Here is a 137426-nt window from a genome sequence, read left to right as displayed (position 1 = left end):
TCTGAGTTACGACGTCGTTTCCTCTGAACCCTTTCTTCCCTACTCAGTCGCATCATAAATCTGGCTCCATTTCCACTCAGTTGTCTAACCTTCGATCTCCCCAAAAACGAGAACGCGGTAACAAGCAATGGCCACCTCAATTGCCGCCATTACAGCTCGCAGAGCTGCTACTCTCGCTCTCCTCTCTCCATCCACCTCTCGAGCCGCTGTTCTCGTTCCCCGCCGCGGCCTCGCCGGCTCCGCTGGTACTGATCTGAAGCCCTCCTTGTTTACGATGATTTCTTCATTAGCGTTGATGTTTTGATTAATGAATGCTGTACGTGTGATTGATTGATTTTGATTTTGATTTTGATTTTGAATCTGTTCGGTGTAAATTAGGGTTTTTTAATTGACATTGTTTTCGAATTTCAGACCCTCATGGGCCACCGAAGGTTAATATTTGGGAAGACCCGATGAGTCCGTCCAAGTGGAAGGAAGAGCATGTGAGTAAAGGCATACGCTTTTTGTGCCAAAATTATCAACCTTTGATGTAAATGTGTAATTAGGGTTTTTATTACTTTTATTTGATTTAAGATAGATGATCATATGCTAAAATGAATGCATATATGGTGATTAGGACCCTAGGTAGTGTTGGAATTGAATTGATGGAAATAAGAATATGCTATTGAAGAGTTATGGAGGATCAGTAATTGAGTAATGTTGCTTGCTATCGTCTGAATTGGGAGATGGAAATTTTGGTAGTCACATGTTGTTGCTATCTGCAGTGGTTCTCTTTTATTCAAATTGATTGAGAATCAATTAAAATTTGCCTGTTGGGAAGCTTCAGTTTCCTGGCATTGGGTGCATGACAGAACCTAAGGAATAGGATCAAAGATGTGTTGTGCGTATCTAGGTACTGAATATTCAAAGATAATAATTGAACAGCATTTTCCATTTCATTAGCACTAAAGGGATAGCAGGAGACCATCAGTGACTTGTACTCAGAAAATTCAGCATTCCTGAATAGTGTTAAATTATAGTTAAGGGAAAATGAGTCAGATTATAAGTTATTGAAGACACACCTGAAAAGTATGGTTGGATGTAGAGGAGTGGAAGAGTTAGGCATGAATATGTATGCTGGATCTTTATCATGGACCAAGATCCTGTAAATCCTGATTCGACAAATCCTGATTCCAAATTCTTATGAACTCTCTGGTAATTGCAAATGTCAGCTTGCTAACTAACCCCCTCAGTTTATGGATTCTTTCACACAATGTGGAGAACAGTTATTTTCTTGACTAATCCACTCATAAGTCCATGTTTTTGTTTCACTTGGATAACTCTTCAAGTTTGCCATTGGACTTTATGTCAAGATCACAATTCACTAGTGTCTAGCCTCCTGAGTATGAACTGTTTACTAGTTGTCTAGTAGGTATCATCAAGTTTTGTCTGCTCAGCTTAAATTTGGCTTTGGAAGTGTATTGATTTTTGTGCTTGCAAGCAGGGGTCGTAACCTTCACAGTTGTACAAGTTTGAAATTTATTTGTGATTGCTTGTCCTTTTGCCTTGTAGTTTGTGATAGCGTCTTTAACGGGGTGGTTTACCCTTTTCTACGGAGCTTACAAGGCTTTTAGTGGTGACAAGAAGGACAAATCAGAGGTACGTTTCTTCCTACGAAAATAATTAGATATTGCAACAAGTAATATAAACAAGACATGTTTATATAGAATCTTATATATACATATATTTTGTCATATATAGATATACCCAACATTTCTCTTACGCCCTAGTTGATATTATTTTCTAACGTGCCTACATATCTGAGGCCATCCACTACGTTGTCTCTATACCGTCCCTTAACCGTCCCTTAAACTACTATTTGAGGGCCCCACTGTACTTTTTTACTCCATCCCTTAACTAAGGGACGGAACCTGCAACGCTCCGTCCCTTAAATTACTATTCATTCAATTTCATTTTTTTATTTTTTTTCTCCAACAAATTTAATTAATAAAAACCACACTTCATTAAAAATAAAATAACATTACAACTTAAAGTTCAAAAAAATAGAAAAAGACATAATTAAAATCCTAAAAAAATAAAATGACATAATTTAAAATACAATTTTATAGAGACAACCAAGAATGAGTTTGTCTCACATCGAGAGTGGAACATAAAACATTCAAGGATGTCTCTATAAAAGAGAGACAACCAAGAATGAGTTTCATAAATTCGCAAGCCCATCAAATATATATGGGTTAATACGAATTTATTGTATTCATTTATTTGTAAAAATTGTTTTTAAATATAAAAAACAATTTTTATAAATAAAAAATATTTTTTAAAAAATTCATTTTTTTAAAAAAATGAATTATTGCGTCAGCGTGACGACACCCACTCGCGGGCCGGCGAGTGGGCGTCACGCATGCCCTGGGAGCTCGCCACGTCGCCTCGGCGCGTGGCGAGACGTCGCGTCCCGCGTCGCGTGGTCACGGGCTACGGGACGGCATGGAGACTGGCTGGGGACTGAACGCCTCGTTGCAACGCGTCCCGTGGCGGTTCCGTCCCTCCGGAACGAAACGCGGGACGGTCGCGGGACGCGTAGTGGATGCTCTGATATGTCCTACTCTGATATTCTTTCCTCTCATGTGGCCTACATGTATACTACGCTGAATTTCATATAATCTGCAGGTAGTTGTGGAAACAGCAAAATAGGCTGGGGATTCAAGTCATTGTCATTTTTCTTCTCTTCTAATAATGTGCTTCAACTTATTGTTTGTATGAAGAAAGTTCTTCTCTGCCTATGTAATGATCACTGAGAATGTTCAGCCAACGGAATTCCTGATGTTTTACCTTTTTTTGGAGGAAGAATGAGATTTTCCCTTTCCCTAGTCATTATCTTGTTCCATCTCATATATTCCAGTTGCTTGGGACTTTTTTTTTTTTATAATAATGAAAACCATTATTTTGTTTGATCATTTAGACATTGTGAATCTTTGTATGTTTTGGGTTCCACATTGTAACTGTCTTTCTAATTCCTCAAATTTAGTTGTTATGTTGGAGAAGTGAAACCAGGTTGGAGTGAACTACCTCAAAAGTCCCTAATTTTTCCGTTTGTGACACTGCAGGTCCCTAATAAAAAAAGATATCGCCAGACGATCCTAACCTTAAACACAATCACATATCTTGTTTTTGTAGCCAATTTTCGGACTAAAATAACCAAATGCCTTGAAGGGCATTTTAGTCAAAGTACCCACAACCTGCAGACCTACTCTGCGCACACCTACACTGACTTGCAGACCTTACCAAGACTTTTGTCAAATCAAATTTGATATTTTGGACTAAATAAGAGAGTTGATTACATAAGATGTGTAGGCGTAATATTTAGTATAAACTTAAAATATTCATTTTCGGTTCACGTCTGCAGTCTTGAAACCCCTTGAGATCACACTGCTTTTACCTCTGTGTAGTTATTTTATCATTTCTACTGCTTCAACAAGACAAAGCAGAAGCAACTAGAAAAAAAAACGCAACGCTCATCTCTCGAATGGGTTTCCTTCGTTGTACTCTAAAGGGGAGACTGTCGCGGCTACTTTCTCTCGGAGATTGAATTTCTGGGCGATCAGGGGCCGTACATCTTGAGCTCCGACTAAGCTTTCCAAGAACGGGCCCGTCGGCCTGTTTCTATTTTGTCGCAGCCCATTCGGTTGCTCCTCAATCTCGCGACAATCCATCTCACCCGTACCCCTACGACTAAATTTGTCTTGTGCCGCTTCTCTCTTGGTTTTGATGTGATGATTTTTGCAAAATCGAAATTGAGTTTCAATCTGTTCGAACGAGCTGGATGGTGGTCGTTGCTTGGCTGGGCAAACTTAGAAGGAAACTTCCTTGCTGCCAGATTTCCATCCCCAAGTTCAATTTGTTGCAAGTTTAAACAATTTTAGTTGAATTCTCTGTTCCATTTTGTTGGATTTTTTGTGTTCCATCTTCGACAATTTCAAATGAATTTTTGGGTTTCGCAATAGCGGTAAATTCAATGATTTAGGCATTAATTTATCAATTCATTAGAATAATTTTATTGCTTTTTAATTAACGAAATTAATGGGATTGCCATAATTAACCGAGAATTGATTTATTTTCGTTCGTCACTAATCATCAATTCAAAGCAATTATTTAATTAATTAATTTGACTTTTTAATTACTAATCACTAATTCAAAGCAATAAGTTTTAATTAATTAAAAATGATTTATAATTTAATGTAGGATATAAGTTTAAATTTGTGCTACTTTAAACAGTAGCATGCAGGCCGCAATTGTCAGCATTCTTACTGAGATGACCATAATGCCTTTTAGGGCTTAAGGGCATTTTAGTCAGAAAAAACAAGATATGTGATTATGTTTAAGGTTATGGTCGTCTGACAATAAATTTTTTTGGTAGGGATCTGCAGTGTTACAAACGGAAAAGTTAGGGACTTTTGCGGTAGTTCAGTCTAAAAATTATGATGTCTAGTAGACATTTATATTTGGTATCATGCTAGAATATCTCTAAAATGATTTAAGTTTGATTTGTCTTGCATTGTGATACTTTCTTTTATGGTTCCACTTTGTAACTGCCTTTTGTTTTGTTCTTGCTTTCAAGAATATGGTGAATCAAAATAAATAAATTATAAAAAAATTATGCATTACTTTTTAAGTGATGATAATGAATCTTACATTAACCCCATCATAAGGAAAATGATTTTTTTATTACGTTCATCAGTTCAAGGCATATTGCTAAAACAAATTAGACAAATACTGCAACAGAAAATTCTAACAAGAACAATGATAAACGAAATGTCAAAAATATGATCAGTAATTTGTGTCTGAATTTCGAAACTTTAAATAAATTTAATAAATTTATATTCCAAATATTCCTACTTCCATTTTGTTCAAGAGTTTTCACAGAGTAAATTAATAAATGAGACAGTCAGACAGATAAGTAAATTATGCATTTATTATTAATTATTTTGTCTTGATATTTAAATCTAGCTAGATTTTACACCAAAAGTTATTTATATTTAAAAAGTGTAAATAGGATAAAGTTTTATATGATATGGACAGAGGATTACAAGTGTAAATAGGATAAAGTTTTGGGGTTGAATGTTAAATATCCAACTAATTTATCTACAGAATATTGAAATCAAATTAGAAATTTCCTTCACTCCTTTCTTCATCGTTCCTCAACATAGTTTGGTAAGTAACAGCTGAAATTTATTGAAGAATGAAATTTCTGTCATATATTTGTGCCCATTTCATAGTCGTCGGTTTCATTTCGCAATAGACAGTAAAATTCACTAAAACTATATCCACAAAAATCTATAATTGGTTGAATTGAATACTTAACATTTTTTGTGCGTGAAGGGTTTGGGTCAAATTTAGGGCTAAAGATGCTGAAGCAAATGCTAGCTTGCTGTAAAGTGTATGTATCCGAGAGCAGAAACAAGGCAGCTCTGGAAGCCATTGAAATGGCAGCAAAGCTGATACCAGAAGCCCCCATTATCAACAAATTTGAGGATGCCACTTACAATAGAGTTGGATACACGCTGGTATCTCAAATTGGGCAGGGCCCGGATTCGTCTCCGCTAAAAAATGCAGTCTTTGAGATGGTGAAGGCTGCATTTGAGGCCATTGATCTTGGTTTGCACTGTGGGAGTCATCCGAGGCTTGGTGTAGTGGATCACATTTGTTTCCATCCGTTAAATGGCTCATCTTTGGATTGTGTTGCAGGAACTGCAAAGTCTCTGGCTGCAGATGTTGGTGCTGGGCTGCAAGGTTTGCTCTCTTGATCATTTAATTTCAAGTTTTTGTAGGGTTTTGGGGGAAAAGATTTGGTTGTGGTGTATGCATTTACTTTCTTGTTGCTTGTTGAAATGATTAGAGTTTAAGTGTTGATATCTCTTGAGTTTCTGGTTTGGTGAATGGGGGAAAAGATTTGTTTTTGGTGTATGGAATTGAGTTGAGTTGGTGTTGCTTGTTGACATGATTACGGTTTATGGTATAGGGCTTGTTGAATTTGGTGAAGATGAACCATTGTTGAAGTTGATTATCTTGTAGGTCCCGAAAAGATATGCCTAACGGGGCACGGTTTTAATATAAGTTGTTGGTGTAATGTGAGTGGAGAAATAGTCCCATTGGAGTAGTGTTAGTAACTTGGTAATGATTTAATGAGTAAGTATATTGTTAGTAGAGAAAGTGATGGGCCATGTGATAGAAATACTAGTAGTAAATAAATTGATTAACTGAGGGTAATATGATGTGCGGTAGTGTCTATAAATTGGAAAGAGATTAACTTTTGTGGACGCACCAAAATGACTATTTTTGGGGGACGGAGGGAGTATAATTCTGTCATGCTTGGTTGAATTGGGGCAGTTTGAATTCATGCTGTAGTTATTCTTGTAGTGTTTATGGCTTAATTCAAACAAAGAGAGGTAAAGAGGCACTGTCTATTTTCAGATTTCACAAGAAACTAGTAATTGATGGTTGGTTATTGTTAAAAATTATCCTCTCATGTTCGCTAATTCTATGCTGAAGTTTGGGAAGAGAGCGCCTTGACATAGAAGGAGGTGTTGATTTAAAGGGTATTTGTTGAGAGTTAGTGCAGACTCTAGAAATCATGATATGATTAAAGCTTTTTGCTTCTGCTGCTTGAGCTTGGTTCAAAAGGTGTGAAGTAGTTTAAGAAGGGCTGCAAGATTTGTAAGTGAGCGAGAAGTTTGCTATTAAGAGTGCGATAATAGTTAGAGGTGAGATGATCGATAGAGGTTGACAAAAGAGAGCATCAAAATAGCATCTATTGAGATGACAGGAGATTTGCTCACTGGTTCAGAGAAGTTGATAATGGCATTAGTGAGAAAATTTAAATCGAAGGTATGCAAATTGCGATAATGTAAATTCTGGTTATAGACATTGCTTGCTATAGTCGAATTGTAGACGTGAAATAGAGAATTTTGTCATCTTTTATAGGCTAATGCAGCATATGAAGTGGTGTTCATATTTTTGTTACGGCGTGTTGCTTCTTTTCGTTTTTACTCTCCTTCAATGGAATGAACTTAGATCATCATTTTTGTAAGTTGCTAAAATAGTAGTACTAACTTTTATCAGAAATACTAATATCTATTGATCATAATGAAAATTATCTTTTTGTTTCCTCATCGCATCAACCTTTTTCTGCTGTTGATGGATATTATACATAGCCTGCAGTGGCTACCTTCTTGTACGGAGCTGCACACGCTGAGGGAAGGTCCCTCGACACGATCAGAAGGGAGCTCGGCTACTTCAAGCCGAACGCAGATGGGAATCAGTGGGTAGGCAGCCTCCGGTCCGAGGCACTGCAGCTGAAACCCGACGATGGCCCTCCTCGTGCTGTGATGAGGAAAGGCGTCGTTGTCATTGGAGCCACAGAGTGGGTCGACAACTACAATGTCCCCATTTTCTCGACCGAAATGGCTGCAGTTCGGAGAATAGCAAAGAGGGTGAGTGGCAGAGGCGGCGGGTTTCCATCCGTGCAGTCCATGGCTCTAGCTCATGGTAAAGGGATGATCGAGGTGGCGTGCAACCTGCTGGAAACGAGCAAAGCTGATGGCGAGGATGTGCAGCAAGCAGTCGAGCGGCTCGGCAGGGAAGAAGGTATGGAGGTTGGAGAGGGATACTATACTGACCTTTCACAGAGAAAGATCATTGAGGGTTATTTTAAGTTGGCTGAACTTGCTTCCAAGTAGATTTGCAGAAGAGCAAGAAATTGATTGCAGTTTGGTATATTGCTGGCTTGTGTAATGATTTGCATAATTCTATTTTGATTCATTCTTGAATACTATTTTTCTTTATTTTGTGTTAGTAGTATTTTATTTTACGGGAAGATATCCCTAAAATCATAATCTTTGACCAGAATTTATATTTATCATGAACTTAAAACTTAGTCGTAATATTATGAATTTAAGCCTTGTAGTAAAATTTCCACGAGTTCGATTTTCTCCCAAATTGAATTTCATGTGACGCGTTAGATTATTCAAGTGGACAAATCGGTCAATATAAAGAAGACGTTTTTAATAAGTGTAAATGGTGTTAATTTGTGCATTACTCAAGGTTAAAACTTTCTGTTGTAAGATTATAAACGAAGAATAAAAGAAAACTCAAGTTTGTAGAAGATGAACTCTTGTTTTGAGAAACCGAACGGAAAACTCTTATTGATCGAGTAGTGAATATATACAGTTGATTTTTACACACACTACAATGAGTAAACAAACTAACTACTTATACTAGAACTTAAGTGAAAGAGATCTTCACGAAAGTTTGTTGAGCTAGTTCATAACTGCCTCCAATGGCTATCTTCCTTTCTCCTTATAAAGCTACAGCTCCACTATTGTCTGCAGCTTTACCGTACGCACGCATGCACCCATGCTCATGCCTTGATCAGCCAATAATGCTAACAATTTCTTTTAAATGTAACCGAAATTTCAAATCGTGAGAAATTTACTATACTATACAAATGCATTATTTCTATGATCAAATTTTAAGTTCATATTATTTTATTATTTACTCCGGATGACAGAAATAGTCCTTACATATCACCTATTAATAAAATGCGAAATAATGCGGTCACGGATATGTTCTACAATCATCCAATTAGTTCTAATTTTGCATTCAGATCACAAATTCTAATCCACTATATTATATATATGTATCGATATTTAGATCACAAATTCTAATCCAAATTTGCATTTTCAACATGATTAAAAAAACATAATAGTAGCAAACAAGCACATAACAATCATTTGGTATATGAATCAACGTCTAGTATTTGCTTATGACTAAGAATTTTGATATCTAGATTGAAACCGAATCAACAAAATTCTTCAAATCAAATGTCTTCTGATTTTGTAAGCATAAAAATAGTTATTTAAATACCAAAAATCCTAGTGACAAAATGACAATGATGCAAAACGATTTGGATGTGATAGTTTATCTTATCCACCGTTGATCTCAATCACATTTGTATATTCAATTAGACGTCCCAATCTGTCAATCATGTCATATTAGTATTTAATTACCTTTTCTTTCTTATGTTTGTCGTGAGCTATACAAAATGTATAAACAAGGATTTTGCTTTTTGGGATATTGAAAATCTTGGTTGCTACGGAATGTGACGTGTAATTCTAGATAATGCTACAACTAAGCTTAACTTAAATTATTAACATCAGGCTTAGAAAAACATTTCTATTAATTTTTAATAAATTAATTCTATATTTATACCGATTTATATGGCTCAATAATTGCGTGCTATCAAAAGTTTGGATGCCGTAAATACTTGTACGACGCGTTGATATATATTTAAATATTTAATTCAATCATTGTTTCCATGACAGAGTACGATTCACCCTAAGTCCCTAACATACATTTTAATAGAGTACTAGGTGTGTAAATATATTTTATATATACATAAAAATCAAATATTTCATTCCTCCTATTATAAGTTATTAGCATTTTTATTGAATTATCTCATTGTTAAATTGAGCTATTGCAATTTGAGCAACACTAAGTTGGATTCAAGTTTCCCACTTTTATCTTTCTTATATAAAATACTCATTTCATCCACAAAAAATAGTTCCATTTTTGCTATTTTGAAATGCTCACAAAATATAGTATCATTTCAAAAATAAATACATTCTCTCATACTTTATCTACTTTTTCTCCCTTATCATTCTCTACTTTTTCTCCCTTCTCTCATACTTTACTTACTTTTTTTTCTCAATCTATCTTACTTTACCAATTTATTACTCCTCCCGTCCCATTAGAAATGAAACATTTGTTTTCAGCATGAAATTTTATATAGTGTTGTTTTTGTGAATTAATAAGGAGAGAATAAAGTAAGAGAGATGAAAAACTAGAGATGATGTCATTTCCAATTTAGGAAATATTTCATTTTTAATGAGATAACCTAAAAAAGAAAATGTTTCATTTTTAATGGAACAAAGGGAATATTAAAACTGGTGCCGTCCATAAATGAAACTCTTTTTTTTTGTAAACAGATGGAGTATTCATTAACATTTTTTTCTCTATTTTACTATATTCAACCACTCCACCTAAAATTTTACTAATGGAGTACTCTTTTTTTAAGTACTATCTCCGTCCCATAATAAGTGTCATATTTTCCCATTTCGGTCCGTCACACAATAAGAGTCATATTTCACTTTTATCATAAATAGTAAGTAGACCTCACATTCCACCAACCAATTCTACTCACATTTTATTTTATTATAAAACTAATATATATATAAGTGGAACTCATAATCCACTAATTTATTCAACCCATTTTTTTAGATTTTTTAAAACTCATGCCCACACTAAATGTGACATTTAATATGGGACGGATGTAGTAACAAAGCAGAGATTTTTTCATTTCAAAATGAAAGGTAAAGTAAAACGTACATGAGCAAACTACAAAAATGTCGCAATCAACATATGTTGCATGTGTACTTATTTTAATCTATTATTCCCTACAATTTTATTTTATTTATCAAGAATGACACGTCGAGGTGGAGTGGGTGTTTGGCTAATAATATATGTGGCATCAATGCTGAGTCAAGAACACACGGATTACACCTCCTGTTCCAACAGATATCAAAGATCATTTCTTTTTCGGTTGATCATTTTCGCAGGAGAAAAGGCTCCACACACAGTGAAATGGATTTTAACCAAACTTTTGATAATGTAAGTTCTCATTTTACTTCTCTGTTTATTTTGCTTCTGTTTTCCTTTTTTTCCCTTTTCTTAAATTGATGTAGTTAAATTTCATTATGTCACCTCTTTAATTTGAGAAGACAGTGTTAGTGAGAACAATGATTTAACTGTAATTATGGATTATTAAAAAAATAAGTCTTAATTTTCTGGGAAGAAAAAAGAAATGAGTGAAACAGAAGAGCAGCTGAGGAACATCCTGAGTAAAAATTCAAATGGAATTTACTCTTAATTTGATGTCAAAAGGAACAAACAGTTCAAGGTTTTATATATGCAATTGAGAGTTTAAAAATGTTGAATGTCTGCTTAATGATAATTGATTAATTGATGATTGATGATTCTAGGGTTCATGATTTAGTTCTCAGAAGCTAATGTTATGTTTTCTTTTGTAATATTGAAAAAAACTTCAAAATTAGCTGAAAATTTCCCCAAATTTGGTTACTTTTGGCTTAGGACAAGAAGAAAACGATGAAGCAGTCAATGCTGCTTTGCTGCAAGGTCTACATTTCCGAATCAAGGAATGATGCGGCCCTCGATCTGATCGAGCGGGCAGCAAGGCGCGATGGGGAGACCGTGATCGTTAACAAGTTCAAGGACGATGACTACAACAGAGTACGATACAATCTTGTATCTTACGTTGTTCATGACAGCTTAGGCTGTCCAATCTACACTCCCCTGCAGCAGAGTGTTGTGGCCATGGCTGAGGCTGCCTATGGAGCCGTGAACCTCGAGGCGCACAGCGGGGCCCACCCCCGGCTGGGTGTCGTGGATGATATTGTGTGCCACCCGTTGGCCCGAGCCTCGTTGGACGAAGCTGCCTGGCTTGCAAAGACCATTGCCTCAGATATTGGGAGCAGATTTCAAGGTGTCTTGGTTTTCTCTATATCTTGATGAATTTGGTTGAATCTTGAAAATCTGCCTTGGTTATATTATGATGGTTGAGTTTTGAAATTGTGTGTATTTATTGAGACATTTTGTCATTAATCTTGAAATTGTGTCTATTTGAATCTTGAAAATGTGCCTATTTTGTTTGAAACATTTTGATGCTTGAGTTTTGAAATTGTGTCTATTTATTGAAGCCTTTTGTGATTGGATGTTTAAAATTTGGTTGAAATTGTGTCTATTTGTTTGGAGCATTTTGCAATATGTAACTTCTTTGAATCTTGAAATTGTATCTATTTGTTAAAGCATTTCGTGATGTGCTGTTGTTTCAAAATAATGCAGTGCCAGTCTACCTATACGGAGCAGCCCACCCGACAGGGAGGGCGCTGGAGGCCATCAGACGTGAGCTCGGCTTCTACCGGCCCAACTTCATGGGCAATCAATGGGCCGGCTGGGCGCAGCCGGAGATTCTGCCAGAGAAACCCGACTTAGGGCCGGAATCCGTCTCACGGGCTCGAGGAGTTGCGATGGTCGGGGCGCGTCCTTGGGTTTCCACCTACAACGTGCCGATCATGTCCACGGACGTCTCTGCCACAAGACGGATAGCTCTCATGGTGAGTGCCCGGGGTGGAGGCCTTCCCACGGTGCAGACACTAGGGCTCGTTCACGGGGAGGACTCGACTGAGATAGCTTGTATGCTGCTCGAACCGAACCAGATCGGGGCCGACCGGGTTCAGAAACAGGTGGAGCTGCTGGCTGCAGGTTTAGGGCTTGATGTGGAGAAGGGCTACTTCACAGATGTTCCTCCAGAAATTATAATTGAGAGATACGTAAAATCCATTTCTAATGATTCTTCTCCTTGAAATGGTTTTGTATGTGTTGATTCCTTTTGTCAGTGTATCAAGCCAAATTGAGATGACAGAACTGGAATTTGAATAATGTATGTATGTTCTTGCTTTACATTCTGAGACTACTTTCATTGATGATTCATCTTCAATAATAGGAAAAATAAACATGAAATCACATAAAACAACGAAATCACATTGAAAGGACAATTTCAAGTTTCAACCGATCCCCACTTAAAATTTACTAAAGATAAGAACGCAGGGGCTTAGGGCTGTTGACAATTTTGAGGTTAAAGCTCACAAGAAGAAAAAGTCAACATAAAAACATGATTAAATATTAGATACATGTAAGTTGTAACTACAAGAAAATAATGTTTTGAAAAGGGAAGAACAAAACTTTGGCAGAAAAATTGGGATCTATTTTTCTATAGAAGGGCTCAAGAATGCCTGCCACCACCATAACGCCCACGGCCTCTGTGATTCCCTCTTCCACCATGAGGGCCGCTACGACGGCCACCACCACGGCTTCCATTGAAACTCATGGCTGGAGGCTGTGGCTGACCATCTGAAGAAACCTGAGTCTGAACTGCTTGCTCTCCAGCACCATTCAGAGGCAGCGGCGGTGGACCTTGGTGGCCCTGCACTCCAAACTGAGGCCGTGGGGGACCTTGCTGGCCCTGCGCTCCAAACTGAGGCTGTTGTGGACCTTGCTGGCCCTGCGCTCCAAACTGAGGCCGTGGTGGACCTTGCTGGCCCTGCGCTCCAAACTGAGGCTGTGGTGGACCTTGCCGGCCCTGCACTGCAAACTGCGATGTGTTCTGATCCATAGGCCAAGGTGGAATTATCCCACCAATATTTGGTAGTCCAGCCATTGGATTGAAGTTTGGTGGCATTCCTGGTATCATACCGATTTGCTGTTGAAATGGTGCACCAGTCGGGTACAGGTACGGTAGGTTTTGCTGCATCCACAGCATGCCATTTGGTGGGAGTCCAGCAAGAAGGTTTGCATTTAGCTGCTGATGTTGTGGAAACCCATTGTTCCAACTTCCATTCGGAGGAGGAAATGCTTGTGCTTGAGGCCTATGTGGGAACGAAGGAGGAATCACGCCTTGATCACCAACAGAACCCTGTCTAGAGCCTGAGCCTTGGTGATGACTGTCTTGGTTTGACGGTGTTCCAACACGAGGAGCGAAACGTTGGTCTTCGCCACCTGGAGGAGTTTGTGCAGTAGAATTGTTATTGTTCCAGCTCCTTCTCTGATTCTTCTGCTGTCGTTTCTCCTTCCTCTTGTTATTGGGCTTGTAATCATTCGCACCCCTTTTCTTCATCTTCATCATTCTCCTGTACTCAGCCTCTTTCTCGTCATCTGAAAATTCACCATCCTCAGACAGCTCTTCATCGTTCTCATTAGATGCATCATACCCTTTCTGGTAGAGATTATTGTTATTGAGTACATGATCTGCAAACTCTGCGACAAACGAGATCAAGGTGCCTTGCTGGATCCCTGTGGGGACTTCCTCCTCGGAGTTGTATCTCACAATGTAGAAAGGGTTCTTGACGGGCCCAAAGATTTCATCGATAATCCCCAGCGGTGATCTGCTCTCAGTAATCCAAAGAATTGAGCCCTCGTTGAGAGGATCGTGTTTCTCAACTCCTTCCACAATCACTTGGGCGCCAATCATCTGTTCAATGTTAATAATATTACTCAATCCAAGGACAAAGCAAAGAAAACATCATTAACGATTGGCAAAGTATAGTATTTGGTAGCAATGTAGAAAAGATGTTTTACCGACAAAACTGTTCCAACCGGAAGGGTTTCATGATGTGGTTCCAAGGTCACATTAACAGAAGGAACTGGAGGCAGATCCTGCATAGTAAAAAAAGAAAGATTATAACAAACATAAGCTTCGTCCCAAGTTTAGGCGCAAACACAACTACAGAGAACAAAACTATGAAAATAGAATGCATCATAAGAAGTGTATGAGCAGGCGTACACGTTCCATTTGTGATAATGGTGTTTTATACCTTCTTTTACATTGCTCAAAATGAAGTTTTTTCACAAAAGACAAGCAACAAAGGGCACCAACAGCTGTGCTTCTTTCTCAAAACGTGTTCAACAATACCTTCACTAATCATTTTCTTAGTTCAAGCATATATCCAAATTTTGACATTCTTTAAACTTTGAAGATTAAAATACATTCAACAATAGTGACCAATATTTCACAAGTTACGCAGCACAACACAATATTGCAATAAACATGACAGATAAATTAGATGGAATTCATGCCTATGTATAGATTCAAAATATAATCCACCACAATTCATGAACACACAATCACAAACCTCAAGCTCATTCTTAGATTTGATTGGTCCGCCTCCACCACCATCCTCATCTTCAATGTCACTCCATGAAACCATCTCTTCTAGCTCCGACATCACAATCTCACCATCCTCCATCTCAGTCTCTGCATCACCACTACTATCTCCATTCTTGCCTTTCTTTTTACCATCATCCTCATCCTCACCACTACTAGACGATGAGGATGATGAATCCGACGTGCTCCCACTCCCATCTCCATCATCCACACTCTCATCAACTTTATTATCATTCCCACTAACTCCTAGCACATCACCATCACTCTCCATCCTACCGCAACTACCAATCCCCATCTTCACACTCTTCGACTTGTCATCAACCGCAGTTTCTTCACTTCCATTATTCTCACATTTCAGTGAAGCAACAACTGGAACACTTAGATTTTCTACTGCACCATCTAAGCTCACTTTCCCAAGCTGCTCCTCAATCAAACACCCTAAATCCCCCAATTTCCTCTCACATCCATCACCTCCAACTCCCTCACTACCCTTTTCAACACACTTCTCAACAACACCCCCAATTTCCCCATCTTCCAGCCCTAAACACGACAAAGGTTCCGCCTTTACACCCTCTCGACAAATTTCATCTCCCAAAACATCGAATTCCTTCTCAACATCAACTAATTCACCTCTCAAATAAGCCATATCCGCACCGGGGCCTTCCGTGAACCAACCGTTGATGGCATCAAAATCGAGAAACGAATCAGAAAACGAAGAAGGGAAATCGTCCAGCTCCGGAAAGAGTAGGTCGGTTGCTCTCTTAGTGACGTCTTCGTTCTCCTCTGCTTTCGCTCCTTCAACAGCGGAACTATGCAAGAAACCAACCATGTTGGGCAGTGGGAATTAGGGCTGTTGAGGTCGATAGGTTCATGATTTTTGTGATATAGCAGATGGGAAATACATATATAGATGCGGAATTGAAGAAGAAATGTGGGCTTTGTATGAAAGAGAGGATTTCCTAAACCCTAGGGTTTAGATGCAGCATGGTTTATATACGATATTTGTGCTCCCCTCAATTTTTGTTTTTACCCTTTTTCCTTGTCGCCAAATTTGTTTTACTTTACTTTCTTTATATATTTAAACTACATCTTCTAAGCATATTTAATCACAGTAAATATTGTGATTCTAAAACATAATTTATGTTTCATTTTAATTATATAAATCTTGAATGAGGTTTTTTTAACAAAGCCAAGATCAATTATAGTCTATTCATATAAATATATTAAATTATTTAAGAGTTTAAGTCTTATCAAACATTATTCTTATCCAATGTCCTAATTTTTTAAAATAATTACATTAATAATATTTTATTTTATGTACACATAATATGAGTAGATTTTTCATTATCTATTGAAATGATCATGCATCCACATTTTTATTTAAATGTTTTAGTCATTGAATTTTACAATCTAGATCTTTAATTTCTATGTATTTATTATGAATGCTCTAAATAATAAAAAATAGAAATGACAGTATTCATCATTAAGTTTTAGTTTGATTGGCTAGCCCGAATTCAAGCATACAAGATTAGAGTTGGAAACTAATTACCCATTAAAAATTTAATTTGATTACCCCGTAAATCCAGTAGAGCTGATTTGAAATCCGATGAGTTTGACATCATAAAAAAGAATAGTAAAGAAAGAAGGCAAAAAAATGAATTTGAATCTTTGAATTTTGAACCATATGAAATTGTCTATTTTGGTTCTCAATAGTTAATCCAACAAAGAGTAAAAATTTAGTTGTCCACCTTATTGCTACATGATATGTTAAATCTATTTAGCTGCAAAATGTAACAGTAAAAAATAAGTGAAGAAAAAATAATTTATGCAATTATGATTGTTGGACATGTTATATGTGAATATGTTTGCATCACTTACTTTTTATTCATCGATGAGGTTGTAGGAGATCAAATTATAAAAAATTTAATACTGTAGTAAAAAAAATAATATACTATGTAAAAAATAATTGCGTTCAAACACACTAATCTTAATTGATCCGAAAACTATCATTGTTTTATACTTAAAATAATGCAAGATATAATCTAAGATTCAGTTATTGTGAAATTATTTTAGTCAAGGGTCAGCTATGACTAATTATCTCATGATTATCCATTGGAAGATTGAATCTCATGAGCTAAACACATTATAAATTTAATCTCGTATACAATCTTGCAAACCGAACACCCCCTTATTCCATTAAATCGGATCGCAATTTTGCCAGATCAGCCGTTCACTAGTTTGGGCTCGGGTCGGACTGGGCCAAGTTTTCTGGGACCCGATTAAACTTTATCAGTAGAGCTCGATATTCTTCTCGAATTCCGTTTTCAAATCTCATGAATCTTCAAATGATCGTCTCTTCAGTAGCTCCGCCGCCAGCTGTCGGCTCCGGAATTTGTTTCCGGCGGCCCAGTGCGTCGCTTAAAACGAGGGTTAGTGACGCCCACCTCATTTCAGCTTCCACAAAGCTCTCTTCTCCGTCTTCCACCTTTTTCCCCGTCCGAAAGGTGAGCTAATGTCTCGATTAAACGCTGCAAATCGAATTTAGGCATGTGAGCGTTTCAGTTTTGTTAGCGTGATTTTACACCAAATGGAGTTTCTTGGGGAGCTAATTACGTTGAGGCAAGCCGGTTCATGTTCCGAATTTTCTCAAGTATGCACCACAAAGAATGGCAGCAACAATTTAGAGCTTCAAATATTCAATCTATGGTAGAATGGTGTATGGACTCCCGCACTTTATAGAATACTGCCCAGCCCATTTTAGGTCTCTTAAATGATTTTTTGATACTCTTTGATTCTCGTGAGTCCTCTTTTTTTGTATTGTCTATGTTAGATTGTGCTGAGAAATTTACTTCAACTGTTGTCGTTCGAAACATGTGAAGAAATCTTATGGGAAGCATTCTTTCGGAAATTGTTTGATGAGTTGGCTAAATCGTTGACATCTAATAACAATATTATGTTTGTAAGGAAATTTTAGTTTTGGTTTATCCTTAGACTGGTAAGGCTAAGACGATTACATCAATCCCCTGTGTTGTACTTTCCTTTCAAGATATAAGTTTATTCATTTGGATGTATAATTTGTGAAAGCTTGTATTGTTGTCCAATACTTTCTTCACTATTTGGAAAACAGGATGTCATTGGCAGCTTCAAAGCTTTTGAGATCAAACTTGGTGATAGAGTTTCTGTGTCCACAAAGGCGGAAAATTACCTTGAACCTGAACCTGGGAAACAAGATTTTATGAGCACAGATGCTTTGACATTAAAATTTGAGGATGCTATTTTCTTAGAACCAGCATCATCTCCTACTGCAAAGAAATCGAAGAAGGAAGGTCCTGAGTCATCTTCTGCTGCAAAGAATTCGAAAAGGAAAAGAATCCCAAGCGACTTAGCACTAGTGCTGCTTTGATAAAAAGCGCTGACCATTTCCAAATCTTCAGATATCCTCTTGTAACAGAGTCTGCAATAAAGGCAATGTTGGAATGTAACACTTTGGTTTTGTCGTCGACAAACGTGCTGATAAAAAGAATATCAAAGAGGCTGCTATAAGTATGTTTAAGATAAGGGTCAAGAAAGTGAATACTTCGATCACGCCTGATGGAACCAAGAAGGCTTATATCATGCTCCCACCGGATTGCAAGGCTGCGGACGTGGCTAAGAGGATTAAAATCTTGTGAAGATCATACATGTGATCCTGATTCCTGACCTTGCGATTTCGCTCTACAATAACATTTTTTTGATTATCAACATTCAGGTATATTAATCCATAGATGTTTTGCCTTTGGTTCTGAAGCTGTTTAGTTCCTCTTAAAAATCTGGCACTAACTCACCATTCGCCTTATAACTGGATCCGGTTTTTTCCTTCTACCCGTGAATGAGTATAATGAGGGACGTTCGTTAGTTATGGGCAGGCGTCTGGATGTGTTTAGTATCAACGGACCTTTTTTGTTGATTGTTAGTGATAAATGTTGACACTAGGGAAAAACCAACTGAAATCTTCTGAACTTTTTATGTTTCTTGTGAAGGAAAGTGGAGGATGGGATTCTTGTGTGTCAGTTGAAACAAATGGAGAATAGGCAGTTGATTTTTGTTATATCTTAAGGGCCTATGTTGTAGTGTGGTGTGTGTATTTTCTTAGTTAGGATTAGGGATGTCAATGTAGCCCGTAACCCGTGGGCTGGCCCGAATAGCCCGCCAAATTTATAGGGTTAGGGTTGGAAATTTCTAGCCCGATAAAATCACAACCGATTAGCCCGCACCCGATTAACCCGCAACCCATTAGGGCCAGACCCTAAAACCCGATGGGCTGGCCCGAAAACCCGATAAAATTTCTATTATTCTATTTTTTTTACTCTCAATTCGACATTTCATTGATTAATATTAACTAAAAAAATAACTTTCAATTTTATATTAAATATACAAATTATATATTTAATTTTTATTAATATAATAATTGATAAATAAATTAAAAACTTCAAATTCACAAAAAAATATATTTAAATTTCTAAAACATGCATTAAAATTTTACGAAATATCTCAAATATTACTATTTGATCATGTTTATGATTGAGTTTAAGCATATATCTTAAATATATCATAATTAAATGTTTTACATTGTATGAATATTAGTAATTTTAATCATTATATATTGGATTGATCGCATGTTAATATTATCGGTAGCAACCCGATTAACCCGATGGGCTAGCCCGAAACCCGAGCTTTTAGTTAGGGCTGAACTTTTATAACCCGAAAAAATCACAACCCGATTAGCCCACACCCGATTGACCCGCAACCCGAGTAGGGTTGGCCCGAAACCCGACGGGCCAGCCCGATTGACATCCCTAGTTAGGATAATGAACTGGATTAGTTTTGTGGATTACGCTTGATATGCATATGTATTAACTGCCGTTTTCATCAATGACTATGAAGTTGTGTTTACCATCACATGCTGATAATTCTGTCCTTTTGTCCATTTCACTATTACGATATTATCCTCACTGGAGCCCTTAATTCTTTCTAGCTTCGACTCTCGAGTCCCTAGAATCTCCCGAAATGTAGTTGCTCAAGCCTTCCTTCCTCACTCGAGTTGAATGTAACAGAAAATGTCAATGGGCTCTAAAAGTGAAATGGCTACAAAATTACTAAAAGCACTCCGAGGAAGGAAACACACAAGCTAGGTAGTCTCCCATTTCCCAATGCTTTCTAACCAACGGTAAACACATAACAAAATTAGGGCATCAACCAAAACAGACATCTGCTTCAGCTGTAGCATTCCTCGCCTGAATTTGTTCCATCCACCATCTGGAGACTGGAATGAGCTCCACAAGGGAATGAAATTCAAGATGTGGATATTAACCCACATCACCTACTGGATAAGCCTCCCAATCCATCCATTTCCCCACTGCAAAACATGCCCTAACAGTATTAATGTGGTGGTTGTGTTATGCTGCTTATGTGGACATTAGCAGCAATGGATGTTATGGAGTTACTTATGAGGTCTGACAGCTTTATGTGTTCTTGTAATAACAGATGCTTGATGATCAAGACCCTGTACTTCTTTGCCAACTTTCTAGGTATGTTCATGAGCTGTCTTTGTGATTTCTTTCCACTTGATATGTTGGCATGTTCATATTCTCACAGTTCAAAGCATAGGTTTGGACAGAAGAATTCAAGAATGGGGATACATATGTGATGGTTTGTAAGAAGAGACAATTAATTTAGACATTACTTTTATCCTATGGATAATAGACTGACTACTGAGAAAGAGTTTCATAGTTATCATATCAAGATTTTCATTATGCTTGTGGGGTTCTGGTTCTGGTGGTTTACATTATTCTTATCCTTGATTAACAGATGTACGATTGTAGTAATATATAAATGTATCTTCATAAAGATTCATTATTCAATTGTCTAGTTCTTACTCTAAAGATGGTTTCTACAACATCCCATCCTTGAAATTAAATTAAAGAACCTTGGATACTTTACTCTCACTTTGAATGCATTCAAATATATATCACCATAATTAAAGTTATACTCCCATCATGAGTATCCAAAATAATAGTAATAGTTACAATATGTTCACTAATGTGAGTTTTTTCTAAAATAAAATTTATTTGCATAAAGTTTTTTTTAAACATAATTTTATAAAAGTTGAGATGAATTTAGAGATGCCAATCCACCAACTACGACTTTGCACATTTTTTCTAAAATAAAATTTATTCGCATAAAGTTTTTTTTAAACATAATTTTATAAAAGTTGAGATGAATTTAGAGATGCCAATCCACCAACTACGACTTTAACTTAGCAGTGTTGTTTATTGACAAAATTGGAAAAAAAACTCATGTGTTCCATTCAACATAGCTTTCATGACTATTGCTCCACAACAAACTGGGACAACTATTGAATTAATAGCAAGGAAATATTTATTCGTAGTCTATTTTCGCTATAGTGTAGTTCTTCAAACTCAAATATATATGAAACGAATATTAGCTAAACACTCTATTTTGCCCGCGAATAAAATTCACAAAGTTGGTTATTGTGAAAACTACAATTTGTGCGAACATAATATTGCACTGAACATAAAAAAAAATCAGTATATTTCACATGGAACCAATTTTGCATTATAAAAAATTGGAACTTTAATTTTTCGCTCATGATATTTAAAACTCAGGTGTTGCATTCATCCAACGAAGAAATGTATCTACTGTATATCTTCACGATCAGATGAGTGAAACTGATGAACTATGAACGGAAAACCATTTTAAGCCCTTTCGGTCGTCTACAACGAATGGGTTCGAATGAGGGACAATTCGGGTTTTTTTCAGTGCGATTAATTTCACGGTGAATATTACTATGAATTTTTATCCCTAACTAGTGCTCTCACAACCAAAATTGTATATACCAAAAAATAGTACTCCCTCCGTCCCATAGTAGATGTCACACTTTCCTTTTTAGTTTGTGTTGGAGAAGATTACGGAGATCACGAAGAATATTCTCCAAATTACCGAAGATTTGGAAGAATTATACTGTACCAAACATAGAAGATGCTGAATCAATGTAATTAATTTTATTACCTTGTATAGCAGCTCATAGTCCTATATTATAGTACTCTTTATACAAGAATTACATCAATGAAATACAGAATTCTCCTATTACCGATCCCTTTGAACATGGTATCAGAGCCCAGGTGGCTATGGGTTGTGCCTGGATGAGCCCCGGTTAGGGTCGGGCCCTGAAGGACTCGGGTTAGAGTCGGGCCCAGGATGACCCAGGGGCCAGGGTTGGAACGACCCACGTTTGTGTCGACTGCGTTCCCGATGCGGTCTCGGTTTGAGGGGAGGTTTGTTGGGTTACAAACCCATCCCACAACGGATGAGGGAGGGAAGTTGGAAGGTGTATATAATTCATGTCCAACCCCAATTAGTTCGAGGCCTTTTGGGAGTGACCCAAAAACAAATCCGTGCGGGCTTGACCCAAAGCGGACAATATCAAACTAATGTTGCAGTCGACGATCCTAACAAGTGGTATCAGAGCAACCAATCCCAATCCCAACCAGAGCAACCAACCCTACATCCAAAAGATGTAGGGGTCCTCCTTGAGGATGTCACGCTTGATGGAATCGTATTCTGGATTCAATCCGGCTAGAAACTTGAATAGCCGCTTCTCGTTCGAGTGGGTTCAGTATTGGTTCACTCCTTTGTCGCAGCAAGTGACTGGCTGTTTCTGGCATCGATCGACATTGATCCATAGCCCGTAGATCTTCCGGTAATACGTTTCCAAGTCCATACTGCCCTGTTTAATCGTGATTATTTTCTCCTCCAGGTCGTAGATGAGGTATTTGTCCGCTTTGTTCTCGAAAGTGACAGCGAGACTATCCCATAGCGCTTTCGATGTCTGATGATGGGCGAAATCATCAATGATTTCGTTCTCTATGTTGTCGACGATCCAAGAGAACACCACCAAGTCGTCCTCTTCCCGATCGTTATATTCCAGGCTTCCGGGTTATGGGGGCTCTTCTCGGATGTGCGAGTATGCGCCCCTGCCTCCTATCTTGACTTTCATAAGTCGAGACCACAACGGGTAGTTTTTCCCATTGAGTTTAAATGCCACCGTGACATTTTTGTTATTCTTCAGTTTTGGTTCTGAATTGATTTTGTTATCGTCGGGTTTAGTATCATTCGTATCTGACATTTTTGAATGTAGGGTTGGTTGCTCTGGTTCTTGGCTAAGGAAGGTCGGGATTGGTATTCTCCGGCTATGATGACAATTTTCTGAGCCCACAAAAGATGCACAAGTGGTATCAATGAAATACAGAATTCTCCTATTACCAATCCCTTTGAATAGTTTGTCCCACAAAAGATGTCACATTTCCTCTTTTGGAAAAAGTTTCCTCTCACATCAATTATAAAATTATATTTTTTCTCACCACTTAACACACAAAACATCTCCTAAAATCTCATGGCATCTCTCAAGTGTGTCATCTTCTTTGGGACGGAAGGAGTAGTACATATAGGTGGATAAGTGTTGGTTATTTTTGTGTAATTGGATTAACTTGATTGATCAATATTGTCATAATGAGACATCATATAAGTTTGGAAGTACGGAGTGCACGCTTGTTCGAATTCATTATGATTAGACGGGGGTTCGGGGGTAGCACCCCCGAGTAGCGGGGTCCAAGGGGCAGAGCCCCTGGCTGAGGTCGAGCTGTGTAGAAAATTCATCAGGAAATATAATTTCTGATAGTCGAAGGACTGATTTGCAATTTTCAAAACTCCTTAAAAACTGTTAAAATCAGTTAAGAAAAATGAAGAGATGCAATGCTTCGTGAAGAGACGCGATGTTTCGTTTCAGGCCTCTTCTTATTGATCTTTTTCGGTTCAAAGTCTAATCGAGAATTAACATACGAAACTTCTAAAAACCTGAATTGTATCCGATCAAATATTGGTAGAACCACCAAATTGATTTGATCAAAAAGTGTTGTTCACGCCTTTCAGTATATCAAGCTGTTCACGTTTTCAGTAAATCTCCCTAACAAAGATCAAATCAAAAAAAATTTGTTTTCTGAAGATGTTGAACAAGGAAACGGCGAAAGAAGCAACGAAAGGTTTCGCGAAGTTGGACAAGTTTGCTGGCCAGGATTTCAGACGCTGGCAAAAGAAGATGCATTTCATGTTGACGAATCTGAAGGTCGTGTATGTTCAGAGTACTCCCATGCCCGAGGCTGTTGAGAATGAAACTCTGGAACAAACGAGGAGGCGGATGAAGTGGGAGAATGACGACTACATATGTCGTGGTCACATCTTAAACGGTATGTCTGATTCCCTATTTGATGTGTATCAAAACGTAGAGTCTGCTAAAGAGTTGTGGGATTCCCTCGAAGCCAAATATATGGCAGAAGATGCATCTAGCAAGAAATTTCTTGTTGGGAACTTTATTAACTATAAAATGGTGGATTCGAGGCCTGTCATGGAACATTACAACGAATTGTTGAGGATATTGGGACAATTTTCCCAATATGATATGAAAATAGATGAATCCATTTCTGTTTCTAGTATTATCGATAAACTGCCATCCTCCTGGAAGGATTTTAAAAATAATCTGAAACATAAGAAGGAGGAGTTGAATCAGGTTGAACTTGGAAGTGACTTCCAAATCGAACAGTCCATACGTGATATGGAAAAAGGCTCTGTCAGTAATGGTAAAACAATGGTTGGTTCTTCTGTGAACATGGTGGAAGAGGGTGAATCCTCCAAGGCTGGTAAAGAGAAACGAACATTTCAAGGAAAACGAAAGTTTCAAGGAAACAACAGTAAGGCTGGGAATAAAAAGCCTAAACTGATATGCTGGAAGTGCGGTAAATCCAGGCACTTCAAGAGGGATTGTAAGTCTGGTACAAGTGGATCCAGGGATCCTGGAAAACAATCAGGTTCATTTTCTGTACCTAATGATCATTCTGTTGAGAATTATTATGCATCAATAATCTCTGAAGCCCTCTATGTGCAGGATGATGATCGTTCGTGGTGGGTTGATTCGGGTGCAACATGTCATGTGTGCAAGGATCGTCAATGGTTCAAGGATTTCAAACCAATTGAAGATGGATCTTCATTGAAGATGGACAATGTTGCAACTGAACCAATCAAAGGAATAGGAACTGTTAGCATAGTATTTACTTCTGGAAACTCTTTAGTTTTAAAAAATGTTGTGTATGTACCTGGTATTCGTAAAAACTTAGTTTCTGGTATTGTATTAAATAATTGTGGCTATAAACAAGTTTTAGAAAGTGACAAATACATTCTGTCAAGACATGGTACTTTTATTGGATTCGGTTATCTATGTGGTATGTTTAAGTTGAATCTAGATGTTTCTTTTGTTCATGAAAGTGATTGGAACCGTGTGTGCTTTTGTGCTAGGTCAGGCTTCTCAAACCAGAGAATCCGCTAGATCACGAGGTCTAGGAACTCTGAGAATCTCAGAAGTCTCATTCGTCGGACACACAAATTCCGCATTCAAGACAATCAACTCGCTATACTATGAATTAGTACAGGGAAGCAGGGATCGATCCCACGAAGATGGACGCGTAGGAAGGCATTCAGAAGACTCTGGAAAGGTAAATGGCTGCTGCCACGTAAATTTGGGTTGAGGTAAACTATTACTAGACTCATGAATTAAATCTAACACTAGACCTAGGAAACTGTAAACATTATGCAGGCTTGGAACATATTCTTCACTCCAATATCTCAAATAAATTTCCTTAACCTAGTAAACAACTACCTAAATTAGCTAGACAGAAAGAACGCAAGCAGTGGGGACCATCTCCCTAAAACAGCAAGGTACGGAAGAAAAAACTGCAAATAACAAACTATAAATTTAACTAATAACAAGCTGCATCTCGTTACCTGATTTAAACGCGGACATGGAGAGAACATAGTAAATAACTAGATTCAAACAGGACATACAAATTCGGACGTCGAAAACTGACGATTAACCGGAAACCAACAGATCTACTTCTACTAGACGAAGTGAGCAGAAAACAGAAATGAAACATCAAACTCATGCACAATCAGACAACTCTACTTCAGATCCACACGTCGGACGCTTAATCCACTCCGGATCCAAGCAATCCGAACCTAATTACAACAAAAATTAACTCCATAGACTCCGATTCAACAAATCTGCTCCGATCAACGACAATCCATTCACGATTCTACTCCAATTCAACAGATCAAGTGCGAAAAACATTCATTCAAATAAATAACTATAAACTCAGAAACGAACATCATCCATACTCGAAAGCAACATCATCATAACGGAAAATGGAAATTGCGTAGATAAGATCAATTTAAAATACGACAGTCAACACAGCTGAGCTTCGAACAGCGAAGCTCGGTGAAATTCGCAGCAACAAACGAAATAAAAGCAGTAAATTTTATCTTCGCCCTTCGTGAGGACGGTGTTACATAACAACCAAACTGAACGTGAACCCCACAACCCCTCAAATTTCGAGACCCAAGTGTGTAGGAATGTGTGCGAGTGAACCGAGAGCCAAAACAAAAGTGCCAAAAAAACTCCCCGAGTCTTGCCTGCTCTCTCCTTTATATAGATGCGGAGGTGATCATTCTAGAAGCCTTCGTAGAAATCTCTATTCTGCCCTTCAGCTTTAGCGAACTCCTTCGTCTGGTCATTTTTCTTCAAATTTTTCACTTTATCGCCAAATTTCGCTCGCCAGGCAATTGTATTCCTTTCTTCCTTGGCCTGGCGGATTCTACTACACAACTGGCTTAAAAAGATGTGTTAGACCTCGTAAATGCATGAAATTAATCCCCTGACCAATGCATGAAATTAGCATTATCAAACTGCTCACACTTAAACCATGTTTGTCCTCAAGTATGAAAGACAAGAAAAAGAAATAAGGCGAATTTCAATGCATGGTTATCCTGTGACCGACTCTGGACACAAACAAGACACAAAATCCTAGACCTAGACATAATACAGACTTACAAAAAGAAAATAAACACTTAAAGAAAAAACACAAAGGCATGAACTAGTTGCAACTTTTGGGCAGCCGTCCCCACAAGCTTAAGGTCTATCCGATTCGTCTACAGTCTCCCAATCCTCCCCTTCCCCTTTTCTACCTAATCGGTCTGTCAGTTCGTTAAGAGAACCTATTGACTTCCCAATTGTTGGATTCACTCGATCTCTCATTCCGCACCAAGGATGTTAGGATCGATTCACTCTTAAGTCAATGACACACCACTGATGCTTCGGGTTATGAGAGTTTCTCCTTCCTACAGTCCCCTTTTCCTTTTAATTCCTGGGTAAGGTTACTATTGCTTCCTGCCCTTAGATCTATTTTTTCCTTCCTATTCCCCTTATATATATATATTTTTTACTCCCCCTGGACTTCATCCAGCTTATACCTCCGATTTGTTTTATTTCATTTCTCCCCTGGACTTCGTCCAACTTATACATAATTTTCCTAGACTTCGTCCAGCTTATACCTCCAGAAACCCTATTTTTTTTACTCCTTCAGACTATTCTCCCTAAGCAATCAAGTGGTGCCGCCCCCCCTTTTTTTACAAGTTAGCTCTAAGTGTATAGGCTTATAACTCACATTTATGGTGGGGCTTCACAACTAGGTCATCTAAGACATCCTCTATCGTCCTTACTTCATTCAAACCGAATTCAGCTTATTAAGGAAAAATGCATCAAAGTTGACATGCATCCTATCTTCAATTGCTCTTACTAAGGGAATCTTGCCTTATTGTATTCACCAGCTCATGCGACACACAAAAACCTAAAGACTCCTATACACGTTAACAAAGACTCCACTAACTCCCTCCCCCTCCCACTTCACTCAAGCTTGTCCCCAAGCTATCCCAGTGAAGGGGGGAAACATGGAAGTAATAACAGATCAAAACAAACAAACAAGCATAGGCAAAACAAACTTCTCACACTTAGACCGAGCAACGGGCTAAGTGGGAGAAATTACAACAGAACAAAAGCCAAAACATGCCTAAAAGAATCACAAACTTCTCACACTTAGACCAAGGATTGTGTAACATCCCAATTTTTTTTTTGCGACTTTTATGTTAATATGTTGATTGGAAATTTTATTTATGAAATTTAATTGTTGCTACGTGACTGAGTTGACTATGTTGAATAAATTATCATGGGTGATTTGGAATGAAGTGTTATTTATATTTTTTTTGGCAATGAGGGAAATTAAATTAAATAAGATCATGCATGTTGTTCTAGCCAAATAAAGTGGCTATTTTCGCCCCCAATTATTGGAAACTATATTCTCTTTCTTGGATTTAATAAAATTGTTTTGGGATATTTATCCAAATTAAATCCAAAACAAACTATTCCAAACTTGTACTACATGAATTTCGAACCCTAGCCTATTCTTGAGGGATTTTGAAAAATCCCCTAATTTAATTAGGAGGATGGATTATTCCTTTGATTTAATTGGTACCTTGTTGATTCCCTTCATTATTTTAAATCCAAATTAAATCTTGTCACATTTTGTTTCCTCACCATAATTTGATTAATATTCGAATTATTCCCTTATGGGAATAATACCCAAATCTTCGGCGCCTTTGATTAAGAAGGAAATAATATTTGTTTCCCTGCTTTGTAGAATTCCTTCTATTCTAATAAATAGCAAATTAATACCTAAGTCAAATTAATTGGGGATGTGAATATTTTCCTTGTATTGTGCTCTCCATATCACACGCCCCTTATGCTTCAAATTTCCTTGTGGAAATTTATTTAATTGTTACCTATTTTATGAGAGTCTTTTCCTATAAAGAAATTACCAAATTTAAATCCTATTCTTATTTAATTGAGGATTTAAATAATTTTCCTTGTGCACACCTTTAAAATTTTCGGCCCCTCCCTCATTATTTCCTACTTGGAGATTTAATTTACTTTGTTCCCTTGTTTATGGAATAGTCATTGTTTTATTTCCGTTGAATCTATTTCTCCCCAAGTAAATACCAAATAAATTCCTTATTAATTTCCCAGCCAAGTTTTTGAAAATTGCCTTTCTTTTAATTGTGGGATTTTATTATTGGCCTCTATTTTATTCCTCCACAATTAATTAATTTTGTGGGATTAAACCTATGACTATATAATCACATAAACTAAACCCTAGCCCCCATTCCTCCTCATTTTTCGTCCCTCTCTCTCCTCCTCCTCTCTTCACACGCCTCCCTCTCTTCATCATCTCCAAAATTTCCTTCCATCCCTGTTCTTGCACAAATTGGAGTTGGATTTTCAAGAGTTTTCGATGAATCGCGTAAATACTTGCTTCTACCGTTTGATTTTTGATTCAAGAAGGTATAACTAAAATCTTTTCCTCATCTTCTCCATTGAAACCTTGTTCTTGATTCCCTCATACATATAGTGAGTGTAGGAATCATAGATCGCATAATTAATCAGTGGGAATTTGTGTTTTGTATGAGAAGAATTGTGAATATGCGATTTTGAATGAATATGTGTGAAGTTTGAATGAATCATTGGTCAATGATGTGTGATCATATGAGAACATGATTGTGAGAGCCTTTCGAAGCATGATTGTGTGTGGGAAGCATGAAAAATTGTGCTTGGATGAATGATGAAGAAACCCTAATTCGAAATTGTGAAACTTGAAAACTGTAGTGTTCGGGTAGTGGATTCCGACGTGTGTTTGACTGACCAAACGACCTTATTTTGGTGCGAATATTTTTCTGAGTAAACTTCAAGGTGTTTTCTGTGTTGTGTGTAAATTTCAGCCCCTTTTGACGAAAGATGAGATTTTAATAAATTTTTGAAGTCGACGACGCAATTCTGCCAGAAACTTGTATTCTCGCCCCAGAAAGTTCCGTTTTCTATCTGACCGACCAAATGGCCTCATTTTGATGTGAATTTTGAACTGGATGAACTTGAATGTGTCTACTGTGTTGTGACCAAACTTTAGCTTCATATGAGGTCGGATGGATTTTTGGTGATTTTTACAAACCAACTGCGCAGTTCTGCCAGATTTGTTGCTATGTTAAAATATCATTTGTTGCCAAGTTGGGTGAATTTTATGATGCATGTATGATTAAGGAATGTATCCTATCACGTGATTATGTGTGATACGTTGAGAAATATTATGGCATGTTTTCCTTATGTTGATGAATGTTGGGATGGGTAATTTAAGAGAACGATGAAAGGAACGATAGGACATGCATGATAATGTGAATTGAGGGAAGGCTGAATTGTGTTGTGATGTTGGCAAGGGTTATTCTGTGTACGTGAGCACAAGGAACGAGGGTTGCCTTAAGTTGGATATTGATTTGTTTAATCAAACGAGGTGGGCTTTCTTTTACAAATCTTTTTATTTTCCGAAAATATGATGTGGTGTTATAAGGGTGGTTTAACTTGTTATGTCATGCCATGTTGTTTTTGTTTGTGAGATTGTTGTCTGATGTTTAGTTCGTCTGAGCTTGCTCCGTTAGGCTATATGGCTGTGTTGTGAAACGAATTCGGGTCTGAGTAGGGCCGCAAACCCTATCAGATTGTGTACACTGGTGGGATCGTGAGCCGTCCTTGCTAGTCGGCCGGTCTCGTGGGCGAATAGTGTGGCCACACTTTCGTCGCACTGTGATATGATGACTATGATTGATGGATTTATGAGAAAGTGGGGAGATTGACTGTCTAGCCAGACTTTAGAATATTTTTTTGTTCTCGTGATATTTCTTAACTACATGTAAAACACGAGATCACTGGTATGGATGACATAACTGTATAAAATGTTTTCGGCATGAGCCCATTGAGTACAACAAGTACTCAGCTTTGCATGTGTTTTCCCTATGTGCATGTTGAGCGGGATGTTGCGGTGGATGTTGAGTCGGCCTAGGAAATGTTGGATGCGTTGTGTCTTCATACATAGACGTCATCCTTGACTCTCTTTGAAACCTTATCGTTCTGCTATATTTTTGAAACTATGCCTCAAGACCTTATTTTATTTCGTACTGTTTTTGAGCATGTCTATTTGTGTTAGGCTTTAGCCCGATGTTTACCTCGTTACTCTAAAATGGTTTTTCGTAAACTAAACTAAATGCTTTCTTTTGGAAGTTAATTGGATTTTGATATTTATTTTCTCTGCTGCTTCTTTTGAAAGAAAAAAAAATCAATTGCTAAATGTCTTTGCTAATTAATAATAAATTTATAACATTTAGTTTCTTTAAACTAAAAATTCATTGTTTAACTTTTAATGAACTAAAATATATTTCTTTAAAGCTAATTAAGTTTTCCATATAAACTGTTATCCTTAAAGGTTGTCTTTATTGCTATCCCTTGGTCACGATCGCCTCGTTTATAGTACCCATAGTATGGTCGGTTGTGACAGATTGGGCTAAGTGGGAGAAGACACATATAAACGTAGACACATATAAACATCACGAGGCATGCTGGAAAAACAAACACAAAAGCACAAACTTAAAAAAAACAAACATAAAACCGAAAAGAAAACGAAAGAAAAAAACTGAAAGGTAAAAGTTACTTAATCATGGGGGTTCTCAATTCGGGGTTTGGCCCCAGCGGGAGCCAAACTGGAGTGGAACATAGGGGCGGGTCACTTTCGCTTTCATCCTAGCCGGCGACGCCGACTTCTCCTCTTCCTTCTCGCTTTGTTTCGACACTGGCTTCTTCACAGACAAGGGCTTCGATGTAGACGGGGCTAACAGGGGCTTGGAAACTGGTGGGGGTTGCTGGAGGGACGAGCTTCCCTGCCCTAGCTGCTTGGACACGCTGCTGGGTCCAGAGGACAATTTCTTCTGTGGCTTGAGAAACTTCTCCTTCAGCCACTTGGTCATCATCATCATCAAGTTTACGGCCTCCGCCACACGATCATTCTGCGCAGACGACCTCACCACCAACTCAGTAATACTGCCCCTGAGGACTTTTATCTCAACCCGGACTCCGCCGAGTTCTTTCCTCATCTCGCCCATCTCCTTCCGGACTTCACCGAGCTCCTTCTGCATCATGCCATTCTCTTCTTCATCTCTTCATACTCCTCACTGGTCACTGTCTCGACACCATCCTGTTCCGGTTTCACTTGGGTTCCATCCTGCCCACCTCATAAAAACACACATCCTTCCCATGCATGTAGAGCATGCCCTTGTTGAAGAAATAATCAACGCTGAATATTTCTTGCGGCTCACACATGACTACCTCAGGCGCGGATTTGGCTATCTTCATTATCGTGTTGCGCTGGAGGTAAGCTCCGAGAAGGTGACATGTATACATGTGGCGGGAGGGATTGGCGGCCATTTGATGACAAGCCTGAGCCAGCCAATACCCCAAGTGTACCTTTACTTCTTTTGCCATGCACCATGTAAAATAGAGGTCGGCAGTTGTCAAGGCAGAATTGGAAGTCCCCATCAGGTTGTAGCTTATAAAGGTCTGGGCAAATCGCAGGATGCGGTTTTCAATATGGAAGCTCTTTGAATAGCCGGTCTTGAATTGCCCCACCTTAGGATGGGTGACAAACTCCCATGCAGACTGTGGCTTAAACCCGGGGGTGAACTTCAGAACTCCAACTACTCGCTCGTTCCAAATTCCCTCATCATCCTCTGCGCGAGTGAACAGCCCCATCCGTAGGGACCACTCCCTGATACTCATCTCGTGCTCCTCAGTAAACAGCCAGAAGGTGATCGAGTCCGCATCAAGATCGGTGGTGGGTTTCAGCCTAAATGTCGAGAAGAACTCCCGTGCTAACACCGTTGGCACTTCTGTGGTGCTATGTTTCAAGAGCCAATCAAACCCAATGGCACCTATGTATAGGCGAAACCCCTCATCTGAGTCAATCTCTCTCAACTCCTTCGGATCGTATTGTTTCCCCTTACTTCGCCAACTTACCACTACCGCTTCTCTCCTTGTATGTTGCTGCCCTTTTAGAATCCTCAAACTTCCCAATTGCTTCGAGCAACCCTTTTGTCAACCAGACCTCTGCTGGCTCGAAGTTCAACTCTTCCTCTTGCTCATCCATCGATTCATCCTCAGACTCACTAGCCGGGTCAAGGCCGACTTGTGCCTTAGCAAAAGGAACTTTTGTTGGGACAGGAAGTGGGGTTTCACCAGATTTGTCCGTTGCGGTCTTCCTGGACTTCTTGGTCTGGGAGGGAGCCGCATTCTTTCCTTTCCTCTTGCGTTCCGCCGCTAGACGGTGCTCTTCTGCTTTGTCCTCCTCCCTGCTAGACCTAGGGACTTCCTCCGCTAGTTCGCCCTCTTTTCCCGAGGCTAGGCACTCCTCCTCTGTGGGCACTCGATCTCACCCTTCAAACTTCTTCTGGCCCTAAGTCTGGCCTCCCTTTTATCCACTGGCGAGTCTGTGTCCTCCGGAATCTTTACCGGATCTACCATCAATTTTAGCCCACTTTCCTCGGGCACCAATACGTCATCAAGAACAGGGGTCTCTACCTCCTCAGACAAACTAGGGGTTCCCCCCTCAATGTAAACAGGGGTTTCACCCTCAGCAACCAACAGATCAACATCAAGAGCTTCACTGCCTACAAACTTTTCTGGGTTTTCCCCCTCAGCATTACCTTCTTCAGAAACAGGGGTTCCCCCCTCAACAACCTGTGTCGTACTCTGGTCACCAACCGCCATGCGCACGAGTTCCACGGCCAGACCACCCTTGTCTTCCTGTTCCTCACCTACCGTTGCGTTTCTCTCCGGTGCGCTGGTAGTAGGTTCGGCTTCTGCATGTAAAATCGCAGGTTGGGCCGTCGAATCTTCCGGAATCATCGGCGGTGGTAGTGCTGCGGTCGTTGCGGCGAAAGGTTTGGCCTGTTCCATCATCGCCAAGAAAAGGGCGAAGGCCTTCATCGCCTCCTCTGCACTTCCAAACTTCTTTGTCAGATCCGCCATGAACTCCACTGCGCTGGAATCGGCGGATGTGTTGTATCTGCAAATTTGACAAGAACTTGGGACAAATTTCCGATTAGGGTTAGATAATTGTGGGTATTGTGAGAGAAAAGATTTGGGAGAGATTTTAGAGTTAGAGAGAGAATTCGTTTTTTTTAGAGTTTGGAAAATAAAGAGAATAAGGAGGGAAATAGGTATTTTAGATGAGGATGGGAACGGTTGCAGCAGGTTGCACGCGTGATGTAAGCAACCGTACGCCTTCCCATAAAGTGAAAATTTGAAATTCGAAACTTTTACTTCCCTCCCAAATTCTGGTCCGAAACACTCTCCACCCCCATGTAAATGCTATTCTCCGCAATACCACACTTAGGAAAAACAATCAAATGAAACGCCAGACTCCCAGGTCAAGGATTCATTACGAGACAAAATAATTTCCCTGAAAAGTCTGGTGTTTCGAAAATATTTTTTGGAAAATTAGATTTTTTCTTTGTTTGGTAATTTTTACTTTTTGAAAAATAATTAAACTATTTACACTTTCAATTGAGTACTCTCGAGATCCCTTGGTTCAGTGTATAGATTGAAAAATGTATTCTCATTTACCTGACCCAGGAATTCGTCGAGAGCACTTACTCACCAGACCGATTAGGCGATAATAGAGAGTGCGCGTAGTGGCACTTCCTCCACCACACACAACTCAGAATTACCCCTAAAAACCTTCACTCGATGACCAATAACAAGGAAAGGAGTAGTGTTTGAGGCACTGCCCAGGATTTCCACAACCCCATTTGCTCGAAGGCCAACAATAGTGTATTGCCCCGATCCACTTGGACTTCAGCTTTCCAGGCATCAGCTTGAGCCTGGATTGGAAAAGGAGGACCTTCTGACCTACTTGGAGTTCCTTGACCCGGAGGTTTTTGTCATGCCAGAGCCTCATCTTCTCTTTGTACCACATTGCGGACTCATACGACTTCAGCCTCAACTCTTCCAGCTCTTGAAGTTGCAACTTCCTTTCTTCCTCAGAAGCCTGGGGTCTCATATTAATCTCCTTCACCGCCCAATATGTCTTGTTCTCCACTCCTACGAGCAGATGACACATCTTGCCAAACACCAACCTGTAGGGCGACATTCCAATAGGCGTTTTGTATGCTATCCTGTAGGCCCACAATGCATCACCAAGCCTCTTACTACAATCCTTCCTTGACGGATTCACCGTCTTCTCCAATATTGCATTGATCTCCCTGTTTGAGATCTCCGCCTGTCCATTAGACTGAGGATGATACGGGGTAGAAAGCCTGTGGTGGACCCCGTATTTCCTCATCAGAGCTTCTATGGTTCGGTTACGGAAATGCGTCCCTTGGTCAGATATAATAGCTCGGGGCACACCGTACCTGTTGAAAATGTTAACTCTAAGAAACTTAGCCACCTCTTTGGCTTCACAAGACGTGGTAGCCTTGGCTTCTATCCACTTTGAAACATAATCTACAGCCACAAGGATGTATGTATTCCCGTATGAAGATGGAAATGGACCCATGAAATCCATCCCCCAGACTTTGAGGATTTCACAAACGATCACTAGGACTTGCGGCATTTCATTCCTCCTTGAAATTCCTCCAGTTTGCTGGCATCTCTCGCAGTTTTGACAGAATTCAAAAGAATCCTTGTGTAATGTAGGCCAATAAAATCCACTGTCTAGGACTTTCCTCGCAGTTTTCCTTGGTCCAAATTGACCTCCACATGCCAACGCATGGCAATGATTAAGCACATCCCTCTGTTCCCACTCGAGAATACATCTCCTGATTACCTGGTCAGCTTCCATCATCCATAAGTAAGGATCATCCCAGAAATAATACTTAGCCTCGCTTTTAATCTTGTGAACTGGGCACCTCTCCTGTGACCAAGTAATTTGCTAGGTCTGCGAACCATGGTTCAGCGTTCAGCTGACACTTCCCTTTCTCAGCATCTCCTGGACCTGTTATCGTCATTATCACTTCCCAACTGATAGGTCTAGGAGATTTTCCTACGTAGTACAGATGTTCATCCGGGAATGCGTCAGGTATGACTTACTCCGTTTCTCCCTGGAAAATCCGACTCAGATGGTCAGCCACTTTATTCTCTGTCCCCTTCTTGTCTCTCACTTCCCAATCAAATTCTTGCAAAAGTAACACCCACCGGATTAACCGTGGCTTCAATTCTTTCTTCGCCAGTAAGTACTTGATAGCCGCGTGGTCGGTAAAAACTATTACTTTCAACCCCAGTAAGTATGGGCGAAATTTCTCAAATGAATATACGACTGCTAGCATTTCCTTTTCAGTGGTGTCATAGTTTTTCTAGGCCTGGTTGAGTGTCTTCGAAGCATAGAAGATCACATAACTTTTTCCATCAACCCTTTGACCTAGTACTGCCCCCACTGCTAAGTCGCTTGCATCACACATTATTTCAAACGGCAGACTCCAGTCGGGAGCTCTGATGATAGGGGCAGATACTAATTTATCTTTCAATAATTGAAAAGTCCGCTTACACTCTTCGTCAAAGACGAAATCAACATCATTATGCAACAGATGGGTGAGCGGCTGGGTAATCTTCGCGAAATCCTTTATGAATCTTCTATAAAAACCTGCATGCCCTAGGAATCCCCTGACTTCTTTCTGATTCGTAGGGTAAGACAATTTCGAAATCACATCGACCTTTGCTTGGTCCACCTGTATACCCTTCTCCGAGACTACATGCCCCAAGACGATTCCCTCGGGGTACCATGAAGTGACATTTTTCGAAGTTAAGGACCAAATTCTTGTCCTGGCATCTCCTCAATACTACGTCCAGGCTAGCTAAACAGGACTCGAAAGAGTTCCCATATACGGTGAAATCATCCATGAAAATCTCGATACAATCCTCCAGTAGATCCGAGAATATACTCATCATGCAGCGTTGAAAAGCTCCTGGCGCATTTCACAACCCAAACGACATCCTTCTATAAGCATACGTGCCAAAGGGGCATGTAAACGTAGTTTTCTCTTGATCTTCGGGATCTATATAGATCTGGAAGTACCCACTCTATCCGTCAAGGAAACAAAAATATTGCTTTCCAGCCAGCCTCTCTAGCATCTGATCAATGAAGGGAAATGGGAAATGATCCTTTCTGGTTGCTTCATTCAGTTTTCTGTAATTGATGCACATCCTCCACCCAGTGACAAGTCGAGTGGGCACCAATTCATTCTTGTTATTCTTAACTACCTGAATTCCTGACTTTGTAGGTACCATGTGAGCCGGATTGACCCTTTCACTGTCTGGTATGGAGTAAATGATGCCTAGGGAAAACAGCTTCAAAACTTCCTTCAGAACTTCCTCCCTCATGTTTGGATTCAGCTTACGTTGTGGGTCTCTACAGGCCTTAGCTCATTCTTCCAACCTGATGTGATGCATGCAAAGATCCGGATTGATCCCTACTATGTCTGAGAGAGTCCATCCTATTGCCTTCTTGTTCCTTCTGATTACCTCCAGTAACTCCATTTCTTGTTCCTCGGTCAAGTTGCTGTTGATGATTACTGGAAACATCTCATTTTCTTCCAGATAGGCATACTTGAGCCCTGGCGGAAGAGTTTTCAATTCCTTCTTTGGGGTACTTGTTTCCTGGGGCAAGGGATTTTTTTCCGTCACATATGTTATCATTCCCTTCCCAGACCTGGAAGAACTTTCCACATTAGCCACATGGGCTGATTTCCTTGACCTGGCTGACTCTGGATTTTTGCAAAACTCCGAAATAGCTTCGGCTAGCTCCTCATCCATTAATTCCTTCATGTGCATTGCCTCACACCAACCAGCTACCTCTCTGTCAATAGAGTGACTTAACCCCAAATTTTCAATCTGCTCCTGCATCAACTCGGTCTCAAGATATTCCTGGACCAGGGGGTTAATAACATTGATTGCATGCAAATTTTCTACATCTAATGGTTTCTTCATTGCTACATCTATGCTAAAAGTATATTTCTCCCCATTATAGTCCAGACATATTGTTCCATCAAAGACATCGATAATGGTCTTAGCGGTACGCAGAAAAGGTCATCCTAAAAGCACCCCGCTCGACTCGGCAGATTCATTATCACTCATTTTAATAACATGGAAATCGGCCGGATACAGAAAATCATGCACTTTGACTATAACATTTTCCAAAACTCCCTCTGGACAAATGCACGACCTATCCGACATTTGGATCACCACTTTTGTATCCACCATTCCTACTCCTACCAACTTTTTGTATATGGAAAGCGGTAAAACATTTATCGATGCCCCTAAATCACACATAGCATGCTCAATTCTGACATCACCAATGGAAATGGGTAAGGTGAACATATCTGAGTCTGTGCGTTTCGAAGGCATCCTGCGTTTCTGAATCACTGCTGACACGTTCTCTCCAATTAGGATCTTCCCACTGGGTCTTGTCTTTCCAGCTATGAACTCCTTGATGAATTTGTTGAAAATCAGCAATTTCAAAGCCTGTAAGAACGGCAGGTTTATCTCCAACTATCCAAAGATATCCATGAAATCCACTGGTTTATCCTTCTTCTTCTTAGCCTCTCCTCAGTGCGGAAATGGTTTCAATTGTTTCCCTGGACTTGTAGATCCTTCAGCTGGAAGCTCGCTTATTTCCTCCCTTGCTAATTCCTTCTCTGCTTCCGGCTCTGGGTCTAGGAAAAATGGTTCAGCTTCACTAGGTAGCGGTTTCTCCAGATCACCTTCCCGAAGGTCATCTCCTCTTACGGTACTCCCTACTTTCGAATTCCCAGATTCTGGAACTGAGTTCTTCCCTTCCTTGCCTTCTGTGGGAGGTGTCTCTCCATTCATCTTCATCACTGGACCGTCATAACCTCGTCCAGATCTTAAAGTGATTTGACTGATGTTAGCTCTTTCTGGTGACCTTACTGAGGCGAGAATCTTTCCTTCGTTCCCTCGCATCTCGCTCAAGGAAGTCGCGATCTGGGACAATTGCTTGGCCAACATGTCCATTGCTGCCTTCTGCTCCAACTGAGCGTCTTGAAGCAGGATGATGATCTTTCGTGGTGGGTTGATTCGGGTGCAACATGTCATGTGTGCAAGGATCGTCAATGGTTCAAGGATTTCAAACCAATTGAAGATGGATCTTCATTGAAGATGGATAATGTTGCAACTGAACCAATCAAAGGAATAGGAACTGTTAGCATAGTATTTACTTCTGGAAACTCTTTAGTTTTAAAAAATGTTGTGTATGTACCTGGTATTCGTAAAAACTTAGTTTCTGGTATTGTATTAAATAATTGTGGCTATAAACAAGTTTTAGAAAGTGACAAATACATTCTGTCAAGACATGGTACTTTTATTGGATTCGGTTATCTATGTGGTATGTTTAAGTTGAATCTAGATGTTTCTTTTGTTAATGAAAGTGATTGGAACAGTGTGTGCTTTTGTGCTAGGTCAAGCTTCTCAAAGCAGAGAATCCGCTAGATCACGAGGTCTAGGAACTCTGAGGATCTCAGAAGTCTCAGTCGTCGGACACACATATTCTGCATTCAAAACCCTCAACCCGCTATACTATGAATTAGTACAGGGAAGCAGGGATCGATCCCACGAAGATGGACGCGTATGAAGGCAATCGGAAGACTCTGGAAAAGTAAATGGCTGCTGCCACGCAAATTTGGGTTAAGGTAAACTATTACTAGACTCGGGAATTAAATCTAACACTAGACCTAGGAAACTGTAAATATCATGCAGGCTTGGAACATATTCTTAACTCCAATCTCTCAAACAAATTTCCTTGACCTAGTAAACAACTACCTAAATTAGCTAGACAGAAAGAACGCAAGCAGTGGGGACCATCTCCCTAAAACAGCAAGGTACGGAAGAAAATGCTGCAAATAAAAAACTAAGAATTTAACTAACAACAAGCTGCACCTCGTTACCTGATTTAAACGCGTACATGGAGAGAACAGAGTAAATAACTAGATTCAAACAGGACATACAAATTCGGACGTCGGAAACTAACGATTAACCGGAAACCAACAGATCTACTTCTACTAGAAGAAGTGAGCAGAAAACAGAAATGAAACATCAAACTCATGCACAATCAGACAACGCTGCTTTAGATCCGCACGTCAGACGCTTAATCCACTCCGAATCCAAGCAATCCAAACCCAATTACAACAAAAATTAACTCCATAGACTCCGATTCAAAAATCTGCTCCAATCAATGACAATCCATTAACGATTCTACTCCAATTAAACAGATCAAGTGCGAAAAACATTCATTCAAATAAATAACTATAAACTCAGAAACGAACATCATCCATACTCGAAAGCAACATCATCATAACGGAAAATGGAAATTGCGTAGATAAGATCAACGAAAATACGACAGTCAACACAACCGAGCTTCGAACAGCGAAGCTCGGTGGAATTCGCAGCAACAAACGAAATAAAAGCAGTAAATTGTATCTTCGCCCTTCGTGAGGACGGTGTTACATAACAACCAAACTGAAAGTGAACCCCACAACCCCTCAAATTTCGAGACCGAAGTGTGTAGGAATGTGTGCGAGTGAACCGAGAGCCAAAACAAAAGTGCCAAAAAAAGTCCCCGAGTCTTGCATGCTCTCTCCTTTATATAGATGAAGAGGTGATCATTCTAGAAGCCTTCGCAGAAATCTCTATTCTGCCCTTCAGCTTTAGCGGTCTCCTTCGTCTGGTCATTTTTCTTCAAATTGTTCACTTTATCGCCAAATTTCCCTCGCCAGACAATTGTCTTCCTTTCTTCCTTGGCCCGGCGGATTCTACTACACACCTGGCTTAAAAAGATGTGTTAGACCCCGTAAATGCATGAAATTAATCCCCTGACCAATGCATGAAATTAGCCTTATCAGTTAATAATTTTATTTGCATGACTTATACTAGTTCTAGTAATCATGTTAGTAAATCAGAATCATGGCATGCTAGATTAGGACAAGTACATTACAAGAGATTGAAAGATATGTTGAAAATGAGTTTAATACCAGCTTTTGAATTGAATGTTGAAAGGTGTAAAACTTGCATGTTAACTAAGATTACTCGACAACCTTTCAATAAAAATATCAGTAAAGATACTAAGGTATTAGAACTTATACATAGTGATTTGTGTGATTTTCATTCGACTCCATCGCTTAGTAATAAAAAGTATGTAGTTACTTTATTGAGGATACTTCTAGATATTGCCATGTCTATCTGTGCCATTCAAAAGATGAAGCTCTTGATAAATTTAAAATATTCAAAGAAAGTGTAGATCTCCATCATGGTGTGAAGGTTAAAGTTCTTCGCACTAATAGGGGAGGTAAGTATTATGATCCAGTATATTTCGAATCTATTGGTGTAGTACATCAGACTACTGCTACATATACACCACAACAAAATGGTGTAGAGGAAAGAAAGAATAGAACATTGAAAGAAATGGTTAATTCAATGTTGTGCTATTCTGGCCTAAGTGAAGGATTTTGGGGTGAGGCTATGTTAACAGCCTGTTATTTATTGAACAGAGTTCCTAATAAAAGGAACAAGATAACCCCTTATGAACTTTGGCATAAGAAACCACCAAAACTGAGTTATCTCAGAGTTTGGGGTTGTCGGACTGTGGTAAGACTAACTGACCCTAAAATAAAAACCATAGGTCAAAGAGGTATAGATTGTGTATTTCTTGGCTATCCTGAAAATTCTGTCTGTTATAGATTCTATGTCATAGAACCTAATGACTACGTATCCGTGCACTCTATTATCGAGTCAAGAGATACTGTTTTTGGCAATGAGGATAGATTCATGTCTTTACCTTAACCTGGAGGCATGATTGCAAGCTCTAGTAACTGTGATGAGACTAACAAAGTGACTAATACACCTCCTGAGGCTAGGAGGAGTGGTAGAGCAAGAAAAGCTAACTGTTTTGGTGATGATTTCCAATTGTACTTGGTAGAAGGATCAAGGAATGAAATTAACTTTCAATATCAATATTGTTTTAATATTAGTGATGATCCAAGGACCTACAAAGAAGCTATGGCATCGAGGGATGCTGCATTTTGGAAAGAGGCAATCCAAGATGAGATGAATTCTATAATCCAAAATAATACTTGGAAACTGACTGATTTACCACCTGGGTGTGAACCTTTGAATAGTAAATGGATCTTCAAAACGAAGATGAAGATGGATAGAAGCATAGACAAATATAAAGTCATATTGGTTATCCAAGGATTTAGACAAAAGGAAGGAATTGATTTCTTTGACACCTATGCTCATGTTGCTAGGATTTCCACCATTAGATTATTGTTAGCACTTGTTGCTATACATAATCTTATAATTCACCAAATGGATGTTAAGACTGCCTTTTTGAATGGTGAATTAGATGAAGAGATTTACATGAAACAACCAGAAGGCTTTGTCATGCCTGGAAATGAACATAAGGTATATAAATTGGTAAAATCTCTTTATGGACTAAAGCAAGCCCCCAAGCAATGGCATCAAAAGTTTGATGACGTGGTGTTGTCTAATGGTTTTGTACTAAACCAAGCAGACAAGTGTGTATATAGCAAATTTGATGCTACTGGTAAATGGGTGATCATTTGCCTATATATAGATAACATGTTGATCTTTGGTATTGACCAAGATCAAGTTGATAAAACAAATGAATTTTTGTCATCTAAGTTTGAGATGAAAGATATGGGGAAGGCTGATGTGATTCTTGGAATTAAGATCACACATGGAGAATAAGGAATTTCCATTTCTCAATCACATTATATTGAGAATGTGTTGGACAAATTTAATTTCAAAGATTATTCTCCAGTTATGACTCATTTTGATCCTAGTGCAAAACTCGTGCCTAATAAAAGAGTTGTTGTGAATCAACTTGAATATTCAAAGGCTATTGCATCACTCATGTATGCTATGATTAGTACTAGACCCGATATAGCCTTTGCAGTTGGAAAATTGAGTCGATATACTCACAATCCAAGTTTAATCCATTGGCAAGCAATGAATCGAGTATTTAGATACTTAAAAGGAACCATGGATTATAGTTTGTCTTATTCTGGATTTCCGTCTGTTCTTGAAGGTTATTCAGATGCAAGTTGGATTACCAATATGGAAGATCATTCTTCCACAAGTGGTTGGGTATTCCGTCTTGGAGGTGGTGCTATATGTTGGGCATCAAAGAAACAAACTTGTATCACTAATTCAACAATGGAATCAGAGTTTGTGGCATTGAAAGCAGCTGGTAAAGAGGCTGAATGGCTAAGAAATTTAATTTATGAAATTCCATTGTGGCCTAAACTGATATCACCTATATCTATCAGATGTGATAGTGCAACTACCTTGGCTAAGACATATAGTCAAGTGTATAATGGAAAGTCAAGACACTTAGGTGTTAGACATAGCATGATTCGTGAACTTATTACGGATGGTGTGATATCCGTGGAGTTTGTGAGAACTCACAATAATTTAGCCGATCATTTAACCAAAGGGTTAAGTAGAGATCTTGTGCACAAGTCGGCTATAGGGATGAGATTAAAGTCCACTACAAATATCTGATATTAAGATACCCAATTCTCATTTAGTATGAAACTAGATGCTGAATTCAATGTGGAAGACTTAATATTTGGATATTGGAACACATTGAAGAATCATCCCAAGGTATGTGTTCATACCTACAAGTTAAGGAGGTTGAATGTATATATTCTTAATAGTTCTTTTGAAAAATTGCATATGTAGGTGCAAGAATAAAAGAACTACCTATATAAGCATGAAGATTAACCGCTTCAAGAAGCTAGGACTTGGTTTCGACATGTTTATGAAGGATAATGACATAGGCTAGTAAATATAGTGTCAAGATAGAAAATATTCGTATGTAAACTTTTGTGTACATTATCTTCGTGTATTCAATGTGAGTTCCCAGGGTTCAATCCTTAGAGACACCCTGGGTATTCGTATTTATGGAATGTGTAATGTACTAAGGTGCAATTCAATCGTTACGATATTTCATTTATGCAAAAGTTTGAATTTTGAGATGAGTTGTTTTAGTTAATCAAGGATTGCACTAAAATAAGGGAGGATTGTTGGTTATTTTAATGTAATTGGATTAACTTGATTGATCAATATTGTCATAATGAGACATCATATAAGTTTGGAAGTGCGGAGTGCACACTTGTTTGAATTCATTATGATTAGACGGGGGTTCGGGGGTAGCGCCCCCGAGTAGCGGGGTCCAAAGGGCAGAGCCCCTGGCTGGGGTCGAGCTGTGTAAAAAAAAATTTATTTCCATTAAAGTTGTTGTGTAAAAAATTCATCAGGAAATATAATTTCTGATAGTCGAAGGACTGATTTGTAATTTTCAAAACTCCTTAAAAACTGTTAAAATCAGTTAAGAAAAACGAAGAGACGCAATGCTTCGTGAAGAGACGCGATGTTTCGTTTCAGGCCTCTTCTTATTGATCTTTTTCGGTTCAAAGTCTAATCGAGAATTAACATACGAAACTTCTAAAAACCTGAATTGTATCCGATCAAATATTGGTAGAACCACCAAATTGATTTGATCTGAAAGTGTTGTTCACGCCTTTCAGTATATCTAGTTGTTAACGTTTTCAGGAAATCTCCCTAACAATAAGTACATTTAATTTTTGGAAGTCGTCTTTGTCTAGGCCTCGTGAAGCTAATGACCCCCACACGTAATTAGTGGTGCATCATTAATGTTTTCATGATGAAAAAGGAATATCCGAAGGAAGAAAACGAAAACCTAAATGGCAACCCATAACTCTATTTTCCCGGTCAACAAAGTAGAGTTTAAATGCAGAGAACAACAACCCCAACTCTCACATATTAATGGTGGAAAAGATGCTCCCATGTTGCTGGCAACTCAAATAATAATAGTTAAAATTAATAGTAATTTCCAGCAAATATTATTCCCAAAAGTGTAAATAGATGAAAAGATAGATGATTAGTTTCTATACATCACATGGGATTGAAATAAATGTCTACAGCTACCAACATTATGAAATACTACAGCTAAGCTCTATTGTTGCTTTCAAACCATCTCCATATATATGTTCTTTCCCTGCCTCAAAATTTAATAGCAATAAACATATGCTTCTTTATGTTTAGATGAAAAACAAGTTGCATGTCAGGAAAAATTTAGTGATCTGAACACATTTTAACGTGATATGTCCACTCAATCACAATTGCAAAGGAGAGAAAATTAGGAGATAGAATATTTCTGCAATTGTGATTGTCCAGACCATAACGTTTTAATTCGTCAATGGTATCTATATATATATATAAACTACTCCCCCGTCCAATCTCAAGTGATTGATTGCTTTTTGACACGTGTTTGGGGAAAACGATAATAAATACTAGTTAAAGTGGAGAGAAAGTAAAGTAAGTAAGAGAATAATGTAGATATGACTCTCTTCTATATTATTTTCTCTCTACTTTACTTTCTCTTTCACTTTAACTATTTATTATCGTCTTCGGAAAACAATAGTAAAAAAGAAATCAATCACTTGAGATGGGATGAAGGGAATATTAATTATTGATTATTGCCTTCATGAAAGTTTTACGCAAAACCTAATTGTTTTTATTGACACGTACCTGGTTTAGGTGAGCTTCTTGATTGTTATGTCGCTCTATTTTTGGATACATATAAATGTGATTCTTAAATTATAATGTGAATTTTAATTTAAAAATGACTTTCTATCTAGTTTCTATACATCTGTTGTTTACTTAAGAGTTCAAAACTCACCAACTTCGGGCAACAGTAATGATAGTTTTCATTGGTTTCTCGAGATTAAACATCATTTTAGCTTGTGTAGACATATCATTAGTTTTGATGCATGTTTCTTGAACAAGTATTAGCTTAAATTGGCCATTTTTTTTATTTTAGACACGGATCCAAAATTTGAGTCATACTTAAAAATAAGCTTGGATAATTGCCTACATTTACACATATAGTAATTTTTTAAAATTAAATTTGTATATTTCGCGATTTCAATAATAATTTTGAATTATTATTTTAGCAATTAATTTTAAAAAGAAAAAGTACTAAATCAACGATCCTTTGCATTTATTGCATCATGTGCTGCCGTTCAAAAAATAAAGTGTAACTTAGCCTCTAACTCTAAGTAGAGATTTTGTAGTTACATGCATCACGCATGTGTGTCTGCTTTAGGGTTTACGAACTGCTACTACTATTTACGAAAATTTCACAACCTAAAAGTAGAATTTGTTTTTTATAATCACTGCAAATGAATGAGAAATAATATTTAGATAGATTTTGAGAGACACTATTTATTTTTATGTGCTAAAAACAAGTGATCATTTAATACAAAAAAAGTAGACTTTATTGAATTTTGAGAGAGGGGGCTAGTATCTAAAGTCTAAACTTATTATGGGAAAATAATAGACATTTCAAAAATTAATTAAATAAGCAAAGGAAAACGTCAACTATTTACAAATATCATTCATTCATGTATTCCCACTATTTAATTAAGACATGTGAAGAAGAATGAAAGAAAATATACTTAACAATCTCCATATGGATCAAATATCAATTTAAAAATTCAAATTTCTACAACTTGACAAGGTTAGCTAGGATGCTATTTTTATTTATAAAAGCATTTACTTCAACCCATAATAATTTTTCATGTTTTTGCCTTGAATTGGTTGAACAATAAAATTTATGTTTACTTCAGCCTTAACAGTGACCCGTTGATGCATTCATATCTCATGCATTTAATTATTTTTACGCATCTTACCTACTCTTCTTCAACACACTCAATTTTCTGTTGCCACAACTTGAGAAATTCAATTAAAGTTTGGCCTATTATTTATAAGCCTTTTCAAGTAACTGGTACACTGTGGTAGATAAAATAGTGTATATTTCTTATTTATGTTGCATTATACTATATATCTCTCCGTCCATAACTAATTGTCACAACTTTCTTTTTTCGTCCATCCACGATAAATTGACACTTTTACTTTAGACTATGGTTGGTAATGAACACCATTCCACTAACTTTTTTCATCTAATTTCTATTAAATTTCTTAAAACCAGAGTCGAGTCAAATGATTTCAATTAATGGTAGACGGAAGAGTATTATTTGGCACGTAATTAGCTAGGGTTTCAAGTACCCTTTGCACTAATTTTTATGCTTATTTTTCTGACAAATCAGTGTATATGTTAGCCCATGATCAATAGTATCTACTACGATGAATTAGTATACTTTTTTTATAATTAAAATGTAGCATACAGTATTTAACAAATACTGTACTATATACTACTACTATTAATTCGGCTAGGAATACTACAGTATAAAATATTGATTAGGTTATTTATTTGTCATTTATTCCACACGTCTTATTTACTAATAAATGAACCCTATCTTTACCCTATGCTGGTAGGTAAAAGGTGTGAGATCAATGCATCATCCACTTATTCGAAAATTTACACTTTACACTATATAAGTTTCCCACTCTTTAATACAATAATTAGTTAATTATTTAACAAAACAGATGGTTTTTTTTGTCTCCTATTTTATAGGAAACAAAATATTTTCTTAAATAAAAACAACCCCATTTCTCATAAAAAAAGAGAAAAAATAGATTAATGTTGTGTGAAAAAGAAACTAGAACTCTCAGAAAAAAATGCGTAAATAGATAATTTCATCCATTTTATACAACCAACAAATGAAGTTAGTACAAAATCTAAATCTCCATAAAAAAATTAAAAAAAAGAAAAAAAGAAAATTCCATACATACCGCCTAATCTCCCCACCGGCAAAAAGAGTTCACCGGCATTAGCCATCCCCAAAAAAAATAAATAGTTAATATTAAAAAAAAAAAAAACCTTCGTCCGCAGCGGCAATCGGCGCTTGTGAATTTACCGATATGACCTCAGAATAGATCCACAGAAGGTGCAGATGATAGCTCTCCACGTCTTCCAGTAGAAGGGGACGTGGCAGAATCTGGTGGCGGTCTTCATGTCCGCCACGCTCGCTCCGCCGCCGCACCGCGAGCATATTCCGGCTGCCGGCTTGTGCTGCCGCACCTTTCGCGTCTGATCAACTAGAAAGCAGAAGCAAACCATTTTTCTCTTTTTTTGGGGGAGTAATTAAAGAGTTGATGGTATTTTTCCAATTAGGGTTTTCACTTTGGGTTTGTTTTTTTGTGGAGTGATGAAATTTGTGTAGATTTGAAGACTATTTTTATAGGCGCGATGGGAAGGTTTGTGGGTGTGCAGCTGGCAATGATGATTGTACGTTGACCTTTTGCTCTAATTTGAGGCTTTTCTTATTGTTTTAGTGATTTTGGTCAGTTAGTATTTTAATGATATTTTTTTCCTGTTTGGTTATTAATTACACTGGTGTGTATGGTTGGATCCCGAGTTCCCAACACTTTAAACAAATTTTGAAATTTATTTACTATTGATATTTTAATAATATTATTTTTTTGGAAATTTTGAAAATATGTTTTCGTTATTTGTAATTATCTACCTAAGTTATTCTTAAATACTGTTTTCTTTGATGCTATGTGTTGCATTGGTTTGATCTAATTATAAGTAGTTTCATCAACTTTTTGCTTTGATCACTTTAAAAATGGATTATCTCGTGAATTAAAGATAGTACAATAGATAGAGGTCATTTTTTGTGAAATACTACTACACTAAGGTCAAATAATACTTAATAGTAGTAAGATTATAAGATCTCTACAAATCAGTACTAGTGACTACTGAGTACTGAGCATTAATTAATAAAAATTAATGTGATTATTTAATCATATAAGTTTTAAATATCACAATTGAAAAATGATAGTATGTGTGTAAGCAATTGCATACTGTATTTAATACTACAAGGCAGTAGATAATTATATATCATTGGAGGACCAGTATATAATCTATTATATTGTTATCATACTGGTTGAATTATTTAATGGGGATCTTGGACAGTTAATTTGTTCAGAAATATTTAATGAGGACCAGTATATAATTAATATTAATGTATAATTCGTTTAATTAATAGCTAGAGCGTGTATAATGCAGTATGAGCCTCTAAATAAACCATTATATATATTTCCCAAAAGAGAATTAATAAAATATAATAAATCAATTGACCGAAAACATTTTTATTTTCCTGTGCCGCCACTTTGGCTTAATGTATTACTACTATTTTGCACATAATTGATGAATTAAAAACTGGATTAACTTAGATTAAACGGTAATCGTTATTAAGATCAGTTTTAAAACAGATATTTTTTTTAATTGAGTGTTCTATATATATATATATATATATATATATATGGTTTTAATCTTCCAAAAGAAGCCCTTATGTAAAGAAATTCAGACCAAATACGGATCGTGAGATCTGGAAATGAATGGCCACGATCTGCAATTAGGAACGATTTCTTTGGGTCATAATAGTAGTGTTCTGTGTCATGTAAGGGTACTGTAGGTATATAAAATATAAACAACTGCTTTCCGGTTTTTAATAGCGGATTAATTGGGATCATTACTCCACACATTATTAATCTGATCGCGCCATTCAATTCGTCTCTCTCTCCCCAAAATCTCAACTCAAAAACGCCCAAACCCTAGAATCTGCTCTGAAAAACACACAAATATTCTTGCCATCCGAAAAGCCCAAACCATACAAAGCTCTACAAATTAATCATCCCCTCCACTATTTCATCTTCGCCTGCACCAAAAAACGCCTCTGCGAGAAAATCCGTTTCCGCTACCAAAAACCTAGTAAGAATCCAAAACTCAACGAAGAAGGGGAAGAAAACTCTAATTCAACCATGGTCAACACAAGAGCTGGATCCGCGTCTCATGACGGAAAAGGTAAGTAAGATGTTGTAACCCATGACTTGAAGTTGACAAAATCAGGCCGATTAATATCTTCAATTTGTTGTTCACGTAGTTTATCAAAGAACGACGTCGAAGAAAAAGCTACCAATTATCCCAAAAGCTCCGACAGGAAATACGATACCAATTTCTGGTATTTTGATGCATGTAGTTTTGATTCTATTTTGGAATTTGGTATTTACTTGTGTTTTTTTGTTTCATAACCAAAAGTCGAAAATTCAACAGAACCCTCAACTGAAGCCATTCCTGATATCCATGACATAAATCAAGGTTAAATTTATACCTTCTAACCCTTATTGTAGCTCTGCTCTTTAATTACTGATGAATAAGTATGCTGAAAAAAGTTATGGAATAAATGAATATTTATATGCTTAAGTTGTAAATTGTCATATATTCCTCACTGTGCTGGTTAGGTACTACCCATTGTTTGTGGGAAATAAAGTTTGATTTTTGGTGACAGGCTGGAGTTTAAATAAATTTCATTTTTGTTTAATGTTTGTAATATGTTTCTGTAAAAGTATCACGTAGTTGTAATATGCTTTCAGATACGGGAACTCATACAAAAATCATTCAAGCGTCTAAAGGGAAAGAGACGGATAAACAAGTATCCAATTCTGGAAAAGGTATGTACATGAAAAAAATAGTAATAACTTTCTATGATTGTGATGATTTGTCTATTACACAATAGTTTTGTTATGACACTTATGACTCAATATTAACCTCTTTCTTATGCTTACATTGCACATTGCACATTATGTAATTAAATCCAAAAATGACTCAGCCACTGGTGTTACACTTTAAATGTTTAATTCCTAGTTTTACAAATGTAATGTAATAAAGAACGAAAGTTGAAGACTAACTCGAAACCAATGTAATTTTTGCTGGTGAACCTAGTTGCCTGTACTAAATATTTGAATACTGTTGTGGACGAGACTTTTGAAATTTGTAATGATCCAGTGACAATGTGGAACCCATGGCCATACTTGTTGTGGACAAGACTTTTGAAATGTGTAATGATGCAGTGACAATGTGGAACCCAGGGTCATACTCATTTAGCACGATGTTTAACCTTTTTATTTCCATGAGCAAATATGTGTTTAATATGACCCAAACGCATATTCTCCATGCGTATGACCTAGAGCCTGCTTATTATTACCCAAATTAAACGTATGTATTATGACTCTATAATCCGTTTATTATGACCCAAAATTCTCCATTTAATTTTTTTGTCAGTGTCAGTGAACGCGTTGGACATATAACCAAGTTCCAGCTTGTTATGACCTAATTTAACCATATGTTTTTATGACTTAAAAATCGATTAGTATGACCGAAAACACATATTTAATGTTTGTTGTACTTGTTAGTGTATTCTCCGAGCGTACTACTATTTGGAACCTATTTCAAAACTTTTATTATATATTTAGCATATAATTGCTCTTTTAGTTTGATTTTTGATACCATTATCCAAAGTATTTTGTTTGACAACCAAACTGAATTGCAGGGTGATCTCGCAAGAAGAATCGGTTTGAAACAAGGAAAAAGAACTAACATAAATGGAGTACAGAATTGTGTTGTTACACCACAGGCCGGAGTAAACAAGGTAATTGTTGTGTAATAATTTTTTACTTTTATTGATATAGATCGCAATAAATAGGGTTAAAGTCTTGATATTATCATACTATGCAATTTTTTTTGTATATCTATGACATACGTAAACATTCATTAATACTACCATTTATTTTAGTCTGTTTCGGAGATTAGTAGCTTCACAGCTATAGGAAGGATCCAAATCTCGGACACTGAAAAAACTGTTATAAGTGTTAGTTCTGGAGCAGCTCTTTTGTGTGCATCAAAGGTAAATGTTAATGTTAAAATGTCATTCGAAAACTATGTGTACTACCATGTTTGTTGAGGTGATATATAACACTTAACATATATGATTGTTCCAGAGTGAGTACTAGGTCAACAACCCAATAATTGGTACATCATTTAACAGTAGTAGCAATGCATCACATCTGACGGGTTTAGAAAAGGTACTTCCAGCTTTGAAATATATTCTTGTATGCATCCATTATGAACCAAAAAAAAGCAGAACAACGTCAGCCAAATATTATTACACTTATTAAATGTGCAATGTATTATAAATAGGAAGGATGTATCAATGTGGAAGAGATTGTAAAATCAGCCATGGCCGACTACATGGAAGGCGGTGGAGATGATGCTGCTGATGAATTTTATTCGGAAGCTTCGGGAACGAAATCAATACCAATTTTGGATAATAAGCTTATAAGCAAGGATGAAACTAATGTATGTGTCTATCCTTAATTACATTATCAATGAAATAGTACAGTTTTGTATGACTTCTTATGTACCTTTCTGGTAATAAATATGTAGGATAATGAACTCGATGTGGAAGCCATTGTACAGTCTGCAGTGGAAGCGTACATGGAATGTGATGATGCTGATGAGGATTTTGTCACACCTTTCGCTAAAAAGTCAGAACCAAAACTGGGCAAAGAATTGGTCGTCTATACAAACGAACAAGTAAGATTTGTTGTAATTATCTATTTAGTTGTACGTAGTAAGGCGTGTACTGCCTAAACTGAACATATATTAAATTTATACATCACATATAACTGATCTATACCATCTAATTGTAGCTACATGACAACCAGCAAAAATTGAAGATGAACATTCGCCCTAAGGCAGACTTGAGATGTTCTAATGCATTGCGTTCACCATTTCTTGAGAGAGCAGTTACAGTGTCATGCAAGCTTACTCCAGATGAACGAGTTATGTATTACTGGTTGCTGACTATGGATCTCGCCAAATGATTATGTCGTAACTTAGATTAGTGGATCATTTTGTTCATTTCATCAAAGATAGTATTTCTCTTGTTTTTGAATCATGTTTTATTCAGCATGTGGATGTCATTGGTACAACACATTGTTTCATCTATAAGCTGATAAAAAATTCCCTTAAAATGACCTTTAAATTCTTTACAATTATTTCTTGTAATGTATATTGAATGTGTGTCATATAATTGTTATGTAAATCTGTGGCATAATATACGGACACATGAGGAATTGCGTAAAACTACAAAAAACAAAAATGACCATGTTGTATCTTGTAATATATATTGAATGTGATTCATAGAATTGTTAGGTAAATCTGTGTCATAATATACCATCACATGAGTCATGGCATAAAACTATAAAAACCAAAATGACTCGTTCTATTAGATATATATGTTTGGATGCAAAAAAAATAGTAGTAGTACGAACGAATAATATTCCCGTGCGTTGATCATATTTAAAAACCAATACACGAGTCGGGTTTTGATCTATGCAACTACATTTAAATACAGAGACGTAGAACAATATCATACGTAGTGCATTGTTAGGTCATAGTTAGTTAATTTTTAGGTCATGCTAACAGAACATGACCTAAAATGATCTTAGCATGACATTAAACCCAAATATTATATATATGACCTAAAATTGCTTAATTATGACCTTCCGTGTTTTTGGTTAATTATTGACCATTAGATCATCTAATCGTAGGGCCAAGATTTGGGCTGCATTTCTGGATTTAAATGCATTTTTATTTTGATCATCTCCCTACACGAGTCTATGCAAGTTTTTAACATACAAAAAAGCTATAACGATTGAATCCTGCAAAAAAAATTCTTAATAACATTAAATATACTTTTGGGTCATAATAAACGATTTTATATGTCATATCGTTATGTGGGTATATTGGGTCATATTTAGGCAACATTAGAGTCATCAAATAAAACTAGTGTTTTATACACCAAAAACTTAATTTAATCACTTGGGTCATAATAGATGGATATATGGGTCATGATAAACTAACGATGAAGATTAAAAACAAGCTTCCATCTACTGGATGTAGAATGATAATATGTCATAATAGGATGAAATCGCGGCATACAACTCATACAACTATCTTCAACTAAAATGTGTCATACTATACAGAAATTGAATCATAGAGGATAAATCGATCAAATAATATAATTACAAAAGATTCATATAAACGAATACGATGACATAAACAGATACAAATATGTGAATCAGAGCAGAACAAACAACTGAAAATAAAAAATATGACCATAACTTGTATTGCCAACAACGTCATCGGAATATGAGTGATTATCTACGTGCGAAGTAGAATGTATGTCGGATTCCATTTTGGATTTTTAGATTTGCCAACGATGATGATATAGAATATAAAATTGAACAGAAAAATCTGTAACTCGATTGGAGTTATGATCTTCCAACGAAGATGATATATATTTAAGAATGTAAAACAATAATCTGAAACAATTATAATTGAAGTTTGATGTTACAGTGGCTGAAGAAGATGAATATAGGTAGAAGATGCAGTTTAAGAAATTTATCTCATAATTCACGCCTAAACTCTGATATTGGAAAGAGAAATGGCAAGATTATAGGAGATGCCATAACCAACGTGATAGAGCTAATTACTTAATTAACCTTAATGGATTTTTATTGAATAAAATAAAAATATTTAATGACATATTTGAGCCATCAGATGTTTTAAAATCAAGATGATCTCGCCATATCCTATGGCTGAAATTTGGCCTGTATTTCTTTATATAAACCCATACTTGTTTTGATCAACCTCCTATATATATATATATATATGTGTGTGTAAATAGATATGTGCTAATGTGCATAATAAATTTTTTTCTGTAATAATTAATATGTTATTTTTATTATTAGTGGCCAACAGTTTGCTAGAAGCAGCAATCAGAAACCGTTGGGAGTTACCAATATCATTTCTTATTAGTAGTAGTAGTAGTATTGTTTTCTGTGGGTGTAAAACATCGTCCCCTTTAGCTGCCTAGCTCGTATATCAAAGAAGTAGTATTTTATTTGTTTAAATCATAATAATAGTAGTAGACAACTTTTTTTCAGAGATACACGATCAACGATATTATGGTAAAAAATATCAAGATTCTACATATACAAATATTTATGTACAATTAATTATATGGAATTAATTAATATAAGTGGCTGCTTGCTATAGTTGTTTTGGATATTTTAATGGCAATTTAAAGATAAGGTATCGACCAAAAAAGAAATGTGTGGAGTAGCAAACATCAAATTGATCTCCCAATTAACAAACCCCACTCAGTTTGTACAATGATGCATCTAAATTGTTATCAAAATAAAAGATAAAAGATCAAATTGAGATGCAAGTCCACCGAAATAATTATTTCATCTCACATTTAATTAATACTACTATATGGTTTTGTCGATTTTACATATATAGTTGGCGATGACTAGGGCCTATTTTGTCTTCACTATTTTGTGTTACGAATATTTATGGTTTTGTTTAAGAGAGGCCTTTCCATAAATCCTAATGTTTCTTTCATATGTCATGTGTTTAATATCATTATTTTGATTGTGAATTTCTAAAATTTTAGCTATGTCCCCAAATACACGTATGGGTGACGAAAACCAGTTTCACACTCTTGATCAAATAATAATAATAAATTTGAATTAATTGGTTGAGGGATAACAGCTATGTGAAAGTGATGGAGGGGACAAACATTGGCAGCAGCCAATTGCTGATGTTGCAGCCTATTTTTGTTGAACTGGAATATGGGTGTCAATCTTCAAAATTTTGGCCATACACTATATAAGTTGGCTCCACACCCATTTAATTTGGTATTTTTCAATCTATATTTTGTTTCATACCAATATTTTTGTTACCAGAATTTCAGAAGATAGTTCGAAAATTAGATAGACAAGGAAAATAAAAGGAAACGCCAATTGATTAAGAAAGGTTGGAATATTTAATTTTGATAAATTATAATTATTGTTTTTAAAACTAATATTTCGGTCCCTAATTAGATTAAGAACATAGAGAGAATGTGTGACACAATTAATTAGTCAACATATTCATAAAGCAAGAGGAAAAACCAGGATAAACATGGGGATGTAGCTCAAATAATTGGAGAATAATAAGTAATAAATGGTACTCCTAGTAAATGAGAATGAAAGGTAAAAGTGCAATTGGGAGCATTGTTTTCATTTTATTAATTCTTTTATTAATTGAGGTTTGTTTGAATATCACTTTTTTACTTTTAGAATTGTTTGTACAATTATGATGTCGTACAAAATTTAGTTTATATTGTGTCACGTCGGGTTATATGAATACCAATTTGATCATGTTACTATTATGTGCGTGTTCCGTTTGTGTTATATATGTGTTTATATAATTCATATTATGATTTTGTTTGTGTTAGTTATTATGTAGACCCAATTTGTATCTGGAAATGCTTGATGCTGGAATTGAGCCGAATGCTTTCACTCTCTCCGCACTGATCAAGGCGTGTTCGGCGACTAATGGATTAAGATTGGGGAAAAGCTTGCGCGGAGCTGTGGTGAGGTGTGGGTTTGGGGGGAATGAAGTTATCTCGGCTGCTCTGATTGATATGCATGGGAGAAATGGGGAATCGAGCGCCTCACGCCAACTGTTCGACGAAATGCCTGAGCCTGATTCCGTTTGCTGCACCTCTATGATCTCTGCTCTAACGAGGTCCGATTTGTATCTTGAGGCTCTGTGTATGTTCAATTTGATGCATAGGAAGTTTGGATTCATGCCGGACTGTTTCACTTTTGGGAGTGCCCTAACAGCTTTGGGGAATTTGGAGAGGTTGAAGCAGGGTAGAGAAATTCACGCATTGGCCGCAACGGGCGGTTTCGTGGCTGATGTTTTCGTAGGTAGTAGTTTAGTAGACATGTATGCGAAATGTGGGGTGCTTGAGGATTCACGCCGTGTTCTTGATGGAATGCCACTGAAAAACTCCGTTTCTTGGTGCGCTCTGCTTGGGGGCTATTGCAGGAAGGGCAAATTCGGTGTTGTTGTCAACGTGTTTAGAGGGATAGACAAGGATCTTTACAGCTTTGGGACTGTCCTCCGTGCCTGTGCGATTTGGCCGCTGAGAAGCTGGGGAAGGAGGTGCATTGCCAGTACTTGAGGCGAGGCGGATGGAGAGACGTTGTGGTGGAGTCAGCCCTCGTTGATTTGTATGCCAAATGTGGCCGAGTTGATTATGCTCATAGGGTTTTCTTGAAGATGGATGTGAAGAATATGATCACTTGGAACTCAATGATTGGTGGCTTTGCTCAGAATGGTAGAGGAAAAGAAGCTGTTGAGATTTTGATCAGATGATTAGAGAAGGTGTTAAGCCTGATAACATAAGCTTCATTGAGGTTCTGTTTGCTTGCAGCCACAGTGGCTTGGTTGGCGAGGGGCGGAGGTGCTTTGTCTCGATTTGCAATGACTATGGGATGAAGCCGGAGATTGAGCACTACAGTTGTATGGTTGATCTATTGGGGCGTGCCGGCGAGATAGAGGAAGCCGAGGGTTTGATAATGGAATCGGAGTTCGGGAGTGATCCGATGCTCTGGACTGCTTTGCTCGGGGCTTGTGCCTCCGCAACGAGCCCTGGTGTTGCAGAGCGCATCGCGAAGAAGGTGATCAGATTGAAGCCGGATTGTCACCAGAGTTATGTGCATTTGGCTAATGTGTATAAGAGTGTTGGGAGGTGGCAAGAGTCTCATGAGATTTGGAAGCAAATGAAGGAGAGAGGTGTGAAAAAATTGCCAGGAATGAGTTGGATTGGTAGAACTAGAAGTAGCTCAAATCCATCCATTTATGCGTTAACTTTTTTTGTATGAATAGAGAGATGAATGAATTTTATGTTTTCTTTGGCTTCTTTTAATTGTTTGTAGTAGTTCATATCTCTTGTTGAAACTAGAGCTTTAGAAAACTTCATTATTTTTACAATCTGTACATGCCATATTATACATTCTGTGCTAGGTGAAATATAACATTCTGTGCTAGGTGAAATATAATTAAAGGAAAATCATTACTTTTTTCTGACTTGTGTTTCTTTACATTACATATTATGCTTGTTTCCGTACTTCATTTTTGTTTTGCATTGAATTACTATTATGTTATAGCATGAATGCATGATCAAAGTGCCTCACATAAACAATCTATGTTAAAGATTAGATTTCTGCCGAATACGAATATGAATCTAAAGAAATGAAATCGATAGCTGTTCACTTGTCCTTTCTTCACATACATATTGAAGGCTCTAAAAATGGATTTTTTCAGAAAGTTTCTAATAAATAGAAGTGAAGGGCTAGGGCAGTAATTCGAGCGTACGAATGATGAAGTATAACATGATCAATTGCAGGAATTATGCGTCAAGAAGCAGAACAAGCAGATTTAGGTTTCAAGTGTTAAAACGAGAGTTACAGAAGAAAATGAGGAGTGGCATCTAAAGATACTAAACTCCTGTCCCTCCCTCATGCAATTGGTACATCAGCCATCTCTTGCTCCACCGTGGTGGGTTCAACGGGATAGTATGAATAGTGCAGCTCTCCAACATCATCACCAGAGAGCTTCTTCCATCCACTTGGGCCGACATGGTATACTGTAACAGAATCCAAGTTAAAAGGGTAATAAAAAACGAATATTACATCACCGTGAGGGTGTAGAAACACAAGCTGGGACTTTACCACTGGCAACACCACCACTGGCTCCATCACGGAATGTGGCATGATAGATTGCTCTTCTAGCCAGCTCAGCAGCATCCTCAACAGACAGATCAAAGCGGTATCTGTAACACGAGCCAGGAAGTTATCTATAGCTAAAACTAAAGGGTAGTCATTATGTACATATATGACTTTCAAATCCCATGTTTTTGAAAATTTATTTCATCAAGAAAACACATATATATCCTGATAAGCATACATGGGCAAGTAAGGTCTAAGAGTATGCAGAAATATCAAAGATAACATCCATGAAATTTCAAGAAGCTGCAATCGGATGTTTTCTTTGGCATCACCCAGAAACAATAACATATGAAAGGAAATATGAGACGTTGATAAGAGAATGAGAATGTGAACTCACCCACTGTCCAAAACACCATAAGCATATGGAGAACCAGACCCAACTGAGAATCTGGTGCCTTTAAGCCGACCACCTTCGCTGTCAACATAATAAAGGCCAGGGCCCTGCCCAAAAAGCAGAAGTTTAGGTGCTATCTATGAAACCAGAACAACTTTTGAAAATTCAGCATTACCATTTCATCATAGCCAGCTATCATAGTTCCAACAGACAAACCCATTCCTCGATAGGAATACAGGATGTTCGCCAACAATTTAGAAGCTCCGGCAACGGAAATTCTTCTCTTATTTGCCAATTCATGTAAACGACACTGAAACATGGAAGTGCATTACTAACTTTCAAACACTCATTAGAAATACTACTGAAAAAAGAGCCTTTCTACATAAAAGCGACACACACACACACAGTCACACATGAGGGTGAAATTGTCTGTCAGTGCCGTATAGAATCAATAAGCTAGACAAGAAGCAGTCTTTGAAAGGATAAGCAGATGATATCAAATTATCTTCTCAACCACTGAAATAATTTCTTCAAACTGTTTACATCTATGTGTTTTAAGCTCATAGAGTAGTGTGTGTGTGTGTGTGTGTGTAGGTAGGGGGATGGAGGCAAACAGTATAGGAGTATGTCCATAATGCTGCCTTAAGCTATCTAGGTTTGGAACGAGTATCCAATGCACCTCATAGTGGGATAATGCAGAGTACAAAAAGGGAATATGCAAGACTCTCGGCCATTGTACCAAGCATGTATGGATTGACTCACCTTAATTCCGAGATTTCTGTGCCAGAACTGGCAGTCAGCAGCTCCTCCGGCCATTGTACCAAGCATGTATGGATTGATTTCTATAATTTTCTTGACAGATTGTGATGCTGCAAGGTACAGATTAATCTTATACAAGCAGTTTCAGAACTCATATAACATTGATCAAAGAAACAAAGTAGTAATAAGTAATAAACTGAGAGAGTACATATTCATGTAAAAGTGGAAGTTTCACTATGTATTTCCTCCGTCCCACTCAAGATGTCCATCTTTCCTTTTTAGTTTGTCCCACTCAAGATATCCACTATCCATATTTGGAAACAAATTTCTCCTTTTTAGCAATTGAATCGAATTGTGATCTGTTGTTTTGGAAGTTTCATTCTATATAAAAAAGGGACTTCACAACTTAGTGTTTCAATGCAGCAAGTTGAGTTCATTTTTCTCTTAAATTGTCAGAACTTTGGTGAAAAAAGTTAGGACTTAGGAGCTGGGCTTTTCAAATAACTTCACAAAAAATGAATTATAGTCAGACAAACTCCTATTGCTGCCTATTGTTTTGAGTATCGCTGTGCTAATAACCCTGCTTGTTTGCTTGTGGTGTATCAATGTTCATCTGAAGAGTTAGTTCAGGACTCAAGACTTTTCTAATCGTGTCGGAGCAACCAATCAGTTTCAGCTACCGTGGCTTTCAGTTCAAGACCAGTAACTTTTTACAGTAACTAGGAACCGGTAATGAAACTCATGGTGTATATGCAGATAGACAGATAGATATCAGAGATGTGTTGCGGCGATCAATGACTTTTGAAAGTCATGAAGTGGATTTGCAAGTGCGTCAGTGTTGTTAGGGTCGCGGGGCGCACCGGGTCGATGGGGTGAAAATTCGGGTCGCGGGTCGACGAGTCGACGGGGTCGAGAGACCCACAAAGCTAGGTTAATTTTTTTGCCTTTTAATATTAAATAAAATAAATATATTGCTCTAATGTTTATAATATATCAAATAATATAAATGTAGACGCAATTCATGTGAATAGAGATAAAATGGAAAATAGAAATGATCAAAATATCAAAACAATTCATAAGTCATAACACAATAAATAATTGAAACCATTGTCTCAAAACAAAGGAATATATGAAGGGTGGCAGCAACAGATCTTTGAATTGTTTATTTGTTTAGGAGTGAAGAGGCAGAATTCAAAAGTGTAGAAAGTAGGTTTGAAAAGTTTGATGTGGTGCATGCATATATATAGAGAATTGTGATTGAGAGAGTCAGAAAACATGTGAGAGATTTGAGAAAATCAGAGATAGCATGTGTTTAGGGCGACCCAGGCGACTCACTCGACCCAGGCGACCCACTCGACCCAGCCGACCCAGCGGCGACCCTGTATCTCGATCAACCCACCCATGTTGGGGCGGTGATGGTCTCGACCCAGGCGACCCGAGCGACCCGAACGACATTTTGACAACACTGAAGTGCGTACAAGGAAAGCCTAAGCAACGAACTTTGATTGGGGTGAAGAAATTGGACAGAATTATGCGTCATCAAGAGCAGTAGTTTGTTACAGAAGCAAACACCATTAGCTCAATGCATCACATGAACTTGGTTCGACAGTGGAGATATTGCTCGGAGGGGGTTTCATTATCTACTACCCTAGGCAAATTTCATTAATCTAATTAACATCATCCCACAAAGAAAGTTTTTCCAACAGTCATCATATATGCTTATATACCACTAGAAGATCAAACCAACACCAAAGGTGAAAAGCCCTAATACTACATTAAGAATAAGCAAGGCCTTACAAATATAGCCTCCCATGCTGGCACGGGAATCAGCAGCCACCATGACACCGTGTTTGAAAATAAAAGCCAGAGTTGTCGTTCCCTTTGCCGGCTTCACCATCTGTACTGCTGCTTTCTGAAACCCATCAAACTGAAGAAAAACACATAAAAAAAACAATTTAATCAATCTACGCAGACTCTGAGAAGATAATATCCCCAAAAAAAGGAAACGCAATAAAATGAAGCTCACATCAACAGTGACGGGAAGTTTAAACGACGGTGCAGCCAAAATCTCGTCATCCAAATCCTCGGCATTTCCCTTAACCGGCAAGGAGGGATCAAGCCCACTGAAATCGATCTTCATCATGTTTCACTTCACAAATAATCAACATGTCCAGATTTATACAGAGCAAAACAATACTATCTCCGGCACAAGGTAAAGCAATTGAAGGTAAACTCATCATAGTTGTGCAATTGAGTGGATTAAATTAATCAGAGATGGAAATGTTCAAGCATAATAGATCCGATACTAGATGAGTTTAAACCATAATCGCAATGAATGTTTGATTTTATCGGTTAACAGGAAGAAAATCGAGAGCAGAGATATCAAACTACCTGATTAATGGAAGGAGAGTTTGAGTGAGTGAGTGATTGTTGAGAAATAATTGAAGAAATTGTTATGATGAAATCAGCTACGAATTCAGTTGAATATAGAAAATAGAGCTTATTGAGATTTCTTGTGGTACAATATTCAATTGGAATTGATAACAGAAATTGGGCCGGCCCATTAAGAGAAGTTGGATCTCATGTTTGAGCCCAACATTCATACGAGAATAACATGTAAACAAATTCTTGGAATTAGTCAGAGCGAAATCATCTAAAAAAATGCAATTTAAATAGAATAGAATTTCCATGCATCGCACGAGTGGTACACTAGTTTATATTGTTCGGACTAGAGGTGCCCAAGGTTTACGGTTCTGGAAGTTAACCCCAAAACCGTAACCGTCAAATGCAATTTAAATAGAATAGAATTTCCGTGCATCGCAAGAGTGGTACACTAGTTTATATCGTTCGGACTAGAGATGCCTAAGGTTTACGGTTCTGGCGGTTAACCGCGAAACCATAACCAACGGTTACGGTTTCGAACCACAATCGTGAGAATTTACCGAAACCGAAATCGCCGATTTTAGAACGGTTCAGGTTCGAAAATTTTTGAACCGAAACCGCGCCGGAACCGCTGGTTCCAAACCAGAACAACAAAAAATCACCGAAAAACCGTGAAACCTTGCCGGAACCACAAGAAATCAGCGGTTCGGAACCGTGAAAAACCGTCGGTTCGGAACCGTGAAAAATCGTCGGTTCGAAACCGAAACCGAAACCGGCGGTTTTAGAACCGGAACCGGAATCGTAATCCCGAAACACCCTCACGGTTCGGTTCCGATTCGACAATTTCCAAAATTGTAAGCGCCAAATGCAATATAAATAGAATAGAATTTTCGTGCATCGCAAGAGTGGTACACTAGTTTATAACTTTATATCGTTCGGACTAGAGGTGCCCAAGGTTTACGGTTCTGGCGGTTAACCGCGAAACAATAACCAGCGGTTACGGTTCCGAATCGGAACCGTGAGAATTTACCCGAACCGAAACCGTCGATTTTAGAACGGTTCAGGTTCAAAAATTTTCAAACCGAAACCGTGTTGGAACCGTAAAAACCCGCCAAAAAACAGTGAAACCTTGCCGGAACCAAAAGAAACTGCCGAAAACCGGCAGTTCGGAACTGTGAAAAACTGTCGAAAAACCGCCGGTGCGGAACCGAAACCGAAACCGACGGTTTTAGAACTAGAACCGGAACCCCGAAACACCATCTCGGTTCGGTTCCGGTTCGACAATTTCCAAAATCAGAATCGGCGGTTCCGGAACCGTGGGAACCTTTAGTTCAGACATGGGCATATTTTATCTGTGTCAATAAACAAGTACAATCCGATCCATTATTATCTCGAGCTTATTAAGATATTAAGGGCTTGTTTGATAACCTAGTACTCCCTCCGTCCCATAAAGATTGTCCCGTTTTTCCATTTCTGTCTGTCCCACAAAATTTGTCGCATTTCAGTTTTTACTATTTCTGGTAGTGGACCACATATTCCACTAACTCATTCCTACTCACATTTTATTATAAAACTAATAATATAAAAGTAAGACCCACATTCCACTATCTTTTTCGACTCACTTTTCATTACATTTTTCTTAAAACCCGTGTCCGGTCAAAGTGAATAATCTTTGTGGGACGGAGGGAGTAATGCTTAGATATATATATGTACTCTTTCCTTTTTTGCCCGTTCCACAAGAATATGCACTTTCTAATTTTGGAAACTCTTTTATCTCTATTGAGGTGTGACCCATTCTCTACTAACAATACTTTAATTACTTTTTATCTCTACCCATCTCTTACTTTACCAATTTTGTATTAAAATCCGTGTTGAATCCAAAGTGTATATTCTTTGGGGACGGAGGGAGTAGTAGTTAATTTCAGAACAGGAGTGTACAGATCTGTATAATCAATATCATATCGTTGCTCAAATCCCTTGACAACCAGCCTAGCCTTGTAGCACCTTCTACCATCAACTTCACCTTTGATTCGATAGACCCACTTGCAATGCAATGCCTTTTTCTCTTTTGGAAGTTCCACAGGCTCCCATATGCCATTCAGGAGAAAATAGGCAAACTCATCATACATAACAATTTTCCACCTTCGTTTATCAGGTCCTTCTCATGCCTCTTAAACTTTAGGCTCAGATACTAGTTGTTGGGAAATAAACACATACAATCACAAATATGAAAGAGAACAAACACAAGGAATTGTTTACTCAATTCGATACAATGTGTATCTACGTCTGGCTGTCTGGGGACGATGCTAATCCAGAAATTTCACTATATAATTTCAAGATACTTGAACAATGAGGTAGCACATCTATTTATAAGCAAAATAGAGAGTCCTAATTCTAGTAAAACTAGGAAACATCTTTTATAAGGAAATATCTCTAATGAATAAATCTCTCACAAAGAAATACACTTCAAGGAAACAAATCCTAAATATGGTAGGAGATATTTTAGGCTCCATAATTAATAGTTTTGAGTAGGGCTGACAATTTTTGACCCGACACGTTAATCCGACACGAATCTCCATGAAAATAATGGATTTGGGTCAAGCCTTATTGGGTTTGTGTCCTTATTGGGTTGACCCGTTAAGAACCCGAAAAATTCGGGTTGGGTTCGGGTTGGATGCGAGTTGGATGCGGATAACCCATTAAGAAATAATATTATTATTTTCATTATTTTTATTATTTATAAAAAAAATAATGCTTTACAAATTTATTGTAAATCAAAATTAAATCGTGGAAAATGGCTTTTTATTATATAAATCAAGTTTAAAATTAGGTTAAATGGTGTAATATCAGGTTTTAATCTTGTAATATCAGGTTTTAATCGTGTAATATCAGGTTCGGGTCGTTATCGTGCCGTGTCAACCCATATTATATTGTGTCGTTAACGGTTCGTGTCAGGTTTGGATCGTGTTCGGGTTTGAGGGTAGCAGGTCGGGTTCGTATTCGGATGGACAGTTTCCTTAACGGATCGGATTCGAGTTAGGCCTTATTGGGTTGGATCGTTATCTGGTTGATCAGATAACGGCCAAATTTACACGATTTGCCACCCTAGTTTTGAGCTCACACTTGCATATAGCTCTGTTGATTGTGTAACTGATTCATTAAGGGGAAATCATCAATAGAAGCTCATTTTTACTTTTCTGCACAAAATCAAGTCTCTCTATTCTCTCTCAAACTCTATCTCGTTCTTACTCGATTCACATCTGCTTTCATCAATTGCAAAATTATACTTCAGGATACATTACCCAGAGCGATGAAAAATTGAGCAACTTTGCGTGAATTAGCTTCGGTTTCGTAAGCAGAGAGTTGATTGACTTAGGAAGTTTAGCTCAACAAGTATACTTGTAGCATGCTATAATCGCCATATTGATAGAGTCGTCGTCCTCACACCTTTGAAAAAAGAAAAAACTAAAACGGTGGATCGCAAATTCAAAACAAAGTTGTTGTGGTAAAATCATAGCTCACCTGGAAAATCCAACCGATGCGATGAAGAAGGGAGGAGGCGGCGAAATGGGTCGTCCAAAGACCGGATTTTGTGAAGAGGGTCGGGTGGAAAGTAGCAGAAGGAGTGACCCAAACACGGAGTTAGTTTTCCGATACCGTAGGAAGAGAAACCATGGAAAATTGGAAATGTTCAAATTCTTGATTTTCTTTACCAAAATCTGTTTTGTAAGTTGCTAAAATCTGAGTTTAGTATTCTACTAATCCAGTCAAATGTTTATATCTCTTTGGTAAACAATACATTACACATTGGATATTATTGTCAATTTTTTTCTGTTTAAGATCATATTTCGTTTATTTCATCGAGAAATTTCAAATGTTTTGCTCCATACTCTATTCAGATTAATTAAGAAACTAAATGGAGGATGGTTTGAGATATATGTTTATTGTAGCTATAATACCTTTTGCATTAGGTTTTGAATCGATTGAAACCGCTGTGATCTAGTTCATTTCAATTTTAATGTAATGGTGTTCTCTGATTTGGTGCTTATCTGTGGATCTTGTAGTGGATGGAGGATTGTGCATCTGATAATGATTATTGTTTTACGATTTCACACCTGTGCAAGTTACTAGGTTTCTTCAAGTTTGTGGAAAAAATATTAGTTTATTTTTTTGTTTTTGTTTAGTCATTGCCCATTACTAGGTTTCTTGAAGTTGAAGGCATTGTTGAAAATTCTTTAAAAAGGATTTTTTTGCTCAGAATTTTATTTGTAAATGAAGATTGCAAGGAGAGGTGTAGTGATATTTGACCAAACACCAATTCCATATGTGGGTGATGATTATTTGATCATACACTACAATATGTATATCTATGTATCCATCCATACTACATGTATCTAATGTCCTTAATCATTTTGTTTCTGGACATCTTGTTTTGAGGGAAGAGTTTAACTTAGGGAACAGGTCTTGCTACACATACAACTTCTTAATTAATAAACTTTATGTTACTTTGTTCAGGCCTATATATTTCCTTAGAAAAAAATTATGGTTTTATCTTTAGAATTTCTTGTATAAGCTTATCTCTATAAGAGATTAAGCTAATTAGATTCCTTGTGTTTATCTCCTCAAGATATTAACAAGTTCACTGATGGAAGACACATTCATTTCCATGTCATGTACCTAGGATTTGGGGTATGAACAAGTTCACTATTCTTAATTTGTTGCTCATTTTCATGCCTGTACACACAAATATGCATGTATAGTTGGAACATCATGCATCATTAGTGGGGTGGGTTGGTTGGATTTACATGTTACAAGAGCATGCAGATGGGACGGGACCATTACGTTGTCGACACTGCATTTACTGGAAAACGGAGATACATTATTCTTCTCCTTCGCTGTTGGAGTCTTACATTTTGACTCACAGTAGTATTTGCCAGGTATTGCATTGTTTCTAGTCTTAAAATACTACCTTCGTCCACAAAAAATTCTAAAAAAATGGAAAGTTGTAAACCGATACGAACTCTACACATCATTCTAAATCCACTAACACTACTTCCACCACATTTTCCCTCCCGCTCTCTTACTTTACCAATTGCTCATTAACAACTTTGTCTATACTTTGTGGACGGAGGTAGTAGTATTGATGGCAGAAGTGCTGATACATATGTAGGCTGCAAGAAGAGGTTGGCCTGTCCGCCCGGGTTATGCTAACTACAAACACATAATGTCTTGTATTCGTTATAAAGATAAAATGGTATATAAGGTATCTATGGAGGAAGTCCACCATAGAGGAAGTCATCTCAAATCTACATTGGTGTATTTATTTATAAGCCTAAGCCTTAGTTTAAATGTAACATACAGGACAATGAGGCTGAAGCTGAACAAGTATCTCAAGTCATTAAATCTCAATCATTTCCAATGCAAGGAAGATTCAAAACTCATGAATACAACCTTAGGAGTAGGCTCGTGATTGAGAATCATCGTCCAAGCACAATATGTAATTAATTAGAACATTGGATTTAATTTGTTCTTAATTTTATAAATGAATATGTTCTGCAATGGAAGTCGTATTGCAACTCACTCTCTCCAATTCTTAGTCTTGGATTTGCTGATAACATTTCATCTTCAGACTTCAAACAACCTTTAATTCTGAAAGAAAAGATATTAAGTATACACATATTTTGTTTGAGATTGGCATGTGCATTTGATTAATATGAGAATGACAAAATCAGATGTGCACGAACCCATAAATGACCAGTACAAACATAGGTCATGGGTTTTATGGAATAGACATTATCTTCTCTGCAGTTTCAAATATATATTTATTGCGTAGAAAATAGTAGTAATAAGAAAACACAAGAGAATAAAGATAAAAACTCAAAAATTGCTTATTCTGGAAAATTTGCATGTCTCCATCCATATTTCGAAAGGTCAGCAAAATAATCCCTTTTTTAAAATCTCTCAATTTTTAAACATTCACCAAATTTGATGAAGAATTCTCTAATTTGAAATATCCATGATGAAGAATCACGATGAAGAATACAAAAATTTGGACAATCGCGATGAGATTTGTCTAATTCTGAAGAACGAATCGTGAATCTTGTGAATTTGGAAGAAAGTAACAAATTTGATTCAGATTATGAACAAGTCAGCGTTGAATCGTGAATATCGTGAGTCATATAAAATCTTTATCAAATTGAATTCCAAAAATGGCCTAGTGCCATTATTTTCAGCCATATGATTAGTATTAACAGTGTGACTGAGATTTGTTCTCTAGTTATGCATTTAAAATTAATTAAATATTCATCAATTATCTTACTCAATTAAACCTAAAAGATTAACGACAGAGTGATGGACGTCGGTAATATAAAAATAACGTTAAAAAGGGAAAATATGCATGTATAGTTGAAACATCATGCCTGTACACACAAATATGCATGTATAGTTGGAACATCATGCATCATTAATTAGTGGGGTGGGTGGATTGGATTAACATGTTACAAGAGCATGCAGATGGGACAAGAACGTCGTCAAGAATGCGTGGAGGGATTCCTCTTCACCGTTGGAGTGATCTTGCATCGTGACTCGCGGTATTTGGCAGGTATTGCATCGTTGCTACTCTAAAAATAATATTGATGCAGAGTGTTGTTGTCTCAAGTGCTGATATATATAGATTGAGATATTGTAGGTTGCAAGAGCTCAGCCTGTCGACCCGGTTCGTATTGATAACAAATACAATTACATACGGTCTTGTATTCGCGATAAAGATGAAATGGTCCGGGCACTGGAAAGGGTGGTTGGTAGGTATAAGTGATACTGAACTTAACGATGCCGTAGATGTTATGCGTCGAATTCTTCGTTCTCGCGCTTAGGTTTAGTGCTTTCAAAGCATTGCAATACATATATATGCTAATAAATCTAAGTATACAAGTAATGAATAATTTATGATATAGCAGATGGGGTTGGTGCATAAAGTGGTCTGGGTAACTCCAGAGGATCATGTACCAATTTGTTTGGATATGAATGTGTATAAGCTGCTATATATGGAGGAAGTCAACCATCGAGTAAGTCATCTCATATCTGCATTGGTGTATTTATTTATAAGCCTACGCCTTAGTTTAAATGTAATATGCAGGACAATGAGCCAGAAGCTGAACAACTATCTCAACTCATTAAATCTCAATAATTTGCACCCAAGGAAGCTTCAAAACTCATCAGTATAACCCTGGGAATAATCGTCCAAGCACAATATATAATTAATTACAACTGTGTTTAAAGTTAAGCGGATGAAGAATAAAGTGGGATCGCAAACTTAAAAGTTGAGATTTATACATATATCAAATCTCGACTGCATGATACCGATTTCTAATTCTACCTCTCTTAATCTAAAAACTGTAAAACATTGACAAAGATAATAATGCTAGAGAACTAAATGATACTACTATACTTAGAAAAATTCTAACAAGAACAAAAGATGCCAAAAATGGGAAAGGAAATGCATTCCTCTCCATGCATCAAAAACCAAGATCTGTTGATGATGAAATCAAATGGCAGCCAAAAGAGTCTAATTTCTTATCTATTGCAAAGCTAAAGCACCAAGAATAGAACAGCCAATGACTCGAAGAATTCCAACGTTGATTTTCGAGTTATAATGCTGCCATCATTGCCTCCTTCCTCATTTCTGCAGCTTTTCCAGTTCCTCTGAAGTACCTATAAACTTGCTGCGCACATGATTTCGACAAGAGTAAACACAGTTTTCAGACACAGACAAGAATCGATAATATTAAACGGAATGTATCAGCAAGTTTCTGACCTGAATCACCCATATGCTGATCAATGTCTCAATGCAGAAGAGTCCAAATCCAACGAGGTAGAATATCTGCACAAAATATGCTTAAATTAACATCTTTCATTTGTATTTTATAGCAAAAATTACTTGAGCAATAACAGTGCTTTCTTCCATAGTTATCGTAGTTTATTTTTGTGGTAGAAGTGTGCTTCTAAGGGACACCAGAGGAAAGTGACTGGTATCACAAATTTTCTGCCAATATAATGATTCCAAAAGCAGTATGTCACAAAAAAGGGATAAGAAAAAATAAGTGCACAAAAGCAGACATAGGTAGCAGTCGGCATGTCCAAGGAAACTGAAAATAATGTCAACTACCCTTACCCCAACTAGAGCATTTGCAGTTAAAAGGTCGATTGCAGGCAAGATTCCACTGCCAACAAAAAAAATTAGGCTAATATCAGTCCACAACCAACAAAAATGTCAAGGAAGAGATCAAATCTTATCACTTTCACGTTTCTTAATTAGTGCACTGTTAGAGTCCTATTATTTCCTCGTGCGTGGTTTTGATTTTCTACTGCTGTTATTAGTGGTTAAAACTAAATATAATGGCAATTGCAGAAGGAACATATCCATTGAAGAAAACATACGTCAAGGAATTCCCTTTGAAAATTATTGGGGGAGCAACGCAGGCAAATGCGCAGAAGCCAATATGGAGCTGTACAAACAGAATGGTAGAAATAAATTTATTGAACACCTTAAACTTTAAGCATGATTGGATGGAAAATGTAATAAGCTCACCGAATAAGTTAAGAAGAACCATCCGAATTTCAGAGCACTATCTGTCCTGGAAAATACAAAGTATTTTTACTAATGCTAAATCAGCAAACTCCCAAAGGAATGCACAAAGAAGAATGAGTAATATGCAAATGATAACACAATACTGATGTTTTCGTTTATATTAGTTTGTTCAGCAAAGTAAGACCAATGATAAGAAGATAAAAGGTACTGCAATTAGACTACATCAGTTATGATACCAATAACTATGCATTTCTCAATAAAGTAGATTAAGAAAAATATGCCCAAATTTAATATATTACAGACTAATTACTAAAGTATCAAAAAGATTTTCTTTATAAGAAACTTTGGACCACGTGACAGATACAAAAGGCAGAAATGATTGTAGAAGGAAATCAGTTGAGAAGAGAGCTCTTTTAGGTACCTCATCGCACGATAAAGAGGATGATACCATAACACATAGGAGCCTGGGACGCCGGCTAGGAAATATATGATAGCAAGAAACAAAATGCTTGGACCTACACGCATGAAAAGTCAGAAACCTGTAACTTCTTTTAAAAACCATCTAGCTCAAGAAGGCAGAAAGAAAGTACAATTTCCACCAACCTCCCCCCTTGGACCAAGCTAAGGTGATGGCTACAACATTCCAAAAGAGACATAGTATTATACCTGCAACCCAATTGTAGTGTATTAAGCAATGATTAAAAAGTACTCCCACCGTCAGCGAATAAGAGTCCCGTTTTTCCATTTTAGTCCGTCTGCGAATAGGAGTCCCGGTTCACTTTTACCATAAATGGTAATATGGTCCCACATTCCACTAACTCATTCCACTCACATTTCATTTTAAATTAATATAAACAAGTGGGACACATATTCCACTAACTTTTTTCCACCCACTTTTCTTAACATTTCTTAAAACTCGTGCCGCCAAGAAATGAGACTCCTAATGGCGGTCGGAGGGAGTAATATGTAGTACCACCCCACACTGGTTAGCAAATAATATGAGCCCCTTATGCTAAATCTTCAAGGAAATTGAAATTTTCCATACCCAAAAATGTGGTGAATGCAACATATTGCAACCTTTGTAGATGGACTGGGATTTCATTTGCAATGTCATGGTGAATTATGGGGAAAATCGCTGGCCAATTTGTTTCCTCAATGCCAATTCCAGCTGAAAAATATGTAGAAGAATACAATCAATTTTTGCATAATAGAATGACGATAAGGTATAGAATGCATGAAGGCACAAAATCACCTCGTGAGATGGCATCTTCCCTTCTTTTCAGCTCCTACACAGAACACCACATAGTGAATCGGTTAACATTAGGAATAATATGAGTGAGATGACAAGGATGCAAATACCGAGATTCAGCTGACAATGTAAATCTATGCAACTATAAAGGACAAGAATAGAAAAACTGAATATCGAAAAACGGGCTTCTGATTGACATTGTTCTATATATGCAGGATGTAAATATTCAGCAAGGAGATATTAGGAAGGTCAATATATCTGAAATACCAAAAGGCTCAAGATATTTAAAAGCAGTTTTGTCCTCTGTAAAACTAAAGTGTGATGGATGTAATCAAAGATGGGCATTCACAATATCAACTTTAATTAAACTGAGAGGTAACAACTTTAGTAGAGTTCACCTGTTCCTTTTTCTTCAGTTCAGCCTCTCTAGCTTGAAGTTCCTGTTCTCTCTTTTTTAAATCCTACAGAGGTTTACAGAAGGGTAAAGAAAGCCTCAATCAGCATCTCCTTATAAATTCTTTAAAAATTTAACAGATAGTATCAAATATATTGGTATACCATGGAACCACCAAGAGGAATATCAACTGTAGCCCCACGATTGTAGTCAGCAGGATCATGAGGAAGAGGTGAAAGCTTTGAGTTTGCAGATGAGTTCTGATAATCTCAGATAGCAAATTCTATGTTAGCAAAAGAAACAAAAATATTGTAACAGCAACAGTAAGTTATAAGCAAATTCCTGCCTGCCTGGTTTTCACACGTAGAGAGAGAGAGAGAGAGAGAGCAACATGCAACTAAGATAAATGTAAATGAGAAACTGCATATTGTTCCTTAACAAACAAACTTTGCGAATAAAACATATTTCCTCTACAATGTCCTTCACCTACTATTGTTCCAACTTTCAACACATAAGCAGTAATAAAGAAGAACCGGAGAAAAGCAAAAATATAGTAGAAAACTAGAAAGTTCCAAAAGAGAGCTTACTGGCATGAAAAATGCTCCCCCGCCATAATTTGATTGACCCCTCTCCTGATCTTGGTCCTATAACCAGAAGCTCAAATCAATAAGAAAAAAATAGAAGATATAAAATAATTAAAACAGTGGAGTAAAAGTAAAACAAAATTTTCAACAGAGTTGTCGTCAGTGCGATTTCAAATATGACCTGAAATTCAACATTATATCCTAAGCTACATTTCACAGATTCATCTCACACTAGGTGAAAACTGGTAGTTCAACTTTCTCAAAATCAAGCTAGTTGATGCGATAAAAGTTTTTACTCAAACAAATTAACTTATAAGAAATTAAGTTTAAATTGATGAATCTAATGTAAGCAAATTGAGACCTTATCTCCCCCCAACCCCCGCACACACAACACAAACAGAGAAAAGATTCCTTAAATCTTATAGTTTCTGGAGATAGGAATATTGATTTTTCTTCTCAACTCAATGTTTTCGATTCACATGCCCATCAAAATCCCCAAAAAGGAGGCAATAAGAAAATAAATGGAGTTCCAATATGCTAAAATCTCCTATGCTACGATTGCAAAAACCATATATATCCACTAAGAATTCCACCAGGTGCTATCTTCATTTCCATTGTTTTCTGACAAGTCATAGCTAAGACAGACCCGTGCAGTGATGAATTATACAACGCAAACTGCGGAAAATATAAAATTAATCTGAAACATGCAAATATTTCTTCTCCACCATCACATTTTGCCCTTGTCATCCTAACTAATTGTGGAGAGCACGCTCTGGCAATAAATTACACCACAATAAAAAAAATAGCAGATCTCACATTATTGGCGGAAACAATCGCCGATACTTTGCATGATTCGATTTCCAATACAATCTTATCTCAATTCTCACCGCATTAGATATCAAATATTCCATAAATTGCAGCAAATAACAAACAATGCACGGAAAGAAATCAACAACATTGAAACAAATGTGAATTACCGCGAAAGGATTCATTTCTTCATCATCGAACGGGTTGGAATCGTGTCGACGACCAGCCATCACAACCGTCTCTCTCTCTGCACCTCAATTTTGATATATGTATAAATGTATGTATGAAAAAGCAGAATTTACACGAATGCACACAAAAATGGTGATTCCAGATTCCAAATTCAGGGTTTTCTAATCATTTTTGGGGAAAATGCGTGCGAAGGAGATTCGGAGCTTGATTTATGCCGCGAAAATTTATTATATGGGTGAAGAAATTTTTTTATAATATAAAGTAAATATTAATGCATGGAGATATCGTGGATACATGGATTTTATTGCGTACTAGTATTAACACACGTACGGGACATAATTTTCATTTACAAATTTTAAATAATTCAATGAAATTAAAATAAATAGTATCATTATGTACACTTTAAAAAAAAAGCCTTAGTTCTTATTTTTGTTGAATTATTTAGAATTTGTATTCATTTAACTGAGTGAATACTATTTATGTATAGCATGTGGAGTATACTAAATGAATACTAATACCATTTTAATAGCAACAATGGACTAAAATCATTTTAGTTTCACTAATAAGCAATATATAAATTATCATAAACTAAAAAAATTATAATAAAATATATAAACTTTATTTGGTTCAAATTATATATACTAACTTTAAAATTTTTTAAAATATCGAAAAATGTGTTAGCGGTTAAATGATTTCATAAAATAATTACTGAATATCGAGAAATAGTGCAATTTCTTAAAAAAGTAATTACTACATGTATAAAATTAATTCTATTCACACAAAAAAACCAAATACTTCCATCTTTATTCAAAGCCGACGTATTTAAAATTAATTCTATTCATACTTTCGGGGAATCAAAACTTTATGACCAATATTATGGCCACCCAATACTTGTCCCTCCAAAATATAATCACCCAAACGCGTAATTACCAGTCTAGTGCCATTACACAATCCATTCGAGTGATCTATATTCCTTAACAACATCACAGGAGTACCAACTTTCAACAACAATTCATGATTAGGTGTACCTGAACACTTCAACTTATTCAAAAATTCAACAGAATGTATCTCAACTAAGCCATTTGAGGTCAAATCTGAGTTTGAGATACTATCAGAACTCAAATAAACTCGACCATGAGACTGATCCAACGACATCATCAATTGGTTAACCTCATCAACAACAGAATTAGACAAAACAATGTCAGAAGGAAGATCAATAGTCACTTCACCATCATTTGGACCACCAACAACTCCATCTCCAATAGAAGCAACCCAAGAAGAAAATTCCTTCAATCGTGAAGCTTCATCAGAAGATGCAGCACTCAAAAGTCTCATGTTTTTGGTCAACCTCAGAATTGTGCAATTCCTCCAAAGATATGTAGAGTTAATGGCGACATTCACAATATCTTGCCTACTACCCTTAGGAACAACTGGCAAGATTTGTAGGAAGTCACCACAAAAAAATACTGTTTTTCCGCTAAAAGGTTTGTCCATACTGAACTCATTACATACACGCATAATATCTCTGAAAGTCATATCCACGGCTTCTATGCAATGTTTATGAATCATCGGGGCTTCATCCCATATGATAAGCTTAGCTCTTACAATCAGTTCAACAAGTGCACTCTCTGGTTTTATATTGCTTACAGAATCTTCCATTTTGTACAAATTTTGAACAAATTCATAGACTAGAGTAATTAATTATAAATAATCTTGAAGATGTAAATATATGCCCATGTTCAAATTAATGTATCGAAGTGCTTTTAGGGCACACTCCGTCTCAAGGATAAACCCAACTGACCAGTGGCACTGGGTTCTCCCGATATGAGACGTGGTTTGAGATGCACGCTCGTATGCCATGCCTTCGCCTCGCGTGCAAGCGTTGAAGACTGACTGCAGGGAATCAATTCGATTTCATCTTCTGACTTCCTCAGTCTTCTTCTTCTCCCCTTCAACCCAAAATATTCATCTTCTTCTTCACTATAAACGCCTATCAAAAAACATTATTCTTCATTTCTGATGAATTTTCTTAGATTGTTAAAGAGGATTCATCATTTTGGATTAAAACGGTGAGGAGAAGTCTGATTATTGATCAAAATCCAAATGATCATCTATCTGATCACTGCTCACACAAACGTTATCAGATCCGACAAACAATTCCCGGACCAAAAATCCCACTGGCCTGGGCTCTTCCAGATATCCACTCACATTATTACCAAACAAAATTTGGCATTTACCACTTTTACAAACTAACCGCCCTTAGATGAAACATACCTCTCACCATTGGAATTCTTTGAAACAGAACAATTATCACCAATATTTGGAAGAGTCTAGAGCAAGACTCGATTTTGATCTGCAAAATGCATAAAAAAATATCCCCTAATGATCATAATCAACAACAAATATAGGATTATGCTTGAGATTTAGAAGAATATACACATGCCCTCGTGTTTGTAAACGAGGACAAGAATCTTGCAGAGCATCAAACTACAAAGAGAAGCCATCAAAACAGCAGACCATACTAAACATTGTTTTTCTGCAATAACTCAACAGCAGAATTTAATGGTTTTCCATTCCCAAGTTCATAGACAAAACAAATGCTGGTTAGGGTGGATACAATTCCCTCAAAGTGTGGATGGCCGGCTGAAAATCACTTCGCATAGGTATAACCGACACCACACGTAGGTGCTGAGCATTGCCATTCTTCGGCTTTGATAATGTTACAGTCAACATCTCTCCCTCCAGAGCCTTGCTCGCCGTTGTAGCTGCACAATTCCACATAAAAATCTACTAAATTTTTTGTCTTTTTAGAAGACAGGTGCAAGTACATGAGCTCAAAAGCATACAGGCGAGGTAGTGCCCCGTCTCATGCCCCTCCCTCTCCATGTCCTCTCCCTTCTCCCTGTCACCGTTGGTGCGTCTGTGGGAGAATTCCAGATCGGAGATAGCCCCAACTCCTCCATCGAGAACGTCTCGATGCCAGTGAACTGAGTCTCGAGAGGAGTACTCGAGGGTTGTCCGTCGACAATAAATCCATATAGGTGCGATAGACATTGTCCGCCGGTGATTGGGGGACCTCCTGCATACTCCCCCCGCAGGGACAGGCAAGCCCTGCTTCATCCCCGGCATCATCATCCCGGGCATCTGGGGCGGCATCATCTCCGGCATTCCGGGCATCATCCCCAGCATTCCCTGCATCATCCTCGGCATTGGAGTCATTCCGGTACTCACCCCGGGCATTTGGGGCATCATCCCATACCAAGGCGGGTATATGTTGTAGTACCCGGGCATCATCCCCGCCGTCATTTGGGGTTGGGGCATCATCCCATACCAAGGCGGGTATATGTTGTAGTACCCGGACATCATTCCCGCCGTCATTTGGGGTTGGGGCATCATCCCCGCCATTCCGGACATCGTGGCGGACATTGGGGTACTTCCGCCAACGGGAAAGATCGGTCAATGTGACTCGCTCATGGCGGGGGAATCACTATCGTGGTGCTCCATGTATCTTCGAAAGAAAAATATGTCTGAGAGATACTCGTTAATACAAGTGGAGCAAATGAAATGAAATTCAACGAGCCGTATTTATAGAATTTTCAAAAAAAAAAATCGGGACGTCCGTGGGGTCAATTCAATGGCGGACGTCCGCAAGGACGTCGACACGAACGTCCTAGGAACGCCGTGGAACTCCGGTGTCCGCAGCAGACGTCCGTATCCGCGTTACCTTTGCACAATGGCGGATGTCCCGCGCGGATGTCAGGCACGCCGATTGGACGTCCGTCATTGCGGATGCTCTAAACCTCATTTTAGGATGAATGGACGAAATAAAATGTCAGCAAAATAGAGAATGAACGGACGAAATGACCCTTCACCTTTCTAGGGGTATAATAGTCCTAAATTAGTGCCAAAAAGTGCAAAAACTCTTCAAATGTGCGCAACTATAAGTCTGGCTGGGAGTGGATCCCCTGCTGTGCACACACAAAAAAAAAATTTAATAATAAAAAAAAAATTATTTTTTTATTCCCCTGTCTGTGCACAGCACAGCAGGGGATCCTGATCCAAGTGTGGCTACTACTGGTGATATTTTTTTTGTTTAAGAGCATCTCCAATGGCGGCGAACGGGCCGGCTAGCCGATTTTCGGCGCTCGCCGGTCCGCTCGCCGAACCATTGGAACCGGCGAGCGCTATTTCGGCAAAAAAATCGGCTAGCGCTCGCCGGTCCACTCGCCGCCATTGCAGGCTCAGGACCGGCGAGCGAATTTAATTTTTTTTAAAAAAATTTTTGAAACACTATATATACGCGATTTGCACGTCATTTTCATTCACACCACTTGTTTTAACGAGTACTCTCTCTATCTTAATTTTTGTACAAGATCAATAACGCGAAATGGAGAACAACAACGAAGGTACTCCAGTGACGAGCGGGTCTCAAACTCGCCCGGTACCCGTGGGAGGTGGATGGGAGCCGATGCCCGGGTACTACAACATGTATCCGTGGCAGCAGATGATGCCCGGGATGACACCCGGGGGAGTATGCGGGGGGTTTACCGGCTATGCCGGGGTGGACACCCGGGATGCAGATGATGTCGGGGTGGGGTCCCGGGATGCAGATGATGCCGGGAGGGGTACCGGCGACGCAGGGGACGCCGGGGGGGGGGGGGGGAAACGTCTATCGCCCCAGTTTTGATTTTTCGAATGATTCTTCGCACACATCGACCCCAACGGAGGCGTAGTTCACGCAATATGAGACTTTCTCCTTAGAGGAGTTGGGGTTTGATCTTCTCGGTGTTCCGGAAACTCCCGTTCCAACGGGGGGAGTAGGGCGGGGTCGGGGCTCCGCAAAGAAGAAGGGCAAGGGGAAGGACAAGAGGGTCGGCCAGTCGTCGCAGCCGGTTGAGGACGACCCCTCGGTGCGGAGGAAGTGGACGGACGGAACGTTGCGGTTTCCAAGGCGTGGGTGAGTGTCTGTGATGATACTCTGACTTCGAAAAATCAGAGGATCGTCAACATGTGGGCCAAAATTCTTCGTGCGTCAACAAACGCGCGCTCAGATGGCCAAGACGTTAGCCGAATGGCGGACGACGACGGACCCCGAGGAGAAGAGTTTTCTTCACGCAATGCTCGTGAGCATGTGTGACGATTTGAAGACCGGGGGGCACCGGGGGTTCCGGCGGATACGGAGGCGGCGGTGACGGTGACGGTGGCGAGGGGGCGACGGAGACGAGGAGTTAGGTGGAGGTCGTGTTTTTTTTAAATAATGTAAATTTTTTTTAAATTAAGGTATTTTTTTAATGTAAGTTTTTTTTAATTAATGTATTTTTTTATTGTACTTTTTTGTAATTTAAATAATATTATTGAATTTTGCCGTATCTGTGTCGTATATGTAATTCTGTATTTTGTGTGATTGTCAATTATTTGTTTTATATAATTAGGGGTGATGTGGCTAGGCTATTGCTGGGCTACTTGCTTGTCCTGATGATGTGACAGAAGGATTTTTAGCATTGATAATGATAAAGAAGGAGTTTGTAGCTGAGCTATTGCTGGGCGAAATCCACTGGAAATGCCCTTGGCACCGCAAAGGAGCTACTAGCTCTAGGGCCTAATTAGGCAATGCACTCTTTTTTAATTACATAAACAATTAAATATAAAATTAAAAACAAAAACAAAAAAGAAGCTATCCCAGTCATCTTCCAAATTCAACCACCCAACAGGAAAAGAGAGAGGAAGTTGAAGCAGAATGAATTCCATCGCAACTCGATCCCTCAAATCCAAATCCACCAAATTTGCGCTCTCTCGATTCACCCAATTTTTCTCCACAACTGCGGCTCCGCCTTCTCCGCCGCAATCCGATTTCCAGAACTACCCCCACACCCTCGATGGCCTGCGCCGCAGGCTCCACGATGAATCGCCGTTGCTGGGAGACTTCATCAAGCTTCAATCCGACAACAGCTATTCGGTGGAGGTAGGCACGAAGAAGAAGCCGCTGCCAAAGCCTAAATGGATGAAGGAATCGATCCCCGGTGGTGATAAGTACACGCACATTAAGAAGAAATTGAGGGAATTGAAATTGCACACTGTTTGCGAGGAGGCGAAGTGCCCTAATTTGGGGGAATGCTGGTCTGGGGGAGAAACGGGGACTGCTACTGCCACGATTATGATTCTCGGTGACACATGTACTCGTGGATGCAGGTGATGATTCAATTTCAATTGGTTTTTTATTTGGTTTGGATGGATTTATTGATTTTGTTTTGATTGCTCTGAGTTTTGAATTTTGTGTGATTAATGAAGTACATTGTATATATAAATAGGCATTTAGTAGTCTGTGTGAGCATTCTAGGAGAAGGGACAAGCATTTAAATCTCTTTAGTTATGGATCAGTAGCTGTCTAGAATCTCTGATAGATAGTTTGATTTAGTTATCTAAGCCAATTTTAATGCTTAGTCTAACTTTTGTGAGTTGAAAAGAATTCGATTTTATCGGCCTGCTCGTGTCTTCAGATTTTGCAATGTAAAGACATCGCGCACTCCGCCTCCTCCTGACCCTAATGAGCCCCAAAATGTGGCCGAGGCGATAGCTTCATGGGGTTTGGAGTATGTCGTGATTACTAGTGTTGACCGGGATGATTTGCCTGATCAAGGAAGCAGGCATTTTGCGGAGACAGTGCAAAAGTTGAAGATTCTGAAGCCATCAATGCTTATAGAAGCCTTGGGTAAGATTTAGATATTCATATTGAGTTTGATGCAGTTGATTAAATTTTGTTGAAACACTAGAGTTACCATATTGGATCGTGACAGTTGAATGCATTGCTCTCAAACTGTAGTTCCTGATTTCCGAGGAGATGAGGGCTGTGTAGAGAAAGTCGCCACATCCGGATTGGATGTTTTTGCACATAACATTGAAACTGTGGAGGAGCTCCAGAGTGCAGTTCGTGATCACCGTGCAAACTTTAAGCAATCTCTGGATGTTCTGGTGAAGGCAAAAGAATATGCTCCACAGGGGACACTCACAAAAACTTCTGTAATGTTAGGGTGTGGAGAAACACCTGACCAAGTAGTGAAAACCATGGAGAAAGTGAGGGCAGCTGGTGTCGATGTCATGACATTCGGTCAGTACATGAGACCATCAAAGCGGCACATGCCAGTATCAGAGTATATAACCCCGGAGGCTTTTGAGAAGTATAGGCTTATGGGCATGGAAATGGTTTGTTGCTCATCTCTATTTGTCATCCAAATTGCTTCATTTCCTTATGGTTCCTTGAATGCTAACATGCTACTTCAAATTGCCACTTCAGCTCCTTTTCTTTGATTAATATCCACCTACCACCTTATATTTGTTTGTGATGGAATAAGTACTAAAATCGACCTTATTGTTGATCCCCGCCTTTCTGGGGTGGTATTTCCTTCGATCCCTTGTCCTAGGCAGCCGTATACTTGAATGCTCCTGCATGACTCTATTCAGTTACTCGAAACAAATTGTTTATATAACCATTGTCTGATTTAGAATCCTGCACTACCTATGGGACTAATTTACAAGAATTGGAAATCGTACTAGAATTTGCTGATATTAGATAGAAGCCCTTGAATGCTACTGCATTGTGATCATACATAAATATTTGTTTGTTGTGGCAGGGATTCCGGTACGTGGCATCTGGCCCCATGGTTAGGTCCTCGTACAAGGCAGGCGAATTCTATATCAAATCCATGATAGAATCTGACCGAGCAGCCTCTTCTAACTAGCGCTGGACATATCTGATGATTGTTCTTGAAAAACTCTTGGCTCAGTTTCACGATCTCGATGCGTTTTACTGTTTTGGGAGAGATCTTCCTGGCCTCGGCCACTTCTTTCAGCAGCTCCCTTTCATCCATTAATCAGGTTGGATGTTCAGCTGCAGTTTCTGCGAGCTTTTCATACTAACAAATGGAATGTTTGTTCTTTGTAGTTTTTGTATATCCATTTTTCTTTTTTCTTTTTTGATTTAAATTAGCATATTTGCAGAATCCATGATTTGGCCTTGCGATGATGATGCAAGGAACGATATTGCAAGAATAACTGTCGTCTCGTTTACTTAAATATTCACATTCTTAGATAAACTGCAGTTTCTTGTCTCGATATGAACATTTTTGGGTTCAAAAATCTTTTTTACCAAAATGTAGTCTTGTCCATTTTTCAATTATTTATTCACGAGGAAGCTAATTTTTTACTTTTGAGCATTCAAATCATCAAAGTATATTTAGAACCAATGGTAAATACTTAATTAAAATGGTGCCAAATTGCCACATAATAAGATTAGATTAATAAATTTAAGTGTAACTTTTTAATTATTAATATTTATATCTTATATCCTGTTAAAAAAAATAGACACTTTTTTAAAAATGATACTACTAGTTTTAATTATGGTTTTCTAATAAATTAAATTGATTTGTACATTTTCTTTGTACCATTCATTTTCTTGATTCTATTTGTCTTTATATTTCTATTTGTTCTTGCCTCATTTTTCTCATTTATAAATTACTAATACTATTTTATAGCTTCAATAAAACTTATAAATCAATATACAAACCTGCATTCTATCATTGTAAGGAAATAGTAAGAAAACATTGGTTAAAGTTGAACCGAAAATGATAAGCAAAACGATCTATGGCTCCATAAGTTTATAGTATAATTATTTCGATATATGTAATTATAAATGCTTGTGCCTTGTGGACATGAAGGGAAGTAAAACTTCGAGTTGTTTTTTTCATTACAGAAAATGTCATTATCAAAAATGCGAAATATTAAATCTTACTTGCACAACCAACAATATTTTGCATACGATTCGACTAGAGATATTTAATCTCAGTGGAAAAAAATAGGACCAAAATCCAAATTCATATTATTACATGCTCATTCTTAAAAATTGAAACATAAAGTTCTAGACATCTCAACGGTATTACCAATTTACCATTAATGAACCGATTCTTACCTCTAAATCATGTATTGGATCCCCTATTCTAATTCAAATCTCAAATAATGCACAATTAAATAGCCCATTAATCATTCAAAAGCTTAACAACTGACTTTGACTTTTCATAATCTTACAAATTTATATTCCAATTATCCAAGCACCAATCTTAGTAAGCATCTTCATCAATTATGTAATAAAGCAACTTCGACTTATAGTAAATCACTTCTCCACTTATAAAGAAATAAATCAATAACTAATAAATCAACTTTGACCTCCCATTATGTTAGTAGTATTACATATCTATTGATTTATAACACCCAAATAATTAGTGTGTATAAATGATGGTGGGATGTGGGCTACATAGAACATGCAAATTCATGAAAAAGGTGAAAGAGCTCAATATTATTAAAACACAAGCACGCGGGAACACACACACCACTCTCTACTTTTTAGCACACTAATCTCTGTCTTTCATTCATCACCTCTCTTCTCAATTTCAAAGTTTTTTTGGAGGTGTTTCTACAACATCCCCCCTCTAGATCGAAATGGGCTGCTGTCTCAGCGCCGGCAGCCGCAATCGAGAGGCGGAGAACCGCCGCTCCATCGATGGAGAGCCGCCGACGTCTCCGCGGGCAATTCTCGAAGTCGAAACCGTGAAGGAGGTGCTGCTAGAGACGCCCGTTGCTCTGAAATCCGACAGCGAGAAGCTCAAACCGATGTCGCCGGAAAATCAAGAATCGACGGCGGAATTCCGGCAGCCGCCGGAGACCGCCGGGAGCCGCGACGCGCCCGGAAATGACGCCGGAAACACGGCGTCGGAGATCACCGAGTTGTCGGAGATTGGGAGCTACAGCGAGAGCCTGTCGGCGGCGGCGGCGGCCGCCGACGAAGACGGCGTGGTTGATCAGCGGCCGCCGCTGAGGAAGCGGAGGTCGAACGGCGGGGGGAGAGGGAGGAGGGAGAGGGTGGTGGGAAGGAGAGTGCCGGAGAAGAGGGGGCCGGTTGCGCCGGTGAGGGCGGTGCGGGGGCGGGCGGTGGCGGCGGCGCCGCGTAATGTGGCGGAGGGAAATGGTAATGGGAATTTGAACGGGAAGAATGTTGAGGAGGGTTATGGGAGGTCTCCGGTGAGGCAGAAGGAGGTGGGGCCGCCTCTGCCACCGCGGAAGGAGAGTGATGAGAAGACTCCGGCGGAGGAGGAAGCTGAGACGCTTGAAAATCCTGTTGTTTCATTGGAATGCTTTATCTTTTTATGATGGAATTTTTTATCCATAATTTTATGACTTTTGAAATGACGTCGTTTTCCTCTCTGATTGTTGTAAACAAAAGTTAAAATATCTTAATATTGTAAATTTGTGTTTAACATTGAAGAAAAGTGATTATTGAGTTTAGTTTGTATCTTTATGATACGCAGATGGTACCTTCTTTTGATTTACAAATAAATACTCCCTCTGTATTCAAAAAATAGAAACATTTGAAACAACATGGGTTTTAATGCACAGTTGGTAAAGTAAGTGAAAAGAATTGGTAAAGTAAAAGAGAGAAAAAGAAAAATGAGTAAAGTAAGAGAAATGAAGAGCAAAATGAGTAAAGTAAGAGAGAGGAAGAGCAAAGTAGTGAAAGTAGAATAAGTGAATTGTGGGGTGCATGTCCTAAAATAGAAAGATTCTAAAATTTCTATTTTTAAGGAACGACACAAAATGGAAATAGTTATTATTTTTAAAAAAACGGAGGGAGTACTCGACAATAGACACAACAAGTGCTAGTATCTTTTTGTCTATCATTAAAAGTCGCATTTCATTCTAACACAAATTTCAAGAAATGTTATGAAAAATTGATGAAAAGTTAGTGAAATATGTGTTTCACTTGTATATACTCACTCCGTCCGCGAATAAAAGTCCTGACTCATTTTACTATAACTAGTAATAGGGTCTCATATTCCACTAACTCATTTCACTCACATTTCATTTAAAACTAATATATACAAGTGAGACTTATATTCCACTAACTTTATTTACGCTCACTTTTTTCTTTACATTTCTTAAACCATGTGCCAGAAAGGAATGAGACTTCTAATGACGGACAAAAGGAGTATTAATTTTAAATAAAATATGAGTGAAATGAATCCGTGAATACAAGGCCTATTACTCTTTATACTTAAAAATGAATTAAGATTTCTATTTGCGGACGGACTGAAATTGAAAAAATGAGACTTCTAATTTAGACAGAAGAATATAATTTTATTTTTATATGTTTCATACTTATGCAACCTGAAAGGGTATGAAATCAACCAAAGTAAAATGTCATATGAATTCACAAAAAAAGTAAGAGATTCGAAATAAACCAAAGTAAAATGAGAAAAAAGATGTCGAAGCCCAACTTCTTTTTCTTTGCTTCTTTTAGACCTACAAAAGGTAAAAGACAAGAATTGCTGACCAAAGGAAAATATACTGTGGAAGCAGTTAAAAGTGTCTTGTGATTCGGTATCTATCTCCATTGAGATTTGTGAATTTTTGGACAAAACCATTGGAATCTTATTCTTTCCAATATAAACTATGCTATGATTTTGTTCTATACTAAAATTTAGGACCAGATCACAAAGCATCATAACAACATGCCGGATTTAAGAATACATATATAACTGCAGATGCAGTAACGGTTTATTCCCATCAAATTAAATCCTCCTATTTTCATAATTAATTTCCTAGTATTTTCTTTTATCAATACTATAAGCTAATTTATGGAGTAATTAGTTTTTCTCGTAAAATCTGAGAAATCATAAAATCTCATGAGTTTGTTCACTTTCTAGCATATATATGACTGATATAATAAAGCACTAAAAAAAAAAGTGGTAAAAACCAAGAAACCACTCCAAGGATGATTCAACTCGAGATACAAACTATACAATAAACAAGAGCATCCATAACCTATGGTATCAAATCCTCAAAAAACACTTCTTTCACTTAATTATTCATCACAAATCTCATGGCCGGCCTCGGGAATATTCTACAACGACGAATAGGGGGGCCGGGAGATGCGTTCGGGAGGGCATGGGGTAGGTGCCGGGTGAGCGATGAAAGTAGGCATCCTTTCACCTGGCATCAACACTGAGACTCCCTTTAAATATACAGCCATCTGCACATTCAAATTCATCATTCAAACAAGTAGCCACCTTTCAACTCTCAATGATAAATCATATGCACAATGAGAAAACTACAAGCAATACTAGAGGTAATTACAAGCCATGAACGATGCTAAGAACAACGAACGCACACGATTGGTAGCAAATTTGCAGCAGGAAGAAGAAATGAGTCAAACATTAAGCACAATGGGATGCACATCATTCATAACTTGTGCAACATATAGGAGACAACAAACGAAGTAGGTCACGAGCCCAAGTTTCTCCCTTCTCTTTGTCGGGTTGTCACTTCCCACGGTTGCTAAACCTTATAATCTTCCCCTCAAACTTATATGCATGGCTGTATTAGTGTAAAAGGTTATGAATGTGGTGATCAAGATTCAGATAATTGAAGGAATCCAAAAGCTAAAGATATGATTTTTTAAGCTAAGAACTGTTCTTGGACAAAAACCACATGCTAGTAACAAACAAGGGTCCCATGATCATGAATCAATTCAACCAAAAACCATGAAAAGCAGATACATATGCACTATAATGTCTCATGCTGGTGTTGTACAGAGTTTCACTTCAAAATTGTATAATTCAAACAATAACGAAAGTATAAAAATCGAATCTTTAAAGCAAGATAACGATCACAACAGCGTTAATGCATTTTTCGAACTAACATGGCTGCATAAGCATGTGACGCAGGTCGACTCAGAGAGACATGCTCAAGAAAATGGCACACTCACAACAAAATTTCACAGATAGAGTGACATGACATGATGTGCCTAAAGGTCAAATTTTTCGAGATAATCATGTTCTTCCACATAAAGAAAAGCCCATCATATGCCATCATACAAGAGAGTTTTTCTTCAAGTGAGGATCATTGCAGTGGGCGTGATGATAATTAACCCCAAAAGTCCTATCAAATATGCTGTAAAGTTGAAAACTCCGTAGCTCTAAAAGTCCTCAATGTATAATATATTTGTAAAACCATATCAAATAAAGTTTGATACTACTAACTTAATTTGCAAGCCAACTTGAATAGTCCAATTTGAATGCGATTTATATGGCTTTTTTTTTATTCTAATGGAGAATAAAAAAGGGCCCTGATTGTAACAATCTTGTCTAACTTTGGTTTTGATCTTCACAACATAATCCCTTATATAAAGGTGAAATCTTTCTAACTTTAACATTCTACAATAAAGCACCTAATTACTTGAGAATAAATCACTATTTGTGAAAGTAAACAACAACAACAACAACAGCTGATTAGTTCAACTGTGATAATTTGTTATCAACAACAACTTGCAAGAGAAAAGTAAATAACTGCCACCACTTTCCAAAAGGAGTTGATTTCTGCGCATTCAACTGATTGTTTCTTAATTCTTAGCAGGGAAAGAGCCGATTTTTTTGTGAGCTATTGCACCTAAAGAAATGGCCATACCCCAAACGCAATTTATAATAAATAAATTAAAATTAAAATCAATATCAATATCAAGTAGTACTACCATACTGTGATAAATTGGCCGTCTTGGCATTTTGGATTCTACTTGATTAATGAATTATACTTTCATAAAAAAAATGCCAATCTATTTTATGATTTCTTGATCTCATCCTATACTTGGGATTACTCATAAAATAAAAGGAAAAAACAGACAATTTCAAGAAATCTATTTTCCATGAACAAGGTAGAAAAAGATTGTACCTTTGGAGAAGGATAGCCCATCTTTCTCAAATTTACACCTCCATCAAGGTCTCCACCGCCGCCCGCGGCGGCGTCCGACAATCTTGGGCGGAGAAACCTCTCAAAAATAGCGATCACAAGAAACATAGAAATGAGAATAGCAGTGGCAACGAACCCAAACGACACAGCATTCACAGAGTTGTCAAAGCTCCTCCATTGATCCTCCCTCTCCACTCCGCCGCTCACCGCCGCCGTCGGAGCCGGCGCCGCCACTTCACCAAAGCTCGGCCTCCCCATTGCAGAAATACTATCCCTCAAAACCCAGAAAAATTAAGAAAGAAAGCACACAACCCACATTGCCAAGATTGGATTTTTATTCACGGGCTTTGGGTTTTGTATCGATTCAACGATGGAAAAATGGGGCATTTGAGTTTCTTGAATGGTAGGAGACAAGAAACAGAAAAGACCAAGTTTTATATTGCGTTGATTAATGGAGAAGAATTAGCGTTTAGCACATAAATGCATTTGGAATTCAAAGGGAGCAGAGAGGGAAAATGGAGGAGTCGATGAGGAAATGGTGGTGGTGAGCTTCAAATTTCGATGCTAATTGAAAAATCCACTAAATTCCAAAGGGGTTCGGCATTTTCTTCACTCTTCACGGACTTCGAATATTGATCGATCGTGAGCGAGAGAGAGAGAGAGAGGTGTTGGAGCTCTGCAGCTCTGTTGACGGAAACCAAGGTGGTGGAGACAACACCATTTGTTTGTTTATTTGCTTTGGATTTTAATCTTTCGAATATTACTCCTCCGTTAAAATTCTACTCCTTGTTACTCCATAAAATATAGAATGAGACATTTATTTATAAAGATGCTAAAATAATAAATGAGAGTTTTAATTACGGAATATTATCTTTTTGAGAAAAATAAATATTTGGGTTCTTGGGCTGATAACTTGTCCCATAGTTTTTTCTTTATAAAAGAATTGATTTTGTGTACTTACATAAGATATACTCTTTTCGTCCCACGATAGGAGTCACTCTTATTGTGGGCACAAGTTTTAAGAAATGTAAATAATAGCGGATTGGAAAAGGTAATAGAATATGAAACCCACTTTTTTATATTAATTTTATAATAAAGTGGCGTGAGTTATTAGAATATAAGACCTACTTACCATTTATGGTAAAAGTGAAGTGTGACTCTTATTGTGGAATGCATGTACAATCTTGAGCCTAATGGAAAGATGTCGTTTCTCTTTAACACATGGTGGTTCAAAACCTATCTCCGCCATTTTTTTTTTAATTTTTTTGTTTTTTATTTTTAGTTTTTTCATTTATTAATGTATTATTTTAATTATTTTCATTTAAAAAAATACTTTATCTTTTTTGTCTTTTTAAATTCTGTAATTAAAATTTTATTGGCATACAAAGTTAATTCACAACAAATGTAATTAGCATGTGTAAAAGGTACGTATATATATATGGATTTAAATTTAATTTTCATATGAATTTAATTCGCATATTTTTTTATACTTGTAATGGAATTTGTATTTTCAATGAATCATGTACTCAATTTAATTAAAATGAAATATGTAATAAATATAAAAATAATAAATAAATACAAATACTAATAATGAGACCCATATATAAAAATGGGAGGGGCGTTATGAGTAAGAGATCATTATGAGTATTAACATTAACTCTTGAGTAAGACAAGATGAATCGTGAATCGTGAATTTCCTTAAAACTTGTATCCATTGCATCTGGGTTATTTTTTCTAATATTGATCGACAATTCGACATTATCAATTAATATGACGATTCATATGGTTAATTAATGTACCATAGCAACAAGGATACATCAACATAATTAATGATATGATTCTTAGCATGTGAAATGAATATTTTTGGTATAATATAAGACACACGAGAAACGTTTAATAGGATCGCATATTCCTACCATCATTTTTCATTTGTACCCATTGTTTTTAGGTGTACCTATACTATATATAGGGCCATTTGATTGTATCTTCATTTTCAAATAATGCAATTTTTAAAGTTGATGTACATGGAATAATTACGATTGTGTCTAGGTCAAATGATTTATGAAATTGACATGACATCTCATAGATTAAGTGCATGGAGATGTTTTTTCGTGGAAAAAAAGGTAATTTCATTTCGGGAAATTGGCCAGAAAAATCATGAACTTTCACAAAAAATTGGTATTTCCCAAAATCTTTAAAAGTGGTCTTAAAAATAACCAACTTTTCAAATTGTGCGGATTTCCCACACTAATGTTTCCGGCGTAAACTTTGCCTACGTGGAATGTCAATACTAATTTTAGAGCATCCATATCATCTTGGTTTCTGTCACGATCGCATTCTGCTAAGAAAAGCGCGGGTAAACCATGACTAATGAGAAGGATTAATGAAGCGGGGAAAGAAAATGGGTAGAACTTGAGAAATTTTGCAAAAGGCCACATCGATTGATATCATAAAATAGAAGCCAAGTATTCAATTATATGGTCTTGGAAATAGGATAAACATCTCATTAACAAATCAGAGTTTGATTGTGAGATTCTACAATTCTTACTTCACAAAAGCACAGCGCAATAAGTCCTTACTAAACGACTTCGTGTATGAAGACACGAATCGTTGGAAGATCAACTTGATCCTGCTTTTAAATGGTGGTAGTGAGAGAGATGGAGATTTTAATCCCATCATAGTCATTAGAGATTATTCTTGCCAGTCTTAAATATTTCAAATAGCATAATGTTTCATGAATGTAAGCATGTAGCAGTAGCAGTGATGATGGGGACCAAGGAATGACTATATTTTGCTGTTTTTGTAGCGCAAAAAAAAAAACTTGATTATTTAATAACATTGACTCCAATCATCACTCCATCCTTTTGACGTTCAACCTGCACATTTATAAATACATGCAGGGCTGAGTACATGAGTACTCAGTGGACACGTGCCGAAAATCAAAACATACATTATATAGTTGTCAAGCCATCACAGTAACACATGAGGGTTTTTCTTAAAAGGCACGATCTTACTAAATTCTTTTGTGAGCGAAAAGTTCGACTGCAGACTAAGTTCTTTCATCATTCCTAATTCATCATTCATCATTCATCATTCCATATCTAAACATTCAAGTGGCAGGGAGGTGGTCACCTCTAGGGATGTCAATCGGGCCAACCCGTTCGGGTTCGGGCAAACCCGTTCGGGTTGTCGGGCCATTCGGGTACGGGCTATTCGGGTTATGATTTTTTCGGGTTATAAAAGTTTGACCCTAACCCTAACCCTTCGGGTTTCGGGCTAACCCACCGGGTTATTCGGGCTAATGCGTATTTTTAATTCTTTTAATATTTTCAAAAAATAATACTATTTTAAATTTTCTTTAATTATATACATATTTTTAATTAATCATTCAACAATGAAATACATATTTTTAATTTTCTTTAATATTTTTAAAAAAGATTAAGTTATTTAAATTTAAATAACTTATTCATTACATAATTATTTACAAAATATCTATAAATAGTATGTTTATGTTTATGTATTTAAAACATAAATCATCACTTTGTTTCAAAATTCAAACATAAATCAATTCGTAGAAAATTAAATAAATTTTTCATAACGTGAGAGGTGCATCGTAGATGTAACAAAAATATTTTGAATTGTTAAAGAGTGAATTATCAAGATGCTAGCTAATTGGAGTAACTCTAAGTTTTCTTGAATTATGATTGGTCAAATTTAATTTATTCCAGCTGTAAATAAGTCAAATAATAATTTATCTTTGTTTTAAGAATCATCAAAGTATGCATAATTCAATGACGAAGCGGCGTCAAAACACTTTGCACTATTATATTGGAAATATACTAAAAGAAAGCTTTTATATACGAGTATTTATGAATCCATGAACCACATGGTGATTTTTTTCGTGATCTTATATAGTCGGTTGACGTATTTGGATTTTGCATGGTTTTAGATGGTTGTTTTGGATGATTTTGATTATATTTCTATATTTTGGTATGTTTATATGTTTGTTGAGAAATGATAGAAAATTGATTAGAAAATGTACACAAAATATGTGGATGTGCAGCAGCCTTGTTTGAGTCAATGTTTCTCGCGATTTTGAAGTCTGATAAACCTCTAATACATATCATTCTCTTCGTCTTCGAAAGAGCTTTGCGTGGATATATTACACTCCTCAATCGGAGCTTTGTAGAGAAAGTTATGACCGTTACAAAAACTGCTCGCTGTGCAGAAGCCTTCAACCCGACGGGCCAACCCGTAACCCGAACGGGTCAGCCCGCCTAACCCGACAACCCGAATGGATCAGCCCGAATGGCCCAATTTTAAATTCGGGCTGTGAAATTACAACCCTAACCCTGTATTTTTATCGGGTTATTCGGGCCGGCCCGTGGGTTCGGGTTACATTGACATCCCTAGTCACCTCCCACGGCCATTCAAGTGTCGGGGAGGTGGTCACCTCCCACGGTCACCCATCATTCCATTCCATTCATCAAAATAAACATTTATGGCATGATAACAACTTGAAAAGAATCATAGCTCCATTTTAAGAAAAATGATATTTCATAATTTCACAAGTATTTGATTTATATCCACACTAATGCGCTGGATATTAAAAGAAAGCCCACGTAAAATACTTCTCGTAAAAACTTTAACCATACTTTAAACTGAAAGCTCACTAAAATACTTTAGTTCGAAAGCCCACCTGATATGCTTATTCCTCAATTTAATTACTCGTGTTGTCCTCGCTCTGCCCTCGGGCAAAATTCCCTTTGAAAATAAATAGCGTAGCACGCTAATTAGTACTTGAACTATTTCTCCTTAGAAAGAATGCATGCACCCGGCTCCCTCCGACGAGTTCTCCGTCGTCAAACACTCGTCGCCGGAAGGCCTAAAGCTAAGTCCCTTTCCCCCTTTCCTTTAATTAATCTGAAATTTTTCGGAGTCCTCTATTTATGATTGATTCGAAACTTTGGGGGTTCTTATCCACTTGTTGTGATGTGAGATTTAAAGCATACTTCTCTTTATTCTTGCTACATTTCATGATTCTTGATGTTAGCTCTACGGTTCTCTTATGTGGTCATGTTTTCATAACTCTATGTTCTTGACTATCATGGCAGCAGCATCTTTGTTGTGGTTCTGGGCAGAATGGATGTTGAGGCTAAGTTTATGTATTACTTGCTCAAGCTATTGTTGTAAAAATCTTATTGAGCTTTAAGTTCTTGGCTAAGTGTTGTCATTGATCTACATGATGCAAGGAGTAATGGGGGTGTTGAGGGGGGTTACCTCACTTGGTGAATCCTTGGTTTATGCGGCTGTTCCTCCGCTTTGCTGCTGCCTCTCCACGCCCTCCTCTCTACTCCTTGTTGAAATCCTTATGTTTGTGAAATTTGGGATGCCAAAGTGGTGGAGGAAAAGGGAGGTGGGGAGGCAGTTTATATAGGCCTCAACTTTCGCCTCTTGTGTATGAAAACTTGGGGACAAAGCCTCCTATTTTGGGGCTGCCAGCTTGCTCCCTTTTGAGCTTTGTAAGTAGACTATCTATGCCTTTTTTTGTGTAACTTATGATTGTTTCTATGGCTGTCCTTTTTGCCTTGGATGTGGCTGATCTCATGGCTGTGTATGCAAAAGTTCCTGTAGGATTCTTCCCTTTTGGAGCTTACTATGAGCTCATGTTCCAATCACTATTTGCCTCTACTCCATTGTTTGGAAATTTGGAATACCTTGTCTTTTGTCCATTCTTTGAACTTGGCAAGATGATGACATGTTGATTGCTCTTAGACATCACCAAACCGAACCGGCCCGGCTGAACCGGCCCGGAACCGTCACCGGCGGTTCCGAATCGGAACCGGAACCGTCGGCGGCGGTTCCGAACCGTGACCGGAACCGGCGGTTCCGACGGGCCGGTTCAGGTTCATGAAATTTGCGAACCGTAACCGGCGGTTCCGAACCGCCGGTTTTCACCGGAACCGGCGGTTCCGAACCGGCGGTTCACCGGTTCCGACACCTTTTCAGGCTACCACCGGCCTAGACGTAGCCTTTTCAGAAACCGGGTCAGAAACCGCCGGTTTTTGTCAGAAAACCGTTGACGAAACCGGCGGTTTCTGACCAAAAACCGGCGGTTCAACGAGTAAACCGGCGGTTCCGGCGGTAAACCGGCGGTTCCGCCGGATTTCAAAAATTTGAAATTTTTTCTTTTTTTTTTTCTTTTTTTAATCACATTTTTCCACTATAAATAACCCCCTCATCTTCATTTTCTACTTACCCCATTCTTGTGTTGATAAGAATTTCTCTCTCAATCTCAATTTCTCTATTCTCCATCCTCTTTCTCTCAAGTTGTTTACGTTATTTGCGCTCATAATTTACTCACGTTGTTCTTGTTTACGTTAATATCACATAAACACTACTCTCTATTCTCTACTTCCAATTTCCATAATATCATGTCTTCATCTCGTCGTGGTGGTGATCGGGGCAAGGGAATTGCCCAAGATCAAAGTGACTCTCGTCGTCGTCGTGCCCCTTCTAGAGCACAAGTTGCGGAGGAGGTGGGAAGGCGAGCCGCTCTTCGATTACAAGTAAGTTCTAAACTTCTAAATTAAATGTTTTACTATGTTAATATGTTATAATAAGTTTTAATATGTTAGTAGTTTTTTAATATGTTTTATTATGTTATATGATATAAGTTTTAATATGTTAGTAAGTTTTAATATGTTTTAATATGTTATATGATAAGTCTTTAATTTGAGAGCACCATTTGGTATACTTGCTCGGAAAAAGATTATGTGCGGACTACCGCCTTTTCTTATATCCTTGTGCAAGATGGCCTATTGTGGAATGCCTCAGCGTCGTCCTTCCTTTGATTTATATGTTATAAGTTTTAATATGTTTTAGTAAGTTTTAATATGTTAATATGTTTTAATATGTTTTAATATGTTTTAGTAAGTTTTATATGTTTTAATATGTTTTAGTAAGTTTTAATATGTTTTAATATGTTATATGATAAGTCTTTAATTTGAGAGCACCATTTGGTATACTTGCTCGGAAAAAGATTATGTGCGGACTACCGCCTTTTCTTATATCCTTGTGCAAGATGGCCTATTGTGGAATGCCTCAGCGTGGTCCTTCCTTTGATTTATATGTTATAAGTTTTAATATGTTTTAGTAAGTTTTAATATGTTAATATGTTTTAATATGTTTTAATATGTTTTAGTAAGTTTTAATATGTTTTAGTAAGTTTTATATGTTTTAATATGTTTTAGTAAGTTTTAATATGTTTTAATATGTTATATGATATGTTTTAATGTGTATAATTCTCGTAGGAGGAAGAAGATCGAAATGCGGCCTTGTTACTTGCCACCCTCGGCGACGAAGAGCCACATTCGGATTCGCGTTTCGAATACGATGTGAATCTATCATCGGACGAAGGCGACGATGGATCGCATCAATTCCCACCTTCTAGCGCCGGCCAAGTTGGCGAAAATGACGAGGAGGCCGAAGCTCCTCCTCCTTCCGGGAGACAAAAGAAGAAGATGCCTCCAAAGTTGAAATCCGACATCTTCACCAAACATTACAAGAAGGTCCCGGTGGTAATTTCTAATCCTGATGATTCGACCACTACCGTGGAGACAGGCGAGTTCAAAGCTTATTGCAACTATTGCGATAAAGTCTATCCATTTGTAATCGGTGGGGGATATGGTACTCTCACACGCCATTTGAAGGCAAAACACCCCGTGGAATTTGGGCATTCTAGATCCCAAACCCAAATCAACTTCCCCGCCGGCTCATCGTCTCAAACAGGTACGCCACTATTTAAATACGATCCCAAAAATACTACCGATACCATGGTAAGATGGGCGGCAATGAAACATTTGCCGTTCAATTTTTTTAATGACAGAAAATATGAAATGACTATGCAACAAGCTTTTAATGTTGCTGCAAAAAGAATTCCCCCCTCTACTGCTCAAAGATCTAACAACCGGCAGTATTTTGAAAAAAAAATGGAAATTGCAAAGAGTCTATCCACCTTGGGGCACAAAGTTAATATTTGCTCCGATGTGTGGACGGATTCTTTCCAACGAAATTCTTACATGGGTATTTCTTGTCATTTTATAGACAATAGTTGGTCTTTAAATAAACGTTTGATTGGTTTTAGACAATTTCCTTCCCCACACACCGCACAAGCAATTGCTTCTTTAATTATTCAAGTTTTGAATGAATTTCAATTATGCAATAAGATATTTTCGGTTGGTTTTGATAACGCAACCACCAACACCGCAAGTATATCCGATTTAATTGCGGCTTGCTCCCCGGTGATAAGTGGTAAGTATTTTCATCAACGATGTATTTGTCATATTTTAAACTTATGTGTACAAGATGCTTTGTCTTTATGGCAAAGACATATTCAACCTATTACTACAGCTGTATCCTTGATCCACTGGAAGCCTCAAATTGGCAAGGCGTGGAAGAAGTATTGCCACTCGAAGAAAATAAGGTACACAAAGTTTACTTTAGACGTTTCTACTAGATGGAACTCTACATATGACATGTTGCAATCTACAATGGAGCATATAGACTATTTAGTTGATTTTTATAGAACTTACCCTGTTGATGATTTATATCTAACATCTTCTTGTTGGGAACAAAGCCTGAGTTTATTTAAATTATTCAAAAATTTTCGAAGTGCAACTATGGAGTTATCGGGTGTGTATTATTGCACATCCGTTCGTGTTTTAGAACATTGCATGATCATATCACTTGGTTTTAAAACTGCAATGAAAAATTCCGCAAACAATCTTGAGCTTATGTGTGTTTTATATTACATGGTTGAAAAATGGCTCAAGTATTTCAATGAGATCCCAACAGTTTTTTTGCTTGCCAAAGTTTTGGATCCAAAGTGGAAACTAGTTGGTACTTTCAAAATTTTAGAATTTTATTACAACAGTTTAGCTTCTATTGATCTTGAACCACTCCGAGCTTTGCAAACTGACGACGACGACAACTACATAAACCTTGCCCAAACATTCCAAATAAACCTCCCCCACCTCCCAAGCCTCCAAAGAAATTTTGAGTTCGACTTGCGGTCTCTCTTTCACGATTACGAAGTCAAGTACAACACTACCCACCAAGTTCGACCTAGACCCCCCCGTCAAACACAGAACTTTGGCTTCTTCCAAGTTGATGACCCCGACACCCAATCCCAATTGGCGGACCTATACGCCTTCAGCAGCGGAGGAAGGACGTCACATTCGGTAAGTGAGTTAGATTTATATTTAGACTCACACTTTTCATTCAATGAGGAAGAAGGAGGTCCCGTTCCCCAACAAATCGACGTCCTAGATTGGTGGTCTTCACACGAGAAAGATTTTCCCATCCTTGCATCAATGGCCAAGGAGATCTTTTCGGTTCCGGCTTCCACTGTCGCCGTCGAGTCCGCCTTTAGTGTTGGAGGCAACGTCTTGGACGACCGAAGAAGTAGGCTCACCGGACAAAACATGGAAGCCACCATGTTACTTGATGATTGGTGCTCCGCCGAAATTAGAGACCAAGAACCGGATTGGGACAAACTAGTAGTACAACCCGACCAAGACTACTTCCCCGACGAAGAAGAGTAGGCGCCAATACTTCCGATCAAGCCAAATAGGTAAGCAAGGTAAGAGAACTACGTGGACTTTGATTCCAAAATGCAATTGAGCATTGAGGATACGTAGGCATCTCAACTTATATTTCAACTTAAATTTTAAATTTAAGTTTAAATTTAAGTTGAGCTCAAGTCCTTTTCCTTTATTTCTTTTTTCTCCCCTTTATTTCGAATATGTAATTTTGTAAATTGTAATGAAGACTTTAAGTCTTTTGTAATTTATAATTTTGAAGTTGTAATTTCTAATTTTTATGTTGTAATTTGTAAATTTTAACTTGTAATTTGTAATTTTAAAGTTGTAATTTGTAATTTTGAAGTTGTAATTTGTATCAATAAAATTACATTTGTACATCGCTTCATTCTAATGTTATTTACGCAAGTTTTTTTACATTTTAAACTTGAATTACAATTTACAAAATGCAAAAAAAAAAAAAAAAAATCAAAACGAACCGCCGAACCGGCCGAACCGGCCCGGAACCGGCCAATCACCGGCGGTTCCACGGTTCACTTGAACCGGCGGTTCCACGGTTCACGAACCGGAACCGCCACACCTTGGCCGGGCCGGTTCAGGTTCATCAATTTATTGAACCGGAACCGGCGGTTCCGAACCGTGAACCGCCGGTTCCGGAACCGTGGTGACGTCTAATTGCTCTCATTACTATTTTTGTGAAGCTTCCATTCCCTAACTTTTTATGTGAGAACCTTCTAATCCCTTTTTGGTGTTTTACTTATAGGGTACCAAGTTGTCACCCTCGGAGCTTTGTGGAGGCCGAAAATCGAGAAGGATGGGGATGAGGGAAAGAGGAGGATTTTTATTCCCCACACTTAGATTTAGTTATTCTATTTGGCTAGTATCCAAATATTGTAGTTTGGCATCTTTGAAATGCTAAGTAAGTTGTAGCTTCCACTTTTGTATTTCAACATGAACAAATGTGTAAGCAAAATCTCACACCTATCAATGGTATAGTGTAGTCCTTTTCTGTTGTGTAGCCCTTTTCCATTAATCTCTCCAAGATATGTAAATCCTCTTCTTAAAGTATTGTACTAATTTATTCTCTTTTCCTTTGCATTAACGATTCCTTATTCCTTATTCTCCAAGATCGAGCATTTATAAATTCGAAAGTCGGGATTACAACTTAAATTCTACAATCACACGGCACTTAAACGAAAATTAATTTAGCTAATAAATCCGATTTATCTCGAAAGAAAGGAACGAAATTCTGGGGCGTCACAGTTTCATCTTCCCTAGAAGATGAAATGTAGCTCCGGCTATTATATATAGGTTTTTTGGCATTCAACGTAGGCAAAATTTATTCTGAAAATTTTAGTGTGGGAAATCCGCACGATTTGAAAAGTTGATAATTTTTAATAACACTTTTAAAGGTCGTGATAAATACCAAATTTTTGTGAAAGTTCACCATTTTTCTAACCAATTTCCCTTTCATTTCTATAATTTAAAGTTATTTTGTAATATTTGAACGGATGTGGGATTTTAAAATGCGCGGCTAGCTCAAGTTATATTTGTATATTTGAAAATTAGTTAGGAATTTTAGACACATTTTGAAATGTGTCTAGGTCAAATTATTTCAGAATAGTAATAATTGGTAAAATGTGTACGTAATAAGTAATTAAATAATAATTAACCGAGGTAAAATCTATCGTGCGTTTTCTAGTTTAGTAGAACAGTTATGTGATTAGTAAGATGATTGCGTAATAAGTAATTAAATAGTAATAATCAACCGAGGCGAAATCTCTCGTGTGCTTTCAAGTTTAGTAGAGTAGTTATGTGATTAGTAAGGTGATTACGTAATTATTAATTAAATAATAATTAAAAAATTAATAATTTGAAATAGACTTGTCCAAGCGATGACGAATTAGTGACGTCTCTGTAGACTGTAGTGTTATTTATGGGTTTTCTATTTTAAATAGATTAATCACCAAAATAATCAAGTTATTTATAAATTATTGTTGGCTAACAAAAGAAAGAATAAATATAATAGGATGTAAACATATAACTGAAATCACTATATAAATTACAACCAATTAGTTTTGATGGAACATACTATGAATTTCTATCATTGCTCAACAATATATTTGAACTGAAACAGAAAAAAATATTGATCTAACAATATGTTTGGGCAGTGATCCAACCAATTAGAAAAAAAATTAAATCCTCTAAAATCCACCTTAAAGAATTTGAGTGAGGGTGTTGATAAATATAAAAATAAATAAATTTAATATTATCTCACAATGTATAAATCTAATGAACCATTCATTTTACCACCAATTAATTTTGAATGAAACTATATATAGATTCCTACTATCAATTATTAATAATGGAATCGCTTAGTTCACTGACCATGATAGCTCTGGGGGGTGATTTTCTATTATTTCAATTGGTGTGTATACATTTATATCTCTTAAACATTATAGATTTTCCTCCAAAGTAATGGAAAATTACCATTATTGAAAAGTTATGAATATGGTTGTTCTTCCATTGCTTAACCTTTACATAAAAAAACATGATAATATCAACTTATTTACATTTCATATATAGTTTGCTCTATCAATGTATAATATTATTATTTTTGTGTCGTCTACTAAGGATGCGATATTTTTGCATTTTTTTTAATTTGGGGTGTCGATTAATATAATTAGAGCAAGTAATTCAGAATTGGCTTTGATTTTTTAACCATTATAATTTTGGGTCAAGAAAACCACCAAATGGGTCGAGCCATTCTAACTGGGCGTAAGGATCGGCCTGATTAAATACCTTTTTTTAAATATGCAAATGTGTATTTTTATTTCAAAATACTCCACAGAATATGCAAATGTTTTATCATTTCCATTGAATATTTCATTATTTATTACATAAACCATGTTTTAGACGATTGGCTAGAATATGTAGCCACGAAAATACTGTAAATAAATAAAAATATTTAGCTGAAAATATCATCTACCTTTGGCGGAATCCTAATATTAGCCGCAACTTTTAAATGCGATCGGTGAAATATTTAATTTTGGTTTATGTTCCGATTTTCCACGGCGTTTTTTCCGATCTTAACGTGGAAATGTCAAATAAGTTCACAACTACGTTTAACTATATACATAAACTTATTTGACATTTAAACGTTCGTTCAAAATTAAGTTATGATTTTACAGGCAACGTGTAAAAATTTCGAAAAATATCATATTTCGTCCAAAGTTGGTGGCTTTTATCCCTAAATAAAACCTTATTTTGTAGGCTTTGCATCATCAATCGTTTCTTTATCCATATTAGTATTTGCCATTGACATGTTAGTAAACTAAATTCATGAAGTAGCATCTCTTTTACATCGACAAATAATTGTCATATATTCACAAAAAACATTAATAAAATAAAACCATCAAAATTTATTCATTGAAATGGTTAAAACTAGGCTAATTATACAAGAAAAAACATAGGAATCAACTATAGCCTTGTTTATATCATCACCACATTAAAAATATGTTGAATCCAAACAAAAAACTCTTTTCTATATGAACTAACTCACAAACTCCCAAAAATCTTCCCCAAAAACCACTTCAAAAAACCACCCTACAACCAAACCGCCCATCATGGGCTCTCTCTCTCCGCTCCTCCACCGCAGCTCCGCCGCCTCCCACCGAATCTTCGTCCCGTTCTGCGACCGCAACGCCCCCGCGGGCGACGCCACCACGTTCATCGATTGCTACACGCCCGCCACCAACACGTGGCACCGCGTCACCTCGATCCCGGCCTCGGCCGAGGGTTTAGTCTTGAAGGACTTTTCCATGGTGGCATTCGGCCCCCATATTTATGTCTTGGGCGGTCGCCTCTGCCGGCGGCCGGCCGAGGTGGGCTCCGCGGCCTCCGTGGATGGGGAATTCCGGCTGAGGGCTGTGTCGACGGTGCGGCGGTATGATGTGGCAGCGGATCGGTGGGAGATGTGTGCGGAGATGTCCGAAGCGAGATTTAGCTTCGCGTGCACCGTTTGCGGCGGGAGAATATATGTGGCCGGCGGCCAGAGCTCGCCGGGGCGGGCGAGGGGAATATCTTCGTCGGAAGTTTATGATCCGGCGTCGGATCGATGGAGATCGCTTGCAAATATGAGTAGAATGAGGTATTCGTTTATTGCTTTATTGAATTTAATTTATAAAGAAAATTGGAGATTTTTAGTTATTGCACATTGCACTAATGTGCCTATTATTTAAAAACATCATTAAACAGGACATTAATATAAAATACCCTTCTTTTATCTATATTTTTAATGTGAGAGAACTATCACTTGGGTTCATTTCAGTTCAAATATGTGTCACGACAAACAATTATTTGTCATGTACTTTGATGAGTTCTCTTGGAGAAATACAACAGAAATGAATGAATCTTCAGCCAAAGTGTTGTTCTCTATCTCATGAAAAAAACTTAAATAAATAGTAAGAATGTATTTGTAAAAATCATGGATTAAATATGCCCGGTCAATGGATTTTGACCAAATAATAAATGTGACGAGACATTTAATTTTGTGAAATTAAATGACATAGCGTCGATCTACATTTTACGTAGGTAAATGTAGTATATTCACTTTCTCAAATCCGATTTCCGGTGAGTGAGAAATAGTGGATTAAAGTTGGGCATAATTAGCTTTTAATTAAAGCTTGGAGATGGAGCTTAGGGAATAATTAACTAGTATTAATTATCCCACATTGGAGGATTAACACATCTTTAATGTGTATAAATTAAGTGACTTTATGTTACTTAATAATTATAGTGGACCAAGATGGGTGAAAGAGCCCACACGCGCGCACACGCGCGCGCCGCCGCCGCCGCCCGCCCGAGCCCGAGCCCGTGCTCGTGGTCGCGGGCCCGAGCCCGAGCCCGAGCCCGAGCCCGATCCCGATCCCGATCGCGATCTCGATCTCGATCTTGGATCTTGGTCTTTGGGTGGTCTTTGGGCTTGGTGCTTGGCCCAAACTATTCTTTTTGGACCACCGCCGAGTCAGCAATCCAAGTGGCTTGACACGTCGTCAAGCGAGGCACAGGCACGGTTGCCACGTGAGAAATCCACACGCTCCACACACGGGTGGCACATTACAGCCACACGCCTGTAACCGACGTCGGTTACGTTTTTGCCATGATGAGCCTTCAATGGCTGGTTGACCCTGCATGGTGGTTGGCCTATAAATAGGCTAGCCATACCACTGCATTAGGACACACACCTACAAGCATTCTCTGCATAAGCTCTCTCCCTCTCCCTGCATTGTCTTTCTGTCGAAGCTCTGCCCTCTCCTCCATCCCGTTCGCCGGAGCTCTGCTGCCAACGCCACCGCCGCCATTCCCTCCACCATGGCGACCACTGGACCGGTCAACACTTCATCGATTCCCTCGATGATGCCAACTCCTGGCTTCCCAGCCGCTTCATCCACCGTCCCTTGGGTTTGGGACAACCCCTTCGGGGCGTCCACTGGTTCCACCTTTGGTGGTTCGGTTGGTTCCACTTTTAGTGGTTCCTTCGGGTCCTTTAATGGATCGAGTGTTGGGGCCTTCGGGTCTCACACGAATGCTGGGACCTTCGGGTCTCATGCGGGTGCTAGTCCCTTCGGGGCTGGTACGACCATGGCGGGCTCTATGCCCAACATGAATGGTGCGGGCTCTATGCCCAACATGAACGGAATTGGTTCCTTCCAAGGACCAACTGCGGCACCTTTGGCACCAAGAATGATGCCACCTGCCGAGAAACCACCAAAGTTTGGAGGATCTGACTTCAAGCGGTGGTATCAAAAGATGTTGTTCTACTTGACAACATTGGGCGTCGCCAACTTCCTCACGGAGAACGAGCCGCCCGCGCCAAGCGACCAAGAGACTAGGCTCGAAGTCATGGCGGACTATGAAGCTTGGAGAAAAGGGGATTATCTATGTAAAAACTTTATTTTAAGTGCATTAGATGATAGCCTCTATAATGTATACTCCAATGTAACCACATCTAAACAAATGTGGGAAAGCCTAGAGAAGAAATATAGCATAGACAATGCTGCAGGGACTGAACAGGTTGTAGCATCCAAGTTTATGGACTACAAGATGGTCGACTCTCGACCCGTCATGGAGCAAGTCCAAGAGCTCCAAATGATCATCCACTCATTAGTGGCTGAAGGGATGACCTTGCCCGATAAATTCCTAAGGTGCACGATCATTGGCAAGCTCCCTCCAAGTTGGAAGGACTTCAAGAGTTATCTCAAGCACAAGCGAAAGCAGATGACCCTTGAAGACTTGATCGTGAAGTTGCGCATTGAGGCCGACGTGCGCAAAAGTGATCAGAAGGCTAAAGGCTTCACCCCAAATGAAGCCAAAGCCAACCTGTTGGAGCGGGGCGGTCCCTCCAACAAACGCCCTCGCCCAAACCGTCCAAACGACAAAGGGAAGGGAAAGCAGCCTTCAAAGAAGTTTGAAGGCGACTGCTACAAGTGTGGCAAACCAGGCCACTTTGCTAAAGACTGCCGCAGCAAGAAGAAGAAGCCGGCAGCCCACGTCGTTGAGAAGGAGTTCAAGGACTGGGATGAGAATGACCTCATTGCAGTGGTCACTGAAGAGGTTAACCTTGTTGATAACAAGGGAGGCTGGTACATCGACACCGGCGCTACTGCTCATGTTTGCTCCGACAGGAGCAAGTTTGCCTCCTACACTGCTGTTGAAGGGAGGAAGATCAACATGGGGAATCAAGCATCGTCCGAAGTCCTCGGCGTTGGCAACGTGATTCTCATGATGACGTCTGGCCTAACTATCACTTTGAAGGATGTGCTGCATGTCCCGGACATCCGCAAGAACCTAGTGTCAGGATCAATACTAGTTAATAAAGGGTTTAAACTTGTATTTGAGTCCGATAGGTTTGTCTTGTATAAGTTTGGAAAATCCATCGGAAAAGGTTATGTAACCGATGGGCTTTTCAAGCTTAGTGTAGCAACTCGAAGTGTTGCGAAGCCATTGGCCAATATGAATAAAGCATCTACTTCCTCTTATTTGATTGAGTCTTCAAATTTGTGGCATTGTAAATTCAAAAGCCATTAAAAGATTAGTAAATTTAGATTTACTAAAGGCTAATGAATTGGATATCCAAGATAAATGTGAAATTTGTCTTGAAGCAAAAATGACTAAGTTGCCGTTTCACTCGGTTGAACGAAGCACAAAACCCCTTGAATTAATTCACACGGATGTATGTGATTTAAAGATGTTGCAAACTAGAGGTGGTAAAAAGTACTTTATCACTTTCATAGATGATTGCACAAGATATTGCTACATTTATCTTTTAAGAAGCAAAGATGAAGCAATAGAGGCGTTCAAAAAATTATAAGAACGAAGTTGAGAATCAACTTGGTTGTAAAATCAAAATGATTCGAAGCGATAGAGGAGGCGAATATGTAGCCCCGTTTGAGGAGTTATGCAACGCAAGTGGTATAATTCATCAAACAACTGCTCCATATTCACCACAATCTAATGGTGTTGCAGAACGCAAGAATCGAACTCTAAAAGAGATGATGAATGCACTGCTACTCAGTTCAGGATTACCACATAACATGTGGGGGGAAGCTGTTTTGACAGCAAACTATATCTTGAATAAAATCCCTCTCAAAGGAAAAGATGTTACTCCTTATGAGTTGTGGAAGGGAAGGAAGCCATCCTACAAATACCTCAAAGTGTGGGGGTGTTTGGCAAAGGTGATGGTTCCTCCGCCCAAAGAAGTTACAATCGGACCTAAGACGATTGATTGCATCTTCATTGGATATGCACTTAACAGTAGTGCATATCGATTTGTTGTTCACAAGTCTGAAATATCGACTATCACAGTAGGAACAACAATTGAGTCGAGGAATGCTGTATTTCTCGAAAATACCTTTCCCTGCAAAGATAAGGAAAAGGTATCAACCAATTCTGAGACAAGAATTGAAGAAGCCACTAGTTCTAAACAAGTGGAAGAAGAAGCCACTAGTTCTAAATCAACAGATGCGGAACCTGAATCGCGCAAGCATGCAAGGCCCGATCCAAAAGATACAGTACTAAGACGTGGTAATAGAGTCAGAACACCAAAAACTTTTGGTCCTGACTACATTGCTTTCATGTTGGATGAAGAACCAACATCGATAAAAGTAGCCTTTGCTGGCCCAGACGGGCTGCATTGGAGAGAAGCTGTTCAAAGCGAAATTGATTCAATTTTGCTAAACCACACATGGGTGTTGGTTGATTTGCCCGAAGGTGCTAAACCTTTAGGATGCAAATGGGTTCTTAAAAGAAAGTTTAAGGCCGATGGAACAGTTGATAAGTATAAAGCCCGATTAGTAGTAAAGGGTTTTAAACAAAAAGAAGGACATGACTTCTTCGATACCTATTCACCTGTAACAAGGATTACATCTATCCGGGTGCTTCTCGCTATTGCTGCATTGCACAATCTCGAGATTCATCAAATGGATGTAAAGACCGCGTTTCTGAATGGTGAACTAGAAGATGAAATCTATATGGAACAACCCGAAGGGTTTGTAGTACCTGGACAAGAGAAAAAGGTATGCAAGCTCGTGAAATCCCTATATGGATTGAAACAAGCGCCATTGCAATGGCACTTGAAGTTTGATAATGTGATGTTATCAAATGGGTTTAAAATCAACGAGTGCGACAAATGTGTCTACATCAAGAGCACTAATAACGGTCATGTTATAGTGTGTCTCTACGTTGATGATATGTTAATCTTGGGTAGCAACACTCAAGTAATTAACGATACAAAGGCCATGTTAAAGAGAAACTTTGACATGAAAGACATGGGTCTAGCCGATGTAATTCTTGGAATGAAGATTCTAAGAACGAATGATGGAATCATCTTAACACAATCACATTATGTTGAGAAGATATTGAATAAATTCAAAGCCTATGATGGCGCGCCGGTTAAGACTCCAATTGAACTCGACGTTCACTTGAGCAAAAACAAAGGCGAGCCCGTTGCACAAGAAGAGTATGCACGGGTCATCGGGTGCATTATGTACTTGACTAATTGCACTCGACCTGACATTGCTTGTGCCGTGAACAAGTTAAGTCGTTACACGAGCAATCCAAGCAAAGAGCATTGGAGAGCTCTTGTGAGGGTTTTGAGATATTTAAAACACACTCAAAATCTTGGGCTACACTTCTCGAGATACCCCCCGGTGCTTGAAGGGTACTGTGATGCCAATTGGATATCCGATAATAGAGACTCACTTTCAACAAGTGGATATGTCTTTACTATTGGGGGTGGTGCTGTATCGTGGAAATCCACAAAACAGACCTGTATAGCCCGATCAACAATGGAATCGGAGTTCATTGCCTTGGATAAGGCTGGTGAGGAAGCCGAGTGGCTTAAGAACTTCCTTGAAGACATTCCATGTTGGTCTAAGCCAGTGCCACCAGTGCTGATTCACTGCGATAGCCAAGCGGCTATTGGAAGGGCAAACAATGGTTTCTATAACGGTAAGTCTCGACATATACGTCGACGACATAACATCGTGAGACATTTGATCACAACAAGGGTGATTACAATTGACTATGTGAAGTCAATAGATAATCTAGCGGATCCGCTAACCAAAGGGTTAAACCGTGATCAAATGAATAAGTTGCTAGAGGGAATGGGTTTGAAATCCACAAACTAAAGAATTGTCATAGTGGTAACCCAACCATGATGACTGGAGATCCCAAGAACTTGGTTCAAAGGGACAACTAAGCTATGAGAGTTCATGGAAAAACACTCAAACTATATCTATTCCCTAGAGAGCAATAGAGTGTTGGAGAACTTGCCTCGTGGTAAAGGCTAAGTCTATGACTTTTAATGGTTCTTAAGGATCTCAAAGAGATGGAATTCTCAAAGAGACCAAGTATGGCAAGGTACTTGACTAAGAATCACCTATGTAAGTGCGAAGTGTGGTCGCTTCATAAAAAAACGCACTTATGAATCCAAAGTGGTGTCCAAGACCGCAATGGACACAAAACGTGAGAACGGATGAGGTTGAGGTGTTTAAGTGTTAACACCATTGTCTCGGTGCACGCCGTGGGGGATTAGTTCAAAGCATCGCGCTACTAAGCCGCCTGTGTATCCGATGGTGTCGACTATGGAGGGTTCAAAGTCAACAACTACCTATCCTTATGCTTATATACCTCGCGAGGGTTGAGCTTGTGTCTGCATGCATATGCATTCGGCTATTTCCACTCATGTGGGGGATTGTAAAAATCATGGATTAAATATGCCCGGTCAATGGATTTTGACCAAATAATAAATGTGACGAGACATTTAATTTTGTGAAATTAAATGACATAGCGTCGATCTACATTTTACGTAGGTAAATGTAGTATATTCACTTTCTCAAATCCGATTTCCGGTGAGTGAGAAATAGTGGATTAAAGTTGGGCATAATTAGCTTTTAATTAAAGCTTGGAGATGGAGCTTAGGGAATAATTAACTAGTATTAATTATCCCACATTGGAGGATTAACACATCTTTAATGTGTATAAATTAAGTGACTTTATGTTACTTAATAATTATAGTGGACCAAGATGGGTGAAAGAGCCCACACGCGCGCACACGCGCGCGCCGCCGCCGCCGCCGCCCGCCCGCCCGAGCCCGAGCCCGTGCCTTGCCCGTGCACGTGCTCGTGCTCGTGGTCGCGGTCGCGGGCCGCGGGCCTCGGGCCTCGGGCCCGAGCCCGATCTCGAAGCTAGCCATAAATAGGCTAGCCATACCACTGCATTAGGACACACACCTACAAGCATTCTCTGCATAAGCTCTCTCCCTCTCCCTGCATTGTCTTTCTGTCGAAGCTCTGCCCTCTCCTCCATCCCGTTCGCCGGAGCTCTGCTGATTGCGGTGCTGCATCAGAAGAGACGTAGCCGTTTTACCTTTGGGGACGACACGCCAAACCGAGAGCACTATCGGGGCGTATCTCGTCTTGCGGGAAGAGGCCTCCTCGACTCGGCTGTCATAGCATACTGGTTTAGTTGTTTCATTTTCATTGTAACTTCAGTTCTTTTTTGTATTCCTTCTTTTGGGTTGTATTACGCCCGGTTTTGTTATCTTGTAATCCCAGAAACCAACAGTATTTTGGTTCAAAAAGTCTTAAAAAGTGTATAAAAGTTCTTCCATCAATATTATATAATTATATCAATGTCCAATATTATTTGGTTATATTTTAAAATGGGGACCGCCAATGATATTAGTGCAATGTCTATGGCTATATATCTCAAATAGAAAGAGTAACATATCCTATGCCTATTTTGTATAGTTATTTTTTAGGGTTGCAATTAATTAGTATAAACTTATTTCTTGTGGTGAATTTTTTATGAGTTGAGAAAAAAACTGACTTCATGCTTACCCTGGTTTCTTTAGAAAAAAAAAAAGAAAAAAATTGACTTCATGTAAAATTCATTACAAATCATAAGTTAATGATTTTTGCGAACAACTTTAAATTTATGATAAAATACCAAATATCGGTCAAAGTTTGTGATTTTAGAGACGAATTCCCCGAGGTGGATGATCCGTTCTACGAAATTTGACCCATCTGATAGGTACAAATGCGTGGGCGTGACGTGGAAAGGAAGAATCCTCGTAGTTGGAGGTTTCGTCGGCGGAGAGAACTTCGGCCCCCTCGACCAGACTGCCCGTAGCTCTTCCGAGGTCTACGATGCAGAGAGGGATAAGTGGATCTACGTAGCTCGAATGTGGGCCCTAGACGTCCCGCCACGACAGATCGTTGTGGTGAATGACAAGCTCTTCAGCTCCGGCGACTGCCTCCAGCCGTGGAAAGGTCACATAGAGTCGTACGACGAGAAAGAAAGCATTTGGAATGTGGTCCATCGCTCCCATTTCAATTGCATGTCCCCTACCTACACCGCTGAGGGGACGACCGCCACGGGGAGATGCTACATTACCATGGCTCCCCTCAGAAACCACCTCTACTTCCTCACCGGGTATAGCATGCCTGGGGAGGGTTCGCTCCTGAGATCCGAGGTTCATGTTTTCGACACCTCCAATAGTGGGGGCGGGTGGCGGAGCTTGGAGTCGATAGATGAGGTTGGGGAGAAAGAGCTGTGTGGACATTGCTGTGTGTTGAATGATGATGAATGATTGTCATCAAGTTTACATCCCCAATTCTCAAGCTCATCATATCTTATAGTCTAGTGTTTTATTTACATTTTACTGATTTTGATTAATGCTTGGGTAGCGTGTGTGATATATGACAAAGAAATGAAATAAAGATTAGTATGGAATGATATGTAGAATGTTGAAATTAATATGATGATATGTGCAATGTTCAAATTTATGTGTAACATTTTGCCTTAATTGGATGATTTGTAGACTACATCTATGTTATGTTCATAGTTTTATTTTCAACAAAGAAAAGCTAAGAAAGAAGTGTTTCTTCCATTGAATTGAAGCCTAAGAGCATCTCCAATAACCGGCGTCACCACCGCGACGCCGATTTTTCGCCGACGCCGGTTTGACGCCGAACCATTGGAACCGGCGTCGGCGAAATCGGCGTCGCCATGCCGATTCCCGCGCTGACGCCGGTTCCGACGCCGATCCTCACGGGCGCCATTGTGCGTCCCGGATCGGCGTCAAACCGGCGTCGGATTTAAATTTTTTTTTTAATTCGAATTTTAAAAATTCAAATTTAAAAAAAAAATTTAAAAATACTATTTATTTATAAAAATTGCTTTTAATATTTAAAAACAATTTTTACAAATAAATTTATACAAGAAATTCGTAATATCCCATATATATTTAATGGGCTTGCGAATTATGAAACCATTCTAGGTTGTCTCTCTTTTATAGAGACATCCTTGAATGTTTTATGTTCCACATTCGATGTGGGACAAAAACCACTCTAGGTAGTCTCTCTTTTATAGAGACATCCTTGAATGTTTTATGTTCCACATTCGATGTGGGACAAAAACCACTCTAGGTAGTCTCTCTTTTATAGAGACATCCTTGAATGTTTTATGTTCCACATTCGATGTGGGACAAAAACCACTCTAGGTAGTCTCTCTTTTATAGAGACATCCTTGAATGTTTTATGTTTCACATTCGATGTGGGACAAAAATCATTCTAGGTTGTCTCTCTTTTATAGAGACATCCTTGAATGTTTTATGTTTCACATTCGATGTGGGACAAAAATCATTCTAGGTTGTCTCTCTTTTATAGAGACATCCTTAAATGTTTTACGTTTCACATTCGATGTGGGACAAAAATCATTCTAGGTTGTCTCTCTTTTATAGAGACATACTTGAATGTTTTATATTTCACATTCGATGTGGGACAAAAATCATTCTAGGTTGTCTCTCTTTTATAGAGACATCTTTGAATGTTTATGTTTCACATTCGATGTGGGACAAAAATCATTCTAGGTTGTCTCTCTTTTATAGAGACATCTTTGAATGTTTTATGTTTCCATATAGAAATATTGTACTTTTTTAATTGTACTTTTTAATTTTTGTACTTTTTTTAAATTATTGTACTTTTTTTTAAAATTAATGTACTTTCTAAATTTTAATAGTATTATTCGAATTTCCCGTATTTGTCTCGTAAATTAAATTACGTATGTTGATACGAGTGTAAATTAAATTATATAATTGTTATTAGTGATGTGGATAGGTAGTGTGAAGACTATGTGAGGGCTATTTGATGTCCAGTTGATGTGGCAAGCTGATGTGGCAGGAGAATTGTAGTGCTGATGATGTGGCAGTGTGAAGGCTATTTGACGGCTATTTGACGTCCAGTGCTATTGGAGATGCTCTAAGGGGCCAGCTCGTCCATGACCTCGCACGCCCTCACCACCTTCCCCGAATAGCCCCGTTGCTAGGTTCCTAAATGAGGCGGCAGAGGGCATGATCTACTTCTCGACCATCGCCTCCTACACCCTTAAATCCTTATCTTCTCATTCCTACGTAGCTTAAACAAGCCATCGATCAAGATATGGTGAAAGTGTATACGGTCGGATCTCACCCTCTCTCAACCATCCTCACAAGCACAACCGCCTCATACACCTTCCCTTTCTTTGCCAAAGCATCTATGAGCAGAGTTGTAACTGTAGGCGTCACAGGGGAAGCCACTCCTGGCCATCTCCTCAAACAGCCTCCTTCACACGCCCCGCCTTCCCAAGACAATCGATGAGGCTAGAGTATAATACAAAATGCCATTCACTGAGGCTCTACTCGAACCACTCAATCGCCTCAACCTCCCATTCCTGCCCAAGCCATTCACAATCACACCACAGGTAACCGCATCTGCAATGAGACCTTCCCCCTGCATCTCCTCATCTGCAACGAGACCTCCCTCACCTTATCCAAGCTCCCATTCTTCGCAGATGTGTCAATCAAGGCAGTGAAGACGGCCACATTCACCTCACACGCCCCTCCTTGAAGAGGAGGCATCTCATCTTCGCCAGTTGATCCAAGCCTCAAACATAAATGATAATCACTCTAAGCATAGCTTCAAACTCATCAATGGACTTCCTCAAGTTCCCTTATTTACAATACCCTCTGATCATGGCGTTCACCTTCCCCTTTCTCCATTACCTCCAAAACCCTCTCTGCAGACTCAATAAACATATAATCATCAAGAAATTGTAAGTATGAATGAGGGTTCAATCCCACCATCCTTCATTCTCTTCCACACCCAAAGAAGCTCCTCATCTATCCCCCCCCCCCCCCCCACTGCCAAAGCTTCTAATCACAAAACAAAACCCTGATTTTCATTTCTCCAAAAACTGACCTAACCCTAACGAAAGCTCACTCCAACAAAAAATTTCGATCAATTGAAGGGAGAATTCAATATTGTGAGAGTACAGAGTAGCAATTTTGCTTACCGGCCAATTGAGAAGATGGAACGCGGTTGAGAATGTGGGAGGAGAAAGAGGGCGGCAGTCTGATTAGGTATTTATCGCAAAATTGGTGAAGATAGACGTTCGGTTTCCTAGTTAAATTAGTATAAAGATATAATCTATGATTAAGTGGTGAGATTATTTTAGTTATAGGAGATTAACTATGATTAATTATCTCACTATTATCCATTTAGGATTGAGTTGTGGATTGAATCTCATGAACTAAACATAATAATACATATTTAATTTCGGGATACAATTTTGCAAACAAAATACCCCGTAAAATAATCAACAAGGTCCCATGGTCTAGTGGTTAGACATTGAAACCTAAACCCTCTTAGTCCAGTAAACCGAATGCAAGTCTCGGTTGGGACCTTTTTCAATTTTAATTTTTTTAAAGTTTTTAGGCTCTTTTACTGTGAACTCCAGTCCTCTCTCAGTCAGCACTCCACCATACAAAACAGCCTAATTAAATAGCATAACTATTTTAAGACTTTATTCTCCAAGAGCATCTCTAGTGGTCGGCGGACAAGCAATAGCCAAGCCATAGCCCAGCCATGCCACATCAGCAGTACTAAATTCCTCCTGCCATATCAGCTGGACAAGCAACTAGACAAGCAATAGCCCAGCCATAGCCTTGCCACATCATCAGCACTAAAAACAAATAATTAAACAATCATACAAAATACGGAATTAAATTTACGACACATATACGGGAAAATTCTCTAATAATATTAAAATTTTAAAAATTCATTAATTAAAAAAAAAGTAAAAAAAAATACATTACTTAAAAAAATCCTAATCCACGCACGGGCCCACCCCTTCTGGCGCCGCCTCACTCCTCGCCGTCGTCATCGCTATCCGGGACCCCCAAATCTGCGGCATCTGAGCCCGCGTCAGAGCCCCCCACCTGTGCCGCGCCGGGATTCAAATCATGTCGCATACTCACGAGCACGGCGAGAAAAAACTCTTCTCCTCGGGGTCAGTTGCATTCTTCCATTGATCTATGACCTTGATCATCTGAGCCCGCGCTTGTTGACGCGCCAAGAAGACGAGGCCGGCTGTCGAGCTGCCAACAGGGGGGATGCCGACTAGACCTCCTAGGACCTCTGGCGAGGGCGTTGCGCCCGTCTTTGACCAACCGGGCGAGTGCGGCGAGTAAATGAGGGAGGGGACGGGGTCTCCTGAGCATCTTCGGGGAGGTCGTGGGAACCGCAGCTGCTACCTCCGGCGTAATCACCTGAATAGTTCAGGCGCTGCTTCTTCGGCCAGCCCGCGTCGACACCTGCCCGAAACTTCTCGGGGTCCATTAGCACCTCGTAGCAGTTCCAGTAGGTAAAGTCCTTGTAAAGCCCGGGCAGGGGGAACTCTTTCTCCGCCAGCCTCCTGCAGACGTCGTCAGTTTGGCCGTTGGACTTCATTCAGAAGGCGTTGGTGTACAAGCTCGAAAATCGGGACACCCCAGACCGGATTCAGTCCCACCTCTTCCGGCAGTCCTCCCCGCTGCGTGGCCTCCCCTCTAGGCAAAATGCCTTGTAGGTTGCTGCTATTTTAGCCCACAAGTTAACGATCCTCTGATTGTTCGAGGTGAGAGGGTCATCGCAAACACTCACCCACGCCTTGGACAACGCGACGTTCTCCGCGTCTGTCCACTTCCTCCGTACCTCCGTCTGCGACGACTCGCCGACCACCTTCTTCCCCTTCTTCTTCTTTGGCGCGCCCCGACCCTGCCCCACGGGAGTGTCCGGTGCCCCGAGATCTATACCCAACTCCTCTAAGGAGAAGGACTCAATCCCCTGGAACTGCGTATCCGATGGGGTCGATGTGTGCGAAGCAGCAGTACCAAAATCAAAGCTGGGGCGATAGACGTCAGAGCCCCCCCGGCGTCCCCTGCCCCCACGATGTACCCTGCGTCCCCTGCATCCCCGCCATCCCCGGCGTCGCCTGCATCCCCGCCATCCCCAGCGTCCCCTGCATCCCGGGTGCCCACCCCGGCATCATCGGCATCCCAGGATGCATCCCTGGTCCCCCCTGACCCCCCGGCATCCCCTGCCATCCCGGCATACCACCACCAGATGCCATCCCAGGCATCATCTGCTGCTAAGGGTACATGTTGTTGTAGTACCCGGGCATCTGATTCCATCCACCTCCCACGGGGACCGCGGGAGTTTGAGACCCGCTCGACCCTGAAGTTGGCTCGTTGTTGAGATCCATTTCGCGTTGTTGATCTTGTACAGAAATTAAGATAGAGAGTACTCGTTAAAACAAGTGGTGCGAATGAAAATGTCGTGCAAATCGCGTATATATAGTGTTTCGAAAAAAAAATTGGCTCTCCGGTTTCTCGCCGATCGGGAGGCTGCAATAGCGGCGAGCCGATCGGCGAGAGAATCGGCGAGCCGCTCGCTCGCCGACCACTGGAGATGCTCTAAATAAAGTTACTATTGTAAAAACGCGTGTGGATCACATAAATTTTTTGTAAATAGTAGTAGTAAAAGATTTCCAATAAAATATAATAAAAAATAAATAAAAGAAAGAAATTTCGCTTGAAGGTAGACAAACCCACTAACTCGTTAACGTCAATTAATTGTACTATTTTATTTTAATTAAACAAAGCCACAAAATAGTCTTTAATATGTATTGTTAAAATCAAATTTAGTTTCCGGCTTTTAGAGCATCTCCAATGGTTCTGGACATGCAATAGCCCTCCCATAGCCTTTCCACTTCCACATCATCTGCACTAAAATCCTACAGCCACATCATCTGGACATGCAACTAGACATGTAAGAGCATCTCCAATGGCGGACGTCCCGTGAGGACGTCGGGTGTCCTCGGACGTGCGGGCGACGGGCGGGCGGACTTCCGCCATTGTGGAGTGGGTCAGACGTCCGGTAATTAATTTTTTTTAAACTCTATATACGACTCGTTAAACTCTATATATACGGCTCGTTGAACTTCATTTCATTCGTGCGGAGTGAGCCGGGGATATTGGACTATGTATTTTTCTTTTTTTGAATGACTATGTATTTTGTTTTTTTTTCTAACTATGTTTTTTTTATGTTTAATGACTATGTATTTTTGCCCGTATTTTGCTTTCCCGTATTCCGTGTCAAAATTATAATTCCGTTTTTACGTAATTACATTATTGTGATTTTTTTTTATTGCGGGAAGTCCTAGTGGGAAGGGCGATGGGAAGGGCGGATTATGCAGGGGATGTCCTAGTGACGTGGCAATGGGATGGGAAGTCCCAGTGACGTGGCATGAGGTGTTTTTGGGATGTCCTATTGGATGTCCGAGTGGGACATCCGCCCACTGGAGATGCTCTAATAGCCCTCTCATGGCCCTCCCATAGCCTATCCACATCACTAATAACAATTATATAATATAATTTACAATCGTAGCAACATACGAAATTTAATTTACGAGACAAATACAGGAAAATTGAATAATAATATTAAAATTTATAAAAAAATACAATAATTTATAAAAAAGTACAATAATTTAAAAAAAATACCAAAATTAAAAAGTACAAAAAAAAATACATAAAAAATCACTCCTCGCCGCCGTCCTCGCCCAACCCTTCGTCGTCGCCGTCGCCGCCTCCGTCACCCCCAACGCCGCCGCTACTCCCGCCGGTATCCCTCTGAAATTCTGACGCCGGTCTGACGCCGATTCGGAGCATACAATGGCGCCGTGAGAGTCGGCGTTAGTCCAAGAATCGGCGTAGGCGCGCCAATTTTGACGCCGGTTTCGCTGACGCCGGCTGCAATGGTTCGGCGTTAGCACCGGCATCCGCGAAAAATCGGCGTGCCTACGCTGACGCCGCCATTGGAGATGCTCTTAGGGTTTAGCAGAAATCTGACAGAGACGGGCTCTTCCGTGTAAATTTCAAGTCACGTGCGAATTTCAAGTCATTCTTTCACTGACTCGGTACGAATTAAATACACATAAATTATTCAGTTATTATGGTTTAGTCTATGTCAGAATGACTTCTCAGCTCGATTTGCAAACATAGTGGGAATACCTACGGTAGCCATTTTGCTCACCGGCCAATTGAAAAGATGGAACGCGGTCTCGGCCTGGAGCTTGAGAATATGGGAGGAGAAAGAGGGCGGCAGTCTGATTAGTGATTAGCCGATTAGGTATTTACCCAAAATTGGTGAAGATTTATTGATTGTATACAATTAAAGTAGTGAAATAATAAAAAAGGTCCCATGGTCTAGTGGTTAGGACATTGGACTCTGAATCCAGTAACCCGAGTTCAAGTCTCGGTGGGACCTTTTTTTATTTTTCATTTTTAGGATTTTTGGATGAACATCAGTTACCACTCCTCCAATTTTATGGAGTAATATTTCATTTCATTAGAACAAAGCCACAAACTCACCTTTTAATTTGTACTCCTTGTTAAAATCAAATTTAGTTTCTGGCATTCTCTCATGGCAGTAGAAACTTTATACCAGAACGTAATTGTTAAAATCAAAGTATTTAATTGTCAGTTCCTTTAGATGGAAACTTAATATGAAAAACGTCAATGTTAAAATAAAAAATCCAGTATTAGCCAATTCCATGATAAAGTAATGAATCTTCATCCCAAGTCGAAAACAAAGCAATCAATCACTTATCTAACACTCCGTCCTTCTTTACCTTTTCATCCAACTTCTTTAATGACTCTAAAACTAAAGATCAATAACATTGCAAATAGCACCCAATAAAAAAAGATGGCTCAAAAACATACTACTCCTCAGGTTTTCTCAAAATATTAGTAGTACATTCTATTCTCTCAGTTTTCTTGTATGAAATATCCAGTGTAACAGCACAAACTTCTAATAAATCGATCACAATGATTCTACCAGAGTACAATTCAAAACTCAAATGAGCTCGTGTCTTTTCCAGGACATTGACTTATCCTAGGAAGTTCATAATAACCAAATGAAGCACTAGATTGCAGAGTACAAAATCCGCGAAAGCACGCTCAGGAGGTAAATCCTGCAAAATTGTGGGCATGCGACTTAGTGAATCAACCAACAAAGTTCACAACTGGAGAAAAGTTGAAAAGACTGAGGAATAAGGATAATAATATCGAGCCAAGCTTTTTATTCGTTAGTATTATTCGTAACTTTTGGTGTGCTATTAATCTGATCTGTTACTAAGATTACAATTTACAAGACAGACAGTTCCGAATGCATATCAGAACACTCAACAAAACTTGATAACAAATAACTGAATGTTAGAAGTAGAACTGCTAGCTAGAAATTTACTGCTTTGAATTCTTATAAATATAATCAAGAAAGATTGATTCCAGACTCCATAACTCAGAGTCTTGAAGATCAGTGCATTACCTTGAATTCCTTGTTATCTTTGTTTACTTGAATTCGGAGACTAACTGTAGCCCAAAAAATAAAAAATCTAATTAAGAGGTATTCCAAGACTGGATCAATATCATTTTGCATACAAAAATATGATCGTGCAATCTACATACCAGCAAGGACAGCAGTTCCCACGCATGAAAGTACACCAGAAAGAAAGGAGTTAAATGGGAATGATCCAACAATAGCCATGTAAGCAACCTGAGGAGAAACAGAACATTAGCTACCCATGTAAGAAAATAAAAAATTATTTGAAGTCAAACATGAGGTTTAGAAGCTAATAGTTAATATGATTACAGATTACAAGATCAAAGCACAGTAGTCATCTTGTTAACATATATGCCTGATTTGGTTGAAAGGAGTTCTCTTTCATCTTATTCTGATCACAAGGTTGGGAAATAGAACTAAAATGGGTGACAATAGCAATATGAAAATATCTCGAAAGAAACATTTTGAGTTCTAATCTATCTTAAAGGCACTTGAGCCTATTAAAATAGGAAATGGCAGAACAAGTTGAGGAATTCATGATCTATCTTCTTGATAAATCATAAATCTTTAACTCATTATCCATACTTCAAACAGAATCCACAAAAATTAGTATATGAAAACAATATGACATCACCACTACACCATACAACTTATGAAACACCCACATTGTCCAGGTATCCTCTATTACCTTCAGGTTCATAATCAAAATAAAAGATGCTACTATCTGTCTCCATAAATAGAACCTCATCATGAGGGAATTACAAATAAAGTCTTTCAAATTTTTATTTCAACAAAATATGGAAAATAAAATAGAGACAAATCCTCTCATCTTCAGTGTCTGCATAGTTTTGGAAGCTCAAGAGTCCAATATTATGGTGAGTTGTGCATTTTCAAACATATGCTCATAATCTAAAGGAAATTTCAGTTATGAGTCATTACAACATTCTTTGATGGATTGATCACATGCATTCACAACTCCACTTCACAACAAGAAGAAATCATACCTAACTATTACAGAAAATTCACAAGAAAAAGGCATATATATCTAATTCATACACCTGCATTTCCTATCCGACCTCGAATCTCCTACCAGATTCATAAGTTAGTCAAGCACAACCCAACCACACACAAAACTAACCCGTATCATCTTTTCATTTTGACTTCACCAGTACAAAATCAAAATTCCAACACTCATGGAACAAACCATTCAGATTTAAACCTCCATAGCTCAAGGAAAGAATTTCACAACCGTGACTAATTAACACGAAATCAGTTAAACTGAGCAAAATCATAACTCCAAATGTCAGATAAATTCTCGTCATACCTGAATCACAGCGGTGACGATCGCGAAGACAATGTAGAGATCGATGATCTGAGAAACAGATTTAATAATTAAACACCAAATTTCTCGGAAAATTCAAACGAAGCATCAGGAAATACACTAAAATTGGACAGAGAGAGAAGACCTTAAGATGATTAGCGGTTGCGGCGTAGGCAGAGCGAAGAGAGTGAAACAGTGCGTGGACATCGCTCGTCGTTGCTGATTTCCCCATTTTCTCACACTCTAAATCTCTCTATTTTGCTTGAGGTCGATCGATACTGAAGACTTGAACAACCCAAATGACTTTGGGTTTTGTTCAGGCCACGTTATGCGAAGTTACCATTACACCCTTTGGCTTTGCTTTTTCAAGAAAGTTTATAGTAATAGTTTGATGTGGAAGTTGATTAAAATTTAAAATACATGGAGTATATAACTACATTTTACATGAAAACTGAATGCAGCTATTTTTTTTTAATATTTGATATATTTTCTTAGTTATGTTTGTGAATATTAAAGACCGTTTTTTTTCTCCAAAAAAGTATGTCAATCTTTTAGGTGTGCCTATTTTTGCGCATGCATCAGTGATCACTCTTATGATATCATCCACTTAAATAATCTTGAAACCACTTTGTAATGCAAGAAGTTAGACCTGTGTTATCTTCCGCTTGAATCGTTCTGGAACCACTTCTTTATACGAGAAGTTTGACTTAGATACAAACTATAAGAGTGTCCACAATGGGGGAGCCGCGGCCCGCGGCTCGGTGCACGGCCCCCCATTGCAGAGAGCCGAGAGGCAGGGCACAGGGCCGAGAGCCGAGGGCGAGCCGCGGCCCTCCACTGCAGCGGGCCGCCATTCGCGGCTGGGCCGCGGGATTTTTTTTTTTTAATTTTGAAAATTATTTATAAAATACTACACTTCCATTCCATTTTTCCAACTCCATGCCACTTCCATTTTCCTCCAATCTTTCCAATATTTCCTTCCAATTTCGATTCAACCTTGCAACTATGGATTCCGACGATGAACAATTCCAACAAGCGGTAGATCTGGAGTTCCACAACCTTGTTGCAGCGGTGCAACGTGAAGCCGACGAGGCGGAAGATGCGGCGGAGGCGGCGGCTGAGGCGGCGGTGGCAGTCCCTCGGCCATTCTATCATCGGCGGTATTTCGACCGTGATCATGCCGGGGCTGACCGCCGGTTGATGGAAGACTACTTCAACGAGAACGCCCGTTATCCGCCAGAGGTTTTCCGTAGGCGATTCAGAATGTCGCAAAATCTCTTCGTCCATATAGCGACGTGTTTGGCGCAGCGGTTCAAGTGCTTCAACTTGCGATATGATGCCACCGGTCGACTCGGCTTGTCGACATACCAGAAGTGTACGATGGCAATTAGGCAGCTTGCCTATGCTGGGCCCGCTGACATGTTCGATGAATACCTACAGATGGGCGAAACGACTGTCCTACAGACGTTGAGGCAGTTTTGCAGGGGCATTAAGGATATCTTCAAAGGGGAGTATCTACGGAAGCCATCGGCCGATGATTGCCAGAGATTGATTGATATGCACGGGACTGCACATCATTTTCCAGGGATGTTGGGGAGCATCGATTGCATGCACTGGGAGTGGGGGAACTGTCCGGTGGCTTGGAAGGGACAGTTCACTTCTGGTTTCAAAGGCAGACATCCCACGATAATTCTGGAAGCCATTGCTGATTACCGCTTGCGAATCTGGCATGCGTATTTTGGGGTCGCTGGATCGAACAACGACATCAACGTTCTACGATCGTCACAACTATTCAATGACGAGAGCCGGGGTGAGGGTCTGCAAGTTAGATTCATGGCCAACGGCACTCAGTACAACACGGGGTACTATTTGGCCGATGGGATATACCCTCGCTGGCCCGTGTTTGTGAAGACGATCCGACAACCCGTTGGGCCGAAGCAAACCTACTTCGCGAAAAAACAAGAGGGTGCTAGGAAGGATGTTGAGCGAGCTTTTGGTGTACTCCAAGCGCGATGGGCCATTATACGGTGCCCGGCTCGACAATGGCACGAAAATGATGTCACATACATCATGACTGCATGTATCATATTGCACAATATGATAATAGATGACGAAGGAGTTGCTGCAGAGAGATGGACACCGGAAGATGGTGCTAGTTCGAGCTCGGGTATTGCCATGGAGCCCCTGCAGATGGGTGTACCACGTAGTAATGAATACTTGATCCAGCGGTACACCGATATGCGGAGCCAAATATCGCATACATTACTGCAGGCTGATATGGTTGAAGAGGTCTGGAACCGTAGAAGGGGCGCCGCAGAGTGATATGGGTTTTCGGGTTGTTGTTTTTAAATTAGAAAACTTTCGTTATATAATTTTCCTATTTTAATATAATACAACGAAGTTCTTGTTACATTTTGGTTTTAGGTTGTGAATTTTTTTTATTTACAATCCAAATTATTTTATTTTAATATCATAAATTTAAAGTCTAATAAAATTTAATATCGTTAAATTAAAAATAACATTAAAAAAAGAAAATAAATTATTTTTTTTTTATAGAGGGCCACATTTGGTGGCCCTTGTTAATTTTGTTAATTTTGTTACTTTACCATTGCGGAGGGCCACATGAGAGCCACGAATGGTGGCCGGGCCACATTTGGTGGCCTTCAAGGGCCACCATTGTGGACACTCTAACAACCCGGCTCCCAATGCGTTGTCTTCACTTACATGCTAGTAGTATTTGATAAGTTTCCCATGAGTTATCCATCTTAAAAATTGTTCATGCTAAACATGTTTAACCTTGGAGTTTTTTATAAATCGACCATAAAAGAAGATGTATTTTGTTGGTATGAGTAAAACTGTAAAACTTATGCTTTTAAGCTCTTTCGAATATGGGGTCCCATACTTGCATTATAGGTAGGAGTCGCTCTTTGTCCGTGCCTATTATCATTCTCTCTTTATTCGTGCCTATGCACTGACGATCACTGCCTACTTTTGCCCGTATGTTACTGATAAGATATTAAGATAAAATAAATCTAGTTTAAGTTTAAGATAGAAGTGAAGCTATGGTAAGATTAGATTTGACAATTAATATTTAGGTAGGAATACAAAACAAGAATCCCAATAAAAATGATTTTGGTGATTGATATTATAGATTGTGTATATAAACATGTAAACTAAAGAAAATGCCCTTATGCAAAAGCGTAAACCCAACAAATGAATCCAACATACCATCAACAAACTTATGAAATAACAATATGTATACAGCAAATGAAAAGTAACCTCACTTATTCAATTCTTCTGCAAAATCATTTTGATGTAGATGCATCAATCATCCAGACAAGCTAAACTATAATCGTTTAGACAAAATGACTCCGTATTGTACTACTACATAATCATACAACAACTTGTGAATTGATTGAAGAACTAGTAGAACATGATACAGAATATACAAGACCGTATAAATTCTCAAACTGTACAGATGTAGATGTATTTTGTACGTAGCCTGTCGGATCTTTAGCTTTCTCAAAACGCAGCTAACTGGTCTGAAGTGAAGGAGACATCTTCTGAAGAAGCATGTTTGCTTTATTTACTCCTACACAACCACCACATAAATCATACTAACGTTCTAAAGTGCTTGTGCTCGTGCTAATATACACATAGTTGCTAGCATCGGTTCTAAAGTCATGATCCGTTTGAGTGATTCCCCCTACTAAAAATGGTTATCGGAGATTACCTCGAGAGACTTGCCACTGGGATTGGGTTCAGATGCCTCGGATATCCGCTCTTCAGATTTCTCATTCGAGTACCTGAGATAGAAAAAACGGGGTGTTTTAGCAGTGAGCAACAACCTAAAGCACCAGATCCATAACTTGATGGACTCGTTTAAATATCTAATACTAATGACTATGGAAACGAAGATCATAGCATATGTGCTAGAGCGTGATCGACTAACAAGCTATGAAAGCATAAGTTAATAGCAGATGGCACGTACGTTGAGAGTATAGTAACCCAAATCAGCTCCACGCAATCCACCCATAAGAGGCGTTGCTCAACTGGAATCACTCCATAGGTGATCAAATGAGCAAAAGGCCAGAGCTTCCAACCCGCCTGTCTCAGATCATACAAAAAGAATGATCAGTCAATGATTTGAAATTCAGAAATATGTTCTTAAATATTTCATACTAAGGTAGAAAAAGGGATAGACTGAGAAGCTGCATTTGAATTGTTACCATCAACATAGGCTAGAAATGTTGGTTTTAGTTCATTACAACTTTCTCATTGTAGATATTAAGTCATCATTAAGTCCTTCAACATTCAAACTACCATTTTGCAGTTGAAGAACTGTGATTTTGAATTCTCAAGTATGCTTTGTTTTCAAATATTTGCACAACCAAATGCTGATGACAACGCGATCATATCTCCTAATCTGGCTACACCATTCAACGACGAAGTCTGCAAGCGAACAAAAAGGGACAAAAACAAGTAGCTGCATAAGAGTTCTTACAGTTAACAAAGGAAAAAACGTCGCTTTCAGTTCCTTGACAATATTCTCAGGGGATTCCCTGCGCAAGAATCCCAGCACCACATAGTAGATGCTGTTCCATACAGCCGACCACACGGTTTGGTCAAATGCAACTTTGGCAGGGACCACCCACCAATCCTTGAAAGGGAATAGAGCCTGTTGAAACAAGCAACTTCAAAACTCCACAAAATAACAAAATGCTCAAAATTTTCAACACATTTCAGCCACAAACACATACACACCTCACAGAATTGGTAGTAGTAATGGGAAAGCGATCCGTGGAGTGTGAACCCAACAAACCCGGACCTAAACATCCGCGTCCTGTCAAACTCGAACAGAGGCTTCCCTTCATAGCACTGAGAGGTTTTCAGGCAGAAAAATGATCATCCAACCATAACCAACACAATCCTAAAGAAAATAACATCACCAAAAATGCTTACTTGAGCAATCCAATCTCCAACAGAGTAAACAATCCCACTTATCACCATTTTTGACAACACGGGATGCTCTTTCAGAGCTTCTTCATATGCAGTCCAGTTGTGCTCAGGTGCATATCTCAGCACCTCATAAAGAGTCCATCCCTGCAGATTCAGTAGAACATATAAATTTCAACACAATTTTGCAAGAATACAGACTAATAAAATCAGATCTCCAAAACAAGCAAAACAAAAGCAGAAATTGGTTTCACTTTTCATCTCTTGATTGTAAACTCATGAAAACACATACAGAAAACAATAAACATAATCATTAATCACCAAAACTACAGCAAAAAACTAGCTATCACAACCACATGAAACTTATACCAATCACAATAAGATTCAATTTGTATTCCTTTTTGCTAAGTAATCCCAAGACTACTAATATTAAATCACCTAAAAGGAGAAAAACAAAAAACAAGCAAAAATTAGTTCCAAATTTCAGTTCTTGCATCCAAGATAATAATTCATTAATGATAAAACTTCTGCCGAAACTAGCCATTATTACCACATGAAACTTGGACCAGTCAAAAATCACAGCTCAGATTCATAAAGATTTGATTTTTATTAATTTTCAGTGAGTAATTCCGAGACCCACCTGCCAATAATCGTGATCAATGGTGAGCAATTTGGTGATGGCAAGGGTGCCAGCACCAAGAACTATAGCGGCATTAAGCAACCTGTCTGAATTAACGAACTCCTCCTTGAATTCCTCCATTTTTCTTGAAATTGAGCCCTTTTCATTATCTTGATCGTCGGTTTGCTCAGGGATTTCTCTCTCCTCAGTGACGGCATTGATGGGCCACCGGATTTTGACTGCGAGATTAGGGTTCAAGAATGGGTTGGAGGGCGCGGAGAAGTGATGAGGTAGGGATTTTGAGAGGCTCAGATGCTTCCGGCGTTGTATAAACTGTGCAGATGGAGAGAGACTCTTCAGAGAAGCAGCCATTTCTGATTATTTGGTTTGGTTTGTTTGCTTGTTTATCATCTGTTTATTATGTGGTGGTTATTGCGTTGCATGGGTTAATTGTTCTGGTTTCTATTGGATTTTCAAGATTATCTGGATTTCAGAGAGTTTGAGATTTGGAATTTTCTAGCAAGTTTTGGTTTTGGTTGGTGATTAATAATTTTGGGTGTAAAAACTAAGTGAGAGAAAATTTTCAATATCTACTGTATTACCTATATTCCAAATAAGTTGAGTTTTACATTTCTTATTAGATGTTTAAATTAAGTGGAGTTATTTTATTTTTTACAATAAAACAAAATATTCAGTCACTTTACTTTATTTAATCCGTTACTTTATTCTCTCTTTAATTTTCTATTTTATTCTTTTTTCCTATTCTTTAATATGATTTTTTAATTTTTCGTACTCAAAAATTTTGAATCAAGAGTACTATATATTCCACGCGAATATTCGAATTTTAGTCCTAATATGAATCATTATAAAACTCGTACAAATCTGAGATTCTTAAAATTAAATAAAAAAATTCAGATCATTATCAATAAAAGTCACATGCCAGTAGAATTTGGCGAAGAAAATAGGTCGGTGCAATTACAAATGAGACATGATAGATTATTGAAAACATTTCATAAATCTTATCGTATTATTGAATCACTTCCAGAAAAGGACATTATTTTTGTACTAGTAGAAAAGAAAATAATATATCAAGGATACAAAGTAAAATTGCTTTAAAAGGATTAAAAATAAAAATAGTTTGAGATGCTAACACACTCAAACAACTAATTATACGTTGTGGGTTGTGTTTTTTGTGCTTTCAAGATATGAATACACATAACAATGAATTATTGTATGAAACAAGAAATAAAGACTTCTTCTGATGCTTATAACTCTATAATCCAAAACTAAGACTAAATCTACACCATTAGATTTTGAAATGAGTGGATGAGATTAAAATTCACAAATTTCAATAAATAGTAGACAAAATATCAACAAAGGGATAATATTGTCATTATGTTATCATATGATAATTTTCGTGGGTATTTTTTTATATCAACACACTATATTACAAATATCAACAATATGACAAGAGATTAAAACTCTATAATCCAAAACTAAGACTAAATCTACACCCTTAGATTTTGAAATGAGTGGATGAGATTAAAATTCACAAATTTCAATAAATAGTAGACAAAATATCAACAAAAGGGTAATATTGTCATTATGTTATCATATGATAATTTTCGTGGGTATTTTTTTATATCAACATACTATTTTACAAATATCAACAATATGACATGAGAATATCAACACAAGTACAAGAAAATATCAACACAGTTTTATTGATATTTTACCTACACTATATTGAGATTTTGGATACACTATATTGAGATTTTTTTATTTCTTGATAAAATCTGCTTATCAACATGTACGGAAATTGAAACATAATTTATCAAATTTCATCACTCGAACATCATCGGAACATATGCAATTGAGATCGCGTTGGAATCCTTATAAAATTATCTTTAATTAGATATATTTTTTGCAAAAAAATAATTTAAAATATAACATTATTTCAACCATTGTATATATTTCTATAAAATTATTTAAATATTATATACAAATATATTTAGAATAACAATTATTTAAATGCATCGTTAACTTTTCATAACACTAATTTGCATTATTCTTAATGGGATAAAGCAAACTTTTAGCGGAAAGGATTCCACAATTTTTATTTATTTTATTTCTTTATTTATAAACTAAAATAAATGTTGTTAGTCATGAGATACATGATAAAAACAAAATTAAGAATTCAACATCACACTCATAAAATTACAATTCAATACCAAATTGCCGATGCAATTTTATGTAATAAACAAAAACGATTACAATATATATACTCATAAATATACAATTCAGCGCCAAAACTAAAAGCGATATATTTATTAAATAAATAGAAATAAATGTTGCGGTTCAATAGTAAATCACTTTACAACTATATTTTTACATAAATAAAATCTATAATATATAAAAGCATAGTTTTGAAGGTTTTACACGAAATTAAAAGCTATGTGGAATTGTAACCAAAAAACTGTGGAATAAGGATGATCTGTAAATATTTATTAAACTAACATAAATAAAAATATATGATATTTTGAATTATCAAATGAAATAAAATAAACCAAAAAAATTGAACTAAACATAGAATTATTAATCATCAAATGAAATGAAATAAAATAAACAAAAAAATTGAACTAAACATAAAGTATAAAAAAAAATTCGAAGGCTTTAACACAAAGTTCAGCTAAATGGTTCTTTATTTTTCCCAAAATAAGTACTCCATAAATCGTAATTTCACCAATTTCTGAAACCGAGGAGCAGAAAGGAATTGAGATCTACTGTTTTGTTACATCGAGGAACCAATGGCGAAGATTGAGGAGCAACAATCCACATTGCAGCATCAAACGAAAAAGAAAACAGCCGCCAAAAGAAGGCACGGATCCACTTCGTTTTTCGTCTTCGTAGACTACCTTTTCCTGGCCATCTTCTTCCTCTTCCTCAGCTACATCCTGTCTAAAATGGTCGGATTCTGATTCAACAAGGTAACTTTTCATCTCCATTTTATCGTAATTGTTGTCAATTTTCCCTTTTTGAAAAGTAAATTGGGTGTTTTTTATGTAATAGATTGGCGGGCATTGATTGAAAATTGTGATTAATGCATTCTTGAAATAAAAAATTGAATCTTTATCTGTAGGGGTTGGAGTTTGTGATATATCTGAGTTGTATGTGTTAATGGTGAAGTGGATAGATCGGTGGGCATTGATTGGAAATTGTGATTAATGCGTTCTTGAAGTAAAAATTGAATCTTTACTTGTAGAGTTTGAGCTTGTGAGGAAACCAAGACTGAAGTGGCTCAGTTTTTTTTTTTTGAGATTTAGCAAACCTAGTTTTGCCAAAATCACAAATTGAGTGGGAGTGTGTAGGTTGAAGTATTTATTATTGAGTTGGTAGTTGGAGCTGTAGTCTTGAGGTTTTACTTTTACAGTCCTATTTATAAAATCCAATGAGAGTTTCACAAAAATAAGCCAATTTGTGTGGTGGTAAAGGTTGGTTGGCCTACTATTGGTAGCTTAGATTGATGATTTTAATGTGAAAGGTCAGTTATGTTCCATCCCTATAGCATAAGAACACAGAATTGAAAGAATTTGATTTGAACTATATTCTTCGTCTTTCAAAAATGAGCTGATTGTTATATCCGTTTATGCAGGATGATTAATCGTGTGGGGCAATTTACCCCGTCTCTAGTTGTGAAGAAGTGATTTGTAGAACGTATGCCCCGAAGGGAGTAGTTCCACTCTTGGTGGTCTTACTGCGTTTTGTTTTGTCGTAGTATGAATCCATCACCTCATAGGAGTTTCTCATTTTGCAAGAATTCGGGTGTGTTGCTGATATGGCTGTTTCTTGTCTTCAATAGTGTTGTTCTGATGGATAATATGACACTGGTTTTGTGTTCATCATCAGCCATTTTTGCTGATTGGAAGAGTTTAACCTTTTCATTATTGAGTTTAATGGACTTAAGAGTTGCATTTTTATACATTGTGGAATGTCAAATTTTGTTCTTGATTTCATCACTGATCATAAATTGAACTCTCAGATGATCTCTTGGTTCATTCATTTAGCTCATTTGAAGAAGACTTTAGTTTCACTTCGATTTTCTCGAATAATGCAGCTGTTAGGTGATTTCTTGCAATTTCTCTTATGTCTGTTTTAGCCAGATTTTGGTGCTTGTTCTAGGTTAGTGATAAATGAGGTTGTTGCTGCTCGTTGTTCGAGTTTTCGCCCTCTGAAGCTCTCGGTCTTAACATAAGACCAGGGATAGAGAAACACACTCAACACACTTTTTATTGACGACAAACATGGCACAGAGCTACAACAATGAAAAACGTAGAAATAGAATGCTACACGCCCTTATACAACATAAGGGAAAAAAATAAACGGAAAAAAAAATAGATTTCAACTGTTCTCGTCTCAATTGAGCTCAAGGGTTGGAGGGTACGGGGATCCCTCCGCCGCCAGAGACAGGCACCTCCGTGCCAGGGTTGGGCACGAAGGTGTCGTCTCCACCGGGGATGTAGTTGCGACCTCCGGTCGAGCCACCGAACCCTGGGATGGACAAACCGTTCCCTCCCAGGGATCCAGTGATGGGGTTGTAGTCCAAGGACTTGGAGCCTTTCTTGGGGATCATGTAACGGCCGAGGCCCGGGATCCACACAGTGCCGTCAAAGGACATCTTGGAGTCCGTCAGGACCTCACGCCCTGCAGCCGCCTCGAGGGCCAGGCACGAGACGAGGAGGAAGAAGAGGAAGAAGGAGGTTGAAGAAGCCATTGTCTTGGTGAAGGGAATGGGAAATATGATTGTTGTAGAGAATAATTGGTGATGATGGAAGGTTGGATTTGATAGGTAATTTATAGGTGATTTTTGTGACAATTTTGGCGGTGATTAATTGAACTCGTTGAGAGGACGTAGAATGTTTAGCCTGCATGCTTTCTTAATGAGTAAAAATCATAAAGGCATATTCAAGTCTTTTATGTTTTTCTCATTGTAAAAATTATAGATCGGATCCATCTAACTGTTTTTCATAAATATTGGGTCCATATTCTTTCATTGCACAAAAAAAATTCTTTTTTCCCCATGCTTTCACCTCAATGAGATTGATAAAAGAATTAATCTAATTAGTTTTGATTTGTAATTCTAAAATTTGATTATCAATACTAATTTTATGATATTATGATAAAATAGTAGTATTAAAATAAAAGAGAAACAAATATTAATATGGTGTTCATAGAAGATCCTGAAAAGTGTGCGTGACATATCGATTTTGTTATGTATATTTTGTTATTATATTAAACGTAATATTCATGCATTATAGAGTGGTTGCTCATTTAAGTACATGTCCTTTCCAAACCAATAATTAACGGCTAATTGAATACAAGTGCATATCTACCAGGGCACAAGTAGGGTGACTTTCATCAGCACGTGTCAATGATCAATATCACATTCACTAGATATGTGGGTTTAAACCATGTACATACTTTCGGTATCGGCATCAACGAAAATAGTTGCAATATGGCAGTATCCGGTAGGGGTTGCGAGAGATGTTGATTGCTTATGAGACGAAATGATTAGAGAATGCGTGATAAAAACTAAGGAAACATATGGTGATTGTCGTTAGAAGTAGCATTGACGTAAAAAAAACCGGCAGTGCCAATATCGTAGTGTTGACATCAAAAGAATCTGCAGCCTCAGGAAAGTAGTTGTGGCTATAACAAATCTTAATTTTATTGTTATTAGATTTAACTATGCTAAATAGTTGGTTGAAACATAATTTACTTTGTAATTAAACATAATATTGATAGATTGAGCAATGCGAAAAATATTTCATTACGTCTAACACATTGAGCATAATGCATAACCTAAACATATAATTCACATGAGTTATTACCATCAAGTAGTGTGATTATAGTTGGATTAGTCGTTTTAGTGTCGTTGTTTGTCGACATTATTGAGAATGATATTATCTATAGCTAGGGTGCATGTAGCTAAACAAACAAGATTAAAGGACAAGATTCATTCTTAAATTTGCTAAATACTAGCAATATGGAGTAACATTCTATATATATTGTCTTCTTACACTAGGTTAGTGGGCATCATTGATCAGCCAACTTTGTTTGGTGACACAAATGAAAGGGACACTTCTTATTACTCAATATTACTATTATTTATTGTTTTATTTTACTTTGGTAATATTCATGACTTTATAGATTTAACTCTGAAAGGGTAAGGATCTATAAACGAGGTTTGGTGTTTGTCTACAATTTGGGGTTTAGTTTATAAACTAGCTTTATCTAGAGCTGCAACATAATTGTTTATAATTAACTATAATTAACACTTTAAAACTGCACTACTCTTATTATATTTAAAGCCTTTCTGTTATATTTAAAGTCCTTTCTCTATTACATTTAAAGCTTCTTTTATTATATTTAGAGACTATGGGTCGATTCTCAGTAAAGTTATTTTCATGTATAAATATATATATATATATCTCTATATATATCGGGAGATGTAAAATCTTTATTATAAACAATTTTTTGCTATTATTTAAATCTATCTTTTCTAAATCAAATAAGATCCATCAAGAAAAAAAATCATATTCGACACTTCACACATCGGCTAAAGAATTATTTGAACCTTTTTATGCATGAATATAAACATTTTTATGCATTATTTAAATATATATTATACATAGCTGGTGAAATTTGCGCATTCAATTTATTCTCTCTGTTAATAGATTCGACAAAGAATTTTATACAAAAAATATATATGTTCATGCATGCTTAAGATTTTAACTTCAATTTCGAAAACAATACGATAAAGAAATGAGGAGTGCAGTGCAGCATAAGATAATTGATCAATGGTTTACAGATATATATTTTCTGTTCTAACCACGAAAATAATTTAAAATCGAACAATCTGGTCACCGATCCATGGATATTAACTACACTCTTAGACCATCAGCAGTGGGGCGCCCTAAGGCACGCCACGTCAGCATTTTTATCCTCCTCCTTCTCCACCTGCAGTGGAGCGCCCTAAGGCGCGCCCTATGACGCGCCACATCATCATTTTGTTATTTTGTTTAATTAATTTAACTGTTTTCAAATAACACGTAACGAGTAAAAAAAACGACTAAATAACAAGCGGCGAAGTTTTAATAAAAAAAATTACACCATTCAACTAAAAAATAAAAAAACTAAGTCGGGCCAATTCCCGACTTCCTACGCAACTCATCGAGTAATGCACGGAGATACTCGGCTTGTTCGGGGTCGGTGCACTTCTTGAGGGCCTTGTGCGTCTGCAACATCGTCCTTGCCATCGATGCTGTAGCTAACGACGCAAACGCGGTGGCCATCTGCGTCGGGAGCTCATCCGGGTCAGGAACAGGGGCGGCAGCGGTCGACGATGACGTCGCAGTCGCCTTCCCCTTGGCCTTCGCAGCCTTGATGTCGGGAGGACGCCGGGAGGACACCGGTGTGCCGGAACTCCCTTCATCCACGTACGTCCGGTTGAGGTCAACCGGGTTAGTGCCGCTGCTCGTGTAGTCACCAGCTTCGGTGACCTTCGTCCTCTTCGGCGCACCAGTGTGCAGAATTCCACCTTTGAACTTCTGCTTCTCCCTCAAGAGCGCCCAGATGGCCTCGTGCTTGAACTCACCGAACATCGACCGGTACGACAACATCGCTTTAGAGCGCACGTCGTGCACGCTCTCGCCGCTCCCCTGTGACCGCGCGCACTTCTCGAACTCCGCCGAGTACAAGTTCACTTGCTTCTTGATTTGATCCCAGTGCTTGCGGAGTTGCTCACTCTTGCGCTTGTATGCGGTCGGCGGCTTGACCGAATTGTAGAGGTCCGCGATGCGCTCCCAGTACGCGGTCTGTCTCTGGTTGTTGGCGAATATCGGATCTTCCGATATATCTACCCAACACCGGGCCAAAGTGAGAGTTTCGTCGTCGGTGTAGTTCGTACGGCCCGGGGCGTACTCATCGCAGTCACCGGGAGGCGGCAACTTCTGCGCCCGCTGCCGGTTCCGCTTCGCCTTCCCCTTGGTGGCACCGGTCGCTGCGGGGGCGGGATCGGCCGATGCGGTTGGGCGGTGCGGCAACGGCTCTATATCAGACAACCCATACGATTCCGTACTGAAATCGGGATCGTAATGGGTGTTGTCGCCGAACGAACGATAATCGTCGGGTTCTGTACCCGGCCAATGCGCCCCTGCGCTAAACGTAGGACTATTGGAGCTTGAATCCATTTCGTAGTAATTATGTAAATGTAAGTTTCGAAGATGAAATCGTGTGAAATAAAATGTTACAAATGAACGCTATTTATAAAAAAACGAAACCGCGTGCCATCGTTCGCGGCCTTCATAATGGGGCGGACGATGTCGCGGACGATGGCCATCGTCCGCGGTTTAAGTCGCGCCCGAAGCATAGGCCGCGACTATCGTCCGCGGCCTATGCCACACACCCACAGTGGGGGCGGACGATGAATGGCGCGGACGATGCGCGCCATCGGGAGTGCCATCGTCCGCCCATCGCGGATGGCCTTATAACAAAAACAAAAATTGAGAATTTAAAAAATCCAAGGTTGAAGAAAATTTAGGCATTAGATCGGAATTATGAAATTACTGAGTTCAAATTATAATAGTGAAATTTAGAAGATTGATTATTGACCATTATTATTTAAAGTGTTAATATATGATGGACTAAATCATATACTGTTAGTAACTTAGTATGGTTAAAATTGAATAAAACAGAGACAAATTATAATCCTCCCTCCGTCCCAACTAAGTTGAGTCTATTCCTTTTCGGGACGTCCCAACAAAATTGAGTCATTACCCTTTTTGGTAAAAAATAAACATTCAATCACTCTTATTTTATTTCATTATTTACTTTACTCTCTCTTATCTCTCCTACTTTTTTCTCTCTTCCATTTATGTTACTTTTATTTAATCTATTCAATATAATTTCTTAATCTCTGTGTCCAAAAGTTTTATAGTCATTTTAGTTGGGACGAAGGGAGTAGTATATAAAAGGCCCATTTTAAGCCCATGTTGATATTAAAAATTGAGGTTTTTCAACCCTTGATAAAGAAAGATAAAGAAAATGCGGAAAAAGATAAAAAAAGTGTGGAAATAAATGTTGCCCAGTAGCATGCATGCTCAACACCTCAATTTTTAAATTCTCATAAGTGTGCATATGTGGTTATTAAGTGTCTTAAAATAAACACTTCATGTGACGTGGGTTGTATCCATAAAAGATTATGACGTATGACATATTTGGTCCAAGACCATTAGACACGCAGTGCTATTTTCTAATTATGAAAAAAGTGAAAGTTAATCGTTACACGCAGTGCTATTTTCTAATTATGAAAAAAGTGAAAGTTAATCGTTACATGTAAGTTGTATTCGTAAAATATTAATCGACCCAAACTCAATAAGGCCTAAACCAAGCTTGCCTAAATTACAATGGAAGTTATAGCTAGGACACTAACATGATCTTCGTACAAGAAGAGGGAATCTTTCAGTGCCCCACCTATAAAACAAATTCTAAAAATCAGAATCAATTACAAATGCTGAAATTGTAGCCCTAAGCTACATTCATATATATATATTTGCAGATGATGTTAGCATCTCCAGCGGCGGACGTCCGGCTCGGACGTCGGCGACCGGACGTCCGCCATTGTGGAAAATAAGGTCGGATACGCCCATGCAGGTAGGACGTCGCACGTCCTCGGATATCCGCGGGACGTCCGAGTCGACGGGCGCCATTGTGGGGGGGGGGGTCGGTCGGACGTCCGGTTTTTTTTTTTTATTTTTTTAACTCTATATATACGTCTCGTTGAACTTCATTTCATTCGCACCACTTGTGTTAATAAGTTTCTCTCTTCTTTTTACTACAAATTTCATTTCTACTTAATGGATAGCAACAAGAACTCCCCCGCCACGAGCGAGTCGCATACTCCGACGTTTCCCGCAGATCTGGAGGGAAACGCTAGCGAAAATGCTTTCACGCCAGCAATGTCGGGGATGCAGTCCCAAATGGGTGGGATGGACGGTATGATGCCCCCGTACTTCAATATGTAGAATTGGATGGGTGGGATGGGTGGGATGGGTGGTATGGGTGGTATGATGCCCAGGGCAGCGGGGATGGGGGGCATGACCCCAAATATGATGGGGATGGGGATGGGGATGGGGATGGGGGGCATGACCCCAAATATGATGGGGATGGGTGGGATGATGCCGGGGATGATGCCGGGGATGATGCCGGCTCCCGTTGGGGGAGGGAGTGGCCAGGGCCCTGAACCACCTGCGGAGGATGTCTATCGCCCATTTATCGATACGCAGTCTACTGATTCCCCCTCCAGTATTGTTCCGGAGACTCAGTTCACCCCCTTGGAAACGTTCTCTTTTGAGGACTTGGGGCTATCTCCGATCAGGGAGACTCCCGCTGATGTGGGGACAGAGGCAAGGGGGAGGGGCAAGGGTCGTGGCAGGGGCAAGGGCAAGGGGAAAGCCATGGGCTCCTCCTCGCGAACGGTGGCAGAAGAGGTGGATGAGGAGGAGACGGGAAAGAGGACTATCTGGAGCGTGTGGGAAAACGTCGCGCTTGCGAAGTCTTGGGTTTCAGTAGTCGAGGATGCCTACGTCGGTGCTAACCAGCATATTGACAGACTATGGCATCGCGTCGCTGAAGCCTACCTCACACACAAACCGGTTGGGGCGAAGCCTCGCACTCCCGAACAATGCCGGAAACAGTGGGATCGGTTGAGGCCTAAGCTTAGTCGATTTGCCGGCCTCTACCAAAACAACCTCTGCCAGGAAACCAGCGGTATGTCCGAGGAGGATGTGAAGAAGCGTGCCTTGTCGCAGTACCCCGACCCAACCTTGAAGTTCAAAGATTTCGACCAGTGGGAGGCCTATCTCGTTGTGAGGGAGTCTCCGAAGTTTTGTGCGGGTGTCGACTCGGGCTGGCCCAAGCGGACGAAGATCAACGCTTCGGGTGAATACAGCAGCAGTGCGGGTTCGCACGAGCTCCCAGAAGCCGATGAAGTGACCCATCTTCCTCCACGAGACTCCCGCCGTAAACGTCGCCCGATTGGGCAAAAGGCTGCGCAGCGGATGGCTAGGGGAAGCAGCATCGGTAGCGGGTCGTTCGAGGTCCAATCGGAGGCCCCTGCTCCACCGGAAGAGTACGACCGTCTCGCCCGCGCGCAGCTAACGAGTACCTTAGTCCGGACCATGCATAGGTGGCATAGCACGACCGATTTGCTGTACAAAAGGATGTTGAAGGAGGTGATCGATGGATGTCGGTGCGATTTGGGGATGCCACCCATTGGAGATGATGGCGCCGAGATTAGCGGCGGGGACGACGGGGGCGGCATAGGCGACGAGGAGGACGAGAAGTGAGCCGAGTAGGCGGGACTATGTATTTTTTTCTTTTTTCCCTTTTATTATGTAATTTTTCCTTTTATTATGTAATTTTTCCGTATGTCCGAGTCGGACATCTATGTATTACATAATTTTCCCGTATTCCGTGTCAAAATTATAATTCCGTTATATAATTGTGATTTATTTTATTGCGGGAAGTCCTAGTGACGTGGCAGTGGGATGGGAAGTCCTAGTGACGTGGCAGGATGTATTTTTGAGAAGTCCTAGTGGATATCCGAGTGGGACGGGCAACCACTGGAGATGCTCTTAGCTGACCAATATAGAAGTTATGTGATCGTATGGTGAAGTGACCATGTGAAAATGACGTTTTACTATCATTCAACTAATATTTACTCCATCATATCTTCAAATCCATGGTAATACTAGCACTCCATCGTTCAATCTAAAACTACTCCCTCCTCCACGAAAAATAATCTCATTTTGCCATTTTGAGATTTTCACAAAAAATAAACTAATTTCTATAAATGATAAGTTTCTCTCATGCTTTACTCACTTTTTATCTTCCCTCTCATATTTACTTTTTTTCCATATCTCTTTTACTTTATCGATTTTTTTCTCCTCTCTTATTTTACAAATTTCTTATTAAATGTATTTGATAAGGATCTTGAATTCTTGATCATGATCCCACTTCCTAGCATAAATGTGTGACACACTTTTTGGTTATGAAATAGTGATGATTGATCGAAATGACCAAATTAAGCACTTATGTGTTAGCCACTCTATAAAAAACTATTTTTGGTTATAAAATAATGATGATTGATCAGAGATTCAAAATTATTCAATTCTTATCTCGTGTCACGTAAGCAAAATTTGTAACAGCATTGTTTCTAGTTTTAGACTAATTTCCCTCTTTTTTACGTTATTGTTCTCCCACATCAGTTATCTACCTAACTTTCGTTTTCAAAGTCATACCAATTTTCAGTTCCATTATCCGTTGCCAAAAAATGGGTCCAATTTAGATTAAATTCCAAATATCAATTATACTACTCCCCCGTTAATATAGTCATTTTTCTATTTTGAGAAGTTTCAAATTAATTGAGTCATTTCTATTTTTGGCAAAAAATAATTCTCCCTTTTACTTTATTCTCTCTTCATCTCTCTTACTTTTTTCACCATCCATTTAACACATTATTCTTAAACTCCGTATCGAAAAGAAATGCATCTATTAACATGGAACGGAGAGAGTAATAAATTAAAAATTACAACTAAAAGTGAGTAACTTTTTTTAACTTATAGTTGCTCTCGAAAGAAAGTCATTTTTAGAGCCAAATTTTTTTTGTTGTTAAATCTTTTCGGTGATTCAAGGAGTATTAACGTTTCATGGACAATCAATAGGAGCCATGCAAACTCAGAGTAAAGAATATTTCCATTTTTTTGTTAAGAGCATCCGCAATAGCGGACATCAGTACGGACTAGCCATAGGCTAGCAAAAAGGGCGTGAGGGACGTCCGCTATTGCGTTAGGCTAACGCGACGGACGTCCTGAAGACGGACGAGCTCTCATCCGCAGACTAGCACGGTTAGCCGATCGCTCGTCCGCTATTGCGCGGACAAGCGATCGGCTATTCGGCTAGCTGATTTATTTTTTTTTTTTATTTTTTATTTATACTCTATATTTGCAACTCATTGAACTTCATTTTTATAATATTTGATAAACACCAACAATTAAAATGAATTAATCATATTTGTCAATTTATTTGCTACGCTAGGGCGTTGGCTAGCCTATTGCTAGGCTGTGAGAAGTCCTTGATGATGTGACAGCATGTGGAAAGTCCTTGATGATGTGACATGAGAAGTTTTTGGCTAGCCTAATACTAATCCGTAGCCTACTGTGACTTGAACTCCGTTTTTCTTTACAATAAACAATCTTTCTACATTAAGGA

At 38.4% G+C, this 137426-nt stretch overlaps 16 protein-coding genes, 1 non-coding gene and 1 pseudogene across 19 annotated transcripts; 10 read left to right on the top strand and 8 right to left on the bottom strand.

Moving 5' to 3' along the window:
* The first annotated feature begins 5168 nt into the window (after positions 1-5168).
* Positions 5169-7883, top strand: LOC121785456 (glutamate formimidoyltransferase-like). Of its 2 annotated transcripts, XM_042183894.1 has the most exons (3): positions 5169-5208; positions 5377-5787; positions 7216-7883. In XM_042183894.1, the coding sequence occupies exons 2-3, from the start codon at positions 5403-5405 to the stop codon at positions 7731-7733; spliced, it is 903 nt and encodes a 300-aa protein (XP_042039828.1). In that variant the 5' UTR covers positions 5169-5208; positions 5377-5402; the 3' UTR covers positions 7734-7883. The 2 variants fall into 2 exon arrangements, with proteins under 2 accessions (XP_042039828.1, XP_042039827.1); XM_042183893.1 differs by lacking the exon at positions 5169-5208 and having other exon boundaries at positions 5215-5787.
* Positions 7884-10586: 2703 nt separating this feature from the next.
* On the top strand, positions 10587-12591 carry LOC121783240 (formimidoyltransferase-cyclodeaminase-like). Its single transcript, XM_042181251.1, has 3 exons — positions 10587-10722; positions 11203-11614; positions 11974-12591. The coding sequence occupies exons 1-3, from the start codon at positions 10696-10698 to the stop codon at positions 12492-12494; spliced, it is 960 nt and encodes a 319-aa protein (XP_042037185.1). The 5' UTR covers positions 10587-10695; the 3' UTR covers positions 12495-12591.
* Positions 12592-12789: 198 nt separating this feature from the next.
* Positions 12790-15829, bottom strand: LOC121783238 (H/ACA ribonucleoprotein complex non-core subunit NAF1-like). Its single transcript, XM_042181250.1, has 3 exons — positions 14820-15829; positions 14266-14343; positions 12790-14158 (listed from the first exon to the last, which is right to left on the bottom strand). Exons 1-3 carry the CDS (start codon positions 15678-15680, stop codon positions 12914-12916), a joined length of 2184 nt encoding a protein of 727 aa, XP_042037184.1. The 5' UTR covers positions 15681-15829; the 3' UTR covers positions 12790-12913.
* A 1355-nt stretch (positions 15830-17184) lies between these two features.
* LOC121784105 lies at positions 17185-18481 on the top strand. The gene is made up of 2 exons (XM_042182284.1): positions 17185-17355; positions 17979-18481. Exons 1-2 carry the CDS (start codon positions 17185-17187, stop codon positions 18252-18254), a joined length of 447 nt encoding a protein of 148 aa, XP_042038218.1. The 3' UTR covers positions 18255-18481.
* A 30622-nt stretch (positions 18482-49103) lies between these two features.
* LOC121784575 lies at positions 49104-52607 on the top strand. Of its 2 annotated transcripts, none has more exons than XR_006046733.1 (7): positions 49104-49599; positions 49679-49756; positions 49849-49893; positions 50169-50246; positions 51125-51223; positions 51368-51478; positions 51573-51654. XR_006046733.1 is itself a non-coding variant. In XM_042182734.1 (7 exons), exons 1-7 carry the CDS (start codon positions 49588-49590, stop codon positions 52455-52457), a joined length of 750 nt encoding a protein of 249 aa, XP_042038668.1. In that variant the 5' UTR covers positions 49104-49587; the 3' UTR covers positions 52458-52607. The 2 variants fall into 2 exon arrangements, 1 of the variants encoding a protein (XP_042038668.1); XM_042182734.1 differs by lacking the exons at positions 49849-49893; positions 51368-51478; positions 51573-51654 and adding exons at positions 51772-51930; positions 52018-52167; positions 52284-52607.
* A 2967-nt stretch (positions 52608-55574) lies between these two features.
* Positions 55575-57403, top strand: LOC121784574 (annotated as a pseudogene).
* A 452-nt stretch (positions 57404-57855) lies between these two features.
* Positions 57856-61848, bottom strand: LOC121785463 (proteasome subunit beta type-5-like). The gene is made up of 8 exons (XM_042183906.1): positions 61750-61848; positions 61385-61507; positions 61156-61285; positions 59362-59468; positions 58775-58909; positions 58603-58706; positions 58209-58309; positions 57856-58123 (listed from the first exon to the last, which is right to left on the bottom strand). Exons 2-8 carry the CDS (start codon positions 61499-61501, stop codon positions 57996-57998), a joined length of 822 nt encoding a protein of 273 aa, XP_042039840.1. The 5' UTR covers positions 61502-61507; positions 61750-61848; the 3' UTR covers positions 57856-57995.
* Positions 61849-69096: 7248 nt separating this feature from the next.
* Positions 69097-73747, bottom strand: LOC121783422 (secretory carrier-associated membrane protein 1-like). The gene is made up of 13 exons (XM_042181490.1): positions 73532-73747; positions 72558-72614; positions 72135-72230; positions 71975-72037; positions 71580-71613; positions 71373-71495; positions 70931-70993; positions 70749-70842; positions 70328-70373; positions 70177-70244; positions 69911-69959; positions 69554-69619; positions 69097-69461 (listed from the first exon to the last, which is right to left on the bottom strand). The coding sequence occupies exons 1-13, from the start codon at positions 73589-73591 to the stop codon at positions 69387-69389; spliced, it is 894 nt and encodes a 297-aa protein (XP_042037424.1). The 5' UTR covers positions 73592-73747; the 3' UTR covers positions 69097-69386.
* Positions 73748-74384: 637 nt separating this feature from the next.
* Positions 74385-75209, bottom strand: LOC121784104 (ATP-dependent DNA helicase PIF1-like). The gene has a single exon (XM_042182283.1). The coding sequence runs from the start codon at positions 75207-75209 to the stop codon at positions 74385-74387; it is 825 nt and encodes a 274-aa protein (XP_042038217.1).
* Positions 75210-79234: 4025 nt separating this feature from the next.
* Positions 79235-81665, top strand: LOC121783352 (lipoyl synthase 2, mitochondrial-like). The gene is made up of 4 exons (XM_042181397.1): positions 79235-79739; positions 80048-80259; positions 80371-80750; positions 81179-81665. Exons 1-4 carry the CDS (start codon positions 79288-79290, stop codon positions 81284-81286), a joined length of 1152 nt encoding a protein of 383 aa, XP_042037331.1. The 5' UTR covers positions 79235-79287; the 3' UTR covers positions 81287-81665.
* A 1374-nt stretch (positions 81666-83039) lies between these two features.
* LOC121784103 lies at positions 83040-83747 on the top strand. The gene has a single exon (XM_042182282.1). The coding sequence runs from the start codon at positions 83040-83042 to the stop codon at positions 83745-83747; it is 708 nt and encodes a 235-aa protein (XP_042038216.1).
* A 1593-nt stretch (positions 83748-85340) lies between these two features.
* LOC121783807 lies at positions 85341-88112 on the bottom strand. The gene is made up of 2 exons (XM_042181986.1): positions 87321-88112; positions 85341-85626 (listed from the first exon to the last, which is right to left on the bottom strand). The coding sequence occupies exons 1-2, from the start codon at positions 87594-87596 to the stop codon at positions 85498-85500; spliced, it is 405 nt and encodes a 134-aa protein (XP_042037920.1). The 5' UTR covers positions 87597-88112; the 3' UTR covers positions 85341-85497.
* A 12454-nt stretch (positions 88113-100566) lies between these two features.
* Positions 100567-109094, top strand: LOC121784102 (F-box/kelch-repeat protein At1g16250-like). The gene is made up of 2 exons (XM_042182280.1): positions 100567-101090; positions 108536-109094. The coding sequence occupies exons 1-2, from the start codon at positions 100567-100569 to the stop codon at positions 109092-109094; spliced, it is 1083 nt and encodes a 360-aa protein (XP_042038214.1).
* A 6961-nt stretch (positions 109095-116055) lies between these two features.
* On the top strand, positions 116056-116127 carry TRNAQ-CUG. Its single transcript has one exon. It is a non-coding gene; the product is annotated as a tRNA-Gln (tRNA).
* A 439-nt stretch (positions 116128-116566) lies between these two features.
* On the bottom strand, positions 116567-118827 carry LOC121783593 (dolichyl-diphosphooligosaccharide--protein glycosyltransferase subunit DAD1-like). The gene is made up of 5 exons (XM_042181713.1): positions 118668-118827; positions 118526-118573; positions 117327-117414; positions 117187-117230; positions 116567-116833 (listed from the first exon to the last, which is right to left on the bottom strand). The coding sequence occupies exons 1-5, from the start codon at positions 118752-118754 to the stop codon at positions 116750-116752; spliced, it is 351 nt and encodes a 116-aa protein (XP_042037647.1). The 5' UTR covers positions 118755-118827; the 3' UTR covers positions 116567-116749.
* Positions 118828-119527: 700 nt separating this feature from the next.
* Positions 119528-120844, top strand: LOC121784101. Its single transcript, XM_042182279.1, has 3 exons — positions 119528-119905; positions 119963-120265; positions 120794-120844. The coding sequence occupies exons 1-3, from the start codon at positions 119528-119530 to the stop codon at positions 120842-120844; spliced, it is 732 nt and encodes a 243-aa protein (XP_042038213.1).
* Positions 120845-121790: 946 nt separating this feature from the next.
* Positions 121791-124653, bottom strand: LOC121783580 (protein SYM1-like). The gene is made up of 7 exons (XM_042181694.1): positions 124119-124653; positions 123485-123625; positions 123287-123400; positions 123027-123200; positions 122514-122629; positions 122256-122328; positions 121791-122114 (listed from the first exon to the last, which is right to left on the bottom strand). Exons 1-7 carry the CDS (start codon positions 124467-124469, stop codon positions 122109-122111), a joined length of 975 nt encoding a protein of 324 aa, XP_042037628.1. The 5' UTR covers positions 124470-124653; the 3' UTR covers positions 121791-122108.
* A 3705-nt stretch (positions 124654-128358) lies between these two features.
* LOC121784047 (putative cell wall protein) lies at positions 128359-128916 on the bottom strand. The gene has a single exon (XM_042182231.1). It carries the CDS (start codon positions 128866-128868, stop codon positions 128521-128523), a length of 348 nt encoding a protein of 115 aa, XP_042038165.1. The 5' UTR covers positions 128869-128916; the 3' UTR covers positions 128359-128520.
* Between the last annotated feature and the right edge of the window lie 8510 nt (positions 128917-137426).

This window comes from Salvia splendens, chromosome 21, assembly GCF_004379255.2.
Source record: "Salvia splendens isolate huo1 chromosome 21, SspV2, whole genome shotgun sequence".
Classification (NCBI taxonomy): domain Eukaryota; kingdom Viridiplantae; phylum Streptophyta; class Magnoliopsida; order Lamiales; family Lamiaceae; genus Salvia; species Salvia splendens.
This window is presented reverse-complemented; position numbering and strand designations above follow the sequence as displayed.

What these genes read in the sequence shown, in the direction of transcription:
- LOC121785456 (XM_042183894.1), top strand. Translation starts at nt 5,403, where the DNA reads ATGCTGAAGCAAATGCTAGCTTGCTGTAAAGTGTATGTATCCGAGAGC. An exon ending in TGTTGGTGCTGGGCTGCAAG is followed by an intron (nt 5,788 to 7,215) that starts GTTTGCTCTCTT and finishes CATAGCCTGCAG; the next exon opens with TGGCTACCTTCTTGTACGGA.
- LOC121783240 (XM_042181251.1), top strand. Translation starts at nt 10,696, where the DNA reads ATGGATTTTAACCAAACTTTTGATAAT. An exon ending in TTAACCAAACTTTTGATAAT is followed by an intron (nt 10,723 to 11,202) that starts GTAAGTTCTCAT and finishes CTTTTGGCTTAG; the next exon opens with GACAAGAAGAAAACGATGAA. An exon ending in TATTGGGAGCAGATTTCAAG is followed by an intron (nt 11,615 to 11,973) that starts GTGTCTTGGTTT and finishes AAAATAATGCAG; the next exon opens with TGCCAGTCTACCTATACGGA.
- LOC121783238 (XM_042181250.1), bottom strand. Translation starts at nt 15,680, where the DNA reads ATGGTTGGTTTCTTGCATAGTTCCGCTGTTGAAGGAGCGAAAGCAGAG. An exon ending in AATCTAAGAATGAGCTTGAG is followed by an intron (nt 14,344 to 14,819) that starts GTTTGTGATTGT and finishes TTTACTATGCAG; the next exon opens with GATCTGCCTCCAGTTCCTTC. An exon ending in CGGTTGGAACAGTTTTGTCG is followed by an intron (nt 14,159 to 14,265) that starts GTAAAACATCTT and finishes AACATTGAACAG; the next exon opens with ATGATTGGCGCCCAAGTGAT.
- LOC121784105 (XM_042182284.1), top strand. Translation starts at nt 17,185, where the DNA reads ATGAATCTTCAAATGATCGTCTCTTCAGTAGCTCCGCCGCCAGCTGTC. An exon ending in CCTTTTTCCCCGTCCGAAAG is followed by an intron (nt 17,356 to 17,978) that starts GTGAGCTAATGT and finishes TTTGGAAAACAG; the next exon opens with GATGTCATTGGCAGCTTCAA.
- LOC121784575 (XM_042182734.1), top strand. An exon ending in TAAGCAAGGATGAAACTAAT is followed by an intron (nt 51,931 to 52,017) that starts GTATGTGTCTAT and finishes ATAAATATGTAG; the next exon opens with GATAATGAACTCGATGTGGA. An exon ending in TCGTCTATACAAACGAACAA is followed by an intron (nt 52,168 to 52,283) that starts GTAAGATTTGTT and finishes ATCTAATTGTAG; the next exon opens with CTACATGACAACCAGCAAAA.
- LOC121785463 (XM_042183906.1), bottom strand. Translation starts at nt 61,501, where the DNA reads ATGATGAAGATCGATTTCAGTGGGCTTGATCCCTCCTTGCCGGTTAAG. An exon ending in CAGCATGGGAGGCTATATTT is followed by an intron (nt 59,469 to 61,155) that starts GTAAGGCCTTGC and finishes TGTACCTTGCAG; the next exon opens with CATCACAATCTGTCAAGAAA. An exon ending in CAGTGGTGGTGTTGCCAGTG is followed by an intron (nt 58,124 to 58,208) that starts GTAAAGTCCCAG and finishes ATTCTGTTACAG; the next exon opens with TATACCATGTCGGCCCAAGT.
- LOC121783422 (XM_042181490.1), bottom strand. Translation starts at nt 73,591, where the DNA reads ATGGCTGGTCGTCGACACGATTCCAACCCGTTCGATGATGAAGAAATG. An exon ending in TTCCTCTTGGTGGTTCCATG is followed by an intron (nt 72,038 to 72,134) that starts GTATACCAATAT and finishes AAACCTCTGTAG; the next exon opens with GATTTAAAAAAGAGAGAACA. An exon ending in GGTTCTTCTTAACTTATTCG is followed by an intron (nt 70,245 to 70,327) that starts GTGAGCTTATTA and finishes CTGTTTGTACAG; the next exon opens with CTCCATATTGGCTTCTGCGC.
- LOC121784104 (XM_042182283.1), bottom strand. Translation starts at nt 75,209, where the DNA reads ATGGAAGATTCTGTAAGCAATATAAAACCAGAGAGTGCACTTGTTGAA.
- LOC121783352 (XM_042181397.1), top strand. Translation starts at nt 79,288, where the DNA reads ATGAATTCCATCGCAACTCGATCCCTCAAATCCAAATCCACCAAATTT. An exon ending in ACATGTACTCGTGGATGCAG is followed by an intron (nt 79,740 to 80,047) that starts GTGATGATTCAA and finishes TCGTGTCTTCAG; the next exon opens with ATTTTGCAATGTAAAGACAT. An exon ending in GGCTTATGGGCATGGAAATG is followed by an intron (nt 80,751 to 81,178) that starts GTTTGTTGCTCA and finishes TTGTTGTGGCAG; the next exon opens with GGATTCCGGTACGTGGCATC.
- LOC121784103 (XM_042182282.1), top strand. Translation starts at nt 83,040, where the DNA reads ATGGGCTGCTGTCTCAGCGCCGGCAGCCGCAATCGAGAGGCGGAGAAC.
- LOC121783807 (XM_042181986.1), bottom strand. Translation starts at nt 87,596, where the DNA reads ATGGGGAGGCCGAGCTTTGGTGAAGTGGCGGCGCCGGCTCCGACGGCG. An exon ending in TGGGCTATCCTTCTCCAAAG is followed by an intron (nt 85,627 to 87,320) that starts GTACAATCTTTT and finishes TTGAATGTGCAG; the next exon opens with ATGGCTGTATATTTAAAGGG.
- LOC121784102 (XM_042182280.1), top strand. Translation starts at nt 100,567, where the DNA reads ATGGGCTCTCTCTCTCCGCTCCTCCACCGCAGCTCCGCCGCCTCCCAC. An exon ending in GCAAATATGAGTAGAATGAG is followed by an intron (nt 101,091 to 108,535) that starts GTATTCGTTTAT and finishes CCCATCTGATAG; the next exon opens with GTACAAATGCGTGGGCGTGA.
- LOC121783593 (XM_042181713.1), bottom strand. Translation starts at nt 118,754, where the DNA reads ATGGGGAAATCAGCAACGACGAGCGATGTCCACGCACTGTTTCACTCT. An exon ending in TCGTCACCGCTGTGATTCAG is followed by an intron (nt 117,415 to 118,525) that starts GTATGACGAGAA and finishes GTTTCTCCTCAG; the next exon opens with GTTGCTTACATGGCTATTGT. An exon ending in GGGAACTGCTGTCCTTGCTG is followed by an intron (nt 117,231 to 117,326) that starts GTATGTAGATTG and finishes TTTGGGCTACAG; the next exon opens with TTAGTCTCCGAATTCAAGTA.
- LOC121784101 (XM_042182279.1), top strand. Translation starts at nt 119,528, where the DNA reads ATGGATTCCGACGATGAACAATTCCAACAAGCGGTAGATCTGGAGTTC. An exon ending in CATACCAGAAGTGTACGATG is followed by an intron (nt 119,906 to 119,962) that starts GCAATTAGGCAG and finishes GAATACCTACAG; the next exon opens with ATGGGCGAAACGACTGTCCT. An exon ending in TCTGGCATGCGTATTTTGGG is followed by an intron (nt 120,266 to 120,793) that starts GTCGCTGGATCG and finishes ACATTACTGCAG; the next exon opens with GCTGATATGGTTGAAGAGGT.
- LOC121783580 (XM_042181694.1), bottom strand. Translation starts at nt 124,469, where the DNA reads ATGGCTGCTTCTCTGAAGAGTCTCTCTCCATCTGCACAGTTTATACAA. An exon ending in ACTACTACCAATTCTGTGAG is followed by an intron (nt 123,201 to 123,286) that starts GTGTGTATGTGT and finishes TTGTTTCAACAG; the next exon opens with GCTCTATTCCCTTTCAAGGA. An exon ending in CGTTTTTTCCTTTGTTAACT is followed by an intron (nt 122,630 to 123,026) that starts GTAAGAACTCTT and finishes GATCTGAGACAG; the next exon opens with GCGGGTTGGAAGCTCTGGCC.
- LOC121784047 (XM_042182231.1), bottom strand. Translation starts at nt 128,868, where the DNA reads ATGGCTTCTTCAACCTCCTTCTTCCTCTTCTTCCTCCTCGTCTCGTGC.